General features: G+C 40.7%; 3 protein-coding genes and 1 long non-coding RNA gene across 4 annotated transcripts; all 4 read left to right on the top strand.

Annotated features, from left to right (window-relative positions):
* The first annotated feature begins 4,120 nt into the window (after window positions 1–4,120).
* Window positions 4,121–50,225, top strand: LOC146371032 (amine oxidase [flavin-containing]-like). Its single transcript, XM_084954938.1, has 15 exons — window positions 4,121–4,292; window positions 24,358–24,452; window positions 24,723–24,860; window positions 37,149–37,253; window positions 37,374–37,465; window positions 38,393–38,534; window positions 39,647–39,796; window positions 42,060–42,219; window positions 42,299–42,395; window positions 43,967–44,020; window positions 44,107–44,164; window positions 44,253–44,350; window positions 45,334–45,445; window positions 46,406–46,468; window positions 46,904–50,225. Exons 1-15 carry the CDS (start codon window positions 4,238–4,240, stop codon window positions 47,057–47,059), a joined length of 1,575 nt encoding a protein of 524 aa, XP_084811064.1. The 5' UTR covers window positions 4,121–4,237; the 3' UTR covers window positions 47,060–50,225.
* Window positions 50,226–62,503: 12,278 nt separating this feature from the next.
* LOC146371033 (uncharacterized) lies at window positions 62,504–64,997 on the top strand. Its single transcript, XM_084908699.1, has one exon. It carries the CDS (start codon window positions 62,587–62,589, stop codon window positions 63,280–63,282), a length of 696 nt encoding a protein of 231 aa, XP_084764825.1. The 5' UTR covers window positions 62,504–62,586; the 3' UTR covers window positions 63,283–64,997.
* A 6,922-nt stretch (window positions 64,998–71,919) lies between these two features.
* On the top strand, window positions 71,920–94,093 carry LOC146371034 (amine oxidase [flavin-containing]-like). The gene is made up of 15 exons (XM_084908112.1): window positions 71,920–72,089; window positions 73,678–73,772; window positions 74,047–74,184; window positions 82,071–82,175; window positions 82,296–82,387; window positions 83,298–83,439; window positions 84,497–84,646; window positions 86,917–87,076; window positions 87,156–87,252; window positions 87,726–87,779; window positions 87,866–87,923; window positions 88,012–88,109; window positions 90,220–90,331; window positions 91,297–91,359; window positions 91,795–94,093. The coding sequence occupies exons 1-15, from the start codon at window positions 71,951–71,953 to the stop codon at window positions 91,948–91,950; spliced, it is 1,659 nt and encodes a 552-aa protein (XP_084764238.1). The 5' UTR covers window positions 71,920–71,950; the 3' UTR covers window positions 91,951–94,093.
* Window positions 94,094–115,799: 21,706 nt separating this feature from the next.
* Window positions 115,800–118,610, top strand: LOC146371035 (uncharacterized). The gene is made up of 3 exons (XR_014797218.1): window positions 115,800–115,997; window positions 117,935–118,090; window positions 118,513–118,610. It is a non-coding gene; the product is annotated as an uncharacterized LOC146371035 (long non-coding RNA).
* The last annotated feature ends 25,569 nt before the right edge of the window (window positions 118,611–144,179 follow it).

Raw genomic sequence — 144,179 nt, forward strand, 5'->3', positions numbered from 1 at the left:
AAGATTCTTTTTCAGAGAAGTGTGACAGCCTGGAGCACAGAGCTCTGACACTTACAAAGTGTATGTGTTTTTTTCTGGTTGCAGTATCCACTCCCTGCACACATGTGTTCGCTGTTTTCAGACCTGTACCCTGTGAAACAGCACAACACGCTGCTCTCTGAACACTTCAGTGCCGACAACAACTGACAGCACGGCCGGCTGCTTCACACGTGAACCTCATAAAAATGGCTTTACCTTCCACTCCGGAGATTAATCTGCCTTTCTCTGCTGTCTCCTCTCACTGTGGCTCGCCTTTCTCGACACACACGCGCAAAAGTGCCGGTGGTGAGGAGGCACGAGTAGGTGTAATTAACAGGAGAACTGGTGTGACAGAATGAGAGAAGGTTCAAGGCTGATGCTAACAGCTCTCTTTTCAGGCTGTCCCAGCAGAACAAAATAGGATCGGGGAGACTGTTGTTGGCCGGGTCCAGGCCTTCTAATTAAAGCAGCAGAAACATCATTCATCAGGTCCACTTTCTTCATTTCCAGGTGTAAGGCAGCCTGGCAGGCAGATGTGGTCATTATATAACTCTTCACATCAGCATACATCACACATTTATTCAGTCTCGAGCCTAATCATAACCATTCAGGCGTTTGATAAAAAATCGTAGAAAAGAAGCTTTTCATTTGGACTCGTTTAAAAAAAATCACCTCTGTATGTTTAGCTTTCCATCATAATGCCAGACGTGAAGCGTGGACAACAGCCATGTGCTGGAGGGTTCACAATGTGACCATTCACTGCTTGAGGTTTGCGAGCGTGCTGTCAGCACTTACTTTACTAAGGAAATATGAATACAATGGCAGTGTAGGGTGTAGGCTCACAGTGTTTCAGGTCTCTCTCTGAAGGTTTCGCTTGTTGTTTCATTTCATTTTATTTTTGTGACCGGGGCTGTGCTCGTTAATCAACAACACAATAAACTGTAAAGACAGAGCCAGCCCTCTATAAGCTAATTCTATTGTCTCTGGCAAGCTCTTAAAAAGGCAACCTAAAATTGGCAGCACTCTTTGTGATCATATTTTCTTTAAAAAGTGTTTATGTCCTAAAGTATCCAGCAGAGTTTATCTTAACTTAATGTGAGGCTTTGGCAGCCTGCGCTTTGTGTCTAACCAGAAAGAACTTCGTCCTGAAACTTTGGAAATAGCCACGTGGTTTGATTAATTAGGGCTGCTCAGGCATCGTTAACTTCAGCTACTCTCTCCTCACTTTGATGTGCCAGTATGGTGTTTGCTTTTAATAATAAACAGATTAACCAAATCCACAGTGCAGGAAAAGTTGTTTACAAGGATTGTAATGTAGGAAAACTGGGATGAAAAGTTTATTTCCAGTAAAATGTTCCAAAACATGTGTTTTTGTTTGTTTGTTTGTTTGTTTGTAAAACAAAAAAACCCTTTATACTCATATCTAAACTCACTGTGTAACCAAACACTTCACATATGTTAGGCTTTTGTGGTGTTTCATTAAGTTTCAGGGCAAATGACAGTAAGGTATGTTGCTTTTGTGTTTCAGATATGAGAAATAATACGCCTTGCTTTTATATTTACAGGTCATTCTCGATAACGCCTAAAATCACACACATCACAGAGCTCAGATTGGTTTTAGTTCAGTTTTAGTTGACTTTCATTTTGTAATAGCCTGATGGATGGATAAAATGATGGATACTGATTTCCAAAGAATGTTACCAGAAAACCTCTGCTAATATAACCCTGCTTACAGTAGGTCAGCAGCAGTCTTTGACATTTTAAGGCTTTGTCACCAAACTCATCTTGGACCTCTGCTGCCCTCTGCTGACAAACCACCACACTGTGCGCACCTCTGTTTCCCACTGAAGCTGCACACAGTGAACATTAAAGATTGAGGATATAGCTGGAGCTTACCCTGCATACTAAATATTACAGACGTGTTTTGGAGATTAAAACACTTCATGTCATGGTAGCATTCCCACCGACTCCTTTGGTCTGTAGTTCTTTGTAGTCCCTCACCTGTCCACCACATTCATACAGCCACCACAGCATTCTCCACAAATACACATCATCATTTAATGTAACAGGAATTTTCAGTCACACTTAGGAAAATGATTTAGTGTTGTTTTTTTTCCCCAAAACATCAAAATGCCACGGAGCCGCTGACTCACCAAATTGCTTCCTTAGGAGCTGTTATAATATTAAAAAATAATTTAAAATTAAATAAATAACTCTATTCTTAGGCCAGGAGAAGTACTCAGAAGTATTACACAAATTTAACCTAACCCAGTCTTCAGATGTTTTGAGAATACAGGCACTGTTTTCATGGAATAGAGTGCCACATAATGAGGAATTATGATGATTTTAAAGAAAGAATACAGCATCACTGATACATTACAAGAACACATCAGAGAGTTACTGCTGATGCTGTATTGGACTGCATTATATTTAAAGATGCTTCTGATTACAGGAATACAGCACAACCAGACTGTGTGGGATAATGTACAGGAACATCTGTGCTGCGTATGGGAGAAGTCCCCAAGTTCTGATGGGACACACCTTGGAAGGTTGTTGAGAACAACAGGGCTAAGTTCCTGTGGGACTTCCCGTTCCAGACAGACAACCAGCTGGTGGCCAGCCAACCAGACGCTGTGGTGGCTGACATGCAACAGAACACCGCAGTTATGATAGATGTGGCAATCCCAGTGGACAGCAACATCAGGAAGAAGGAGCATGAGAAAACAGAGAAGTACCAGGGGCTGAAAGAACATCTGGAGCAGATGTGGAAGGTAAAGTCCAAAGTGGCCCCAGTGGTAATAGGAACATTAGGAGCTGTAACCAGCAGAGTACAGGCACAACATCAGAAGAGCGCAGTCCCAGGAATAGCTAACATACAGCACGGAACCCTCAAACTCCCAGGCCTCTGTCATCGCCGTGTCTGCATCGTTTCTCTCCATTCTCTCCCCATATCCGAAATGTACAATACATATATTTAATATATTTAATAATTTATATTTATTCATTTAATAATTCACAATACAAAACTGAGATATTAAAGGTTTTTCAAGAGATCCCTAGAGTGAGCAAAGTTGCTTGAATAACCTCAGAGTCCCTTGATGCTTGCTTAATGACAGCTTTCTCGGTTTCTCAATCATCAAGTTTTAAGTTTATGCACAAGAAAACCTTGAGCAAGTTTAGCTGAAACACAACCAAGCTATATGGCACATAGCCCAAACAGCACATGATGTGTCTGTGTGCACTCCACACAGCGTGTGCAGAGATGAGTTCTTGGCTAATTGTGACAAAACAACCACAAGAAGGCAACAGAAACTAAAGAATACAACATGACGGTTGCATGCATCACCTATGATAATGCTGCTGAATCTTTTAAAGACAGAAGAAAACAAAGTCATAAAAATATAAGGCAATAGCAGTGCCCTTGAGAAGGAGATAAAATGACTATGCTGAGAGACTCCTGAGTATCCTAGCTAATTAGTTTTTTTCATTCAGTAGTGATTTGGGGAATTTTTCAAAGATAGATGGGAGCTGCCATAGCAAGTATAAAGCTGTTCTGTCTCTTTGTGCAGCCAGATGCATTCTTTGGATGCACCTCACGCTCTACTTAGCTTTGTGTAAAGTAAGATGACGGTTAATCTTGAAAACTCAGTGTACACACCCTGGTATTATATAATACTCTGCTGATAAGAAATATGCTGATAAGCCTTTGGCCAGACAGTTACAGCACCACAGTCAGGGACATCTGTGCTTTTACAACTACTGCAAAGCATAAAGGACTAAAAAGAAGACACACAGAGCCACGGAACTGTAATTCCTTGTGAGTAACCCAAATTTGGGGATTCTGCAAAAAATAAAAAATGAATAAATGCGTGGAAATAAAACAAAAGTACAAAGGAGAAAAAGGCCATGAATGAATGATGAATGAATTGTATATTTTTACATTGTGTTTTTAAATTTCGTGGTGAAATGTGGGTCTATAGTAAGTAAACTATACTTTCTTCTACTTCTTCTTCTGTTTTTTGTTTTTTTTCTTCATTCTTTAAATTGTTTTCTCTAACCCTCCATGCCCACAGGGCAGCGCTTTACTATGGGTAGGCGGAGTCTGCAGGGAGTGGGCCTGCCCGGCGCTTTTTAATCCAGATGCTCTCCGCCGTGCACCCTGCGTTCGGCAACGACCTGACACAACCAAGAGGTGAAAGAAGACACACCACCCAGCAACATGACTGCACCCAGCAACACCTACGATGTTATAGTGGTCGGCGCGGGCATATCAGGTAGGCTGCACGTCAGAAAACTTTAGTTTTGTGTTCAGGCTCCGCGGACGAGCTGAGCAAATAAACTGATTAAAGCCAAAGCTCCGAGCAGAGCTGGTAGCGGTCAGATGCGCTTTGTGGAAGGTTAACTACACAACTGTGGCCGTGACCGAGTGTGTGAGAAGACGCGGCACATCCTGTATCCACAGCTGACTGTGTGCAGAGCTGACAATGATGGAGGTTTTTTTTTTATTCGTAGTGTTTTTCTTCTTCACGGTGTTCTTCCGTGAGGCTGCCTCCCCTCCCCTCCAGCAGCTAGTCAACCTCTGTATCACCGCAGCAACAGCAGAGCAAGTTGAGTAACAGCTAATCAACCAGCGCATACTTTGTGTTACATAAGAGGACGTGAGCTGGAGGGGTTCTCGTAAATGATTGTTGCTCGCATCCATAAGGCTGACATGTGTCTTGGCCCGAGTTGTTGGATTGTACAGATAAAAGCAGCTGGTTTGTGTTCGCTCTATGATCCAGGTGGAGACTGGCCGTGATGCTGAGGAGGAGTCCAGCAGCCATGTGAAAAATGACGCGATGTGTGGATTACAAACGTTGCATTTGACGCGATAGGTGTAATATTGCACGCTTGCATTTTAAGTACAAGTTGGTAATTCACCCCCTCAGTAGTAATAAATAATAATAACAATGATAATAATGCATAGGAGGGGAGGGAAATGCACTGGGCGCCTTCTGGTACTAAATACTCCTTAGAAAACAGGCTGTGTGCTGTTCTTACCTAACAAGGGAAACCTTTACTATGAGGATAGGGAATGTTCTCAATCCTAGAATGCAAATCTTTGTACATAGTGTCATTTGGTAGGGATGTGCTGATACATCAGCTGAATATCAGTGTTGAGTCAAAAAGTGATTTTATGTCCAGTATTTTTGCTTATGTATGTATGATAAATAGTCTGCAGTCAGCAGGATTTACAAAGAGGTTATATATAAAGTAAGGAAATCCGTATCTTTATGACTCTGCACGATTGTACCTACTCTGTGTTCTACATTATAACCGATCCAGACCTTACATAACTGTTACGTTATAGATTTTGCAATTTCTGCTGCCTTTTTGGCCAGACCTCTCTTGAAAACAAAATTTTTAATGTCAGTGAAACATTTACATTCATAAATAAATGATCCAAAAAAGTCGCTTTGCCCAAAACTGCTTGTAGCTGTCACCTTGTGACAGAAATGTTCGTTCTGGCTCAGACTGGCTTGATACCAAATCACTTCTTGCAAACAATCACTTTTTGGCATAGCACTGGTATTGGCAAAAATATCTGCAAATATGATGGTGTATTGTAGCCAGTATTTATCTGGTGTTGCACGTCAGTTTTGCACTGCCTAAATAGTTAAAAGTTGGGCTGGGTGTAGGGCTATTTCCATTGGACAAAAACAGAAAATAAAATCCACAAAAACATTCAAGATTGGGAAAGAAAGAAAGAAAAATAAAGGGAATGGACTGCCACTTTCTAGTACCGCAGGTTTTTTTGTTTTGTTTTTGTTTTTTGACTGTCTTGCCCGGTCACACTAGGAAAAATTGGTGATTGTTGATATTTTTAATTTTTTTTTGCTTTTGAGTGGTTGAGGTGGCCAGATGATCACCCAGAGTTTGAGCCTACTGTACAACACCCTCAACTTCAGCAGGACCACTTTCCATAGCAAGGCGATTGGAGACAGGTTGCCTTTCACCAAGTGAGCTGTTTCCAATCGTCCGACTTGGACTGACTGCAGTCCCTCTCAGGTAGACTGGCAAAGGTTCGCAAATAATTACCCTTTAATTTATAAATGCAGGCAGATTGCCAACACATTGTGATCCATGTGCAGTGATGAATGCTACAGCGTGTTTCTGTGCAGTGGTGGACTCGACTCAGTCGGTTATATTCTGGTCATTTTTGAGATGTTACCACAAACAGATTGCATGTAGTTGTCAGCTTGAACCATTCAGTGGGAAACTGGTCGCAGACTTTCTCCCAGTCTTTGATGTTTTCTCGCCATCGTGACATTTTGAAGATGGCAGTTGACTGCGAGTGGTTTTAAACCAGGTCCTGTCTTAAATTTAAAACATTTGAATTCATTAAGTCTGGTAAGAATAATGAGCTCTGAATCAAAGATGCTGATTGACATACTGTATGTGGTGTAACGTCAAAACTTTGAATCCCTGTTGTTCCTGGCTGTTTCGATGCAGCTACACAACTTTCAGACACACACTCCTGAAAATGAGCAGTCAGGTTTGCAGGTGCAAAACTTCAGGCCAGGATTTTAGCATCTGTGGCGTTGGTGCGGTGACTGAAGTTGTTTTTCCCGATGTGAGTGAACCTCTGTCCTTTCTGTTCCCCATGCCTGACCGCTGCCTCACTCTCTGTTAGTCTGACAGTTCCATCGACTGCCTGCCTGCCTGCCTGCCTGCATGTCTGCTGTCAGGCACTAAAGAATTTAGGTCAGTGTCAGTTCAAATACCAGTCACACAGACAAAAACAAATGCTACAGAGAAAATGCAACAACACCAGAAGACCCTGCTGGCTTCCCTCTGCTCTGACTTTCCTCACTTTCCCACATTAGGTTCTTGTAATTACACCATTTGTTTGTACTGCTGCCCTTTGCGGGGTTACAATGAGGGCCACATATAACAATCACTGTCCAATCAAAGCACATATGAAACAGGAGGAAGAGGGAGTGCTGTTTTTGCCCCTTCAGCACCTCTCCACTAAGATGTGTGTCTCTCTAATTTGCTTGCAAATGCAATTGTCTGTTTTCTGCCAGCCAGGACCACGGACCTGGTGGGTTCGTGGCCCTCAAGGTGCAGCCAACACTTTCTGAGAAAACATTAAATGCTTGTGACAGCCTGTTATCAAACCAGCAGCCGAGAGGATGCCAAGGAAAAGGAGTGGAGGAAAGGAGAAGGGGGAGGAGGAGGGTCAGATAAGCAGAAATAACAGGGAAGGGACGATTTCCTCATGTTTTGCCTGAGCAGCTGTGAAAGTGGACAAGAATATGTCAGGATTAGGGAAGCGAGAAAGGGAATAAAGTGTAAACTGGGAACTTGAGTTGGTTGTGAAACAGGAAAGAGGATGGAAGTGGTAAAACAGACAGTTCAAAAGTAAGTGGTTCACAGGGCCTGTATCTCCCAAGCTAACTTAAAGCTGTCATGCAGTGCAGCATAGTTTCCCCCATTAAACTGCACAGTAGAGGATTTAGAAACTTTGGCTGCACTTTGTGGTGATGAACTCTACTGGACTTTTACCCGGAGAACTGGCTGTAAAGTTAAATGACTGTAAAATCATTTAACAAGATAAAATTACACATGTGAGCACATTAGGGCAGGCAAGGGTCCAAGTAACATACATGTCATAATCAGACAAAGAACCAACATGCTTCCTGCACGTGTCTATAGCGTAGTTTCACAAATAGTCCTTTCTTGGTGTGTGACTGTTTATGTGTGCTTCCAGAAGGGAATATAATCATTCCCATTCAGTGCAGTTTTCCATGTTGTGTATACTTTAAGAACATTTTAAGCTAATAAACCACAAAACATAGAAAGCTTTTCGACCAAAGTGCTTGTCTGTGTTTAGAGGGTGTGTTGTGCTTTTATACTTGTTAGAAGTGAATGCACGTCAGACATTGGTTCACCCAGCCGACGTGAATCGTTTTGGTTCACTCAGTGCACCATTTGTCATCGAGTGACAATGTTGTATTTGTGCCAATAGAGGGGATGCATGCTCTATTACCTCTACTGAGGCACATCCTTGCTTTCTTAAATGATGTGTGAAATGCTACATAGAATTTGTGATGATAAATATAGAGTAAATAATCAGCTGCCTCGCCAGTGACGCCCTCGTCTTAGGAAGAAGCTAACGTCATCTGTGGTTGGGAAACACGAGATGGCAAGGACCACAGCTCAGGGTTAGCTTAGGGTTCTGTACAATCATCCCCCTGTGAGTCGCCATCAACTAATACTGGAGGAATGGGTTAAGGTGCATCTATTAAGTATTGCCATCCACCCATTGTGATAAGCACTGTGTGGCCCAAATACAAAAAAACAGCAGCAGTGAGAGAAGTTATATCCCTCTTGGTGAGTAGGTTAGCAGGAGAGCCAGGTTCACATCTAACAATGAATGATATAGCCTACTGTGATGAATAATGAATAAAGCAGATTCATCCGAGTGGACATCAGCTGAACAGTATTAAGTTATCATATTATTATCAATAAATTTATTAGTGATTTACTGTCACAAATTGAATAGATCGGATAAGGAGCCTCATATTTAATGATGCAGGCTTTATTTGAATGATAGTTTGACTGTAGCATTGTGGTTGTATAATAACAACAGTTCCCTCTCTAATACAAATAGAAATGGTTCAGCTGAAATTAGGGCTGCCATGATTAGTCGAGTAGTCACGATTACGTCGACTATCAAAATCGTCGACGACTAATTTAATAGTCGACGCGTCGTTTGAAGCTTTGTAAGATCACAAAAGACACAGGAATAAGTAGTTGGATTTAAGAGTGTAATAACGGACTGAAACAGAAGATGGCAGCACTGCATGTGCAAGGATGCCAGCTGCCGTTAAACCCCGAAGAAGAAGAAGAAGAAGCTGTGTCCCAGAATTCATAGCGCAGCCCAGCTCAGTTTCCAACAATGGCGGCAGCTAGTTAGTTTTAATATTACTCTTATTATTCTTTCTGGGTCACAAACTAAACGTTTAACATATTTTCAGGCGAGAATGTAGCTGTGTAAACCTCAAATATCTGCTCAGTTTATCAAGACACCACATATTTTCAAAAGCGCTCCGACGTTTTCGGAGACGTCTGTTACCCACTAGCTCGATAGTTAGCCGGGGGCAAGGCTCACTAGAGCCGGTGAGAACCCCGGACTCCCGGCAAATCGTTTTCAAACCCACCGCCGTCTTTTGCTACTCAGGTTAAACATGACATATAAGTCACTTAAATAACTTCAAAATGTTATTGTTTGGCTTTTTTTTAGTATTTTATTTGTTCCTGAGTAAATCGGTTTGGCTGAGATCAAAGTTATAGTTTTTACACAGCTGAATAAATGTCAAGCAGACAACTGATTATCAGAAGTGTGAGATGCTCGAGAATATACTCGGGTGTCCTGTTATATTTTAGATAGCAAGGAGTTTATTAAACTTCACCGAAACAATCTGCAAATTTCATTAAAATTTAATAAACTATCGTCTTTATTTTTAGTTAGCACATACCTTAAACACTTAAAGCTGTAAGCTAATGATAGTTATATAAGAGCAGATGCTGCTGGTGCAATAAGCTGTACGTTTTACGTCCAATGGATGATGATCTAATTAGTCGACTAATCGCAAAAATAATCGGTGACTAGTCGACTATCAAAATAATCGTTTGTGGCAGCCCTAGCTGAAATGTATGTCTGTGTTTATGGGTTTGTTGTTTTCATTTAGCCTTTGTGAGACACACTCTAGTTCTCACAGGTTTGTTGTTCTGTACAAGTTTATCATAGTTAACTAACACTAAACTGAAAACAAGTTTTAAGTTAAATTAAAAAATAACTGGGAAACACTTTTGTAATCTTTGAAAACTAGCTAAAATTAAAATATAGAGGAAATATCCTCAGTTTTGGTATCTGTTAGTTTGGTGAAGGTTTTATTGTAACTTACCTGATGAGGCATTGATGGATGGTTTACTGAGACTCTGAATGTCTACATGACTCTGGGTCAACCACTTTCATAAAGTTCTCTTTTTATTGTAATATCTGCTGATTTTTTCAAAATGTGGCCTCTGACATATGACCTCCATACAATAATGATTCAAAATATGATTGTTCTGCTTTACTCAGCACAGTACTTCCTATAGAATTATATTCCATTGGTGACAGTGGAGTTGATGCATGCTGATGTGCATGCATATCTGTGAGCTTAAATTGAGAAACACCCCCACTTTCTTAAATTATTTATTTTATGCTAAATTTTGTGATCATAGGTAAATATCAGTGGGCCATAGCAGCACATGAACCGGTTCTCCTTCTCCTCATAGGGCCTGGTTAGAATGGCCTTCTTGATTGCAGTGATCTTCCAGACATTTGGTATCTTGCATGATATTGTACTTGGAGTCTGTCTGAGCACAAGACAAGACACTTTCAAGTAAGAATGCTGAATGATGTGGTCATCCTGCCGGCAGGTAACACGAGATGGAAAGTTTCCATTGCACTGCGCTGCACTAAAGGCATTACCAGATACAATTTAGTTAAAGGATTTTAGTAAGTGCAATCCTGGTGATGGCAGAGGATGGCATCTTTCCGGAGGACGTAAGTGATAACTTATGTCCTCTGGAAAGATAACTGTGACATGAGTGAGAGCTGAGCTTTAAATTCACCAAAAGTCTCTAAATTCTACGTCCCACGTCCACCAATGAGATAGCAGTGATATAAAAAAGATAAAACTCTTGTATATAAATTCCTAATTGCAGATGGTGAACTTTTAGCAAGAAGACCTGAAATACCTAATGTAAAATCACTCGAAGATAACCAAAATTCACCTGTTTCATGATGTTACAGTGTTGCAGCAAGTTACATTAAAATTAAAACAGTTGGGTTAGAGACAGTAAATTGTGAAGTAGAAGAAAAACAAACAAAAAAAACCCAAATCAAGTATCTCAAAACTGTGATAGACTTTCACTTTTTACATTTTTACTGACCCTGATATCCTAAGTATTCAGTTAAATTAAATTAAATGTTATTTTATAGCACCAATCACAACATCAGTCGCCTCAAGGCGCTTAGTATTAAAGACCCTACAATAATTCAGAGAAACCCCATCAATCAAACAACCCCCTATGACCAAACACTAAGTTGAGAGTGGGAAGGAAAAACTCCCTTTCAACAGGAAGAAACCTCCAGCAGAACCAGGCTCAGGGAGGAGCACCCATCTGCTGCGACCAGTTAGAGGTCATCCAGATCTTTATGTCTTTAACACATTCCTGCAGTTTAACTAATTGGTGCGTATCATTTGGCTTCATGGAAAAATAAAGCTGGATATCATCTGCATAGCAGTGAAAATCATGCTGTGCCTTCTAATGATACCCCGGACCCTGTTTTCTTCCCACTGTTGCTAAGTGCTTGCTCATAGGGTGCTGTCTGATTGCTGGGGTTTTCCCTCTAATATTGCAGGGTATTTATTCTACAATTTAAAGCCCCTTGAGGCAACTGCTGTTGTCAATCGCTGCTCTAGAAATAAAACTAAATTGAATTTAAGTGGTGCGTTCAATCTCATAAATACATTTCTAGGACTCATTGCACCTGCTGTGTTCTAAATATATCCGTCAACGTATGTGAACGGTCCATATGTGAATAAATCCTCACCTTCTCTGGCAATTTAGCATCATTATGGCTTCAATCCTAGATAACCACTTTCTCTGTCCAGCTGTGCAAACAACAGAGCCTGTTGTGTGTGCGGTCTGATTCAATCATTCGATGGACAGCATGTAATAAGTGCATTTCTGCATGCCTGCGCCTCTGTGTTTGCCTTGTGTGTGGCAGCTAAAGTCATGAGAAATGTCAGGTGTGTTAATGTTACAAATGCTGACGTTGGCTGTGTGAAAAGTGCATTCAGCTGATTGATGTTTGCACACCTGGAAAGCCCTCTTCTCTGTTTGTGATATATTTTAATTGAAGGATTTAGGGTAGGCTTATGAGGTCCTCTGTTTTTTTGTTCACTGCTTGACTGACAAAATTATCTGTCTGCCTGATGGTATATTTAACGATTGCATGAAAGGAAATTTACAACTTTAAAATGATTTGCTATACTTTTGAGGGCACTGCCCCTTTAAGGAAGTTGCTATAGATAGAATCACATGGGAAACTGATACAACTCACATGTCTGTATTGCACATGCACAGCTACAACACTGCCTTCCAGCCAGTTCTAACTCAGCGTAGAATGAAGACAGCAGCTGTAAAGCTCAGTTGTTTACATATTATATCTTTGGTGTTTAGTTCATATAAAGCAGAAGAATTAAAACTTTCATTGCTGATTTATGGTGGGTTGTGTTCCAGACTGTTTCTTGGCAGGGAGCAGTCATTTCCTGGAATTGGTCAAGTAGAGGGCTGATTACTGATCCTAGAGTGGAAACTAAACATGAAGAAGGCTATTTTAATTATTGCACACCAAACTTTCAAAGCATATTAAACCTGCTCTGACCTTTGTAGCAATGAAACATCAAATTAAGACCACCTGCTTTATGAACCAGGTAATGGGTACCAGCAATGTTCCCTCTAATTTTTCATGTGTCTGAGCGAACACACAAACTCCCTGAGCGATCCCTTGGACCACTGTGAGCAACAGCAGACGTGTGCACTGTGGTCACACCAGCATCGAATCCATCCAAGTTACACGGTTTATTAAAATAATCAAATTACAGCATTTACATTTATGTTAGACTACTTTTAATTAACTGCTTTAGCCCACTTACAATGAAAATTTAAAAAAAATCTAGTCATTGACTTGTGTAGTATGTTCACACTATTGGAAGTAAAAATAACTTGAACTCCAAAACACAACTTAATTTTTCTTTTTCTTTTTTTATATATAAAGCTCTGACTTGTATTATGAGTCTGTGGTCTGGGAGAGAGTCCTGTAACTCTGTCTGTAAAATACAGTAAATAATGACCAATGTTGGGCAATTAATTATATAGTTACTTCTTCAAAAAAGTAACTGAGTTTTGTAAACAAAGTTTTTTGCAGCTGTTTACCTAAAAATGCAGCCAAGACGGTTTTTTAAATGAACATTTCAAACTATTTACAGAACAATCAGCTGTTCTGCATCAAATTTGATGCCACACAAATTATTTGTGCCACTCCAAAAAATAATTTCTGTCCACTATGAGATAAAGGAGAACAACAGCCTGATACCTGCAGGCCTGACAACAGGAGATGTGTCACTCCTGTAACACCTGTAACATTCAGCAGTCGTCTCATTGTTCTGACGCACACAAGAAAACTATTGACTACACTACACACTAACTACACAAGATTTGCACTAAACGTGGCAAACCTCTCACATCTCAAAACACCGTGTCACTCCTAAAACTTCCCCCTTCCTAAACAACTAAATACCATGTTGCCATATCATCTTTTGATTGGTCGACATGGTACATTTTTCGACGAATAGGAAAGGGTGGGTTTTTTTGGTTTCATCTTTGCTCACAGGCGGAGAGCGTTTTCCTTATAAAACGCCATTTTTACCGTTTCTTCCCGCAGTAAATATAAACAACGATAGTATTCAGGAAGAAAACCAAACATTGCATATTTTTTTTAAAATCACAACTCTGGTTTTACGTGGCCTATCAACACAATTTAAAAACTGGTATAAAGTCCGCACTTTTTCCGTCAATTGTTCCGTCTGTCCTGCTCACATCTCCAATGGTTGTACACGTTGTCATTAATGTGGCTTCACTCCACATCAGCCACGCTGCTTTGCTAGCTAAAACACCGGTGTCAGCACATAAGGACGCTGTCATAGCCTGTAAACGACGTTGATTAGCTGCGTATATACGAATGTGAATCGCATCATTGGCTGGACTATGGGATAAGGTGGCATCGTTCTAATCCCATACGAGAGCAGCCAGTCACTCACTGACTAACACTGCAAAAGAGAATTGTTAAAGTATTCATTTTAATTTCAATTCAAGTTAGATTTTTTTTTCTGTGCACAACGCAGATTTTCTGTGCGCAGAGACCGTGCCAGCAGTGCGCAATTGCGCACGGCGCAGCTTAGAGGGAACATTGGCTGTATCCCAATTCAGGGTCTGCAGCCTTAAAGTACGCAGCCTTAACGGTCCACAAGGGCCGCGTACTCAAAGACCATTAAGGCCGGAAGTGCGAGGCTTGTGAAATGGGATGGTCTAGCCTCCGTCGTGCTGCCCAGGTTGCCTAGCAACCATGATACTAACAGCTGGAAACGTTTCATACAGCATTATGTGACAGAAATGAAGGAGAAAATCTTTTGTTCATTTGTTTGTTTGTTTCTACATGAGCTTTGATCATTCTCTGTAAGATTAAGGTCAGCTATTGAACAGCGTATATTTTAAAGTAAAGGCTTTAAAACCAAGTTAGTACAAACGTCACTAATGTCACATAACTTTGCCGACATGTGGCCAACAGTAATGTTTTAATGTTCTTCGTTAGTAAACATTTGCACATAAATAAGTGACGTAATATTCAGTACTTACTTAAAGTTTACTCTTCGGCCGCCCCTCATCCGCTGTTTTTTTTCAGCAAAATTATCCACACCCACCGCCGCGCTGTGCATTCTGGGATATGTTGGGCCACGAAGTCTACACCGCCACATCCTTAAAATTCAGGGAAATGAAGGACGCATTTGAGGGCCGCATTTCGAGCAGCCTTTGCATTGGGACAGCATTCGTCGCGTCGCTGTGACGTAATCGGCCTTAAAATGCGGCCTTTAAGGCTGCAGACCCTGAATTGGGATACAACCATTGGCTGTGTCCCAATTCAGGGTCTGCACGCTTGAAGTACGCGCACTACGCGTACTACGTACGGTGCGTACTATAAGTACGAGAAGTGCGAAGTGAGAGGCTTGTGAAATAGGACGGTCTAGCCTTCGTCGCGCTGTTCAGGTTGCCTAGCAACCATGATACTAACCGCGAGAAACGTTTCATACAGCTTTGTTTGACATAAATGAAGGAGAAAAAAAAAAGTTTTTTTGGTCATTCATTTTTGTCATGACATCACTTTGATTAGTTGAGTATCTGAGGCTGAGACCACAGGACTGTAAAACATGATTATTGGGCTTCACTTCTGTACTGAACAGTCATTTCAAGATTAGTTAGTAAATAACAATTAGCTAATGTTGTTCATGAGACTAAAATCATCTCACTGTGGTAATGTAAATATAATATGGCCAATATTATAGTATTGTCAGATTATTATGAGATATATCTCTATCTATCTATCTATAGATATAGATATATATATATATATGCTTTAAAACCAAGTTAATGCTGAAAGTACAAACATCACTAATGTCACACAACTTTGCCGACATGTGGCCAACAGTAATGTTTTAATGTTCTTCGTTATTAAACATTCGCACATAAATAAGTGACATCATACTCACTACTTACTTTTGACAGTTCACTCTTCGGCCGCTCCCTTCTGCCGTGTTTTGCGCAAAATTATCCACACCCACCGCCGCGCTATGAATTGTGGGATATATGGGACCACGAAGCGTGCACCGGACCACGCTTGATATTTGGGGAAATCTACGGCGCATTTGGAGTACGCATTTGAAGTACACTTCGAATTGGGACAGCCGTCGTCGCGTGGCGGTGACGTAATCGCACTTAAAATGCGTACTTCAAGCGTGCAGACCCTGAATTGGGACACAGCCATTGGGTACCAGACCTCTAGGGTTCTCTTGGTATCTGACACTTGCAGTGGATCTTTTAGGGCCTGTGGGTGGGGCCTCCGTGAATCTGATCAGTGATATGAATTATGCTTAATTAGCTCAAGATATGGGTGGACTGCACACTTTAGACTCTTTGCGTTCAGGAAGCTGTTTCTGAGGCGCTTCATCAAAATTTAAATGAAAAAAAAGTCGTTCACTTAATGCATAATAAAAATATAATATATAGAATTTGGGAGTTTTGAGTGGAAAAGCAACTTTTTTACAACAGTTCTCATTTTTTGACATACACTAGTACACACATTTTTTGGGTGGTTGCAAATGTAAATTTCCAATAATGTTAGTAACAGTCAGTTAAATGGTAAATGGACTGACATGTATTAAGCACCTTTCTACTCAATCTGAGCACTCAAAGCTCTAATTTTCATCATTATAAAAATCAGGACCTACCCTAGGTCCAGTTATTCTCATCACCTTTTTCCTGACAACACACACAAAAGAAAATATTCTCGTGTGTAAATTTCAAGCTATTCTGTAATTGCTTGTCAGTATTGCTCCTCAGTTTGTTGCTCGTAAAAACCAAATTAGTGTCTGCATGTTGAGAACATGAGATTGGGAAAATGTAATTGCAGCACATCTTGTAATTGTCTCCCCCTGCGGATCAATATGTAGCCTCATTGGGCTCCTATTCAAATGTCTCACTTGTCACTCAGACACTATTGGATTTTTTGTTTGTGTTCCTGTGAAAAGAACATTGTCTGGGCGCAGACACACTGAGACACATGGAGAAAATCAAATGTCACACACTGACGGTGTGATTTGTCTCTCTGAAGAACATGTTCTTCAATATTCTTAGAAAGCAGGTTCTAATTTCCAATTTAGGGCATAACATTTTTTTTAAAGAAAAATATTTTACTCAACATTAAACAGCATCTCAGATTTATCCCTTTAAAAACAACTACACCCCTCATGTGTAAAAGATGACATAATTTTGTTAACACCAGTAGTGAGAAGATAAATACTTTTATCTGTTTATGGCATTGTAAGATACAAACTAACTGCTAGTCATCGTTATTTAGCAATTAGATTGGACAGCTGGATGTAGCCACCATAATGTCACCAACATGTTTATGAACTTCTGATTTATGATTCCAGTTTGGCCTTTTTTTCTCATTGCTATATTGTTTTTTTTCCAGCCTGTATGATCGTATTTTGCTAACTGTAATTACTGCTAGCATATAAAAAAGTAATAATAGAAATTCATTCATCACAAAAACTCACAAACTGGAGCACTGACTCTCTAAATAGTTGGTAGAAGAGTTGGTACAGTTAACGACACAGTAAGTTTGGATCGTTTCTACTTGTATCTCGTTTTGAATCACCCGAATGTGCATATTGATTTGTCATATTGTTTTAAACCTCATTTGTGTTTTACCCGTGCATTCTTTGCTAGTGTTTCTCAGGCTCTTCTTTTTTCTGACGGCATGCTGTATTTTTTGTTCACCCTCTGCAAGTGCATCAAAATAACTTTTGTTTTTCTCTATCTGGCATTTGGGTTCTCTTTTTGCTAAAAATATCAGAGCAGGTAATGTTATGTGCAAAATAATTGCATTACAAATGCTCCAAAAAGCACCAACAACACAAACATGGTTGACTGGTCTAGTTACGTGAATACAGTGAACTGTGGTGAAGCCTAGCAGGCAAACAGCGGCCTATTTGTCCGTACTCGTTTTTGGAGTGGGCATTTGAGCGACTGCAAATGAGACGTGCAGTTGCAGCTAGAATGAAACAGCTAGTGTGTCTGTTGATTTTTATAGCTAAAAGCTAATCTGCTTACAAAATTGCTATGATTAGGGATGTTACAATACCAGAAATTTAGCAGATGATACTAACGCACATAGAATCACATACTTACTTCTCTACACCCAATTTAATACCATGGTTTAAAAAAATACAAACAAACAACAAAAACAGAGTGATTATCCCATCTCTGACACGGTGATGGCAGACCAGTTATTTAAAATTTTACCATTATAGTTTGTTGACAGGACACAGACTAAAATGTTAGGATGGTTGCAGAGTAGCCTTGTAACGTTACTATGAGGTATGATGATCATTACATAATGTTAGCCTAAGCTTTTGTATAACAGTAGCCATTGTGAAACATAGTTGATTTTGCAGTATGATAAAGTGCACAGTATTTCCATACCTGACTCTTATACCTTTTTTTAATCAAGGAGTCAGGGTGGCGCCATCACAATAGCTGCACTTTTTTTAAAATTTCCACGTGTAGGTTTTGCTGTGCCATTTGTACTTTTTCCTGTCCTTCTGCAAGTCCTTCTTCTTCTCCAGCGAGTAAGAGTTGACACAAACTGCAGTTGTCTTGGCCAATTCCAATTTCTGACTTATTTATCTATGTATGTCTGAATTTTGCAGATTATAATTTTTATTCTAAGAACTATAACTGAGAGCATATACATACAAGTAAAAAGAAAATGTTCTTCAATGCCTATTAGTATTATCATGATAAAAAAGTTACTAAACTAAATTTCTCACAAATTACAACATGTTATAGGCTACACAGATAATTAACTGAAATGAGATTTTACCTTACTAAAAAAGCAGAGCTTGTGGTTACCTCTGAGCACTGAATAGCTTATCTTCAGCCACTTTGTCTTTGTTAGCGTCTTTAAAATGTCTACATTCAGCTGGGTCAAGGTGATTTAATGGGGTTCCCAGTCAAAATATCTTTGTGGAATGCCCCACCAAACTTGGATTTCACACTTGGAAAGTCAGAGCAGATTAACATACCACAAGTTAGCGATCCAAGGTGCTGGCACTGGATGTAAAAAGTAGTAAAACTGTAAACTTTTAACCTGTACTGCAACTGTTGTGGGTTTTTTTTTGACTTACTAAATAAGCCATCTCAGAGCACTGAGTACTTTCTATCAGTCTGTCCATGAATGTGTTTTTTTAGCCGCTTTGCTAAGAACCGAAACAAATCCTGTTTTCCCCAGCTTCTTCTGGATCGCACTAACTTAGGAGTGACATCACTCCAGAGTTCTGACATGTGAGTTCCAAGATATCTGGAACACAACATAAGTGTCTGAATAGGTTTGTTGTTCTGTACGAACTGTACGGTTTATTGTAGGATCTACTGTACAATATAAAGCGTCTGCTGTTGTGATTTGGCGCTATATAAATAAAATTGAATTGAATTGAATTGAACGTTTTCAAGGTGGCCCCCTTATGGTTTACTTTGGCAAACTTTGTGTCTTCACTCACTTTAAAGACCATCCACACTAATGATGCATCTCTAACACGAACACGAGGTATAGTTCTGAAAAAACAAAACAACTAGGTGCTGTCACATTTTTAGAATTTTGGTATCCTAAGTATCAGTTCTAGTGACATTTCTAGTGTGAATCTTCTTATCTAACTGTCAGCTAGACAAGAAGACAGGCGATAGACTGAAAAGACAAAAAAAAAACAGGAGTTGTTATTTAGGAGTTTAGGCCATTTAGGAGTTGTTAGTTGATTCTGAGCTGAATGTCTGTCAGCTCTCATCTGGTGTAGTTGAGGGCTGTTAATGTGATTGGGACTATTAAAACTACAAAACACTGGGGGGGAAACATGGCAAGAGCAATTAGAAGTGAAAAGACAAATGGCAGGTGGTAAGCCAGAGGTGGAATGAGGGAAAGTCAGATGATAGAAAACAGCAAGCAGCAGAAAAGAGATAAAGGCAGGAACAGGAAATGGCCAAAGGAGTGCAGTTTTGAAACATTCACTAGAGTCACAATCACACGCTAGATGGACAAATATCCATTACTGCCACTCATTACTGATAAAAAGGATGTTATGTGTTGAAGATAACAGGTTTAGTGTAGGTAGAGCAGCTATTATGGCACAGGAATATGGCTCAGCCAGATTATTTAATTCATTCCAAGAATTAAATAATCTGGCACAAGAAGCAGAAGCAGAAGCTGCCTGGTTTACATGGCCACACCTATTCCTGGTCATAACCCATATCCTGATTTTGTCATGTTTTGTCATGTCATGGAAAAATGATGTTAAATTAAACAGAGAGAAGCTCATGTCCACACTTAATAAACAGGGCATGACTGTGGCAAATCATAGGCAACCAGGCAGACCTTGTCTTTTGTAGGGTAGACCTGGGTTACAAATGGGCTTGCAGGTGAGCAATAGGTGGGCCCCATATGAGAAAGCAGATTGGATATGTAGAAGGGTGTCACCTGACATTGAGATGAGCTGCTCTGCAGGGATCGTGGCTGAGCTTAGTTGTGGCAGCTTTCTGCAGTACCTGGATTTTTGTTTTGAATGAGTGTGAATTGTACTGGGAACGTTTACTTTCAGAAACCGTGGGAGACAGGCTGATATCTTTATACACACACACACACACACACACACACACACACACACACACACACACACAGTATACAAACACGGTTTGCTCCTGCCAAGTGACCAAATCTTAACAATTACTGTTGTCAGGGAAACTGTGTCTGCCACTGTCTCTTTTTCCAGCACAGAGGGCAGAGAGATGAAAAGAAACGTGCGTGCTCCGCATAGCTGTGCAAAAAGCTTTGGAAACTTACTCCACTCTATCAAATAAGGTCCAACCCATAAACAAGTAGTCTCAAAACTTACGTTAGACTCTGTGTCCAATAAAAATATAATGTGAACAGTTAGTTTCTTTTTTCCCCCCTTTCAAATGTCTCATATATATATATATATATATATATATATATATGAGACATTTGAAAAGGGGGGAAAAAAGAAACTAACTGTTCACATTATATTTGTCTAGTGCAAAGACAAGTGGAAGCAGACAAAAACAACAAGCACGCATGCTACAAACTTTACCCGAGTCATTTAGACAGCCGTTAGCACATGATTCTCCTTATGGGGATCTGACCTGATATGTTTAATATGCTGCTGAGAGTATACCCCAGAAGAAGCGTATAGTATAGCTTTTATTTTGGAAAGAGCCATTTCTCTGTAATAAACTCTCTTTTCCAAAGATGAGTGATTTCTCGATCAGATAGATTTATTTTTTTATTACTTTGTTGTTTCAGCAGCATTAAATTTAAAAACTGTACTTTTGAGTTAAAATATATATTTATAATTTTAATAAATGACAAATTAAAACAGCATGAACATTTTTTTGTATCGAAAAAATATCGAACCGTGACACCAAAGTATCGAACCGAACCGTGAATTTTGTGTATCGTTGCACCTCTAATATTATATATATGTGTGTGTATATATATATATATATATATATATATATATATATATATATATATATATATATATATACTTGCCTCATTCACACAAGCACTTCTTTTCTATGTAAGCACTTTCTATCTAACACTCACAGTCAGAGCAACTTGGTGAAGGATATTTTGTATGCAGACTGGAGCAGACTTGGATCGAATTGGAAATTAAGACCCCCACCCCACCCCACCCCCCACCCCTTCCACCTTCTAATTGGAAGGTCACCTACCTTCCAATTAGTAGGTGACCTGCTCTACCTCCTGAGCTACAGTCACCCCAAAGCTGAAGTGTTCTTGCACCCTCTTTCCAGTGTCCTCAAAATCATTCACCCTTCTCAATCACAAAGGATGTTCCAGCTCCTAAAAACACCTCAAAGAGGCAAGGACAGGTGAGATAAGTGTGTCTGGAAGAGCTAAGAGCGAGGGAAGCATCCCTCAAAAGGACAGGATCTCTTAAGACTAATAGTATAGAAGCAAGGATTTCTCATTTTCTCTCCTGTGTTCTTCAGTCTTGTTCATGGATGTCTCCTGCACATTTTCACTAAGACAGAAAGAAGAGATGTGATGGCAGGAAGCGAGGAGGCAAGTTAACATAATTAAATGCACCCAGGTGTCCCAGGGAGCGATCCATAATATAATACTTCTACTTATACTCCTCCTCCTCTCTTGTCTGGTCCCTCGTTAAACACATCTGCACAAAGGATGAGAAGCACCGCTGAACTGACACCAGCTGTTCCTCAGATGTCAGGAAGATTGTACTTCAAGGCAGCTACATCTGTTTGATAAATATCAAGCTCGTCTTCTATTGCTCATTACCAGCTATATGTGGCCATAAGTGAAGGTGGTAATGTCCATTGACCTGTAAATCTGCAGTTTCAGCCGTCACTTTCAGCTTTACACCGGAACAGCTGCACCATTCATCCTCTGCATTTAGAAATTCAGAACCAGAGACCAAATTTTATTCAGAAACATTGTTAGCTTATCTCCATAAAAATGCCATCGTACATTGATTTAAGGTCAAAATTCGTCTTTCTTTAAAATGTAGAAAGCAGTTCAGATTTTAGCTTAATTTTTTGTGAGCTGCTAATATTTTTATTGTATTATTATTTGCCACCACCAACATAATTTCCAGACCTGACTTCTGACCTTTTGAATGTAAAACATAACTTTTTTTTTATCCCACTAGACATTTGTGTGGAATGCATTCATAATCAGCTCATAAATTCTTGAGTAACGGCCAGAGAACTTCAGTGACGTTGACCTTTTACCTTTGCACTCCAAACTACTGCAGTAAGTATTGCAAAAAGACAGAAATTCAGAAACATTTTCTATCTGTATAAACAGACAGAAAGAGCAAATGCATGAAGCAGTAGTGAAGAAAAAAATAAAGTAATTGTATGATTGGTTTTGATTTCTGACTGAGATTCTTGGATGGTTTCTATTTCATTTTCTTTTTCTTGCCTCCCTGGCTTTTTGGTCCATGAAGTAGCTCGGCCTGAGTGTGTTCATTTTCTTTATTGTTGTTGGGGGAATGGAAGTAAACATAAGGGGAAAGCTCAGCCGGCATCCTTTTGAAGTGATGATCACTTTTTGATCTATTAGTTGCTTTTGTACCATGTTTTTTAATTGAAGAAAAGGGGGGATAAAAAGTGAAGCCTTGATTTGGATAAATAAGCTTTCTGATCAAAGGACTAGTCCAACGGGAAGCTACTTTTGCAGCGATTGCTGTAGGCATAAACAAGAGATGCAGACAGATGCTCTTTGTTTTCCAAGACAGAGAGTGACCTTTTGAGCCGAGTGTAGGTTAATAGCATCAATTTAATGGAGATTTGTGAGCCTCCTCCTGGTCAAGTCTAATGCTTTCTGCAAAGCCTGACAGGCTGAGCGCTTTTGTACATGGAGAGGAGGCTGATGCTGGGTAATGCAAAATAAACTCTGTTTAAACTAATGTAAACCTTTCCAGATCAAATAGGGCTTAGTCGGATTTGGCAGGAAAGAATATAGGGGTGAAGATGGCGAGGCCAGAAGGGAATTTAGGGCGAAAGCCAGGAAAACATTTGCACAGATGTGGGTACCTGCTGACAGTAGAGACATTTTGCTCTGTGCTGTTTTCTATTACAAGTTATCCCCTGCTTCTCTGCTCCTCATTTATCAGTGTCTGCTGATGCACATGCAATGAATATAACATGCATTATGCAGGCTTTTGTGTGATTTTTGGCATGCTCATTTTTGTTTCATTAAAGAGTGCCTGTTTTTCTCTTTAACATTTTTTTCTGTTAGACTCCAGTAGCTTTGCACAGTTCAACAAAGTTCTCAGCTCATCCTCAAGAATAAAACACGCTATTACCTTTAAGCCTTACTTTGTTCCAAATTGGCTGCCCCTCACAATCAAAAGCCGGTCATCCGCCATTTGTTCACTGCCACTTCCTTTAGTCTCTTCCAGTTAAAAGGGAGTTCTTCTACTTGCTCATAGGCGATTCTTCATCTTTTTATTCACAGTGCCATGGTGGATTGACATCTGAAAGTACTTTTCCACACTGCCAGTAATGCATCCCCAAACCATGGCAGAGCCTCCACCACCTCGCTCCAGACTCTGATGTACACATTGACAATGATTTGAAGCAAAATTTCCAAATTTGGATTGACTCTCAGTCTAGCTGTTTAATTTGGTATACCTTTTCTCCCAGTTTCCCCTTCTAAAGAACAGCTTCTTAACAATATTGTGTGTGTTTAGCAGCCCTGTAGATCAGCGCTTCAGAGCCATATGCTGCCCTCTAAATCTCTGCATGTGTGTGTGTTCATGCCTAGATTCATTTAGTAGTCTTATTGAATTAAAGTATAACTAGGAGTGCCAGAGGTCAGTGTATGAAAAGCTGTTTTTCTTCAGTATACTCTGCGGTTGCTGAGCCAATGAGTACTCAGTGCTTTTTTTGTTAGCTCTTCCTCCCCACATGATCAGCAGGTTGGCTGGTTTGTGATTCCCCAACAGCCCCCACCCATCCTTCCCCCTCCATTTTTCCCAGAGCTCTCTCAGTTCATTTGAAAAGCAAATGTTATGTAATTGTATTTAAGAGTTGCATGCCTACCAAAAAGCTAATCAGTGTAAATGCACAACGGAAAACAATTAAAGTGGGAATACCTGTTGATGGTATAACAGTGTCCTAACTAGCATTAGGATTTTTGGAAGCCCTTTTTGTCATTTATTTTAAAAGACCTTTAAAATCCCTGTGTGCCTTTTGCTATTGCTTTTTTTACAAGTACAGAAAGCACATATATTGCTTGAATCCTTATGTTTAAGTCCTGTTGGTGTCTCTGTCCTTCTGCAGGTTTGAGTGCTGCAAAGCTGTTGAAAGCCAGTGGGCTCGATCCTGTAGTGTTGGAAGCCAGAGACCGGGTTGGTGGTCGTACCTTCACTGTGCAGGTAAGGCAAAGAGTGTCAATACTACTGTAGGAGCGGCTCATAAAAGAGACAATCAGTAACAGTAATATAAATACTTTCCAGCCTTTTTAATTTTACAACCAAGATAGTGTATCTATTGCTTTTAATGGGCATACAGAAAAAAAAAGACATTTACATTCAAGTTATTTATGAGCGTAGAAGTACAAGCATAGATCAGTTAGCCTTTTCAGAAATATCTGTGACATTTCTTTCTTTTTTGTCATGATCTGATTGTGAGTATGTGTCTTTTAGAATAAGGAGGCAAAGTGGGTTGATCTAGGCGGTGCCTACATTGGACCGACACAAAACCGCATCCTCCGTCTGGCCAAAGAGTACGGCATAAAGACCTACAAAGTCAACGAGCAGGAGAACTTGGTGCATTATGTTAATGTGAGTGTCTTTTTTTTATTGCAGATAATTTTCTACTCCGAGCTCTCTTGGTTTATGTTATCTCTGTGTACTCAATGACAGATGTGTACTCATGACATGTTCCAGATGTATTCTTCACTTTAAGTGATGGAGTAAATGATGACAGTTTTCAGAAGATGATGCACCATATCTTGAGTCTGACCCATTATCCAATAGAAAGGAAATCCAAGTCTCTGCTACTTTTCTGGCATCACGCAGTAGGCATGGCAACAAGGATCTTTATTAGGGCTGCACGATTAATCGTTAGAAAATCGCGATCTCAATTCATACTTATGTGCGATCTCATTTCCAAATGACAACGATTTAAAAAAAAAAAAAGACGACGACGATTGTACCGCATTTTGATCCGGGACGTAATCTGCATGAAAACAAGCGCTCACTCTTCCTGCTCAACAAATGACAAGGGCGGAGCCTTATACCATGTGATACAGAAGCTGGCTGCTAAAATTGGCAGGGAAAAAACAACGGAGAGCACGTCAGGGATGACGAGAAAGTGACGGGAGAAAATCCGTCACGGTCAACCACCCAAACATCAATAACGGGAACCTTATACAGCACTTCCCTATACCCGTCAAACTCCCGCAGGCACAAAGAAATTATGGAGGCTATCACGTATCACCTGACCAAAGATATGGCTCCCATCAACACTGTGCAAAATGAGGGATTTAGGAATATGATCAACACCCTAGACAAACGCTACACAGTGCCGTCCCGCAACTATTATTCTATTGTTGCACTACCTGCTCTATACACGCAGTGTCGAGCAACGGTGGAGACGGAATTTCAAGCAGTACAACATTTTGCGGCAACGACAAAATGTGAGACATTTGTTGTTTTGAATGTTTATTTATTGTTTTTATGTTCAGTCTCAACTGTTACGAAGTTGATGTGCAGTTAATAAGCGCAATAAATATTTATACTGGAAAAGAAAATCGTGAGAGAATCGTGATCTCAATTCTAAGCAAAAAAATCGTGATTCTCATTTTATGCAAAATCGTGCAGCCCTAATCTTTATCAACATTTTTCAATTGCCACTTGCTGCCACTGGCACTTTTCCTGTCAGTTTGACTTTTTTATATTTACTGATCAAGGTTGCAACGTTAATACATTGCATGAGCTAACAGAGCTACCCTCTTTGCCATCAGCAGTAGAGTTTGAAGCATTTTTTGGGAATCTTTTGTTTGCACTAACAACAAAGTAATAACTTTTTATGTTATCATCATTGTTAACTTTAGTTCACTTGACTGTAATCAGAAAAATTAGCCACTCCCCACACACACGGTCAGACAGAATATATAGCAGTGGAGGAGCTTGTTAATGATCTCAAGACTGGGACCAGTTACCAAGAACACCAATGGTAACACACTGGTTATAACACCAGACCTCAGTCCTGTAGAAAATGTGCTGTAGGCGGCTTTAAAACCTAAAGCATTTAGAGATTTTCTGTAAAGAGGGCCAAAACCCTCCTGAGATGTGTGCAAACCTAATGACCAACTACAAGGAATATCTTTTTTTTACTCTTAGTTTTAGTTTTTTTGGACAGTGGTTTGGGGGGAAAAATGAAATATGTGGAGCAGAGCCATCTGGCTAACAGGAAGAGCTACGTGAGGATGCCCTTCATGGACTATAACTCCACATTCAACTCTATAATCCCAGACATCCTTATCACCAAACCGGACCTCCTTCAGATGCCCCCTTCCCTCTTATTCCTAGGTTAAAGCTCGGTAAACACCCTGGTAAATAAGACTATTAACAAACACTACGCCACAAAAAACCCCACTCCTGCCCACCCAGCCACTAATCTGAGCCATGGTCTGAGTAACCCTCATCACTCAGGCCACTCACACACAGACTTTACAACTTTTGCTCTAATGTATGTCTTTTGTCTCTTGTTTGTATATATTAGTCTTGATTTTATATATTTCTCATGTTTGTTATTTATTCCTGCTGTCTTACTATTTAAATTTTATTCCTGCAAAATTGGCATGGGGCACCCACAATTTTGTTGTACATGTACAAATACAATACGGGACTTTTCTATTCTATTCTGGCTGCATTTTCAGCCCTAAAGTTTGCCGTTTAAATTACTATTGCCCATATATCTCCCCTATATTGCTTTCCAGATTACTTAAAGAAGACTGAGGTACTATGAAAAAGAAAACCAAATGTTCCTGTGGTTTCCTATATGTCTACAGAACAGCCACCACTCCTCCCTTCTTTAGCATTAGTGACTGGAGATGTTAATCTTTGCCAGAGGGATTTTAGTAATGCAGTTTCTCTTTTCTGAGTGGTTGAAAGGCAAACAAAGAGGAAAGGAAGAAAGAGACACTCAGGCTATATTTCTTTGTTCTTGTTATTCTGTGCTCAATATCTCATTAGTGAGGCCGCACCACTGTCCTTAACAGAGTTGTGTTCTTCTACCTGATTTAATTTTCCATTGCTACTATGTCCCCTGGTGAAACTACCCCTATTGTAAATCACTGGGCTGAGTAACGTGGCTGGGAGCTTTCTCTGTGTGTGTGGATGGAGAGTGCCTATGTTGGTTATCTTCAGTCACTGAATTATAACTTCAAAGCCAGTCCAATCCGGTCGTTAAGTCTGACGTCACTAGCCATGTCTGGGCCTAAACTCCGCTGCAGGTCCATATATCAAACGATCACTATGCCATTACTGAGAGTTGAAAAACTGTCTAAAGTCTTTCATCTTTAATAAAATGATCAGCGTTCTGCTCTACCAGGTGTAACAATTGAGTTTAACATCCAGGCATCCATGAAAACGGAATTTATGACATTTAACGGAGTTAGAAGTTAGCAGGAAGTTAGCTCGCTAGCTTCTATCTAAATACAATATAGCATGTCCTGACTGCGGGGTTTTGGAAACAAATTAAAACGTACAGCTCTGTTATCACTTCCAACGTAAATGAAGACAGAAAACTAAACAGCAGTGACGTTTGTAGGGTTACTGAAGTTTGGCTAGCTGGTATATAATAATGTGCTACGTGACCGCTAGCGACACAGCTATGTTAGTATAATATAAACAAGCTAACTTTTTTTCCACTCGATAAAAATTAACGTGATTGTTCTCGGTGATCAGGAACAAATATAATCGCATGGCAGGATGCTGTAAAAGGACCAAACTTCAGCCAGGAGAACAACTGAGATAATCCATCCACAATACGAGGTTAATCATTCATATACTGCTGCATGGGCTGGGCTGTAGTTACATCCTAAGGTTTTAAAAACTGAGCTTAAATAAATGATTAGCGGTAATAAAAGCCGAGGGAGGTCAACAGTGATCACTGACTGTTTTAGGAGCTTTTTTGAAATTAAATAGAAGAAAATGCAAAACATGTTAACATGTTAACAACACAAAAGCCATATTAAACGCAGACTACTTTAGGCCCGGAAGTAGGATTCCTCACGTCATCAGTTAACAACCGGATGGATTATTATTACTTCTGCCCTCTAGGTGTGTGCACAACAAAATGCACATATGAAACACTACAATATATCCCCCCCTCCACCAACACACACACACACACACACACACACACACACACACACACACACGCACATACACACACTAAAACATATGGTATTAACAGATTATCAGATTAACACATACCATGTTGACCATGTATAGTACATAACACTCCACATAGATTTCTTTACTTTTCTGCACTCATTCCTGGCCAAAGAATTGCAAAATATTATTATTTCTATTATATTAGTAAAAAATATTTAGTGATAGCTGACGGTGACGAGTGTTCGATGGTTCTTTCTGTTTTTTTAAAAGAACCATTACTTTAGCAAAAGAGACAATAAACCACTATGAAAACACCTCATTACACGTATAACTGCATTGATGATTGAAATTGTGGATAAATCATCAAAAGTAAATAAATAAGTAAAGTAAAAGTAATTATTCTACAGAAAAATGTTCCTTGTCAGTGTTTTATGGACCACAACTAATAGTGGAAATGTTTAAGGCTAAGGTAATTTCAAACTCATTTAAAGCTTTTACTCTGTTTAATCTACAGTAATGCATGACATTCTACAAAACCACAGAAACATAGGCCTACATTTGATCATTTAAAAAGAATATTAAAATATATCAATAATAAAAGATCGGTTGAATTTAAGACTTAAATAGTGTGTGACACAGTACATATCCATAGGTGGGATTAAAAATAATGAAAAATAGAGATGTGTGTAGAGAGGTGTTTTGGCAAAACACTTGGTTAAACTTTCTAGTGATTTGTCAGACATGCTAATCTGAAAGTGCTGCTTATTCCTATTTCCTTAAAATAGAATTGATCAACGCTTTTTTTGCTAATGTAAAAGAGTTATTGACAACTTTTGGTACTTACAACTTATTGACATCTTTTCACACTGTACACCTTCTTCTCTGTGTAACACCCTTTTACAACGACAAATCACAGAAGCTTGTCTTTTCGCTAATGGTAATTTGTTTTCACACAGAGCACAGCTTGACACTGATCTCAGAGCAGTGAAAGAGGAGCTAGCTATCTTTAGCAGCAGTTTGCCTGGCATGCTGGTCTCCCACTAGTCTCCCACCAAATACCAGACATTTATCTACATTACACACAGGAAACGTGCTACATTTTCCAATGCAAGCCGTTTCCAAGGCAAACAGAGCTTCCAGCGACAGGCTGGAATGACAGAACGCTGTTTGAGATGAAAGGAGAGAGATTGCTTTCAACTTGGCACGTTTTAATTGATGCCAGTTTTTAGATTTGACTTGGAAAGCACTGCTTCCCTTGCTTTTCCAATTCTAGCCTTAAAGTGAATTATATGGTATGCCACATATGCCATACTTCCTTCCTCTAACCAAGAGAGATTGTTGCTACACTATGCAGAGCTCACCGAAGGTACAGATTTAAACACCATGGAGTAAGTGTTCATTTGCAGGATTAGAGTACAGTGGAGTGGCAGCTGATGATATTGCTCTAGTATTTATTTGTCAGAAAGTACTGGTTATTTTTAAAGGAGCACGTTATTTAGCATTATTTAGCCTCTGTAACCTTTGTTCTTTCAAACTTGCACAGCTGCTGCTAAAAAATACAGTCTGTGCAGAACAATACTCTAGATCAGGGGTCGACCTAGGCACGCGTGCCACAGTTGGCACGCAAAGGGTTAACTGATGGCACGGCCATAGCTGGCCTGGCTATGGCCGGCATTTGCATTTGCTCGGTGGCCCGATGATTTTTTGTTTTTGTTTTTTTTGTAAGGGTATAAACAATGAAAGGTGGTGGATTGGCCAGATGCTGGCCGGTGTGTAAAAATAACTCAGTTGTTTGGTGGTGGCTATGGTGGAGCTTCAACAGATTCAGTAAAATTAACAAGTGGTGGAGGCCAGCACGTGGATGAGGGAGATCGGAGGCAGGACGAGGAGAGACCCGAGGCAGCCGCTGGTCCGAGCATCAGGTGAACTGAACTTCAGGTAAGAAGTTATGACCTGCAGTCTATCTGGGTCAGATATAAACCAAGTTTAGGTGGAGTTTATTTTCGTTATGCTGACTTTTTACAGTCAGTTACAATAACTCGTACTGCGTATTAGCTAGCATGACGGAGTTTCTATACAGCTGGGTGGGTGCTATGATGTTACTGATAGTGAACTTCATTTTATTCATAAGGTTAGTTAGTAGAGTTGCCAACCGTCCCGTAAAAACCGGAATCGTCCTGTATTCATAGAAAATATTATGCGTTTCGTATTGAGCTGAAAAGGAGCACAGTTTGTCTAGGATGGAAAAAGACACAAAGGTGGATTTATTCTGTCGTTACGCTGCACAGCTGCTGCTTCTTCTCTCATTCTCCCCCCTCCCTCCCCTGTTTCTACTTCAATCATGAAACTGATCAATGATCAGCTGATCGGCTTTTCTCTCTTGTTTGTTTATTGCCCACTTTGCGCCAGAAAGAGGAAACCAGCGGATGTTGCGCTAAACAACAGCAGCACGTTTAAGCGTGATCAGCTGTTGTTAGAATTTATTTAATATTAATTTCTAGTATCAGCTGATGTTTGCTGGAGCCACAGCTGTAAAGCTGCTGGTCATGATATCGGTTTGGATATGTGGTGAGAGGGAAACATGAAGATGAAACCAGGAGATGTCCTTACTGAATCATCAGAGCTGAACAGGTGATGGAGAAACAGGTTTACCTTTTAGGTGACATGAATGAGTTGAAGGGAAGTTATGAACTGTTTCTGAGAGACAAATAACACCAGGATCCTTTTTCTAACTAGCTGACAGCTGGTAACTGTGCAGGGGCGGGTCTAGCAAAGTTTTGCCAGGGGGGCAGGTAGGGCATTAACAGGGAAAGGGGGGCACAAAGAAATACTTTCTTATTTTCATTTAAAATGTCTAGCTGTTATTAAATAATTATCTGAAGCTTACAACCAAAGTTTTTATCTGACATAAAATGTATAGAAATCATACATATACCAACAAGACTGTACATCACTGTCACAACAGCGTTTGTTTTCATTCAAAGACTTTATAGCTTTAATACCTGGTGGGCCGGTCTTTAGTCAAAATGCCCGGGACGATTTTTTTGTCCCAGTCCAGCCCTGGGCACAACATGCAGTGAATTAATCTGAGAAGGTGCATCAAAAATTATTGGCCGTGCCAGCGGTGCACATTGCAAATTAGCTCGCATAGACACATTAGTTGTGCCTCTTCTTAATGACGGTATCTTAACTAACAACCCCAACTACCAGATTCAACTTGTAATTGGCTAAAAGTAACTTAGCCTACTGGTAAGAGGGACGTTGTTAGCTTTCCATATTCCGACACTTCAGAAGCTTCAGGAGCTCTCCGCTCAGCACAGCATCAGCACCACGGAGATACATGAATACATCCGTAGACTCGAGACACAATGCATTTTTGGGACTTTCAGGTGTATGGACCAATGTTTTATTTTCTGATCAAACCAGAAATCTTTAATGAGCAGCTAGATTTGTCTCGCATTAACTGGCTGAGTTAATGCCAGTTAATGCAACATCGAAGCAGCTGGAATCCACAGCTGTGCATTTTCACCTGCTGGACATCACTACCTGACAAGTTTAACTGTCTTCAGAACATTGCAGAGGCCTTATTGACAGTATTTGGCTCTACATATCTGTGTGAGCAGATTTTCTCTCACATGAGTGTCCTCAGGTAGCCATCTGAATGCTGGACACTCAGAGACCTGTGTCTCTGAGTGGGAGACCAGAGATCACATTAACATGTGTGTCTCTGTATTAACAGAAATGCCATATTGGCTTAGTTTATTTTTCTCATCATTCTTGTGAGGAGACCATAAATAGCAGTTGTATTTTCTGTTGTACAGTCCATTTGCTGTTATGGATAAAAAGTGTCTTCTTTTGTTTCAAAATAGCTGATAACTATTTGCTGATAGCTGCCAACATCTGCGAACAAATATAATTCTATAAACTTGTTCTATATAGTGTGTAACTGTTCATATAGAGCGTTATTAAATTTACTGCTAATGCAATCATATGGCACACTGACCTCTGAGGAAATTTTAAATGGCACTCGCCATCAGACAGGTTGCCTACCCCTGCTCTAGATCTCACTTGGCTGCTTTTAAAAAAACCACCCTGTGTTTTCCTTGTTGAATTTAAAACATCCAGGCACAGGAAAAGACGAGAAGTCTTCTGTGCTATGATTACTTGGGTAACATATTGATCAAGAACACTGTGTGCTCTCTGTGGTTTTTATTTAGTCCATTTATTTAGCGACTGATTGACAATGAAGCATGGTTTCGTGATCTTCAGCCTGCTGGTCATCTCACCACCCTGTCCCTAGCACTGATGTATTATTGACTTAACCTACTTACAACAGCGCTGCGAAATATCACCAGCATAACACAGACAGCAGTTAGAAAACACATTTCTCTATTTCTGCTGTTGTGGCATGTTATGTGAACCCTAAATTCATTCATTCTGGTGTATGGGAGCTCCCATGTGACTGTGTCTCCCTAGCTACTATCTCTGTAAGATCCACTCGAAGACTCAGACTCACACACGCCACTTGTAGCTTCCTGGCTGGTTTCCATGGCAGCATGCCTCATCAAAAGCAGCTCCCACCTATCACTGTCAGGCAGTGTGTATGTGCTCTGTGTGTGCACATGTTTGTGCTTTTGTGTATGCATATTCTAGTGTTACTGCTCTCACAGCTTACACTGATATACACGTTCACACACCAACAAGTGTTACAGTGGTCCAAGATGGAAGTTAAGAGTCTTGCTCCTTCTCTTCTCTTCATTTTTGCATCTACTCGTAGCTGTAACTAATGCCTTTTTAAAGCGCTAAAAATGGGATGGGATGCTCACATTATTTCCCTTTTACCAGCTGGTGGACTGAGCTTACCATTAAGCTGTGATGGAAGTGGCTACTATGGCTTTGGCTACCCTGTTATGGGTGTGGCGAAAAGACCCAAATGAAAGGCTCTCAAGGCAGAACTTATTAAACAGAAAGAAACAACCTATATTAAGGTGAAGTAAAGGAAGTCTTAGAATGCTATAATAATCACAGTGACAAGCAAAGTCAAAACTCTAGTAGCTATTCAAATGGGGCCTTTCAGAGAAAATGTCAGGGTTTTGGAAACCATTAGATAATGTAAAACTGTTTGCATTTTATGTTGGCCAATAATGAATGCCCTGCAAGATAGAAATACAAGAAATCTTTAGACTGACTTCAGAGGTGGTGTTTTGATATCATTTGATATCTGGGAACAATTCCCTGTATCGGCAGTTCACAGCAATCAGTCTTTATTACCTATATTTTTATCGTGTGTGTGTGTGTTAGTGTTTTACTACACCTTTTTGTTTGTCAGTAGCTTTGAATTACAAAAGAAGAAATTCAAAAGAATAAACTCATAGTTTCATATGGTGACACAAGTCTTTAAGACTTTATATGAACAGTAAGCAGTGATCTAACCCATTTGACACCCTCTACATTTCTTCACAGAACAAAAGCTAGAGTAATTGTAAATCAGCATGTGTCCCAAGCCATTGTGTAATTACAGCTAGCTTTCAAGCAAGCCATGTAGTTAATCAGCTTTTCTATGGCAGATTGTAATCCAAAAGGCCAGTACTGCTTTCCCTTATCAGCAAACCACTGCCTAACAGGCAAATGCAGCTCTCAGCACTGGATTCATTAATGAGGGATCACTATCAGAGACGGGGAAACAGACTTTGATTAAATACTGTGCTTGCTTATCAGAGATTGAGAAAGAGTGCGGGATTGTCCCTTGGATCCCGCAGCACTTTGGATGCTGTGCATGTTTGCACGTTCACAGGACCAGTGAGGGAAACGGCCGTACCAGCTGTATCTGTTTAGCTTGCTTTTAGAGAATGCCAAGTGCTGCACATTCACTAAGAGGCCACCAGCTTGTGAGAGCTGGCAAAAAGCAGAGGGAACAGCCATCTGATACACCAGTTTGTCGTTTTTAGACACACTTTGACATAGTCAGATATATTATTTGGAGTTGCATTATTTTGCAACCAAATCAAATCTGTTTTTCTGATGTTTTTTTGGCAAATATGAGACGAGCCTTTATATTCTTTTTGGTCAACAGTGGGTTTTGCCATGAAACTCTCCCATCGAGACCATTTTTGCCTTATGTAGTTCTTATTGGATAAATCATGAACACCTTAACTGAGGCAGGTGAGGCCTGCAGTTCTTGAGATGTTGTTCTGGGTGCTTTTGTGACCTCCTGGACGAGTCATTGATGCACTCTTGGAGTCACTTTGGTAGGCTGGCCACTCCTAGGAAGTTTTCTCAATTTTTGAATAACAGCTCTCCACTTGGTTTAGTCTTAGAAAAGGTTTTCCAGACTGATAGATGTCAGTGGCTTTGTCTTTCAGCTGTTTTTTTGCGTTTCTATAGATCAAGGCATGACGTGTTGCTTAGCTTACTTCACTTTGTCAGACAGGTTATATTTAAGTGATTTCTGGATTAGTGTGGCTAGTTGAAAGTGAACTTTTCAAAGGTCAGCTTTCCAAAAAATGTGGCTGATCAAAGTAAATTCACAATTTAACAAGGGAGGGCAACTACTTTTTCAAATAGGACATGGTAGGTTTGTGTAGCTTTTTTCCCTTATTAAATGAAATGATTAGTTAATCTAATAATTTAATAATTTACTAAATTTTAAAACTAAATGTAGTTTAAAAAAAATAAGAAATCAAGAAGAGCAAACATTTTTCCCAGTACTGTATATTACGTTGGGCAATAAAATACTTATTGATCATAGATGTTTGTTTAGAAGTCAGATAAGAGCGTACAATGTAATTTGGATAAAAGTCTAAGGGCAGTGATTAGCGATTTCTGAGATTAATTAAAATCTTTATCTTTAGATGGTTGTCATAAAATCCTCCTACTCTGAAGTATAGTCACCTTTGTCTTCAAGCAGTCTTCGTTTGGTCCTCTGATTGAGGGCACTTCCCTGCTCGCTGATGTGGAAACAGATGTTGCCATGCTTCGTCTCCCCCTCCTCTTCTCTCCTCCCTCTGTATTCTCTTGGCTGTGGTCACCATGGAGACAGACCTGTTGTTCTGTGCACAGGAGCAGATACAGTATGCTGCAGTGAGACACATCATCATCATCATCCCTCTCTGTCTATCACTGAATTCTGTGTAGCAGTGAAGAACAGACTGTGAATACTAAAAAACAAAGGTGCTGTCACCTTGCAGTGACACACACACACACACATCACATTTTAAAAACAAACAAACAAACAAACAGGTGATCATTTTATTTCAGTAAATGGCTAAGTCTAGTAATATCACAAATGATTGTGGAGCTGCTTTTACATGTTTTAAGCAGTGAAAGTCACACAACACTTTGCTGTGCTATTTTTATTCAACAGAAGTCTTCTCTTTCATTGTTTTTGAGGAGCCTGATCTGAGAAATGTGTGAGCTTATTATTGATCTAGGGTTCTCAAAGACTGTTCAATTGTTTTCTGTGGCTCTCCAGTGAAAATGACAGAATTTGTTGATACCGAATTTGCCATGCCGTGGGACAGTATGAGAACAATTTGCCTTTCTTTTTTTTTCTTAATTTTGTGCATTTTTCCTTTGCAACCATCCATCAAAATTTCAGAACCCTTGCTATAGATAATATAATTAAAAGTCTTATTTCTTATAATTACCCCTTAGGAAACACTTTATTGTGCTGACCCATGTACTTTTTTATGCTAATCTAACAGATTTGTTTTTTCTTAGCATAATCATACTTTTTGGTGATGCCACTACAGTTGAGTCTTGTAGTTTAAGAGGTTACACATTTCTGTTTCTGTAATATTTATGCATTAATAATGATTTTCAATGATACTGAGAGAGTTTTGCAAGGAGAAAAAAAAGAAATATTGCTACAAATTTGACATTAGACTAGCTCAGTAACGGATTTACCTTTAACCATGACAAGAAGATTTTAGGGCTACATAACAGCTGGACAGTTACAGCTGCATTGTTGGACAATGAAATGAACAACTAAACACTTTTGATATTTGTTTTGTTTTTTTCCTTTATTACAGTGGTATCACATTACACAACACAATAAGTTAAGAGAATGTAAATAATAGGAGCCATTATTAGTTCAATACAGCTGCAGACAGCTGCAGTGTCTCTGAGCTAGCAGCTCTGTGAGGCTGAGGGCATTTCAACAAACAGTTTGTGTTTAATGGGACTTGAAATAAATGTCCTTGTCAAGCTAAATGCCATATTACGGGAGAGATTATTTGAGGTTACATCAACACGTAGCTAAGAGACCATTGCTAGAAAGCAACAAAAATTCATCTCTAGTTACAATTGTGTTTTAGAAACCAAAACACAAATAAGTGACCTTGATAGTTTTGAAACCACTGCATCTACCCCTGACTGTCACCTCTGTATTTGTATGTCTTTGTATGTGATTGAGAAATGCAGGAATAAACCAGAACAGGCATTAAAAACTATGGCTTTGGATTATGGCTACTCGTATCACATTTAATGATTCAGTATCTTTGATTCAGTTGTAAACATTGCACAAGCTATTACTCCACTTTCCCCACCACTCTTCAAACTGCTTTCACGGTCAGTTAGAGGTCAACTGAAACAAATCTTTAATGGCAAATGCTGAAATGTTCTTTAAATGCTGCCATCATTAACCATTGCTTATAAAAGCTGTGCTTATTTGATGATTGAAGAATATTGTTTTGGTGATGATGGCCGCAATCATGTGTCCAACAGGGAAAGTCTTACCCGTTCAAAGGCTCCTTGCCTCCCATGTGGAACCCCATCGCTTTGATGGACTTCAACAACCTCTTTAGAACAATGGATAAGATGGGCGAGGAGGTAAAGCAGTTCTCACTATTAATGAGTATTCTTATTAATAAGCATTCTAGATTGGTTTACTGGACAGGTTGCACACCTGCTACATGCCTGACTCATATTGAACATCCTCCTGCATTTCAGATTCCCAGAGACGCTCCCTGGAGAGCTCCCCATGCTGAGGAGTGGGACAAGATGACCATGCAGGAACTCTTTGAAAAACTCTGCTGGACCAGGTAACATGTTCAAAATGTTTCCCGTTTTTGCAGAGAATATGTCTAGCTATTCATCCTGTTATCTCTGAACGTTTATATCCAGGGTAAAGTTGTAGTGCTAAATCATATGACATTTCAATTCAATTCAGTTTTATTTATATAGCGCCAAATCACAGCAACAGTCTCCTCAAGGCGCTTTATATTATAAGGTAGACCCTACGATAATACATTCAGACTCAAATGTTGAAGGTGGTCTCTTACAAAAGCTTTATTTCTCTTACAAAAGTTATATTTGTTGTTTTATTTTCTAATACCTGAAATCAGTCAGCGAGGCTAGGTTATAAGCTAATGGTAGCGAGCTCAGTTAGCAAGGTATCTCATAGGGTGCATGGATGCAGCATTCTGCACAATTCCACTCACCAGAGCTGGAAGTAAAATTAACCAAAGAGCACATCATGCTATTTCCAATAAAATGATCTAAAAGGCTCCAACACCACAGTCACAGTTAAGAGGTCCAGTTCAGTGACTCAAACTTGCAGAGGTGGAAATGGTTACAGCTTCCTGTGTCAGCACTAATAAGAATAATAATTCTCATCCCTGCATCCCTTGGTGGAGAAGCTTCAGTATATGATGCACTGTGAGTGAGAATGTTTTTGATAATCTAATTACTGTGTAAATTTAAAATATGCAGCTTGTAAAAAGTAAATTACATTTTTGTAACAACATAGAAACAACAGTCCTTCACTAATTAAAAGATTGTACCGCTCCTGTGTTTGAATTACTACTCATTACATGCAAGTCTCTGCTGGAAAAGTAGGACAAGCAAACAGAAATCCCTGACATGGTGATTTATTTGTGCTTTGTTCACACTCTTACAGGATATAAAATTTGTGACTGGGGTACCTGCAGTATTTAAAGACTTCTTACCTTCCATGTAATCTCTCCCAGAACTGCTCGTCGCTTCGCCACACTGTTCGTCAACGTAAACGTGACCTCTGAACCCCACGAGGTGTCGGCTCTCTGGTTCCTCTGGTACGTCAAACAGTGCGGAGGGACAATGAGGATCTTCTCCACCACCAATGGAGGACAGGTATGTCCTCCTACTGATTACTGAATACCTACTGATTCAGAACAACAGACTGAAAGAAGACGAAGGATTTTTTTATATCTATGTGAGCAAACAGAATACTCTCTCAGCTTTCCATTAATGCACTACAAAAAAGTACAGACAGCGTAATGGGAGCGTGCCAAGAAGTGGACTTGCGTTCTTTGCCTCTCACACAGATTCATTCAGTGATTCAGAGGAGCGGTTGAACGTCAGAGGGAGATCCCTCACAGCCCAGTCTCCTTAGTCTGGCCTGAATAAGATGCTGTCCACACAAAAGATGTTTTCTTGGAATACTCAGGGCGTCTTTTCTGCTGCCGTTCCTCAAGCTGAGGGCCTTGTTCCCATAGCCACAAAGGCTTTGGTAAACAAATGACAAATAGTAGTGCAGTCGGCTCCTTCCTGTTTGCTTCACATTTAAAGCTTACACGCCTTGTGGCTGGTGCATACATAGGGGTGTTTGAAGTATTTACACATAGTCATCTTAAACATATGGATATGCAATTGGTATGCATTGCTTCGAGTGCAGCTTTCCTGCAAAACTGCAAACGTGTCTTTAATCAAACAAGACAAGAAGAGGCTCACCTCGTTTCACCACCCAGGACTGATTTAGGTTTAGCTCGGGCTTTCACAGCGACTGCTCGACAAATTCATCCAAATGCCACAGAGGAATGCACACAATGTGTTTCTGGTCAGGGATGAGAGAGATGTTGACACTAACCACATGGAAATGGTCAGCACTGATTTAGTTTTGTGTATCGGAGCTTTGACAGCCCAAACCTCTCTCTACCTCCTCACTATCATCTTCATCATTTAACATTTGCTGGCCTGGCTTTATGAACGTGTTTCTTTTGAATTAAGATGCAGAAATTTGTAGTGAAGGAAGTGAAGGTGGACTGAGGATAACCGGTGTGTATCACCAGGATAAATCAGGGGATTTTATCGGTTTCATTCCAAAATGGGAGTTTATTAGCCTTGCTGAAGGGTACCCAGAGGGGGATCAGAGTCACTTCCACCCAATATAAATAGAAACCAGTGTTGCTGCATCTGCTCTCCCTGTTGGTGCTCACTGAACTCTGCTCTCTTTGTGTCTCAAGGAGAGGAAGTTTGTAGGGGGTTCGAATCAGGTGAGTCAGTGCATGGCGAGGGAGCTGGGAGACCGAGTGAAGCTGCAGTCTCCAGTCTACAGGATCGACCAGACCGGAGACATGGTTGTGGTGGAGACCGTGGACAAGCAGACCTACAAGGTGAGTTGAGTATATCACCAGTATTTCCTTTGAAGTACTATTCTTTAAGGACACTTTTTATGTCTTTCCTTACATATTCTGCTATAGTCAGAAATATAATATCGAGCTGGAAATTAGCATTTGAAGTCCAGTCTAGTAAATATTCGAGGAGCTCGATTAATGTTTATTAACGGTCTCTAGCACCAAATCATCTCATGGCACACCGCACTAAATGGTCAAAGGGATTACAACAAGATGGAGAGAAACCCCTTTAAGCAGAACTTGGAAAAAGTGAGGATAAAATAATGAGAGGAAAATAGAGGAAAGGCACTCAGAGCATCATGGAAGGTCCCTCAGCAGCATGGGCCTGTATCACAGAGAGGTGGTTCTTATACTTTACCCTAACGTTTTCCAATTTGTGATACTTTGTACTTTTATGTCCCTGCATTTCAGAGGGAAATATCTAACTTAACTCACATTCATCTGTGTGACAGCTGCAAAGGGAGACATTTTAAAACAGTAAATAAATAAATATATGTGCAGATGTACGTACAATCCTGATTCTGAAAAAGTTGATGCTGTGTAAAAATGTCAAATAAAAATAATGCAATTATTTTCAATCTCATAAACGGAGCATAGAAAGTGCAAATGGATATTAGCTCATTTTGAACTTGATGGCAGCAACTGTTCTTCAAAAAATTGCGATGGGGCCATGTTTAAGACAGTTTAGCATCGCCTCTTCTTTTAACACCTCCTCAGCAACTGAGGAGAGCAGGTACTAAACCTTTGGGAGCAGGAAGTTGTCTCATTCATGTTTGATTATATATGTCAACAGTTCTGGCTCTCCGTCATATGTCTGTTTTTTGTTTTTTTTTTTCATTTCATAATGCTCCAAATTAGTGAAAGGTCTGGACTGCAGGCAGGCCGGTTCAACACCCCAACTCTTTTACTTCTGCTGAAGCCTTTCTGTTGATTTCTCTGACCACAGAACAGTTTCCACTTTGCCTCAGTCTGTTTAAAATGAGCTTTGGCCCAGAAATGATGGCGGTGTTTCACCATCATGATAGAGCTTTAACCTGTATTTGTGAACAGTACAGTGTTCATAGACAGTGATTTCCAGAAGTGTTCCCGAGCCCTCCCAGTGATTTCATAACAATCATGCCTGCTTTAGTGCAGTGATGCAGCAGGGCCCAAAGGTCATGGACATCCATTATTGATTTTCAGCCTTATCCTTTGCACACAGAAATTCCTCCAGATTCTTGGAATGTTTTGATGATATTATTCTTTTCAGTTTGATGTTGAGGAACATTTTTCTGAAATTGCTCCACAGTTTGTAGACACAGTTTTGGGGTTTTTTGCAGAGCATCTCTGAGATGCTCTTTTTATCGCTGATCATGTCACTTTGAGACATGTCACTGCCATCAAATTCAAAGTGAGCTTTTTGTTTCTGTAAATGATAATAGTAGATTTCTGATATTTTTCTGTATATGTGAATAAAAGATGGCTTTCTGAGATCGGCAAGTCACTGCATTCTGTTTTCATTTATGTTACAACTTTTCTGAAACTGGGTTTGTAGACACAATTGATTAGTTCAGTCCAGTGGTTCCCAACCTTCAAATGGCCCACAAAACAAATAGTCAGAATGACTTTGCTTATATGGATACATCACCATTAACGAGCTGATAAGATAATGAATAATGACGCTGCTCTTATGTTTCAGTAGATTGTGAATGCAGGACTTTCCTTTTGCTGTTTTCCTGTTACTGCAGCCATGTTTCAAATAACTGTTATAGTGTTTGTTTGATTTTTTTATGTATTAGGAAATGAAACAGATACTATATTTATACACTAGGTAATGTGAGACAATGCAGTCTGAATATGAAACATCCATGTATCTGTAAAACAGTAACTGCTTCACAGTGTTACTCACAAACTCACTGGCACTGCTGCTCTCTGGCTGCCATCTACTGGCTGCTTGGAAAAAAAGCAGTTAAAATGTACATGATCTGTGTTACTTTGTTGATTAGGTTGAATGTTTTCATTTATGGTCAGATGTTCCATTGTAATGAATTATGGGACAGCGTTTTCTCCTCTCTTTTCATAAAGGATAGTCCAGTGTATCCTATATTAAAGGAAGCATTGAAGCCTCTTTCCTTAGTATTTGGAGAATTGCAACATCTCTTACTATGTCTGATGAATACCATGCAGATACTTCTGGGTCACATCTTTCAGTTATAAACAGACTATTGGAACACACTGTGTACTGTCTCTGTCTCTGTGTTAGGCCAAGTATGTGATCGTGGCCACACCACCTGCTTTGAATCTGAAGATGCACTTCAACCCTGAGCTGCCCCCGCTGAGGAACCAGCTGATCAACCGTGTTCCCATGGGCTCTGTCATAAAGTGCATGGTCTACTACAGAGAGAACTTCTGGAGGAAAAAGGGTACGCAGGAAGTGAAAACACAGAGAGAGCGAATGCTGTTCAAGATGATGCCATTTCTAACGTTTTATTGTGTTACCAGGTTACTGCGGCAGCATGGTGATAGAGGAGGAGGGCGCTCCCATCGGCCTCACCCTGGATGACACAAAGCCTGATGGGACTGTACCTTGTATTATGGGGTTGGTACAGAGCTTCAAACAGTTCTCTGTAATTGTGTATATTTTGTATTATGACTAGGGATGGGTATCATTTAGGTTTTATCTGATACCAGTACCAAACCGGTACTTTTTTAAACGGTGCCGGTGCTTAAAGAATGAAGAACACACACTTTGTCCAAAAACCTCTCATGTTTAGCTGTTTTTTTTGTAAAAAAGATAACAATGTTAGCCTTTTCTGCAGCTATAGGCGATTTTTGGTATCACTCTTGGCTGGAAGCAGTGCTTAAACAATGGAAAAAAAAATCAAAGTTTGTCCAAAAACCTTTCATGTTTAGCTGTTTCCCTCTTTTTCTTTGGTCATTTTAGTCTTTTTGGCCAGGGTGAAGGGAGTATCTGCCATCAAACAAGAAGACAGCTGCATGAAACTATGACGGTGTTTGCTAGTTCATCTTACATGCTTTAATGTAATAACGTGGTTAGCCTACTCAACGTAAATACACACGAACAACATTAAGCTACTCACGCAGAGAAGAACAGCTGCTGCTGCCATCATCATCCGTCATCATTTCTGCTACACTGGCAGGGCTAGGGGCCAGGACTCTATTCTTCGGGTTCTTGGGGGATGTTGTTAACTCCGGGTCGATAACAGGCACCACACCCGCAGTAGATGTGCCCGGTGTGAGGTCTCGCAGCAAGCTATCAAATACGGCGCATTTCTCGGCTTTAAAAAAAACCTGCTATGCGTCGCCAGGTGTTTCATCAGATTCGAGGTGTTACCTCCTTTGCACAGTATCACCTTAAAGCACTTGTTGCAGGCTGCTGAGTTTGCATATTTTGCTGTGAAGTACAGCCAGACTTCGCCTTGAGCATTTTTAATCTGTTGCTCTGCTCTAAAAGAACGTACGTACCTGGGCCCGCCTACTACGCTTGGAAAGGTAAAATGATTGGCTAGAATCCAAAGTGTATGACATCTCAGGAAAAAAAAGCACCGAAATGTGCGCTGCTTTACGGTCTGGTTACTACCGTTTATGTCAGAACCGGTGCCATAATTGCACCGGATACCCATATCCATCCCTAATTATGATTCCATATTGTACACTACATCGCCAAAAATATTTACCTGCCGCAGGACAGCTTTCAGACCTGAGTTATAACTATGAACATGTGGTCTTTTCTATCCTCTTTAGACCAGTCAGTGACCCCCTGGTAACCACCTGTCAGGGAAAAATGTGTATTCGTCCATGATTGGTTGGCAAGTGGTTACTGGAGGTTGCCAGATAACGCTAAGTGATATCAGCAGCCCCAAAGAAGTATACAATGCTGCACCATGATGAGTGCTTTAGTCATCATTAGGGTGGAATACACATTTTTTTCACTAGCGACCTGTGATTATCAGAGGGTTACTGACTGGCCTGTAGGCTTGTGTCTCAGCTTTACCATCTGACTCTGACCTAGTATTCTCGCATGAGCTCCTACAAGAATTTCCATACAGTGTAGGACTTGTGCTTGAATGGAGCTAAACACAAGTGATAAAGTCATCCAACCAGCCACACATGCTCATGTAGTGTTTTCTCTTTTCATTCTCCCCCCAGATTCATCCTTGCCCACAAGTGCAGAAAGCTCTCAAGCCTGTCCAAGGAAGAAAGGTAGACACCAGTGGACAGAGATGGAAAAAAAACTCTCACGAGCTGTGAGACCAGTTTAATCCCAACTCCTGTGTTGTTGTGTTTAGGTTGAGGAGGATCTGTGAGATCTACTCCAAAGTGCTGGGCACAGATGAAGCTTTGCATGTGAGTTTGGGTGCAGAGTGGTACACAGTCATGTGGATACTGTGGAATCACTTGACTGACTGCTCATGTGTCTGCTTGTTTCCTGCAGCCGGTGCACTATGAGGAGAAGAACTGGTGTGAAGAGGAGTACTCTGGAGGCTGCTACACAGCCTATTTCCCCCCAGGAATCCTTACTCAGTTTGGCAGGTGAGTCTCTCTCTCTCTCACACATGTACACACACAAAAAAAATAAACATAAATACAAAAGTGTGATCTTTTCATTTCAATTGACTTAATTTATTTCAATGTGTCAGCTGCTGGATATTAATGGCTAATGTATGTTTCAGCAGGATTTGTGATTATTTCACTTCTCCTCCATGAAATGAACCTGCCTTCCTGTGCACGGCTTCAGAGGGGACTCACTGAGATCACAACACTTTGTGTTGGATTATTATGTTTACCACACAAGCAATACTGTGATCTCATATTTCATCTGAATGGTGTTATTGCAATGTTTTTTGCGGCATTTCATGGGTTTTATTGGAGTGTGAACAAATGAATGCATTTGCAGTACAGCAGGACGTGTCCCCAGGATTTGCCCATTAAATCTATAGCTGTACACACACATAAAACACAATCCAGTGCCGTGGCTCTTTACAGGTGTCTGATGCATTGCGGCTGGTTTCATTTATTAGTCGAAGCTGCTTGTTGTACAGATCCTGCTGCATATGTTCACTATTAGAGTTTTGTTAACCTCCATATGAAAAACTGAAACTCCTTGTTAACCATCATGGGAACCATATTTCATGTCTAAATGTCCTCACCAGATGTGCAAATGTGTTCTCACTCACAATGAAAAGTAAGCTGGAGTTGGAAACCTAACATTGTGCTTTTTTATACAGAGTAACTGTTTCACATACCGGGTGGCCCTGCAAGAAATTGAGTTAAAGCAAAAGTCCTTTCTTTGGTTCTTTAACGTTGAGCACAGTGGGGGTGGGAAGATTGATCCAAAGGAAATGCACTTTATGTTATATAATCCCATATTGCACTTATTCAGGTGAGATGATATTCTTAAATGAAGTGAATCAGTACAATGCTGGTGCATACATTAAAAATAAAACGGTGTTTAAAACCTGTAAACCAGTTTAACCTCTGAAGCCTCTCCTGTTTCTCTCTTTTTTGCTCTTCAGAGTGCTGAGAGAGCCGGTGGGCAAGTTGTACTTTGCGGGCACAGAGACGGCCACCGAATGGAGTGGCTACATGGAGGGGGCTGTACAAGCTGGAGAGAGAGCAGCTAGAGAGGTCAGAGAGCATTAAAGTACCTGCTTTTCACTGCTACGTATTAGCAAATACCAGTTCTTACCAGTTTAAACACCCTTAGAGGCAGGTTACTTATATATACCAGGTGGAAACCACGTAAATCATGCAGCTGGCACACCTATTAGTCACACCTCAGCCTGCTCCTGGTGTTGTGGATGCTCAGCCAGCAGTGCTGGGGGTCAGCTGATATCAAATCATGACATCCTCGCCTTTTCTCCCCTCTCATTTATGTCTGAGCACAGCTGACTGAAACAAACCATAGAATCAAAATGGTCTTCCCCACTCAGTCTTCTTACTTAGAAGCTAAATCTCTCTTTAAGACACTCGCCTGCTGCTTGCAGTTTATGTCCTTCTTCCAAGGCATTAACATTAGGTTTGGTTTCCTAAGATACTCCCCCATGTGTTCATGTTCCTCCATGTTTCTTAGCTCTGGCTCTGCTGCAGAGTAGGTCAGTTACAGTAAAGGCCAGTCAAGTGTGAGTAGATTATCTGCATTAAACATAAACATACACTTATTCTTCTTTTTATTACTTAAGTTAAGTTGCTGTGTCGTGTTGTATGTAGTGCCAACGTGGGACAGTTCCCCAATTTCATTGTGCTATTGTACTATGTATGACTGTGCAATAATAATAACGAGTTATCTTATTAACATCACCCAAACTCAAAAATGTGTATCATGTTTAAATTTTAGACTGTTAGACTGTAAATTTTGAGGCCAGAGGGGCCAATGGCGCGATATGGCAGCCTCGCTTCTGTCAGTCTGCCCCAGGGCAGCTGTGGCTACAACTGTAGCTGCCTCCACCAGTGTGTGAATGTGAGAGTGAATGAATAGTGGAATTGTAAAGCGCTTTGGGTGCCTAGAAAAGTGCTATATAAATGCAATCCATTATTTATTATTATTATTATAAGTCTTTGACTGACACCACCAATGTCTTTTCGCAGGTCATGTGTGCGATGGGTAAACTCCAACCTAATCAGATCTGGCAACCTGAGCCTGAGAACGATGTAAGAGAAGTCCTTATGCACCAAATTACAAGTTGGCTTTTGATTAAAAAAAAATGTACAATCAGTGGAGAAACACTCTGAAATCTCTCGTCATGAATCCAAAACACTTTTTACCATAAATGATACTGTGAAAAAGATCATCCTGTAATAAATGAGAAAAAAACTACCAGGCAAGACCCTAATGTTTCTTGGGGTTGTAAACCAAGAGAGGTCATTTTCTCCCTAGCTTTCTATACAATCATTTGCAAGCAGAAGAGTTGCCCCCTGCTGGTCATGTAAAAAAATGCAGGTTTAAGACACCTATGCATTGTTTACACATTTTGGACCCAAGATTACATAAGTTGTATATTGCCAAATCATCTATCAAGTATCTAGTTAATATCATGCACATGAAAAAGGCAGATATCTGATATCATCATTCCCTCCGTCCTGCAGGAAATCCGGGCACTCCCGTTTGTTACCACCTTCTGGGAGAGAAACCTGCCTTCGGTTGATGGTTTCCTCAAATTCTTAGGAGTCTCCACATTCCTGTCTGCTGCCGCCGCAGCTGGCTTGGTGGCCTACAAGAAGGGCATCATCCCCCGGAGTTAAACCACCCTGTCGTCTCACTCCTCCACATCTCAAGGGAACACGTCTCAATAGACACTTGTGTACTTCTAGTGCTTTATGGGCCCAAACTACAGAGTAGTGACCTACATAGGGTATACATTGTTTTTTGAGAAACACCGTGCTGTAAGGACTGCTCAGCTCATGCAAAAACACTAACACACTGTTACTCTGTCCACAAACGAAAGAGAGAATGAAGCAGGTGAGAAGGGCTGACTGAAAGGTGTTTGAGAGGAGTGGCGAAAGCCTAACTTCAGTTTAAAACATGCAGACTCAGATTGTGAAACCAATGAAGGAAAAAAGATCAGAATCAGTTCGTAAGGGGAAACCTTCTCTGTCACTATTACTATCCCATACAATGCCAATGAAATCCACTGTGTCGATTATATGTGAGTTTATAAAAGTCGCCATGCTTACTGTGTGTATGAGCCTCGTCTGTGTCGCATGCTTCGGTGAGCATGCATTCGTGAGCGTGTGGTCATCAAAGTTTCCGTACGAAGTGTGCGAGCGCGTGTGCATGAGTTTCCACTGTGTGTCTAATTACCTCTGCTGATTTTAGGTGCCGATTTATTCTGGCCAAGCAGCCGTAGCTGTTTGATGAAATCCAGTGACTTCAGAAGAGAAAAGAGTCAGTATAGTGACACTGTCCACATAGAAAATCAGAGAGGAGGTTCAAGGACAAGTGGGGGGAGGGGCTTTTTCTGTCAGCAAATCCCATGAAAACACAAATGAATAGTGAATTTTAGCATTGTCTTTGTAGCTAAAGCCAGATGTGAGTCACAACCCTAAAGTGAGTTGGTACCGCGTGAAATGGGTTTTGTTGTTTCTCTTAAATTTAAATTTTATTTAGATCCCAAAGCCCAAATTATGTGCCCTAATATGAAACTAATATGTAGCCTAATAATGTCATATTAGGGCACCAAATGTGTATTATTCCCAATGAGCGATCTGTGCAGTTGAAGGCTGGTTCCAAAAGCGGGTTATTCCTCACAGACTCCTATGTTAAGATGTCTAGGTTTCCACCTGAAAAGGCATCTTTAAAGCCAGGTGCAGTCTTTGTAGCTAATTGTCTCCTTCATGGTAACTCCTTTCATATAAATCCTCTGTTTAAACTATAGTAAGTCTTAGGTATCAGCAAACACAGGCTACCAAATATGGCCACCAAAAATTAAGACGGTGCCAGTCTAACTACTGAACCCATAAATTTAATAAGTAATCCATAAACTAATGGTGATAGTAATGATTATTATAAATAATAATTAAACACTTCTCAGTTATAGTTACTTGTTGTTTTAACTCTTTACCCCCTTGTATAAATCGACCAGGAGTGACCTTGAATGCTTCAGGCTTATAGAACAAAACGACTGGTGTGCATCAGAAGTTAGTGCGGATGGTCTCTCCCTGTGCAACTAAACTTAGAAAAACCCAGAAACTGTTCTGATTGTCTTCAAACCACAACTTTATTGATATATGCTGAGGTGTCAAAACTCATCATTAAGGCTACAAAGGGGATGTTGTCAGTGTCTCTTTATGGAGTAAAGAGTTAAAGTTTATCCAGACTGAACACAGAGCAGGTACAGATGTTCAACAAATAGTTATGTTTTCTATATTTTTAGTCTTCAAGTATACCAAATTTTTCATATCCATAGATAAAAGTGTGCACGTTTTATTAATAAGAGCTCAGAAGTGGGGCTAGAAGGTGAATGCAGCTTAGCTTTTTGTGACTTCTCAAACAATCTAGTTTTTTCCTGTAGTTTCACTTCAACAGGAACTCTAGGCTCACGTACATAAGCCAGGAAGTGGTGAGACAGACCAGTTCACTGTTAGAATTTGTGGGATTTGTTGACAGACAAAAAGAAAAACTCATCCTAAGAATGAGAAGAGTCAGCCTTATTCTTTTAATGGAAATGTAGTGGTGTCCAGCTGCTAGTGTGGTAATCTATCGGTCAGTATGACGGAAGCATTTGAATGTATTTTCCTCACACTAGATAACACATGCATGGTGGTTTTGCTAAGGTAATCACATTTTTCACTTGTGTATTTTTACCTTTTCACATTCTCACTTCAGATAAACACGATCCCACCGGCCCTAAGGCGTCCTCGTAACAACTGTTTTGATTTGTTTAGGAAAAATGAAACTGTCTTTTAGAGAAACTTTAAAGAAATGACATTCTCGCTGAAAAACTGACTCGCTGCAACAAAGGTTTAACTACTGGCCGCTCAGCAAGCAGTGTCGTCAGCAATCATTCGTCCGGGTAAAATCATTTGTCGGGGGTGTAGATGTGAAAGCCAACCTGCTGCACAGTCCTCTGTGTGCAGCTCTTTATGCCCACTACAAGAATCATGCTGTTCTTGTCCCAAAGATGTTTGTGAGTGTAGTTTATCTGTTGTGCCTTAATGGAAATTGTAACGTTTTTGTCATTTTATCGCAAGTGCCTGTGACTCTGACACTCTCAGCCCTCATCCCTCTTTCCCTCCCCCGCCTGCTCCGGAGGTGAGAGGTCAGATGGACCAGGTCATCGGTTCAAGGCATCATCTGCGCTCATTAACAGGGGTCAGCATTGTGTTCAAGTGTATCCGAAACCTTTCGTTTTTAAAGTTCCCCTTACCTGAGTTATGTCCTCACTGCAAACTTGACTCAGGTAAAGCCGGGTGTAAAAACACAGCATCAGAGCTCAGACTGTTGAGGTGATCCCTCTGCTTATCTCTGTGTCCGTGTGTGCTTTGTGTTGTGCCTGCAGCGTTTCTTCCCTCGTTGTGGTGTCCCTCTCCCGTCTGACCCTCAGTCCCAGTGCAGGTTTTATGCGCAGTTCTAGAAGTAATGATTGAATAATAATGTCACTTTTTGAACCATCACTGAAAGTGTTTGAGTTTATGGTTGGCTGAACAAACAAAGCCAGCAAATTCCATCCACCCTGTAGAAAAACAACAACAAAAAACTACAGCACTCACAACAAACCATCAGCAGACGTGATGCAGCGTTATTCATTATGGGGGTTTTCTGGAGATACCCCCCCTTCCTTTGTCCCTCTGTGCATATGAGCCTTCTTAACTATTCCTGTGACCTGCTCTTTGATGTCTTTGATTCCTCATACAAAGCTGGTGATATTTAACAAAATGTGAAATAAATCTTTTACTCGCCTTAACCTGATTTATTCTGGTGTCGTGTGTGTATTATAAGTGTCATTATGTCGACTCAGAGCAGAGCTACAGCCCAACGGAGTGAAAACAGTGGTGTAATAGTTAAGAAAAATGTGGGGAAAAAAATCATTAAAAGCTAGCCCAGTGCCCAATGTGCCCAGGAAGAATAAAACCGCAGTTCCAAAAAGGACATTGTGTCATTTGTAAATAAAACCAGAATCCAATGATTTGCAAGCAAGAGAACATATATGACATATCAAATGTTTAAGCTGAGTCAGTGTGCCATTTTAAGAAAAATAAAAGCTCATTTTGACTTTGATGGCAGCACCTGGTTTAAAAATAGTTGAGACGGGGCAACAAAAGCCAGGAAAAGTAAGTAGTGCTAAAAAGAAGGTTAGGTTAAACAGCATCAGATCAGTAACATGACCGGAGTGTAAAACGAGCGTTTCAGAGCGGCAGAGCTTCTCAGAAGCAAAGGTGGATGGAGGTTTACCAATCTGCAAAAACCTGCCTGTACAAATTATGGAACAATTCAGAATAATATTCCTCAACATAAAATTGAATGTGGAGAAATCTGTGTGTGCAGGGGACAAGTCTGACAATCAGTATTGGATGTCTGTGAACTGAAGTGAAAACAGATGTGATTCTGTCATGAAATTCACTGGATGGGCTTAGGAACACATCCAGAAATCACCGGCTGTGAACACATTTCACTGTACCATCCACAAATACAGGCTGAAGCTCTACCGTGCAGAGAAGAAGCCATACGTGAACATGATCCAGAAACACCACCATCTCTTCTGTGCCAAAGCTCATTTAAAATGAAGTGGCGTAAAGTAGTCAATCAAACTGAAATTTCAAATTCTTTCATGGAAAACACCGATGACGATGAGTCATTAGATCATATATCTCTCCAGTGTGTCCTGGGTCTGCCCCAGGGCCTCCTCCCAGTGGGACATGCCCAGGACACCTCGCTCAGGAGGCATCCTTATCAGATGCCCAATCCATCTCACCTGTCTCCTTTCGATGTGAAGGAGCAGCGGCTCTACTCTGAGCCCCTCCCGGATGGCTGAACTTCTCACCCTATCTCTGAAGGAGAGGCGAGCCACCCTTCGGAGGAAGCCCATTTCTGCGGCTTGTGTCTGCAATCTCGTTCTTTAGCTCACCACCCACAGCTCGTGACCATAAGTGAGGGTGGGGACGTAGATCAACCGGAAAATTGAGAGCTTCGCTTTTACACTCAGCTCTCTTTTTTACCACAACAGCCTGGTTAAGCGTCTGCATCACTGCATCACTGCAGCACCAATTCGTCTGTCAATCTCCCGCTCCCTTCTCCCGTCATTCATGAACAAGACCCCGAGATACTTAAACTCCTCCACTGGGGCAGGAACTCATCCCTGACCTGGAGAGGGCACTCCACCCTTTTTCAGCAGAGGACCAAAGCCTCGAGTCTGGAGGTGCTGATTCTCATTCCCACGGCCTCACACTCGGCAGCAAACTATTCCAGTGCAGACTGGAGGCCATCACCTGATGAAGCCAACAGAACCACATTATCCGCGAAAAGCAGAGATGAGATTCTGAGACCATCCAAGTGAAAGCCTTCCCCCACTTGGCTACGCCTAGAAATTCTGTCCATAAAAATTATGAACAGAATCGGTGACAAAGGGCAGCCCTGGTGGAGCCCATCACCCACCAGGAACGAATCCACTTATTACTGGCTATGTGGACCAAGCTCTTGCAACGGTTGTATGAGGATCTAATGGCCCATTGCAATGGGCCAAACACCCCATTCTCCCAGAGCAAACTCCACAGGACACTCCAAGGGACACAGTTGAATGCCTTCTCCAAGTCCAAAACACACATCTATGTACGCTGGTGTACGCTGAAGACCTCAAGGACTGGGATCTCTGCTAGGCTTTCCCAGCACACCCTCACTATATGTTTAGGCTTGAGTGTTCAGAACATTTCGCCGCAGGTCTAGTGATATGATTACAAAATTGATCATTGACCTGCGGCCCAGAGCGTCCTGGTGCCATGTGCACTTATGGACATTCTTATGTTCAAACATTGTGTTGGTTATGGCCAAACTGTGGTTTGCACAGAAGTCCAACAACAAAAAACACCACTCGGGTTCAGATCCAGGAAGTCGTTCCTCGCTATCAAACCCCTGCAGGTCTCACTGTTGTTGCCCAAATTAGCATTAAAGTCTCCCAGTAGGACAACAGAGTCCCCAGGTAGAGCAACCTCCAGCAGAGTCCAGCCCCTTTCCAGGAGACTGGCTCCAGAGGCGTGAACTGAGGTAAGCCCAACTATATCTAGCCGGTACCTCTCAACCTCACGCACTAACTCAGGCTCCTTCCACACCAGAGAGGTGACATTCCATGTTCCAGTTGCCAGTCTTGGTAGCTGAGGCTCATATCAGCCAGGGCCTCCACTCCTGGCCGCGCTCTGCTCACAACCCACCCTCCTGTGGGTGGCAGGCCTGCAGGAAGATGGGCCCATGTCCCTTTTTCGGGCTGTACCTGGCCAGGCCCCATGGACTAAGGCCTGGTCACCAGACGCTCACCCTCAGGCACCTTCCCTGGGCCTGCCTCCAGGGCGGAGCCCCGGTAACCCTATCCCAGGCAGGGTGAACTGTTCCCTTGGTGGTCTTCTCATAGGGGTCTTCTGAATCGTTCTTTGTCTGGTCCCTTTGTCAGCGTTCTTTGACTTTTGAAGGCTTTGTTACCAAACTCATGTTGGGCCTCTGCTGCTCTGCTGACAAAACACCACACTGTGCGCACCTCTGTTTCCCACTGAAGCAGTGCATAGTGAACATTAAAGATTGAGGATATAGCTGGAGCTTATCCTGCATATCAAATATTACAGACACGTTTTGGAGATTAAAACACTTCCTGCTATGTCATGGTCACATTCCCACCGACTCCTTTGGTCTGTAGTGCTTTGTAGTCCCTCGCCTGTCCACCACATTCATACAGCCACCAGCACAGCATTCTCCACAAATACACATCATCATTTAATGTAACAGGTATTTTCAGGACAATAATTTAGTGTTGGATTTTTTCTAAAACATCAAAATGCCAAGGAGCCGCTGACTGATAAAATAAATGACTCTTAGGCCAAAAGAAGTACTCAGAAGTACTAACAAATCTAACCTAACCCAGTCTTCAGATGCTTTAAGAATACAGGCACTGTTTTCATCGGGTATACTGCCACACAATGAGGAATTTTAATCATTTTAAAAGAAAGAATACAGGATCACTGATACATTACAAGATGTATCAGTGATCTGCTGATTGGACTGCATTTGTTACAGTCCTGGGCCTGTGGCCCAGTGTTTTGATTTTGTATTATTGTTTATTTGTCTGTTTTCTTCTTGGTTCATGGCTACTAGTGTTTTGGTTTCTGTTCTGTATTTCTTAGCTTGTGGATTTGGACACCCCTGACAATAATAACGGTGACAGGACAGTAATAACTTATTTTATCCGATAAATAAACACTTTAAAATTGAAGTTTTTTGTATATATTGTTGGGATTAAATTATTTGAAGTGCCTCAATTCTATGCTTTATGTAATGGCTATCTTTGTTTCTTCTTGGAGTTCTCTATTTCTCTTATATCTAAAATAAGAGTCTGGATGGACAAGAGGCTGTTTTACGCGTCGGTTTGTGCAACAACGACGGTAAAACCATCGTGTCGCTCCGCCATTCGCTTGTTTTTATTTCTCACAAACCTTTCACAACAAAAGCACCATATCCTTTTCAGGCTTTTCAAAATAAAACATGTAATAACTATAAATGGCGCTAACATTCCGGCCCCTAATTGTTACTGCTAAAGCATAACAATTACATATTAACACAATAAAGCGTCATTTAATATCAACACTCAGAATCTAACTGGCTTAACCAAACATTATATGAAACATAAGTCATATGTGTTGAACATATATCTGTTACACATGAGGCTGAGATTCAACTGTTGCCTCCATTTCAAGCAACAAACATAACTTGTCGATAGGCCTCTCCAAAACGCTAGTTTTGGTTTTGACAAACACACGTCTGACAAGTCCATGTGAGTCTGGAACTGTTCTCTCAACCTTTCCCATTAACCAGGAACTTCTTGGTGCACTGTCATCAACTATGAGAACAACATCTCCTGGTCTCAGATTTCTCCTAGTCACTAACCACTTCTGTCTTTCTTGTAGAAGCGGCAAATACTCTTTAGTCCAACGCTTCCAAAAAATGTCTGACAGGTACTGCACCTGTCTCCACCTTTTTTTTGCATACAAGTCCTCTCTTTGAAACAATCCAGGTGGCAGTACTGGCTGCCCTTTAAGAAGAAGTAGATGATTAGGTGTAAGTGCGTCTAAATCATTGGGGTCATTAGACGCTCTTGTTATTGGCCTGCCGTTGACAATTGCTTCAGCTTCACATAGCAATGTCCGCAAGCATTCATCATCCAGAGGTTGCTGCTTTAGGATCTGGTTAAGAATTCTTCTAACTGAGCAAATTTGTCTCTCCCAGATTCCTCCAAAATGTGACCCTGCTGGGGGGTTAAATATCCAGGTGATACCCTTTTGCATGAGCATTTCTGAGATTTTTGAATGATTCCATCCCTAGATTGCTTCACGCATTTCCTTTTCTGCACCCACAAGGTTAGTGCCATTGTCTGATCTCATGACAGACACTTGACCTCGTCTTGCAATAAACCTCCTGAATGCATTTATGCAAGAATCAGTCTCTAGTGAGTGGGCAACTTCTATGTGTATTGCTCTAACAGCAAGACATGTAAACAATACACCATATCGCTTAACTCTGCTGCGCCCATGCTTGACCTCAAAAGGTCCAAAATAGTCTACGCCCACATTTGTGAATGGAGGTTTGTCAGGAATCAGGCGATCTTGTGGCAAGTTTGCCATTCTTTGTTCACCAGGTTTCGCAGATGTCCTTCTACATGTTACACACTTTGACAGGATCTTTCTTATTGCTGAATCTGCCTGTGGAATCCAGAATCTTTCTCTCAGCCTGGATAATATGTAATTCCTTCCTCCATGGCCTGTTTCTTGGTGAATGTGTCTCAGAATCAAAGTAGAAACATGATGACCTTTAGGGAGAATCACTTGATGCTTAACATCGGCTGGTAGTGCAGACTCATGCAACCTACTGCCAACCCTTAAAACTCCATCCTGGACAAAAGGATCCAGCTTCGCAATGTGACTGCTCCTTTTAAGCTTGTCACCTTTTTGAAGACTTGCAATTTCTTCTGCGAAGCTTTGATTTTGACAAAACTTAACAATCTCAGTTTCTCCCTTTGCAACATCTGCAGTGGTAAGTGAAGATCCCTTAATACATGTTTTGAACTGCTGCATTTGACCTGCAACCTTTTCAGATTTCTTTTTGCTGCTTTCACAGCCACTTGCTTGTGACATGAGAAGCTTCCGATGTGCACTTAACCTGCCAAGCAGCTGCTTGAACGCAAGTATCGAGGAAACTGCCTTTTTTAGACGGTACCAGTCTGAATAGTGAGAGATCAGTTTGTTCACTGGATTTTCATGTAATTTTGTAACATCCACACTCATCACCTCTTTGACTTCGACATCATTTTTTGGTATTTCTTTAATGTCCGGTGGAATTGGCCAGTTTTTCTTATCTTTTGTCAAAAACTCTGGCCCAGCAATCCAGTTTGAACACTTCATGAATGTGTCTGTGTTCATTCCTCTTGAAGCGTGGTCAGCAGGGTTTAATTCAGAGTTTACATACATCCACTGACTTGGTTTTGTGTTGTCTCTAATAAGTGACACTCTATTTGCTACAAATGTCTTAAATCTGATGTTCTCGCTGGAAATGTACTTTAAAACAGTGGTACTGTCAGACCAAAACACAGATTCTTCTTGTGGCATTTGCAGCTCCTTTCTCATGAGCTTGTCCATTTTTACAGCAACTGCAGCTGCTGTCAACTCGAGACGTGGAATTGTTATCTGCTTCAGAGGAGACACTCTGGACTTGCCAATAATGAATGAGCAGTGAGTTTCTCTTTTCTGGTTTGTGATACGGAGGTAAGTAACGACTCCGTAACCTCTCTCACTGGCATCAGCGAAGTGGTGCAATTGTGTAGATATGACCACTCCAAATTCAGCAGGTTTCAAACACCTGTTGACGGTAAAGCCATGAAGTTTTGAAAGCTCTGAATGCCAAACTTGTGACCTTTGAGCCAGTTCAGCTGGGATTTCCTCATCCCATGAAATCTTCCTGCCACATAGCTCTCGCAGGATGATTTTTGCTGGCAGAATGACAGGAGACAAAAAGCCCAATGGGTCATATATTGCACTTACAAATGAGAGGATGCCTCGCCTAGTCTTTGGCACAGGTTTTTCAGTTATCCTGATCTTGAATACATCCGTCTCTGTGCACCAGTTCACTCCTAGGACTCTTTCATCTGGTAGTGCATCATGTCTCAAATCCAAATCTTTAATCTCTTTTGCTCTTTCCTTTTCAGGAATGGAAGCAAGGACAACTCTGCTGTTGCTCATCCACTTTGTTAAGTGAAATCCTCCACTCTCACACAATGCAGTCAGGTCCCTGACCATAGTACATGCCTCTGCTTCATCTGAAACTGACAGAAGACAATCATCTACATAAAAATTGTTCAGAACAGCATTAACTGCTGCTAGTGGCATTTTTTCTTTAGCATCTTCTGCTGCCTTTTTTAGTGCATAGTTTGCACAGCTTGGGGAGGATGTTGCCCCAAACAAGTGCACCATCATTTTGTATCCTTGCAGAGGTTCATTCAAGTTCCCATTTGGCCACCAGAGAAAACGCAAAAGATCACTGTCCTCTGGAGGTACTCGCACCTGGTGATACATAGCTTCTATGTCTGACATCAAGGCAATGTGATCCCACCTAAACCTTGTTAGTACTCCAATCAGTGTGTTCGTTAGGTCTGGCCCTTGCAAGAGTTCTTCGTTCAGTGATTTCCCTTGAAAGGATGCTGCACAGTCAAAAACTACACGGAGTTTTCTTTTCTGGGGGTGGTACACCCCATGGTGTGGTATGTACCAAACTCTCTCATTTTCAGGGGTAGTCTTTGTGTTTGGTACCTGAACTGCATAGCCTTTATTCAGCAAGTCAAACATGAAGCTCTGATACTCCTTGTGAAACTCTGTGTTTCTGATTAATTTTCTTTTCAGATTCTCTGCCCTCTGCATTACTGCACTGCGGTTGTTTGGCATTTTGACAGCTTTGTTTCTCAAAGGAAGACCTATACTATAATGACCATTAATCCTTTCAACTGTGCCATTGACAGAATCCATAAACATGATGTCTTCTCGTGACATTTCCTGTTTTTCCTCAGAAGCTTTCTCTGGAAAATCATAGTTGAGCTGTTGCATCAAAAGATTCTCAACATTAGTGACAGAGATGCGATTTACTGAAACACTCAGCTCTCTGTCAGAAGGAGTAGAGCAAGAATCTCTCTTGAGAGGGCCATTGATAACCCAACCCAGGACTGTTCGAACAGCATATGGACCGTTATCTTTACTATGAATAATCTCCCATGGTTCCATAGCCTTGTGCACATCACATCCTATCAAAAGTCCAATGTCTGCATCTGAATGTGGGAACTTGATTTGCCGAAGATGTGGCCACCTTTTTAAGTCATCCTGTGTAGGGATGTTCTCTCTAGACACTGGAATGTCTGCATGAGTGTAAATGTCAGGAAGATCTATATAGGTGTTCTCATTTAAACCACACACTTCTAATCCTGACAGGTGGTAACTTGTCACCATCTTTTCTTGTCCCATTGTGCGAAGCATGAATTTTGTTTTCTTACCTTCTACACCCAGTTGTCTCATCAGCTTTTCTGAACAAAACGTGGCTTGGCTCCCATTGTCCATGAATGCATAAGTCTCAATCAACTTATTGCCTTTCTTTAACTTAACCCACACAGGAACGATCGATAACACATGAACGCCTTTTCCGGCCCCTGTGGCTCCACAAATTCTGCCTGAAGTGTGTGTTTCATCACTTGTTGTGGGAATGTCTGAGACATTTCTCTGGATGCAATCATCTGCCTTACTGTCCTCCTCCTTTGTCCAATGAAGCATACTTGGATGTCTCTTAGCGCAGTACTCACACAATGATCTTTCTTACAGTCCTTACTCAGATGACCTTGTGTCAGACATGCAAAGCACAGACCCTTTGCTTTAAGGAACTCTAGTCTTTCTTTGTAAGGCTGGTTTCTGACCTTTTGACATTCTGCCAGTGTATGGAGTTTTTCACAGTATATGCATGGTTTCTGGAAGGCATTGCTAGTGTGACAAGAAGCACTTTTATTAATTTCAGGTGACCTTTCATTTGCAGCTTGTGTTACACTTGTAGCAAATGTGCTTCCCCTTTGCCTGGATGATCTAGTCATTCTCACATTTGCAGATGACTTTGCTTTGTCTTCAGCATCCTTAATGTCACCAAACAAAGGATCTGCAGCTATTTTTGCTTGTCTGTTTATGAATCTGACCAGATCTGAGAACTTTGCTCTCCTTCCACTTGTTTCTTGAATGTCAAAGGCAGACTCGCCACATTTCTCTCATTTTGTATGGCAGTTTAGAGACAATAACTCTGAGGTTCGTGGGGATCTCCATCTCTTGCAGACTGATGTCTTGCATTGCATTGTTACAACCAGTGAGAAACAGTGAATAGCTATGAAGAGCCTTTGCATCATCTGTTTTGATTTGTGGCCAATTGAATGCTCTGTTCATGTAGGCAGTTGCAATTCTCAGTTCATTACCATAATGACAAAACAGCAACTTCCTTGCCTCACTGTAGCCTTGTTGAGGATTCATGTGCTGACAACTTCTTACCAAATCTCTGGGCTCACCTCTGGTGAACTGTTCAAGGTAATATAACCTGTCACTGTCACTGTCAGTTTTATCATGAATTGTATGGTCAAAGGCTCTTATAAATGGTATGAACTCAAGTGGATCACCACTAAAGATGGGAATATCTCTTTGAGGCAAATGTGACAGTCTATGTTGTTTGACTAACATCTCAGTGATATCATTTTGTTTCAACATGACTTCACATAGATTCATTGGAATAACACTGGCATCAGTTTGGTGCAAGTCATCTTCTTGTTTTACACTGTGACTGGTTACCTTTGACTGCCCATCATGTTCACCTTGTACCTTTGGCTCTTGGAAGCTGAAGTGCTTAACAGCTGATTCACACTGTTCCACATCATTTTTACAGCTGTCATATTCACAGTCCTCTAACACTTTTATTTTGGCTGTAGAAGCAGCAATAGCTGTCTCGATCTCAAGCTGTTCTCTTCTTGCTTTTAACTTACATTCTTCAATGTCCAAGGCTTGTCTCTGTTTCAAGGATGCGGCTCGTGCGAGCAGAGCAGCGCGCTCTGCTTCTTCTTTCTGCCGTACAGATGATACCGAAGAAGCTCTGGACGATCTTGATGAGCGGCTACTGACTGAGCTTCTTCCAACGCTGGTACCTGATTTCTTTGCAGTTAGTCTAGCAGTCACTGACACGCTGTCATCTGGGCTCACGTCATCTTGATGCTGATGTCTTGTTACGATGATCCATTTCTCAACTTCAGTCATAAACGCACTGAACTGCTCCTTTTTTGGATTGAACCAGAGCATCTGGTCCACATTCCTTTCATCTTCTGGCAACAGCGACAGTACATCATCATTTGCCCGTAAGAATTCTTCATGCAGCTTTGAAAAGTTACTTAAATGTTCATCAACAATGTCAAGGCTTTCATTCTCTTTCATCAGTCCGCTAATTTTATTCATTTTTAAAGTTAATTGTGACAGCTTGGACCTTCTTGCATGTGCCTGCCGAGCTGTTCTTCCAAACCTCTTTCGGTGTACTTTTGCGCCCTCTTGTGGCCAGTCCCGCTACTGCAGCTCTGTGCCCTGGGCCTGGAACCTTGCAGGTCTTTATCTGCCATCTCTGCTCCTTTTACACAACTTCTTATTCAACAAGTGTTCATGAAACAAAATGGTCTATGACACAAAGCTGAGGCTTTCGTAGTTAGTGTCATCTTCTTAAGACCAAAAACACTGTCACTGACTTATTTGTAAGAAGTTGAGAATCGCAATTGTTCAGTTTTAGCACGACTTGTAGCTTAGCAGCATATCATAGTCCAAAACTTTATCCATGAAAGCTTATTTCTTCTTTTCTTAGATTCTTCATGCATACAGCTCTGTGCACTTAACTGACTTGCTGTATCGAACTTTGCACGATCTCATAGCGATGCAGTCGTCTTGCTCGGGAGCATGATGGTTTTACTTAATGCAATGGCTATCTTTGTTTCTTCTTGGAGTTCTCTATTTCTCTTATATCTAAAATAAGAGTCTGGATGGACAAGAGGCTGTTTTACGCGTCGGTTTGTGCAACAACGACGGTAAAACCATCGTGTCGCTCCGCCATTCGCTTGTTTTTATTTCTCACAAACCTTTCACAACAAAAGCACCATATCCTTTTCAGGCTTTTCAAAATAAAACATGTAATAACTATAAATGGCGCTAACACTTTATATTAACTAAAATGTCATATAACCATGTAGTGTAGTATTAAGTGGACACGGCCCTGAAAATAAAGGCATTAGACTATGTGTCCTTGGGGGGTAGAATGCTGTAGACTCTCGCTCACGCTTGCCTGGGAGAAAGTAGATAACAGGGGACCATCTTCTAGTGGAAAGCTACTGAAACACTGTTGTTTAGACTAGAGAGGGACCAGCAGGCTCCTAGATTGTTGATTTCTGTGTGTCAATGTGTGCTGAAGGAACTGCCCCAGTGGATTTTGATGTTGGATGCTGAGCTATGAAAATCCCCAAGTACATGTAATAAAATTAATTCATTGTTTATTCTGAGAAAAAACAGGAATGGGATATTACACTGTTTTATGATGCATTATACTGCTGATTTATAAGAAATACTGTTTGCAGAGAATCATGGCCTTATTTGTCTGATTAGAAAGAACAAAACATACTGCACAGGAAGCCAAGGTCCTAACTCCTGTGCAAAACTACCGTCCGGATGTAATGCTCAAAGTGTTTGTATGGAATAATGACAATTGTGTTGGTTAAAGTGATTGGGATTGAGCATAAACACCGAGTGTTGTTCTTCCTTCAGCCCAAAGATCAAAGAATTGGGATATTTAACAATATACGTATATGTATGTATGCTTTTAGAAATAATGCAAATTCATTTTTTTAAAAAAAAGAAGTTACGAGTAAACTCCCTACAGGCCATGGGACTTCCTAAAATTTGCTAACAATAATTATAAGCAACTGTAAAGAACAAAAAAGAAGACACACAGAGCCAAAAATAAATAAATAAATGGATGGAAATAAAACAAAAGTACAAAGGAGAAAAAGACAATGAATGAATTATGTGTTTTTATGTATTTCAATTTCCTAGTAAAATTTGAGTCAATAGTAAGTTTAAAAATATTATTATTATTATTATTATTATTATTAATAATAATAATAATAATAATAATAATAATAATGCATTTTATTTGAGGGCGCCTTTCAGAAACCCAAGGTCACCTTACAAAGAACAAAATTAATAAAAGGAACAATAGTCATAAAATACATAAAATAAGTTAAAATTGCAAAGCAGAGCTTGACAACAGATAAAATCAGCACTAAAGCGAATGAACCAGTTTAAACAGATGTGTTTTGAGCTGTGACTTAAATACGGAGAGGGAGTCAATATTTCTTATGGCTGGAGGAAGAGAGTTCCAGAGCTGAGGAGCAGAGCGACTGAAAGCTCTGTTCCCCATAGTAATAAGGCGTGAGGACGGAACAGTAAGATGAATAGCAGATGATGATCTGAGAGGGCGGGAAACAGTGGTGATATGGAGCAGGTCACACAAATATGAAGGAGCAGATTTATGGATACACTTGTATGTAAGAAGTAAGATCTTAAAATTTATCCTGGCTTCTATGGGCAACCAGTGAAGCTGCTGAAGAACTGGGGTAATATGAGCTCTTAACAGAGTACGAGTTATGACCCAAGCTGCAGAATTTTGAAGAAGTTGGAGTTTATGAAGGGACCTTTTAGGGAGACCAAATAGGAGGGAATTGCAGTAATCAATACGGGACGTAATAAGACTATGGACAAGGATGGCAGCAGCATGGGGAGTAAGGAAGGGACGGAGTCAGTAAATATTACGTAAGTGGAAGTAAGCAGACCGGGTTATGTAATTAATGTGAGACTGGAATGAAAGAGTATTATCAAGTAAAACACACCGAGATTTATTTTTTTGAACCGTAGCGGTGAGAGAGAGGAAGGACGCTAGCATCAACTAGCTAGCCGGTTGTCACGGCAACGCTACAAGAGCGTCTCTCAGCATGGGCCCGAAAAAAGTTCTGTCAGCCGAGGAAGGTGACGATATTAAGAAGTCGCTGGAGTTTATGACAGAGGAGATTTCTACTGTCAAACTGCAGCAGAAAGCCATCCTGGACCTGGTCGAGGAAGTTAAGGCTCTCCGCATCCAGAACGCCGAGAAGGATCGGCGGCTGGCGTACCTGGAGAATAGAGTGGCGGATTTGGAGCAGTACACCCGGATGAACGATGTTATCATCACGGGGCTTCGCATCAAACCCCGGTCATACGCCCGGGCGGTCGCCGCTGACAATGTAGGAGAGCCAGGAGAGGAAGATGTCAACTCCACGGAGCATCAAGTGGTTACCTTTCTACGGTCCAAAGGTGTGGAAGTGGATTATAACAACATTGAGGCTTGCCACCCTCTACCCCGAAAAAATGACAGTGACAAACCAGCCATCATTGTGAGATTTGCTAACAGAAAACACAAAACAGCACTGTTAAAACAAGGAAAGAAACTGAAAGGATCCGATGTCTTCATGAACGAACATCTGATAAAAAGAAATGCGGACATTGCCAGGAAAGCACGTTACTTGAAGAAACAGGGAAAAATTCAAAATACATGGACCACCAACTGCAAAGTATTCATTAAACTCAATGGAACACCGGAACAAGCCAAAGTGTTGGTCATCAGAAATATGGAGGAGCTGGACAAATACTGAGGTCAACTTACTCTGGAGGTATGAATACACATGTGACGTGACACACAACACAACACATGGCACAGTCCAAAAGAACTTCATCTGCATCCGGCAACAATATCAATATAACTCATTGGAATTCTCTTTATGATAATCTGGAACTGAGAACATTTCGATACACAGACCATAATGTTCTAGACTTAGAAAAGGATATAGACCCGGAAAATAATTTCTTCTACAACATTAGCAGTAACTGCTGCTACTTCACTGATGAACAGTTTAAGCACACCATCAACACGGAAAATAAATTATCAATAATCCATTTTAATAGCAGAAGTCTGTATGCCAACTTCAACAATATAAAGGAATATCTAAATGAGTTGACAAATCCATTTGGAATTATTGCCATTTCTGAAACATGGATCAATGCGGAGAAAGGAATGGACTTTGGACTGGAGGGATATGAAGTGAATTTTGTAAATAGAAGGAACAAGAGTGGAGGGGGAGTAGCTGTTTATGTGGATAAAAACCTAAACTACAAGGTGGTAGAAAGTATGACAACTGTAATTGATAATTTACTAGAATGTATAACAATTGAAATTTATAAGGAAAAAGAGAAAAATGTAATAATTAGCTGTATATATAGAACACCTGGCTCTAGTATTCAAGTATTTAATGACTTCATAGAGGAAATATTCTCTAAAACAAATCAAAAAGTTATGTTTATCTGTGGTGATTTTAATATTGACCTGTTGAATCCGAAAAAGCATAAAATGACCGACGAATTCCTAAACACTATGTACAGTTTGAGTTTACATCCTAAAATAACCAGGCCTAGCAGAATTACACTACATTGTGCCACCTTACTTGACAATATTTTCACTAACAATATGGAAAACAACATTGTGAGCGGAATATTAATTAATGACATCAGTGATCACCTACCAGTTTTTGCAGTTTATGACACTAATTATAAGAAAAATCAGCATGAAGAACAACTGAGATACAGACGTGTAAGGACAGAAGAAACTATGAATGCACTTAAGAACGATCTATTAAATCAGGACTGGGACAATGTGTACAAAGAAGCTGATATTGATATTGCATATGGCATATTTTTAAGAATATTCATGGAGTTGTACGATAAAAACTGTCCAACAATAAAATACAACAGAAAGCACAAATATTCAGATAGACCATGGATCACTAAGGGTTTACAAAATGCATGTAAAAAGAAAAATACACTCTATAGGGAATTCCTAAAACAAAGAACAAAAGATGCTGAAAATAAATATAAAAAATACAAAAATAAGTTGACCAATATTATACGTGTATGTAGAAAGGAGTATTATAGTAAAATATTGAACAACAATAAACATAATATGAAGGGAATATGGGATGTTTTAAACGGTATCATTAAAAATAATTCTGGACAACAAAGTTATCCTCAATACTTTATCGACAATGGTAATATTATGGAAAACACTGCTGATAAGGTCAACAGCTTTAATCATTATTTTGTAAATATTGGACCAAAACTGGCAGAACAAATTCCTGAGTCACTGCCATCAGTAGACTGTAGTGAAAACCTGATTGATAGGAACCCTAACTCAATGTTCCTCACATCAGTGGAGGAAAAAGAAATAATTGACATTGTACACATGTGTAAATATAAAACATCTACTGATTGTAATGATATTGACATGAAAATCGTCAAGAAGGTCATTGAAGGAATTGTAGGACCACTAACATATATTTGCAACTTATCATTTCAGACGGGAAAAGTGCCAAACAAAATGAAAATAGCTAAAGTTGTGCCGCTGTATAAAACCGGGGATAGACGCCACTTCACAAATTACAGGCCTGTTTCTTTACTACCACAATTCTCCAAAATCCTAGAAAACCTGTTTAATAAACGATTAGACAAATTCTTAGATAAATATAAATTACTCTCTGACAGTCAATATGGATTCAGATCAAAAAGATCAACATCTCTGGCATTGATCGAATCAATTGAGGAGATTACAAATGCTATAGATCAGAAACAGTATGCAGCTGGAGTATTTCTGGATCTCAAGAAAGCATTCGACACAATCAATCATGACATATTAATTAATAAACTGGAACGGTACGGGATCAGGGGGGTTGTACTGCAATGGGTGAAAAATTATTTAAGTGACAGGAAACAATTTGTGAAGCTGGGTGTCCATTCCTCATCATGCTTGGACATTGCTTGTGGTGTTCCACAAGGCTCTGTACTGGGTCCAAAATTATTTATTATTTATATAAATGATATTTGTAAGGCATCTGATATATTAAAATTAGTATTATTTGCAGATGACACAAATATTTTTTGTTCTGGGGGGAATCTAAAGGAGCTGCTGGATACAATTACTTCAGAAATGTGCAAAATTAAAAAATGGTTTAACAGGAACAAACTATCGCTAAATCTAAGTAAAACTAAAATTATCTTATTTGGGAATTCCCTTAGAAATGCACAAGTGCAGATTCATTTAGATGGTGTGGAAATTGAAAGAGTACTTGAACATAAGTTTCTTGGTGTGATTATAGATGATAAATTAAACTGGAAGTCTCATATAAATCATATACATAACAAAATTTCAAGAAGTGTCTCAATCTTGAGTAAAGTAAAACACATTCTGGACCACAAATCACTTTACATTCTCTATTGTTCCCTGATTGCACCGTATTTGAATTACTGTGCAGAGGTTTGGGGCAATACTTACAAATGTTCGCTATCATCAATCTTTATATTACAAAAAAGGGCCATAAGGATAATCCATAAAACTGGTTACAGAGATCATACAAATCCACTATTCTTAAAATCAAAAATTCTAAAATTCACAGATCTGGTTCATTTTCTCACTGCACAAATTATATATAAAGCAATAAATAACCTGCTTCCTGACAATATTCTAAAAATGTTTTCTAAAAGGGAACGGGGATACAATTTGAGGGGGGAATTAAATTTAAAACATCCTCGTATCCGTACAACATTAAAAAGTTTTTGCATCTCTGTGTGTGGAGTGAAGCTGTGGAACAGACTAAGTAAAGATATGAAGCAATGTCCAAGCATGGCGCAGTTTAAAAAGCGGTTTAAGGATATGGTTTTTACAGGGTACAGGGAAAAGGTAGAGATTTGATAGGGTGTTCTTGTCTAACATTTTCATGTGTGTGCGGGTGCACGGGTATGCTGGTATGGGTATATATATATATTTGTAGGTTGTGTATCCTTGAGGTGTTAATGGGGTTATTGAAAATGTGTATATGTGCGTATGTGTATATACGTATGTATGGATAGATAGAAACATATATGTATATATATATTAAAAAAAAAAAATTACACATAACATATAATGTAATTGCAAGGAGGTATTCTATTGATACTAGATAGTGGAAAAGGGGTGGGATTAAATAAGCTTATGCTTCTTCCTGCTCCTTTTTGAACATGAACGTTATTTGGAGTTGTGGTTGCTCGTTTTCCTTTTGTTTTGCTTTGTTCATTTGTCTCTTTTAATTCTATTTTGTTGTACTTTTTCAACATGTTCAAAATAAAGATTCAATCAATCAATCAAAAAGTATGACACCCAAACTCTTAACCTGAGGGGAGGGAAGGGTAGGAGAATTTTCAATGTTAATAGAAAAACTGTGGGATTTGGTTAAGATAGATGGTGTACCAACAAGTAAAACTTCAGTTTATTACTGTTAAGTTTGAGGAAATTGGAGGAGAACCAGGATCTAATCTCAATAAGACAGTCTGAGAGGGAGGGAGGTGGGAGGGATGAATTGGGTTTAGAAGAAATGTAGAGCTGGGTGTCATCGGCATAACAGTGAAAATTGATATTATATTTTCGGAATATATGACCAAGAGGGAGCATATAAATAATGAATAAAAGGGGCCCTAATACTGAACCCTGGGGCACACCAGCAGACACAGGATAGAGACTTGAAGAATGGGATTTAAATTGTGGCACATCCGCAGTGAACTTTGCTGTGAAAATGATCAAAACAAAAGGAGCGCTGATTTCGGAATCTTAAAGTGTATGATAAGATCAAAATAAGCAAAATTGCATTTCATGTAGTTGAACGTTTTTTTGGAAAAAACGGAAAACAATGACAGTTACAAATGTATTGTGCATTAAACAAATTCAAACGTGGTGATAGAGCCAGCTCTGTTGCAGGTCATTTTGACCTGTACTGTGTAAATCCTCTCAGAGTTGTCAAAAAACTGCAATAAAACAATAGCAACTTTACTTTCCATTAGATAAACATTTAGACATACACAGTTTGACTTTCCATAACTATTTGTAAGAACAATTTAGTCAAGGTTTGTGACAACACTAATGAAATATTGATGTGTCATATTTGTCCAAGGCGTATTTCATTGTTATGGAAAAAGAAAATATTAAAATCATGATGACCAATTGGAGTGGTGATTTCTATGATTTTGTGTATATAATTTGGCATTTCTTACTGATGTAGGCCAAAAATAAATACATGATAACATTTCATTCAGTACAAAGGTTTATTTGCATGTCGCACAAACAGACACAATTGAAAGGTACAAATGTGTTGTGCATGAAACGAATTCAAACGTGGTGCAGATGTGTGTCACAAGTTGATCTGACTGTAGGCTGTGGCACTTGGCCAGAGGTGGCGCTGGTTGACTCGAGTTCATGTTAGTGCACAAAGTAAACTGCTCGCTTTAGTTGTGAAGCAAAAACGCTGAAATCGGAGTAATAACACGTACGAGGGGGACGATAACGACGACAAGAGTTTCCCGATCGTTTACTCTTGCTGTCCTGTGAACAACATCGGCGTGGTGTTAATTGTTTGCTGTTTTCGCGATCGCGTCGCGCATGAGAATATCACCAGGTAAACTCACGACATTTTAAACATTTTGTTGTTCAACAGCATCAAGACTGACGGAGTGTGTTTGAGATAACCTCACAAGTGTCACAGATGACACATTTGGCGTTTTTTTAATGGTTTGTCGGTAGCAGCTCCTGAAACGCAAGTCTGCCACACATCTGTTCGACCAAATCCAGTTAATCTGCGACGCTGTCCTTGGGTCATTTTTGTCCTCTAAAGAAATCTTTTGCTATCAAAAATGTGTTTTTTATTCATCAAATGGTCTGAAAATAACAGAAGTTATTCATTACTATACTATGCATGATTGGAATAAGTTTTAAGTAATTTGATTTATTTATGGGGTTTTTATTGGATTTTATAACACCTGTGGTCCTCGTGGACAAAAATGACCCCAAAGTACAAAGTGTTGCAAAGGGTCATATTTTCACAACATACTGCTTTCAAACATCTTTGATCTTGGATCACTGATGTGTGGGGTCAAGCACTGGTCATAACAACCACAACAACAACAACAACAGGCAGCACAATGAGGAGGCAGGTGCTCTATATTCAATGGAATTTTATTTATACAGCGCCGAATCACAACAACAGTCGCATCAAGGTGCTTCATATTGTAAGGTAGACTCTACAATAATACATACACAGAAAGTATGCTCACAAGCCTCCATTGCGCTGGAGATTTGCATACTTTGATGAGCATACTTTTTTTTAACCTTGTTGTGCAAAGCAATGACCAGTAGAACAAAGCACATAACGTCCCCTAGTATAATGAGGAGGGAGAATCAATGTTCAGGAAGATCCAGGGTTAGAAGATAAAGAAAATATTGTCAATATTTAGAGCACATGCTACCCTTTCTCTGAAAAAGCACATCACCCACCCACAGAAGTGGAAGAAGGCTATGAAGTGAAGAAAAGTGATGAAGAATCTGAACTATGTTCAAGTAGGTTCTCGGGCATCCAGGACATGGTAGTCTGAGGAGCTTGGAAAGAAAGTGACTGGGCTTCTTGAAGTTTCTTGAATTTTCAGGATGTGAAACTGAAATAGAAGATGTGTCAGAGGACTGCACATCTTTCATTTCAATTATGATGAAGACAAAGAATCAAGCAAGAAAGAGGAGTCAGCTGAGACAGAGGAATATTTGCAGTAATGTGAGGAAACATTGATCTGGTCTTCTATCCTTCCCAATGACAGACGATGCCTGACTCTCTCATGTGCTTCAGAGAAAGACAATCTACCACAGTCCAAGCACATATGCCAGGTCCCATACTCCTTCAGTTGCTTTTCTACTCGAGTACTGAAAGCATTATACACAGTGTATTCTGCTTGTTTTATGCTTTTTAACGTTCACATGCCAATGGATGCATCAGAGACCAAGTTGGGGTTCAGTAACTTGCCCAAGGACACCTTGGTAAGAACTCCAGACTAGAGCACACAGAGATTGAACCAACAACCATACAATTAGCAGATGACCTGCTCTACAGCCAACTCAATGACAAAAAAGGAGGGACAACGAGAGAGGAAGAAAAATGGACCGAATGCAGCTGTAGGCATATGTGGGTATGTTGATTCTTACTGCCGTGCATCCAGTAGAGTCGCTACGGCCAGTTTATGACATCCTGAGTCTGGTAGAGAAGTTTTAAAGGTGACAGAAGATTAATCATAGAAGCACAAAAAGGTTATAATTTCTTGATAAAGACACAATAGATGATCGTCGTTCACGACACAAACGTGCTCCCATGAGGTGTATGGAACAAGTGGGTGTTTCTCCTGCTGTTGATGTAAGATCCTGGTACTGATGTGACTGTATGAGCACCAAGTCCCCTTCAGAGGACTCTGTCCCCTCCAACAGAACATCCAAGTAAACCAGGGAACTATGAGATAAAAACATGGGCAGTATGTGATGCCAGGTCCGGCTGTACATGGAACATGCTAGTGTACGATGGCAAACCGTCTGTCCTGCAGTCAGGACACGCGAGTTGTCCCTAACATTGCAGGTTTCCAAAAGAAAACAATCACCTGTAACAGCTTGTTTACTGTATATGACCCTTGGCCTGCAACTGCAGAAAAGAAAGCTGTCCATGATGGGACCAGTACAGAGGAATAAACCTGAGCTTCCTCCTGCACTTGGGTCAAATATGGACACGCCTTTGTCCTCATGAAAGTTTGCCTTCACTCAGACTCATGCCCTGGTGTTCCTACCATGCCAAAATATAGAAAACTGTCAGGTAATGAGTTGGAATAAAGTTGAATAAAACCTTGAAACACAGAGATGGATGATATTTTATACTTGTTGCTTTATAAACAGTCAAAGCAAACTGGGGTCATTTATGAGCCCAGAGGACAACAGATGTGATTATTTGCTGCCAGTAAAAAACTTGAAGTAGTTTAAAAACAGCTTTCTAAATTAACTTGGACATAAACCCGTTTGTGATAATCTGTTAAAGCAACCGACTCTGGTTGTGAAACGATCCTCACGATAACTGATGATTTAATTTATTTTTTACCCGAAAACAAAGAAAAAATTCATTTTTATGAGGTTTTTATCAGATTTAAATTTGAAATGGAATAAAAAAAATGTTTAAAAATGTTTGAATTAAGTTTTAATTAAAAGTGGGGGAAAAATCCACTTCATATTAATTAAGTATCAATCAAACCAGATGGGGACATTTTTGACCCCTGAGGACCACAGGTGTGATTATGTGCTGCCATTTAAAATTTATAAATGGTTCAAAAAAACCTTTCTCACTAAAGTTCAACATACGGCACTCTCTAGTTATTCAGATAGTCAAAATTATCTAAACAATTAAATATTTTATTTTCTCAATTTGTTTTCGCTAAAAAACAGGGTGTATTTTTTGTAAACAAGGTCTGGTGGCCCTAAAATGTATAATGTTGGGTAAATTTTGTGTTAATGTGTTGGTCTTAAGTAAAACTAAGGTGTAACACTGAATTGATTGACAATTTATACTTTATATTTTAAAAAACAGTCAAATGAAGTGGGGACATTTTTGACCCCTGAGGACCACAGGTGTGATTATGTGCTGCCATTTAAAATTTATAAACGCTTGGAAAAAAACTTTCTCACTAAAGTTCAACATACAGCACTCTTTAGTTAGACAAATAGTCAAAATTATCTAAACAATTAAATATTTTATTTTCTTGTTTTATTTCCACTCGAAAACACAGTGTACTTTATGTAAACAAGGTCTGGTGGCCCTAAAATGTAAAATGTTGGGTAAATTATGTGTTAATGTGTTGGTCTTAAGTTAAACTAAGATGTAACACTGAATTGATTGACAATTTATACTTTATACTTTAAAAAACACTCAAATGAAGTGGGGACATTTTTGACCCCTGAGGACCACAGGTGTATGGAAATCGGGAGGACATTATGAGGGTTAATCTGGAACACCGGTCAGTCTTGCGGGGAGGACGACGAGTTTTTGACCAGATGGACAATAATGAGTTAGTGTCACTGATATTGAAATTCCGCCGAAGATATACCTGCGGCGGTGCTTGAAGGCGATGTCCGGGTAGAAGTATAGAGCCACAGGTAGAGAGACAGCCAGGCAAAAACGGAGCCGCAAAAGATCCGTAGCAGAGTACTGGAGAAGAGCTGTCGTCGGGTGATGAAAAAAAGAAACCCCCAGGTATTATTATTATTATTATTATTATTATTATTATTATTCCATAAAATGTTTTTCCCTAATGGTCCTCCATGCCCACAGGGCAGGGCTTTACTATGGGTGGGCGGTCTCTGCAGGGAGTGGGCTTGCCCGGCGCTTTTTAATCCAGATGCGCACCCTACGTTCGGTAGGGTGCGCATCCGGATCCGGAGCTGACACGGCCAAGACGGGAAAGAAGACACCACCCAGCAACATGACTGCACCCAGCAACGCCTACGACGTTATAGTGGTCGGCGCGGGCATATCAGGTAGGCTGCACGTCAGAAAACTTTAGTTTGGTGTGCAGGCTGTGCGGACGAGCTGAGCAAATAAACTGATTTAAGCCAAAGAGCTGGTAGCGGTCAGATGCGCTTTGTGGAAGGTAACTACACAACTGTGGCCGTGAGCGAGTGGAAGAAGCTGTAGCCACAGGTGTGTGTGTGTGTGTGTGTGCAGAGCTAAGAGTGACGGAGAGTTTTTCATTATTCGTAGTGTTTTTCTTCTTCTTCCGTGAGGCTGCCTCCCCTCACCTCCTCTCTCCAGCTCTTTCACCTCTGTATCACCGCAGCAACAGCAGAGCAAGTTGAGTAACAGCTAATCAACCAGCTCATACTTTGTGTTACATAAGAGGACGTGAGCTGCATGGAGGGCCAGGAGTGACGAAATAAATTAATGAAATACGCTATTAAATAAATAATTAAATTTGTCATTAATTAATTAAAATTGAAATTAATTAATTAAAATTGAAATTAAATAAATGTTTAAATAATTAAATAACCATCAATTTCATTCAAAACATTGAATAGATTATGTATTTATTAATTTCAAATTGTATTTAATTATTGACACATTTAATGTGTTATTTAATGATGTATTTATTTAATTCATTTTGGCAGTCCTGACCCTGCGGCTGTCTTCATGAATTTCTTTTATCTGCCAACCTCACCCATCTACTCAGGAGGTGGGGTTAATGCTGTTCGAGTAAAAACCATTGCTTTGGCCTGGTGGCCAGTCTTTTTATTGGGCATTTCTCTAACTAACTGAACTTGCCTTTAAATACCCTGTTTGTATGTCACCAAATACACTTTAAATATTTTTTTAGCGGAGAATGTAGAGGTTTAATCTTCAGCTATCTGGTCGGTTTGTCAAGATAGAGCCTATTTGCAAAAGTGCTTCGATGATTTCGGAGATGTCTGCCCCGCCCAGTCTCACAGCAAAACCTGTGACATACCCATACTCCATATGCCAGAGGTCAGTGTATGACAAGCTGTTTATCTACTGTATACTCTGTGGTTGGTGAGCCAGTGCTCAGTGCTTTGCATGTTAGCTCTTCCTCCCCACATGATCAGCTGGTTGGCTGGTTTGTGATTTGTTGAGAACCTCAATCCCCCCTGCCCCCCTCTATTTTTTCCTCAGAGCTCTCTCAGTTCATTTGAAAAGCAAATGTTATGTAATTTTATTTAAGAGTTGCATGCCTACCAAAAAACTAATCACTGTAAATGCACAACGGAAAACAATTAAAGTGGGAATACCTGTTGATGGTATAACAGTGTCCTAACTAGCATACGAGAAACCAGATTTACTTTAAAAATAAACAAAGAAGTTCAAATCTTTGTCTTTCTTATCAGATTTTCCAAACGATCCTCTTGATCTGGTTTTGAGTCATCTAATAGAGCGCAAAAACAATGTTTTTCTTTGAGAAGGGGATTTTTGGAAGCCCTTTTTTGTCATTTATTTTAAAAGACCTTTAAAATCCCTGTGTGCCTTTTGCTATTGCTTTTTTTACAAGTACAGAAAGCACATATATTGCTTGAATCCTTATGTTTAAGTCCTGTTGGTGTCTCTGTCCTTCTGCAGGTTTGAGTGCTGCAAAGCTGTTGAAAGCCAGTGGGCTCGATCCTGTAGTGTTGGAAGCCAGAGACCGGGTTGGTGGTCGTACCTTCACTGTGCAGGTAAGGCAAAGAGTGTCAATACTACTGTAGGAGCGGCTCATAAAAGAGACAATCAGTAACAGTAATATAAATACTTTCCAGCCTTTTTAATTTTACAACCAAGATAGTGTATCTATTGCTTTTAATGGGCATACAGAAAAAAAATGACATTTACATTCAAGTTATTTATGAGCGTAGAAGTACAAGCATAGATCAGTTAGCCTTTTCAGAAATATGTGTGACATTTCTTTCTTTCTTTTTTGTCATGATCTAATTGTGAGTATGTGTCTTTTAGAATAAGGAGGCAAAGTGGGTTGATCTAGGCGGTGCCTACATTGGACCGACACAGAACCGCATCCTCCGTCTGGCCAAAGAGTACGGCATAAAGACCTACAAAGTCAACGAGCAGGAGAACTTGGTGCATTATGTTAATGTGAGTGTCTTTTTTTTATTGTAGATAATTTTCTACTCCAAGCTTTCTTGGTTTATGTTATGTCTGTGTAGTCCGTGACAGATCATGACATGTTCCAGATGTATTCTTCACTTTAAGTGATGGAGTAAATGATGACAGTGTTCAGAAGATGATGCACCATATCTTGAGTCTGACCCATTATCCAATAAAAAGGAAATCCAAGTCTCTGCTACCCCTCTGGCATCATGCAGTAGGCATGGCAACAAGGATCTTTATCAGCATTTTTCAATTGCCACTTTCTGCCGCTGGCACTTTTCCTGTCAGCTTGACTTTTGCATGAGCTAACAGAGCTAGCCTCTTTGCCATCAGCAGTAGAGTTTGAAGCATTTTTTGGGAATCTTTTTGTTTGCACTAAAAACAAATTTTTTACTTTGCACACAAAGTAAAACATTGTTATCATCATTGTTAACTTTAGTTCACTTGACTGTAATCTGCTAAATTAGCCACTCCCCCCACACACGGTCGTACAGAACATATATACTCAGTGGAGGAGCTTGTTAATGATCTCAGGACTAGGAACAGTCACCAAAAACACCAATGGTAACACACTGGTTGTAATGGTCTAAAATTAGAGAATAATGTGGCTCAGGAGGTAGAGCAGGTCATCTATTAATCAAAAGGTACGGGTACGTTAGACATGCTAAAGTGCTTTGAGCGTTCAAGTAGAATAGTAATGTGCTGTATAAGAACCACTCCATTTACCATATACCAAATCTTGCAGCGCTCACAAGGTCCCCCTGCTCAAGAAGGCACATACAAACCCCTCTTAAGTTTGCCAGTGAACACCTAAAAAATTTTGAGAAGCCTTGGAAGAAAGTAATGTAATCAGATGAAAACAAAATCGAGCTCTTTGACAACAACTTAACCCACAGTGTTTGGAGGAGGAGAAGTGATGAGTATGACCTAAAGAACACAATCCCCACAGTCAGAGGTGGAAATATTGTGCTTTGGGCTGTTTTTCTGCTGTGGGTACAGGATGACTTCACCGTATAGTATGGGGGAAAAATGAAATATCTGGAAATACTGGAAATGCCATCACTGTCACCCTTCACAGAGCGCTGAGCCATCTGGCTAACAGGAAGAGCTATGTGAGGATGCCCTTCGTGGACTACAGCTCAACATTCAACTCTATAATCCCAGACATCCTTATCACCCAACTGAGAATAAAAAGGCTGCGCAGAGAGTAATTAATACTGCCAAAAAAATAATTGGCTGTCCTCTGCCACCCCTTCAGATCCCCCCTGCCACCTGTTCCTAGGTTCAAGCTCGGTAAACACCCTGGTAAAGAACCCCCAACAGTGTCTGCACTTCCTCCTTGTCCCAAGGAAGAAAAACCTGGACTAGAAGCTACTGCTGGGCTTCTACCGCTCCTCAGGGGAGAACGTGCTCTCTTACTGCCTTTTTGTCTGGTACACAAGGCCCACAACTGAGAATAGAAACGCTGCGTTGAGGGTAATTAATACTGTCAAAACGGTCATTGGCTGTCCTCTGCCACCCCGGAGTCCATCGCTAGATTCTCCTGTCTCAGACAAACACAGGTGACCCCGCCCACCACCTGTTTGACCCTCCACCAATCAGGTCCCACACCCCAGACTCACTAACAGCTTCTACAGCTTCTTCCCCTGGGCCATTTGGACTATTAACAAACACTACCCACCCCTACCCAACAAGTGTTACAATGGTCCAAGATGGACGTTAAGAGTCCTGCTCCCTCTCTGGGCCTGTTTTTCCATCTACTCGTGGCTGTAACTAATAGAAGTGCTATCCTAAAAATATATTTTAAAAATGACTGCACTATAATGATCTCCATTTCCCTATGGGATGGGATCCTCAAATGATTTCCCTTTTACCAGCTGGTGGACTGAGCTTACTATTAAGCTGTGATGGAAGTGGCTCCTATTGCTTTGGCTACCCTGTTATGGGTGTGGCAAAAATTAGGCCAAATGAAAGATTTTCAAGCCAGAACTTGTTAAACAGGAAAAACAACAACAACAAGAGAATAATCAGAATCTGAAAATTTCACAAAACACTTGATGCATCAAACACTGGAGGATAGCAAACAGGAACAGAGACATGAGACACAGACAGTCTGACAAAGGACAAAGAAAACACTATGACAATATATACACAAAACAGATCTTGAACAGATCTTAGAATGCTATAATAATCACAGTGAAACCATCAGATAATGTAAAACTGTTTGCATTCTATGTTGGCCTCTCACATAATGAATGCTCTGCAAGATAGAAATCCAAGAAATCTTTAGACTGACTTCAGAGGTGGTGTTTAGATATGATTTATTATCTTACACCTGGGAACCAATCCCTGCATCGGCAGTTCACAGCAATCAGTCTTTATTACCTATATTTTTATACCGTGTGTGTGTGTGTGTGTGTGTGTGTGTGTGTTTTACTACATTAGTAAAATTGTTGGTAAATCACAAACACCTTGACTGAGGCAGGTGAGGCCTGCAGTTCTTGAGATGTTGTTCTGGATTCTTTTGTGACCTCCTGGATGAATCATTGATGCACTCTTGGAGTAATTTTAGTAGCCCATTTTTGAATAACAGCTCTCCACTTGGTTCAGTCTTAGAAATGGTTTTCCAGACCGATAGTTGTCAGCGGCTTTGTCTTTCAGCTGTTTTTGAGTTTCTTCAGATCATGGCATGACGTGTCGCTTAGCCTACTATACTTTGTCAGACAGGTTCTACTTAAGTGATTTCTGGATTCAGCAGTTATCAGACCTGAGTGTGGCTAGTTGAAACTGAACTTTCCAAAGTTCAGCTTTCCAAAAAATGTGGTTGATCACAGTAAATTCACGATTTAGGACATGGTAGGTTTGTTTAGCTTTTTCCTTACTAAATTAATGTATTAATTAATCGAATCTAATAATAATTTACTAAATTTTAAAACTAAATGTAGTTTAAGAAATGAGAAATTAAGAAGAGCAAACATTTTCCCAGTACTGTATATTACAATAGGCAATAAAATAACTATTGATAATAGATGTTTGTTTCAAAGTCAGATAAGAGCGTACAATATAATTTGGGTAAAAGGCTAAGGGCAGTGATTAGCATTTTCTGTGGTTCTGTGAAATCTTTATCTTTAGATGGTTGTCATAAAGTCCTCCTCTGCAGTACAGTCACCTTTGTCTTCAAGTAGCGTTCTTTGGTCCTCTGATTGAGGACACTTCCCTGCTTGCTGGTGTGGAAGCAGATGTTGCCATTTTTCGTTAATTTATTTTTTATTTCTGCAGCGCAAAATCACAACAGCAGTCGCCTCAAGGTGCCTTATATTGTAAGGTAGACCCTACAATAATACATACAGACAAAAACCCAACAATCATATGACCCCCTATAAGAAAGCACTTTAGCGACAGTGGGAAGGAAAAACTCCCTTTTTTCCTTTCCCAGGAAGAAACCTCCAGCAGAACCAGGCTCAGGGAGGGGCGGGGCCATCTGCTGAGACTGGTTGGGGTGAGAGAAGTAAGACAGGATAAAAGACATGCTGTGGAAGAGAGCCAGAGATTAAATAACAAGTATAACTGAATGCAGAGAGGTCTGTTAATACATAGTGAATGAGAAAGGTGACTGAAAAAGAAATACTCACCTATTGCAGCATAACTAAGGGAGGATTCGGGATCACCTGATCCAGCCCTAACTATATGCTTTAGCAAAAAGGAAAGTTTTAAGCCTAGTCTTAAAAGTAGAGATAGTGTCTGTGTCTTGAATCCAAACTGGATGCTGGCTCCATAGAAGAGAGGCCTGAAAATGTAAGGCCCTGCCTCCCATTCTACTTTTAAATACTCTAGGAACAACAAGTAAGCCTGCAGTTTCACAGGAGTTACAGTATCCAGTGTCACACATAGTGAGGAGGCAAAGTTATTAACACTCTGTTGGAGTAGCGTTCAGGTAGCTGCTCTGCTCTATGTTGGTACAGGGCATTGAAGATGATAACAGTGGGTGGATTATATTCTTAAACTTAGTTACAGCACTTTCAGAAAGACATCTACTGTGATGAAGTCAACTCCCCACTGCTGTGTAATCAATTATTGTAAAAAGGAAATGATCAGACAGGAGAGGGTTTTCAGGAAACACTGTTAAATGTTCAGTTTTTATGCCATATGTTAAAACAAGATCTAGAGTGTGATTAAAGTGGTGGGTGGGTTCTTTTACATTTTGAGAGAAGCCAATTGAGTCTAATAACAGATTAAATGCCATGTTGAGGCTATCGTTTTTAGCATCTACATAGATGTTCAAATCACCCACAATAATTATTTTATCTGAGCTCAGAACTAAATCAGATAAAAAAAAGTCTGAGAAATCAGAGAGAAACTCTGTGTAAGGCCTAGGTGGACAATAGATAATTACAAATAAGACTGTTTTTTGAGTTTTGCAGCTGGGGTGGACAAAGCTAAGCATCAGGCTTTCAAATGAATTCAATTCAATTCAATTCAATTTTATTTATATAGCGCCAAATCACAACAAAAGTCACCTCAAGGCGCTTCATAGATACAGAGAAAAACCCAACAATCATATGACCCCCTATGAGCAAGCACTTTGGCGACAGTGGGAAGGAAAAACTCCCTTTTAACAGGAAGAAACCTCCGGCAGAACCAGGCTCAGGGAGGGGCGGCCATCTGCTGCGACCGGTTGGGGTGAGAGATGAATTAAAAGTCTGTCTTGGTCTTTGGTTGACTAATAGGCTGGAGGGGAAACATGCTGCCACACCGCCCCTCGACCTGTGCTTTGAGGTTTCTGATAGTTAGAATGACTCGGGGGTGTTGATTCATCTAACATAATCATCCTGCTTTTAACCAAGTTTCTGCAGAGTAAATCATAAATTTGTTGGTCAGTTATTAAGTCGTGTACTAACAGAGACTTGGAAGAGAGAGACCTAATGTTTAATAATCCACATTTCACTGTTTTACTCTTTGGTTCAAATGTAGATACTGTATTGTTCTTTCTTTGTGATTTTTTTATGTTTAAGTTGTTTATTGCTGGTTTTTAGTTTATTTTTTGTCTGTTTGGGAGCTGACACAGTCTCTATGGAAATGGGTTTTTGGGGGATAACAGGAGGAGAGGAGCTGCAAAGAGGCGTGTAAGACTGCAACTCTGCTTCCTGGTCCCAACTCTGGATAGTCATATTTTGGGGGGGTTCAATAAATTTGGCCAGATTTCTAGAAATGAGAGCTGCTCCATTCCAAGTGGGATGGATGCCGTCTGTCTTAACAAGAACAGGTTTCCTCGAGAAAGTTTCCCAATTATCTTTAGAGCCCACATCATTTTTTGGACACCACTCAGACAGGCAGCAATTTAAGGATAACATGCAGCTAAACATGCACTCCTGGTCATTGACAACATTGATTTGGCAAAGTTACACACCGATTCAATATTGATTTTAGTGACCTCCAATTGATGTAACTGGGTGTCATTACTGCCAGCGTGAATTATAATTTTACTTGTCTTCCCCTCTTCTTCTCTCCTCCTGTATTCTGTTGGCTGTGGTCACCATGGAGACAGACCTGTTGTTCTGTGCACAGGAGAAGCTACACATCATCAACGTCCCTCTCTGTCTGTCACTGACTTCTGTGTAACAGTAGAAAATAGACTGTGAATACTAAAAAACAAAGGTGCTATCTCCTTAACTAGCTTGGAGTCACCACACCTAGTACTCCGATTACCACCGTTACCTTCACCCTCCACATGTTCTCAAGCTCTTCCCTGAGCTCTTGGTATTTCTCAAGCTTCTTGTGTTCCTTCTTCCTGATGTTGCTGTCATTTTAAATCGCTACATCTATCACTACGGCCATCTCTGTCCGGTTGTCTGGTTGGTTAGCCACCACCATTTTGTCCGTCTGTATCTGGAAGTCCCACAGGATCTTAATCTCGAGACTTCCAGGCCATATTCGGCACAGATGTTTCTGTATACTATGCCGGCCACTTGGTTATGGCATTCCATGTATGCCCTGCCTGCTAGCATCTTGCACCCTGCTGTTATGTGCTGGATTGTCTTAGGGGCATCTTTACACAGCCTGCACCTGGGGTCTTGCCTGGGGTGATAGAGCCCAGCCTCTATGCTTGTTCCTGTGCTGCCATGATTAGCGCCTCTGTGCTGTCTTTCAGTCCAGCTTTGTCCAGCCACTGTGGTACTGACACTAACTAGCCTCTGACCTCCTTCCTTAAGCTTAGCATACAACCTCAGGGCTTGAAGTTGGCCTCTAGTGTTGTCCACCACATCCCCATTGAGTTCCTGATAAAGACTCTTAGAGTCCTGTTGATCTTGTACAGGTCTAGGCATTCCAGGATCCAGTTGTGGGGCATCAAGTTGTAGGCCTTCTTGTAATCAATCCAGGGAGTGCACAGGTTTGTCAGCCTAGTCTTGCAGTCTCGGCTGACTGCTCGGTCTACCAGTAGCTGGTGTTTTGCGCCTCTGGTATTCTTGCCCGTCCCTTTCTGTGCATTGCTCATGTACTGACCCATGTGCCTGTTCATCCTATCCGCCATGATGCCCAACAGGAGCTTCCATGTGGTACTGAGGCAGGTTATTGGCCGGTAGGTGGATGGGAACAATCCCTTCTGGGGGTCCTTGAGGATCAGGACCATCCGGCTTTCAGTTTCCGGGTGTCTCTCGTCAACAAGCAGCAGGTTCATTTGTGCTTGTTGGTGTTGTTCTCAAATTGTTCCCCTGCCACTGAGAGTACACCTTGACCGGTTCTGTGTAGAACAGCTGGTGTTATTCTCCTGCATTCTATCTCTCTGGTGTACCTCTTTAAGCAGCTGGCTAAGGCTGTGAGTCTTTGCTTGGCAGTTTCCAAGGCCTCAGGTATTGGACAACTTGCTGTACTTCTTAGGCACCTTCTTTGTCGCACCTTTCTGCAGCTACAATAGTTGGCTAACCTCCCTCCGTGCTACCTTGATGCCTCCAGTCTCCTTTAATGCAGTAACAATGCAGTTACAGCTGCATTGTTTTACAATGAAATGAAGAACTAAACAATTTTGATATTCTTTTTGTTTTGTTTTTTCCTTTGGCTCTATTACAGTGGTATTACATTACACAACACAATAAGTTAAGAGACTGTAAATAATAGGAGACATTATTAGTTTAAGCTGCAGCTGCAGACCAAGACAGTACAGTGTAAGTGTTATTCCAGAATTGTCTCTGAGCTGACAGCTCTGTGAGGCTTGGGCATTTCCACAAAGATGTATAGACAGTTTTTTCTCTTTCAAGGAAGTTTGTGTTTAATAAGGTTTGAAATAAATGTTCCTGTTAAGCAAAGCTCTCAATACTCAAGCTCTCAAAAATCTCTCTAGCGTCATACGCTAGAGAGATTATTTGAGGTTCCATCAACACACATAAATGAATGTACTCATACCATTGTTATCCTCCACATAGCTAAGGGAACTTTGCTAGAAAGCAACAAAAATTCATCTCTAGTTACAATTGTGGTGTGGCAACACTTTAGTGGTTTTAAACCCACTGCATCTACCCCTGACTGTCACCTCTGTGTTTGTATGTCTTTGTATGTGATTGAGAAATGCAGAAATAAACTAGACCAGTCATAAAAACTATGGCTTTGGATTATGGCTTCTCTTATCACATTTAATGATTCAGTATCTTTGATTCAGTTGTAAACATTGCACAAGCTATTACTCCACTTTCCCCACCACTCTTCAAACTGCTTTCACGGTCAGTTAGAGGTCAACTGAAACAAATCTTTAATGGCAAATGCTGAAATGTTGTTCTTTAAATGCTGCCATCATTAAGCACAGCTTTTATAAGCAATGGTTATTTGATGATTGAAGAATATTGTTTTGGTGATGATGGCCGCAATCATGTGTCCAACAGGGAAAGTCTTACCCGTTCAAAGGCTCCTTGCCTCCCATGTGGAACCCCATCGCTTTGATGGACTTCAACAACCTCTTTAGAACAATGGATAAGATGGGCGAGGAGGTAAAGCAGTTCTCACTATTAATGAGTATTCTTATTAATAAGCATTCTAGATTGGTTTACTGGACAGGTTGCACACCTGCTACATGCCTGACTCATGCTGAACATCCTCCTGCATTTCAGATTCCCAGAGACGCTCCCTGGAGAGCTCCCCATGCTGAGGAGTGGGACAAGATGACCATGCAGGAACTCTTTGAAAAACTCTGCTGGACCAGGTAACATGTTCAAAATGTTTCCCGTTTGTGCAGAGAATATGTCTAGCTATTCATCCTTTTATCTTGTTTATATCCAGTTTAAAGTTTTATTGCTAAATCATGTGACACAAATGTTGAAGGTGGTCTCTAACAAAAGAAATGCCGTTTTATTTTCTAATATCTCATATGAGTCAGCGAGGCTGGCTGGTGGAGTGCTAGGTTATAAGCTAATGTTAGCAACCTCAGTTACTAAGGTTTCATGGGTGCAGCATTCTGCACAACAGACTTGGCATGAAATGCTAGAATTCCACTCACTGAAGCTGGAAGTAAAATTAATGCTCTTTGGTTAATTTTGGTTAATTGGCTAATTATAATAAAATGATCTCCAACACCACAGTCACAGTTAAGAGGTCCAGTTCAGTGACTCAAACTTGCAGAGGTGGAAATGGTTACAGCTTCCTGTGTCATCACTAATAAGAATAATAATTCTCATCCCTGCAAAAACTTTGAAAAGTGATGCTGAAGGTTGTAGCTATTTCATAGAGGTTTTTGGTGGAGAAGCTTCAGTATATGATGCACTGTGAGTGAGAATGTTTTTGATAATCTAATTACGGTGTAAATTTAAAATATGCAGTTTATAAGAGTAAATGACAACAGTCCTGCACTAATTAAATGATTGTACTGCTCCAGCGTTTGAATTAATCCTGTAATGTATCCTATATTAAACTAAAATAAAACTTTAGTTCAACTTTGAAACTGCTCAAATGTAGATTATGTGCAAGTCTCTGCTGGAAAAGTAGGACAAGCAAACAGAAATCCCTGACATGGTGATTTATTTGTGCTTTGTTCACACTCTTACACAATATAAAGAATGTGACTGGGGTACCTGCAGTATTTAAAGACTTCTTACCTTCCATGTAATCTCTCCCAGAACTGCTCGTCGCTTCGCCACACTGTTTGTCAACTTGATCGTGACCGCTGAACCCCACGAGGTGTCGGCTCTCTGGTTACTCTGGTACGTCAAACAGTGCGGAGGAATAATGAGGATCCTCTCCACCACCAACGGAGGACAGGTATATCTGCCCAAAATTATACCTACTGATTCAGAACAACAGACTGAAAGAATTCGTTTTTTAATATATCTGTCTGAACAAACAGAATAGTCTCTCGGCGTGCCAAGAAGTGGACTTGCGTTCTTTGCCTCTCACACAGATTCATTCAGTGATTCAGAGGAGCGGTTGAACGTCAGAGGGAGATCCCTCACAGCCCAGTCTCCTTAGTCTGGCCTGAATAAGATGCTGTCCACACAAAAGATGTTTTCTTGGAATACTCAGGGCGTCTTTTCTGCTGCCGTTCCTCAAGCTGAGGGCCTTGTTCCCATAGCCACAAAGGCTTTGGTAAACAAATGACAAATAGTAGTGCAGTCGGCTCCTTCCTGTTTGCTTCACATTTAAAGCTTACACGCCTTGTGGCTGGTGCATACATAGGGGTGTTTGAAGTATTTACACATAGTCATCTTAAACATATGGATATGCAATTGGTATGCATTGCTTCGAGTGCAGCTTTCCTGCAAAACTGCAAACGTGTCTTTAATCAAACAAGACAAGAAGAGGCTCACCTCGTTTCACCGCCCAGGACTGATTTAGGTTTAGCTCGGGCTTTCACAGCGACTGCTCGACAAATTCATCCAAATGCCACAGAGGAATGCACACAATGTGTTTCTGGTCAGGGATGAGAGAGATGTTGACACTAACCACATGGAAATGGTCAGCACTGATTTCGTTTTGTGTATCGGAGCTTTGACAGCCCAAACCTCTCTCTACCTCCTCACTATCATCTTCATCATTTAACATTTGCTGGCCTGGCTTTATGAACGTGTTTCTTTTGAATTAAGATGCAGAAATTTGTAGTGAAGGAAGTGAAGGTGGACTGAGGATAACCGGTGTGTATCACCAGGATAAATCAGGGGATTTTATCGGTTTCATTCCAAAATGGGAGTTTATTAGCCTTGCTGAGGGGTACCCAGAGGGGGATCAGAGTCACTTCCACCCAATATAAATAGAAACCAGTGTTGCTGCATCTGCTCTCCCTGTTGGTGCTCACTGAACTCTGCTCTCTTTGTCTCTCAAGGAGAGGAAGTTTGTAGGGGGTTCGAATCAGGTGAGTCAGTGCATGGCGAGGGAGCTGGGAGACCGAGTGAAGCTGCAGTCTCCAGTCTACAGGATCGACCAGACCGGAGACATGGTTGTGGTGGAGACCGTGGACAAGCAGACCTACAAGGTGAGTTGAGTATATCACCAGTATTTCCTTTGAAGTACTATTCTTTAAGGACACTTTTTATGTCTTTCCTTACATATTCTGCTATAGTCAGAAATATAATATCGAGCTGGAAATTAGCATTTGAAGTCCAGTCTAGTAAATATTCGAGGAGCTCGATTAATGTTTATTAACGGTCTCTAGCACCAAATCATCTCATGGCACACCGCACTAAATGGTCAAAGGGATTACAACAAGATGGAGAGAAACCCCTTTAAGCAGAACTTGGAAAAAGTGAGGATAAAATAATGAGAGGAAAATAGAGGAAAGGCACTCAGAGCATCATGGAAGGTCCCTCAGCAGCATGGGCCTGTATCACAGAGAGGTGGTTCTTATACTTTACCCTAACGTTTTCCAATTTGTGATACTTTGTACTTTTATGTCCCTGCATTTCAGAGGGAAATATCTAACTTAACTCACATTCATCTGTGTGACAGCTGCAAAGGGAGACATTTTAAAACAGTAAATAAATATATGTGCAGATGTACGTACAATCCTGATTCTGAAAAAGTTGATGCTGTGTAAAAATGTCAAATAAAAATAATGCAATTATTTTCAATCTCATAAACGGAGCATAGAAAGTGCAAATGGATATTAGCTCATTTTGAACTTGATGGCAGCAACTGTTCTTCAAAAAATTGCGATGGGGCCATGTTTAAGACAGTTTAGCATCGCCTCTTCTTTTAACACCTCCTCAGCAACTGAGGAGAGCAGGTACTAAACCTTTGGGAGCAGGAAGTTGTCTCATTCATGTTTGATTATATATGTCAACAGTTCTGGCTCTCCGTCATATGTCTGTTTTTTTTTTTTTTTCTCATTTCATAATGCTCCAAATTAGTGAAAGGCCTGGACTGCGGGCAGGCCGGTTCAACACCCCAACTCTTTTACTTCTGCTGAAGCCTTTCTGTTGATTTCTCTGACCACAGAACAGTTTCCACTTTGCCTCAGTCTGTTTAAAATGAGCTTTGGCCCAGAAATGATGGCGGTGTTTCACCATCATGATAGAGCTTTAACCTGTATTTGTGAACAGTACAGTGTTCATAGACAGTGATTTCCAGAAGTGTTCCCGAGCCCTCCCAGTGATTTCATAACAATCATGCCTGCTTTAGTGCAGTGATGCAGCAGGGCCCAAAGGTCATGGACATCCATTATTGATTTTCAGCCTTATCCTTTGCACACAGAAATTCCTCCAGATTCTTGGAATGTTTTGATGATATTATTCTTTTCAGTTTGATGTTGAGGAACATTTTTCTGAAATTGCTCCACAATTTGTAGACACAGTTTTGGGGTTTTTTGCAGAGCATCTCTGAGATGCTCTTTTTATCGCTGATCATGTCACTTTGAGACATGTCACTGCCATCAAATTCAAAGTGAGCTTTTTGTTTCTGTAAATGATAATAGTAGATTTCTGATATTTTTCTGTATATGTGAATAAAAGATGGCTTTCTGAGATCGGCAAGTCACTGCATTCTGTTTTCATTTACAGTTTACACAATGTTACAACTTTTCTGAAACTGGGTTTGTAGACACAATTGATTAGTTCAGTCCAGTGGTTCCCAACCTTCAAATGGCCCACAAAACAAATAGTCAGAATGACTTTGCTTATATGGATACATCACCATTAACGAGCTGATAAGATAATGAATAATGACGCTGCTCTTATGTTTCAGTAGATTGTGAATGCAGGACTTTCCTTTTGCTGTTTTCCTGTTACTGCAGCCATGTTTCAAATAACTGTTATAGTGTTTGTTTGATTTTTTTATGTATTAGGAAATGAAACAGATACTATATTTATACACTAGGTAATGTGAGACAATGCAGTCTGAATATGAAACATCCATGTATCTGTAAAACAGTAACTGCTTCACAGTGTTACTCACAAACTCACTGGCACTGCTGCTCTCTGGCTGCCATCTACTGGCTGCTTGGAAAAAAAGCAGTTAAAATGTACATGATCTGTGTTACTTTGTTGATTAGGTTGAATGTTTTCATTTATGGTCAGATGTTCCATTGTAATGAATTATGGGACAGCGTTTTCTCCTCTCTTTTCATAAAGGATAGTCCAGTGTATCCTATATGAAAGGAAGCATTGAAGCCTCTTTCCTTAGTATTTGGAGAATTGCAGCATCTCTTACTATGTCTGATGAATACCATGCAGATACTTCTGGGTCACATCTTTCAGTTATAAACAGACTATTGGAACACACTGTGTACTGTCTCTGTCTCTGTGTTAGGCCAAGTATGTGATCGTGGCCACACCACCTGCTTTGAATCTGAAGATGCACTTCAACCCTGAGCTGCCCCCGCTGAGGAACCAGCTGATCAACCGTGTTCCAATGGGCTCTATCATAAAGTGCATGGTCTACTACAGAGAGAACTTCTGGAGGAAAAAGGGTACGCAGGAAGTGAAAACACAGAGAGAGCGAATGCTGTTCAAGATGATGCCATTTCTAACGTTTTATTGTGTTACCAGGTTACTGCGGCAGCATGGTGATAGAGGAGGAGGGGGCTCCCATCGGCTTCACCCTGGATGACACAAAGCCTGATGGGACTGTACCTTGTATTATGGGGTTGGTACAGAGCTTCAAACAGTTCTCTGTAATTGTGTATATTTTGTATAATGATTCCATATTGTACACTACATCGCCAAAAATATTTACCTGCCGCAGGACAGCTTTCAGACCTGAGTTATAAGATTGGTTGGCAAGTGGTTACTGGAGGTTGCCAGATAACGCTAAGTGATATCAGCAGCCCCAAAGAAGTATACAATGCTGCACCATGATGAGTGCTTTAGTCATCATTAGGTTGGAATACACATTTTTTTCACTAGCGACCTGTGATTATCAGAGGGTTACTGACTGGCCTGTAGGCTTGTGTCTCAGCTTTACCATCTGACTCTGACCTAGTATTCTCGCATGAGTTCCTACAATTATTTCCATACAGTGTAGGACTTGTGCTTGAATGGAGCTAAACACAAGTGATAAAGTCATCCAACCAGCCACACATGCTCATGTAGTGTTTTCTCTTTTCATTCTCCCCCCAGATTCATCCTTGCCCGCAAGAGCAGAAAGCTCTCAAGCCTGTCCAAGGAAGAAAGGTAGACACCAGTGGACAGAGATGGAAAAAAAACTCTCACGAGCTGTGAGATCAGTTTAATCCCAACTCCTGTGTTGTTGTGTTTAGGTTGAGGAGGATCTGTGAGATCTACTCCAAAGTGCTGGGCACAGATGAAGCTTTGCATGTGAGTTTGGGTGCAGAGTGGTACACAGTCATGTGGATACTGTGGAATCACTTGACTGACTGCTCATGTGTCTGCTTGTTTCCTGCAGCCGGTGCACTATGAGGAGAAGAACTGGTGTGAAGAGGAGTACTCTGGAGGCTGCTACACAGCCTATTTCCCCCCAGGAATCCTTACTCAGTTTGGCAGGTGAGTCTCTCTCTCACACATGTACACACACAAAAAAATCAACATAAATATGAAAGTGTGATCTTTTCATTTCAGTTGACTTCCTAATTTATTTGAATGTGTCAGCTGCTGGATATTAATGGCTAATGTATTGTAGCAGGCTCAACCGGACGACTCGCCTAAAGAAGGCCCCTGGACATTTGAAAGACTTTGTGTGGGGTGATGGGGTTGTTGGGGACGACTGACCCCTTCAGGTGCGGGCTATGTAGAGGGCTAGGGGGAGGGGCCGCTGTCCCAAGGGCTTATGGGTCTATACCTGATGTTAATGTTGTAGCGTTATAACGGCTGCTACAGTTAACATTAGAGGTGGGAATCACCATACATCCCACGATACGATATTATCACAATACTTAACGCACGATACGATATTATTGCAATTTTTTAAAATATTTTGCGATATTCAGATTCTGTACATAAAGGTAAACTTTATCAATATTCATTTTATCTAATGTCAAAGTCTCACACTCACTCTCTCATTTCAGTCAGTTTTATTGTTGACAGACTTGAATGGTTTGTATTACAGTCTAGTCCAACTTAACTGAATGCAACCATCTGGTACAATTATAGCTATTCTGAACTATGCAATTTATGAAAACTATGCAGCCCATTCAGCAACTGAAGAATTTGAAAGTAAATTAAAGCAAAATATAATTTTACATTAAATAAAAAAGTTTTAAACTTAATTAAAATAAAACATGTCTTAAATTAAAATAAGTAAACTGTCATGTTTATTGCCGCCAAAAAAAAAGTTAAACATATTTGGACAGTGAAGGAATGTCAGGATTCTTGCTCAGAAAAAGGATCAACATGCTCTGAAGTTTTTTTGTAACAAAATATCGATTTCTGCTGTCCCTGTATCGATACATTATTAGCAAACAAAATATCACGATACTACACAGTATCGATTTTTTCCCCCACCCCTAGTTAACATGTGTTGATTTGTCATTGCTGTTGTTAGTATGTAACATTACTGTAGCTGTGTGTTCTGTGCTTAGTGTGGCTGGCAGAGCACTGTGATTTTGAGCACCTCTCACTATTGCTGTGTGTGAAAGGGCATTCCTAATAAAAGGCTGTGCTTCCTGTAGCTTAGCGTTGAGGGTAGTGCAGGAACAGCAGGTTGAAACAGAAGTCTCTATCTCCTACTTCGCCTGAGCTCACCACAATATGTTTCAGCAGGATTTGCACTTATTTCTGCAAATCAGCGCCACTCGTACTCCATAAAATGACCCTGCCTGCCTGTGCACGGTTCCAGAGGGGACTCACTGAGATCACAACACTTTGTGTGGCACGGATAATTATGTTTACCACACAAGCAATACTGTGATCTCATAATTCATCTTTTTTTAAAGAAAAAAAACTGACCGGTCCTGTTGGAGGCATTCCTAACTGAATGGTGTTGTTGCTGCATTTCATGGGTTTTATTGGAGTGTGAACAAATGAATGCATTTTCAGTACAGCAGGACGTGTCTCCAGGATTTGCCCATTAAATCTATAGCTGTACACACACATAAAACACAATCCAGTGCCGTGGCTCTTTACAGGTGTCTGATGCATTGCGGCTGGTTTCATTTATTAGTCGAAGCTGCTTGTTGTACAGATCCTGCTGCATATGTTCACTATTAGAGTTTTGTTAACCTCCATATGAAAAACTGAAACTCCTTGTTAATCGTCATGGGAACCATATTTCATGTCTAAATGTCCTCACCAGATGTGCAAATGTGTTCTCACTCACAATGAAAAGTAAGCTGGAGTTGGAAACCTAACATTGTGCTTTTTTATACAGAGTAACTGTTTCACATACCGGGTGGCCCTGCAAGAAATTGAGTTAAAGCAAAAGTCCTTTCTTTGGTTCTTTAACGTTGAGCACAGTGGGGGTGGGAAGATTAATCCAAAGGAAATGCACTTTATGTTATATAATCCCATATTGCACTTATTCAGGTGAGATGATATTCTTAAATGAAGTGAATCAGTACAATGCTGGTGCATACATTAAAAATAAAACGGTGTTTAAAACCTGTAAACCAGTTTAACCTCTGAAGCCTCTCCTGTTTCTCTCTTTTTTGCTCTTCAGAGTGCTGAGAGAGCCGGTGGGCAAGTTGTACTTTGCGGGCACAGAGACGGCCACCGAATGGAGTGGCTACATGGAGGGGGCTGTACAAGCTGGAGAGAGAGCAGCTAGAGAGGTCAGAGAGCATTAAAGTACCTGCTTTTCACTGCTACGTATTAGCAAATACCAGTTCTTACCAGTTTAAACACCCTTAGAGGCAGGTTACTTATATATACCAGGTGGAAACCACGTAAATCATGCAGCTGGCACACCTATTAGTCACACCTCAGCCTGCTCCTGGTGTTGTGGATGCTCAGCCAGCAGTGCTGGGGGTCAGCTGATATCAAATCATGACATCCTCGCCTTTTCTCCCCTCTCATTTATGTCTGAGCACAGCTGACTGAAACAAACCATAGAATCAAAATGGTCTTCCCCACTCAGTCTTCTTACTTAGAAGCTAAATCTCTCTTTAAGACACTCGCCTGCTGCTTGCAGTTTATGTCCTTCTTCCAAGGCATTAACATTAGGTTTGGTTTCCTAAGATACTCCCCCATGTGTTCATGTTCCTCCATGTTTCTTAGCTCTGGCTCTGCTGCAGAGTAGGTCAGTTACAGTAAAGGCCAGTCAAGTGTGAGTAGATTATCTGCATTAAACATAAACATACACTTATTCTTCTTTTTATTACTTAAGTTAAGTTGCTGTGTCGTGTCGTGTTGTATGTAGTGCCAACGTGGGACAGTTCCCCAATTTCATTGTGCTATTGTACTATGTATGACTGTGCAATAATAATAACGAGTTATCTTATTAACATCACCCAAACTCAAAAATGTGTATCATGTTTAAATTTTAGACTGTTAGACTGTAAATTTTGAGGCCAGAGGGGCCGATGGTGCGATATGGCAGCCTCGCTTCTGTCAGTCTGCCCCAGGGCAGCTGTGGCTACAACTGTAGCTGCCTCCACCAGTGTGTGAATGTGAGAGTGAATGAATAGTGGAATTGTAAAGCGCTTTGGGTGCCTAGAAAAGTGCTATATAAATGCAATCCATTATTTATTATTATTATTATAAGTCTTTGACTGACACCACCAATGTCTTTTCGCAGGTCATGTGTGCGATGGGTAAACTCCAACCTAATCAGATCTGGCAACCTGAGCCTGAGAACGATGTAAGAGAAGTCCTTATGCACCAAATTACAAGTTGGCTTTTGATTAAAAAAAAATGTACAATCAGTGGAGAAACACTCTGAAATCTCTCGTCATGAATCCAAAACACTTTTTACCATAAATGATACTGTGAAAAAGATCATCCTGTAATAAATGAGAAAAAAACTACCAGGCAAGACCCTAATGTTTCTTGGGGTTGTAAACCAAGAGAGGTCATTTTCTCCCTAGCTTTCTATACAATCATTTGCAAGCAGAAGAGTTGCCCCCTGCTGGTCATGTAAAAAAATGCAGGTTTAAGACACCTATGCATTGTTTACACATTTTGGACCCAAGATTACATAAGTTGTATATTGCCAAATCATCTATCAAGTATCTAGTTAATATCATGCACATGAAAAAGGCAGATATCTGATATCATCATTCCCTCCGTCCTGCAGGAAATCCGGGCACTCCCGTTTGTTACCACCTTCTGGGAGAGAAACCTGCCTTCGGTTGATGGTTTCCTCAAATTCTTAGGAGTCTCCACATTCCTGTCTGCTGCCACCGCAGCTGGCTTGGTGGCCTACAAGAAGGGCATCATCCCCCGGAGTTAAACCACCCTGTCGTCTCACTCCTCCACATCTCAAGGGAACACGTCTCAATAGACACTTGTGTACTTCTAGTGCTTTATGGGCCCAAACTACAGAGTAGTGACCTACATAGGGTATACATTGTTTTTTGAGAAACACCGTGATGTAAGGACTGCTCAGCTCATGCAAAAACACTAACACACTGTTACTCTGTCCACAAACGAAAGAGAGAATGAAGCAGGTGAGAAGGGCTGACTGAAAGGTGTTTGAGAGGAGTGACGAAAGCCTAACTTCAGTTTAAAACATGCAGACTCAGATTGTGAAACCAATGAAGGAAAAAAGATCAGAATCAGTTCGTAAGGGGAAACCTTCTCTGTCACTATTACTATCCCATACAATGCCAATGAAATCCACTGTGTCGATTATATGTGAGTTTATAAAAGTCGCCATGCTTACTGTGTGTATGAGCCTCGTCTGTGTCGCATGCTTCGGTGAGCATGCATTCGTGAGCGTGTGGTCATCAAAGTTTCCGTACGAAGTGTGCGAGCGCGTGTGCATGAGTTTCCACTGTGTGTCTAATTACCTCTGCTGATTTTAGGTGCCGATTTATTCTGGCCAAGCAGCCGTAGCTGTTTGATGAAATCCAGTGACTTCAGAAGAGAAAAGAGCACCTAAAGTGAGTTGGTACTGCGTGAAATGGGCAATGTTGTTTCTCTTAAATTTAAATTTTATTTAGATCCCAAAGTGCAAATTGTGTGCCCTAATATGAAATTACTGAATTCATATAGCTAATTGTCTACTTCATGGTAACTCCTTTAATATAAATCCTCTGTTTAAACTATAGTAAGTCTTAGGTATCAGCAAACACAGGCTACCAAATATGGCCACCAAAAATTAAGACTGTGCCAGTCTAACTACTGAACCCATAAATTTAATAAGTAATCCATAAACTAATGGTGATAGTAATGATTATTATAAATAATAATTAAACACTTCTCAGTTATAGTTACTTGTTGTTTTAACTCTTTACCCCCTTGTATAAATCGACCAGGAGTGACCTTGAATGCTTCAGGCTTATAGAACAAAACGACTGGTGTGCATCAGAAGTTAGTGCGGATGGTCTCTCCCTGTGCAACTAGACTTAGAAAAACCCAGAAACTGTTCTGATTGTCTTCAAACCACAACTTTATTGATATATGCTGGGGTGTCAAAACTCATCATCAAGGCTACAAAGGGGATGTTGTCAGTGTCGTCAGCGATCATTCGTCCCGCTAAAATCATTTGTCGGGGGTGTAGATGTGAAAGCCAACCTGCTGCACAGTCCTCTGTGTGCAGCTCTTTATGCCCACTACAAGAATCATGCTGTTCTTGTCCCAAAGATGTTTGTGAGTGTAGTTTATCTGTTGTGCCTTAATGGAAATTGTAACGTTTTTGTCATTTTATCGCAAGTGCCTGTGACTCTGACACTCTCAGCCCTCATCCCTCTTTCCCTCCCCCGCCTGCTCCGGAGGTGAGAGGTCAGATGGACCAGGTCATCGGTTCAAGGCATCATCTGCGCTCATTAACAGGGGTCAGCATTGTGTTCAAGTGTATCCGAAACCTTTCGTTTTTAAAGTTCCCCTTACCTGAGTTATGTCCTCACTGCAAACTTGACTCAGGTAAAGCCGGGTGTAAAAACACAGCATCAGAGCTCAGACTGTTGAGGTGATCTCTCTGCTTATCTCTGTGTCCGTGTATGCTTTGTGTTGTGCCTGCAGCGTTTCTTCCCTCGTTGTGGTGTCCCTCTCCCGTCTGACCCTCAGTCCCAGTGCAGGTTTTATGCGCAGTTCTAGAAGTAATGATTGAATAATAATGTCACTTTTTGAACCATCACTGAAAGTGTTTGAGTTTATGGTTGGCTGAACAAACAAAGCCAGCAAATTCCATCCACCCTGTAGAAAAACAACAACAAAAAACTACAGCACTCACAACAAACCATCAGCAGACGTGATGCAGCGTTATTCATTATGGGGGTTTTCTGGAGATACCCCCCCTTCCTTTGTCCCTCTGTGCATATGAGCCTTCTTAACTATTCCTGTGACCTGCTCTTTGATGTCTTTGATTCCTCATACAAAGCTGGTGATATTTAACAAAATGTGAAATAAATCTTTTACTCGTCTTAACCTGATTTATTCTGGTGTCGTGTGTGTATTATAAGTGTCATTATGTCGACTCAGAGCAGAGCTACAGCCCAACGGAGTGAAAACAGTGGTGTAATAGTTAAGAAAAATGTAAAAAATAATATTAATTAAAGGTAGTCGAATTCCAAAAAAAGGACACTGAGTCAGTTGTAAATAAAACCAGAATCCAATGATTTGCAAGCAAGAGAACATATATGACATATCAAATGTTTAAGCTGAGTCAGTGTGCCATTTTAAGAAAAATAAAAGCTCATTTTGACTTTGATGGCAGCACCTGGTTTAAAAATAGTTGAGACGGGGCAACAAAAGGCAGGAAAAGTAAGTAGTGCTAAAAAGAAGGTTAGGTTAAACAGCATCAGATCAGTAACATGACCGGAGTGTAAAACGAGCGTTTCAGAGCGGCAGAGCTTCTCAGAAGCAAAGGTGGATGGAGGTTTACCAATCTGCAAAAACCTGCCTGTACAAATTATGGAACAATTCAGAATAATATTCCTCAACATAAAATTGAATGTGGAGAAATCTGTGTGTGCAGGGGACAAGTCTGACAATCAGTATTGGATGTCTGTGATCTTTGGGCCCTCAGATGGAGCTGAAGTGAAAACAGATGTGGTTCTGTCATGAAATTCACTGCATTAGCCCCAAAACACACCCAGAAATCACCCGCTGTGAACACTAGTCATGTGTCGGTCGCAAACGAAACGGCTCTTAGAGCCGGATCTTTGAAGTGAACGACTCAAGCTGACTCCTTATTGGGACCCGTGGGTTTTTTTTTTTTTCTTTCTCTCACCCTCTCTCTCTCACTTTTTTTACGCTTCACTCCGCACACGAGCCTTGTGCTTTGCGCTGGGAAGAGGGGGGAGTGGCGGTAGTTACACTCTCACCGGAACAGAGCAGGAGGGAAAGAGACAGAGAAAGAGAGCCAGGGACAACAACGTCACATTAGAAAGGTATAGTAATCATCCACAACTATTTTCAGTTGCAGATGATAAAGGATTCAGAAAGTTTATTCATGCAGGCCCATATGACAGAGAATGTGCATCTTCTTTTTGTTTTCATATTGTAATTTATATTTAATTGTGTTGTGGTTTGCAGTGTTTTGTATTGCTTCACTTTAAATTTGTTTTATGTGGAGTGAATAAAAAAAGTATATTTACGGTGGCCGCTAGAGACAAAGCATGTACAAACTCCAAAACACGTGCAAAACACAACAGAAGTGCTCCAGGATGCTAGGCGCAGTTTTGAGCTTTTGTTACCTAGTGGCTACACAAGCCAGGAAGTACCAACGACCGGATTTGGTGTGTGGCAGTAACAGGTAAATTAACTTTTTTTTTTTTAATTATTTGAATATATATGAGTATTCTGCCCCTCGGTTGTTGCTTTGTTGGGTTTCTTTGGCTGGCGCATTTCTCAGGTTTCCCAATAGTGGGCAGTATTACCCTTTCAGTTTGTGGCTTCTTCTTTTGTTATTTGGTGTGCACTACACTGCCCCCTTTGGTGATGTGTTGTAAGCAGTAGTGATGGGATTTCCGGCTCTTTTTAGAGAACCGGCTCTTTCGGTTCGGCTCACTAAAAAGAGCCGGCTCTTTCGGCTCCGAACCGGCTCTCCAGGTTGTTTTGTTGCTTTAATTAATTTATTATTAACAATAATATAAAATTATCCACAAAAGGAATTACTAATGTAAAAAAAAAAGTGGTTTTATTTATATATATGTTTATATATAAATATATGCGGTGGCCCCTAGAGACAAAACACGTACAAACTCCAAAAAGCACATACAAACTCCAAAACACATTTCTAGCGTTAACTGAACTTCCAAAACAGAGCTACCTAGATCACTTAAATTACACAATTGAAAGCATGAAAGCATATGTGTATTGTTTGTGTATTTATACACAAGCATTCATATATAGTCAAATAAAAAAAAAATAAAAAAAATGTTCATTTACCTGTTATTACCACACACCAAATCCGGTCGTTGGTACTTGCTGGCTTGTGTAGCCACTAGGGAACAAAAGCTCAACACTGCCCCTAGCATCCTGGAGCACTTCTGTTGTCTTTTGTTTTGAGTTTTTATGTGCTTCTGAGTTTGTACGTGCTTCAGGGTTTGTACGTGATTTGAAGTTTGTATGTGCTTTGTCTGTAGGGGCCACCGTAAATATACTTTTATTTATTCACTCCACATAAAATGTAATAAATAAATCATATAATACAAAAATCAACTATTCACATTTCAACTTTTAACTATTTACATTTTCAGCTTTTTCCTTTTACAAATTTAAAGTGAAACAACACAAAACACTGCAAACCACAACACAATTAAATATAAATAATAATATGAAAACAAAAAGAAGATGCACATTCTCTGTCATATGGACCTGCATGAATAAACTTTCTGAATCCTTTATCATCTGCAACTGAAAATAGTTGTGGATGATTACTATACCTTTCTAATGTGACGTTGTTGTCCCTTGCTCTCTTTCTCTCTCTCTCCCTCCCGCTCTGTTCCTGTGCTACTGCTACCGACCCTCCCCCCTCTTCCCAGCGTAAAGCACAAGGCTCGCATGCTGAGTGAAGCAGAAAAAAAGTGAGAGAGAGAGAGAGGGTGAGAGAAAGAAAAAAAAAACACGGCTTGCGATAAGGAGTCAGCTCGCGTCGTTCACGTCAAAGACCCGGCTCTAAGAGCCATTTCGTTCGCGACCGACCCATCACTAGTAAGCAGCAGGCAAAGTTCACGCAGGCAGTGGGAGAAAATGCATGGAGCAGAAAACAAGCTGCAAAACTTTAAGCCCGGTGTACATCGTTGGGGAGTTTGTTGAGCCATAATCTGTAAGTAAGCAATGTCTAGCTTCATTTTCTGTAAGATTTGTTACTTTCATGTTACTTAAAAGGTTATTTGAACGTATAAGGAAAGATGTTTATGGTGAATGTAAAGCATAAGGAAAGCTATGTTGCTAACTTCTGTTTTGTTTACAAAATATGTTGATACTGATGCTTACGCATTATTTTACTGTATGTTCACAGTCTTACAAATTAAAAGAGAAAAAAACGGTCTTCAGTTAAAGACACAAAGACAAAGCGATGTGTCCTGTCGTTCCTGGAACCATCTCCTCTTATGTTAAGCTCGCTGCATAGGGTGAATAGCCATACATTCACCTGAGGGCAGCAGAATGAGTGCTTGTGTATAAATACACAAACAATACACGTAAGCTTTCAATTGTGTAATTTAAGTGATCTAGGTAGCTCTGTTTTGGAAGTTCAGTTAATGCTAGAAATGTGTTTTGGAATTTGAATGTGCTTTGTCTCTAGGGGCCACCATATATATTTATATATAAACATATATAAATAAAACCACTGTTTTTTTTTACATTAGTAATTCCTTTTGTGCATAATTTTATATTGTTGTTAATAATAAATTAATTAAAGCAACAAAACAACCTGAAGAGCCAGTTGGGAGCCGAAAGAGCCGGTTCTCTAAAAAGAGCCGGAAATCCCATCACTGTACCATCCACAAATACAGGCTGAAGCTCTACCGCGCAGAGAAGAAGCCATACGTGAACACGATCCAGAAACACCACCATCTCCTTTGTGCCAAAGCTCATTTAAAATGAAGTGACGTAAAGTAATTAGTCAAACTGAAATTTCAAATTCTTTTATGGGAAACACTGATGACTCCATAAAGAGGGACCATAAGGTTTATTATCAGCACACAGTTCAAAAGCCAGCATCTGGTATGGTGTGTCAGTGCCTGGCAGATTGTACATGTAGAAAGGCATGATATGTGCTGAAAAAATAACGGCTCCCTCTTTTTAAATCATGAATTTGCTGTGATTAACCAAATTTGTTGGAAAGCTGAGTTTAATTCTGCCAGCTACACTGAGGCCTGATTACTGCCAGAGCTGCTGAATCAAGAACTCATCTGACAAAGTGAAGCAGGTTAAAAGTTCTCAAAAAGCAACACATGATGTCACGGTCTAAAACTCAAGAACAGCTGAGAAAGAAAGTCAGTGACACCAGTCTGGAAAGAGTTACAGAGCCAGTTCCAAGGCTTGTGGGAGAAAACTTGGAACATTGGTCAACCTTCCGGGGATTCGCCAGCCTACCAAAGCACATCGACAACTCATCCTGGAGGGTTGCAAAAGACCCCAGAACACCATCTAAAGAACTGCCGACCTCACATGCCTCAGTTAAGGTCAGAGTTCGTGATTCAGCAATAAGAAAGACAGAGGGCAAAAATGGTAACGTTCTAAGGAGAAAACCACCGCTCACCAAAAAAGAACACAAAGGCTCATCTCACACTTGTGTGTTGCCTCCTTCAATGGCCAGTGAGAGTTTGGGGAAGATATTTTGTGGACTTATGAGACAAAAGTTGAACTTTTTGTAAGGTTTTAGTCCCGTTATATATGACTTTTTGTAACTGATGGAACCATGAATTCTGCTCTCTACCAGAATATCCTGAATTTTATGCCCTGAAGCTCAAACACACATGAGTTATGTATGAGTTATGGTGGTGGTGTAATGGTGTGGGGGATGTTTTCTTGCTATACCAACTGAGCGTTAAGTCCCACAGCATTCCTAAAAATTGTTGCTGATCATGTCACTCCCTTTATGGCCACACCTGTCTTCTAAGCAAGATAATGTCAAATTATCTCAAACTGGTTTCTTTAACATGGCAATAAATTGGAAACATCTGGGTCCACACCTCAAAGCCCGTACGGCCCTGATGAGGGCCAGGCAACGTTGCTGAGAAAGCGAAAGAACTGACACACACACGTTTCACTGACAAGTGGGTAATTAACTTACTGGTGTTGGAAACTATAACCAAGGGCACTGTTGAGAGAGCATGTTTAAACCCAAATGCATTCAAGCAAATAATATAATCCTAAAGGTTGGAACACAACTGGGGAAACCAGGAGGCAGACAACTGGAAGAGAGACTGACAAACCAACAAAGTTTGAGGGTATACACTAGATATACACTGGATGGAAACAGAGACAAAGGTGGCACCATGAAAGCAGCAGAGGAATTAGACATATTGTCTAATGAATAAATGCTTGAACAAATCCTACAACCTTGCATGAATGTGAACAAAAGTTCCTGGTAATCATCTGAGTGCTGTGAAGGCAACAGGCTGCAGTGTAATGACAAGTGTAAAGAAAGAAAGAAAGAAAAAGGAAAAATAAACTTGCTCTGGGAACAATGTGTGCAAAAATGTTCATTGGCAGTGAACACTCTGACCAGGTGGTGGAGCTATAGGACAAGTCAGTGGATCACGAGACATTAATTTTCATCATCTGGAAACAGTGGGTGTTTGTGCACAAATTTGTTGCAGTTGCACTGCAAATTTGTTGCAGTGTTTTATTATTGCTGTTTTGATATTTCATTTCCAGGTGGTTGACAGAGCAGCTGACACTTGAGCCAGCACGGCAGCGTGGCTGGAAATATTCTGGCCGCTTTCTTCGTGACAATGTCACAATAAACAGAAAGCAGTCAGCAGCCAAATTACTCATAAAAGGACTCAATAACAGATGGATAAGTGTTTAGGACTTTCATTTAGTGAAATTTTAGGCCTCTAGCTTCTCGACTGGAATTCTCTGTAGAGTGTCTATTTGCATAAACCAAATACCATCAAGATCTCAGCAGGACCCTGGGAGAGCTGAGGCTCAGAGAGTAGTGCTGGGGTGGAGCAACAGAGTTCATCACGCAAGAGACTAGACCAAATCTGGGCCAGAAGGAGGGCACGAGAAAGGGTAAGAGTTTGAGGCCTAACAATACCACTTCCACTTGTCATAAATGTCATACACCACATAGACAACCTTTACTTCTAGGTTTCGCAATACAGCCTGCTATTTGAGACAAAACACACTGTAGCTTATCTTTTTCAGGCCAGTCTTGTCCCCTCAGTGTGTGTGTGTGTGTGTGCCTGCACGTCTTCATGCCAGGACTCTCTGCAGTGATAAGATGCCTTCCTCTTTTATCTCTTCAGCATTTAATTGAATCTCCCGCTTTGAGCTCCTCACTGCGGGCTCCTTCAGATAAATTCAAGAATTGTAAAATCGGGATAAATCACCACAGTGCATGGATGTCAGTGCTGAGATTATTTAAAACATTCCCTTATGAAGTGAGACACACGGAGTAGCAACTACCAATGCGTTTATTTTACTTGGAAGGAAGCATGTAAAAATAGTAAACAAGAAGAAGTGCTTGTGTGAATTGATGAATGAGAAGTTGTCTGAAGTGCTCTGAGTAGAAAAGTGCTATGTAAGAACCAGTCCATTTACCAGCTTGCATACACAGTGAAAGCAAGTGCTCACCAGGGCAATACCACAAGATTAATTCTTCCAACACTGTCATGGGAACAACCCTAATGCTCTTATAATTATATAGAAACAGCTACATGATGTACTCGTACATGATTGTTACTGTGCGGTGGATCACAGATAGCAGAGGCGCTACGACAAGGCCTGAGAAAAGGACAGATTAGTGGGACAGAGAGGGAAAGATTCATTCAGAGTGTACCAAAAAGACTGTTGCATAGCTTTAATTTTAGATTGTTGCATAACTTCAATAATTTTCTATTAGTGCTTCTGCTGCCTTTTTCTGTTCAGTCTCATTATGAAGTCCAGCGTTGAAGCAGTGTTTTATTATTGCAGTTGTGCGTTCTGCCACTAGAGGGCAGAGAGAAACCACTAATGCAGATTCAATAGAAACCAGTAAATGTCATTCAAGCACATGTCATTTTTGGATTCATTTATTTTTTTCCACACGTGATGCCCTCGTTTGGTGTTTTAAGAATTATTTTCATGCACACAAGACACATGGGGGGCGGTCTTGCTGTCACATTAATCCTGAACTGGGGTTAGTCATGTTGTCCCTGGGCTTCTTTTGCTGGTTGACATATGGCACTTATGTTGCTTTCATCACTCCATTCTGAGCTGTGATAGCCAGAGGCTCATTCAGTCTCGGATTGACACACCAGGCTTAGTCACTGTAACCACTTTCCAGTCCCACGCTGCAAGGCTCTGACAGCGTTTGCTTTCCAGTCTACACAAAGGTTGTGTAACTGCAGCATGCACCAGATCAGCTGCATGGGAAGTAGCAGCACCACATCTGCTGTGGGGCTGCTGTTTTTGCTTTATTTTACATAGGTGTCAATGCAGGTGCACACACGAGCACACACCCATGCTCCAGCTCCGCCACCTTTAGCCACACCGTCTCTCTCCTAATTAGACTATAGCTCTGCTCCTGGCTCCACTGCAGCTCACTGTGATATGAAATCTGACACTGTCAATTTACCTCCCAATCCGTCAGACTGTGAATTGGATTCAGATGGCAATGTGGTGGGGACAGGGGACTTGGAGCTGTGGCCTTGGCAACCACTAGCCATCCATCCACCCACATCCATATCCCAACAAGTTCCTTCAACGGTGAAATCGTTTGCAATCTTCCGTTAAATGTTCCCACTGCATGCTCGGTGTTAGATTGTTTGTGCTGGGGTATCAGGGGCCGTCGGTTTCGACTCCACCATCGACTGAATGTGAGTATGAATGGTAGACTGTCTGTCTATGTTAACCCTGTGACAGTCCAGGGTGTGTCCTGCATCTGGGATAAGCCTCAGTCCCCCTGTGACCCTGATAAGAATAAACGGAAGAGAATCGAGGGGTGTTATTGAATCTCTTTTAAAAGAAACCCAATCTAGATCCATTACTTTTTAGCAGCTACAGTGGGGAAAATAACTATTTGATCCACTGCTAATAAGTTTGCTCACTTACAAAGAAATGTTTCTCATTTTTATGGTAGTTTCATTTTATGGGAGAGAGACAGACTAACAACCAGATATCCAGAAAAACACACATCAAATAAACGTATAAATTAATTTGTGTAAAATAAGAATTTGTTTTAGCCAGAATTCGGACTCCCACAGATTGGCTGTATGCCGCTATGACACACAGATTACTATCTATCAATAAATTACAAATTGAAAGTTTGATTTGAAGTTGTAGACCTGCACAAGGCTAGGATGGACTACAAGACCATCAACAAGAAGCTTGGTGAGAATGTGACAACTGTTGGTGTGATTATTTGGAAGTGAACAAATGTGGATGTCTTCCAGTGTGACAATGATCCAAAGGCAACAAAAGAGTGGCTAAAGATTGAGCATATTAAGGTGATGGAGTTGCCTAGCCAGTCTGCAGACCTCAGTCCTATAGAAAATCTCTGGAAGGAATCTCCCAGTTACCAAGCAGCAGCCAGAAAACCTAAAGGATTTAGAGAGTTTCTGTAAAGAGAAGTGGTTCAAAATCACTGTCTCCAGTTGTAAAACCTCACTGGATCGTCTGCAGCTTGTACAAAACACTACTGCAAAGCTCCTTACCAGATCCACATCACACCCCTCACACTGCACTGGCTCCCCATTAAATTCAAAATTCAAAATGGTCACTGCACCCATTTCCCATTTTTCTAACAAAATATAAAGAAATTAAGGGAGACTCAAGGAGAGTGAAAGGTACCTGGAATGCTGACTTAATTTGAACACTTCAGCTTTGCGGAAGTAATGAAGGTAAATAGGGAGATGCATTTTGTTCTGGTTTCACTGACTATCTATAACCTTAACACAAATAAATACAGCTTCCAAGAATAGGCAGAATTAGAAAGAACAACATTGTCAACGTACCCAATGTACTCGATTAGACACAAGTCAGTCAGTCCAATTATCAATACAAAATTAATAAAGTATTTCAGTGATACAATGTTACTACAGCCTGGGATTAAGAATCCTCAGCATTCCTCTTCATAAATGGAGCAATCGTTTTAAAGTATTAGCAGTGTTGGGAAGGTTACTTTTAAAATGTATTCCATTACAGATTACAGAATACATGCCCTAAAATGTATTCTGTAACGTATTCCGTTACGTTACTCAATGAGAGTAACGTATTCTGAATACTTTGGATTACTTAACATATTATCATGCATTTTACAACTACATGAATGTACTATTGCTGTGTGATTTATTACTATTACTGAAGGTCCGTGGCTCCGAACCGTAGTAAAGGGACCTCTGACTAATACGGTTCCGTGTCGGGCTCGTAGCCGGAAACTAGCTTTACTTTGTTGTCTGGGTCAACTCTGCTTGCAAGAGACAGAGAGAGGCGTTGAAAGGCTGCTCCAACAGAACTTATTGTTTCGGAGGAAAACACGAACAAAGCGTACAGTCGAGTTTTAATAGCTTACTTACAACTGGGCTCGTCAGGCACTCTTCTTGGCTGCAGTGGTTATTATTATATTTACATGCTTCCAGCTCCCGTTTTTGCTCGATGACAGCTCGTACTTTTCCACTCGCCTTTTTCTCCCTCCTCCCGCTCACAGACACATAACGAGTATGGCAGTCCATTCTCCCTGCAGCACGGACTACACTGCCCATGATGCTACATTCTGCATTCTGCCTATTAGCTTAGCACAACAACAACAACAAAAAGGCGCTCTCTCACCCAGGAAACACGCAGAGCGTCACCCTGTAACCATGGCAACCGCAACGCTGCCGCCTGGAACTACAGGACGTAGCTGTCAAACAAAACCGAAACAGTCCTGACCCGCCACAATATGAAACAGGAAAGTACAGCCGTGTAATCCATTTATTTCAACAAAGTAACTGTATTCTAAATACCACCTTTTTAAACGGTACCTGTAACGGAATACAGTTACTCATATTTTGTATTTTAAATACGTAACGGCGGTACATGTATTCCGTTACTCCCCAACACTGAGTATTAGCATAGCCAAAACTCCGGCTCCTCTGTGAACACAACTAACAAACACATTAGGGTTTTTCTTGCAAACAGATTCCACCACTGTTTTGTGTTTTCCTCTTCAGGGAAGCCACATAAGTATCACTTTAGATTTATGATTGAAAAAGCATCTTCGAGAGCAAAAGAGCAAAGCTTTCATAGCCAGACATGCAAGTGTGTGTGTGTGTGTAGTACAACAGCTTGCAGTGTGATACTGACCATCCCAAACCCTTGTGCTTTTCTCTAGGTGAATGAAATTCTTGTTTTATTAGTCTATTACTTAGACCTAATTAGCAAATATGTGTTCTCTGTGTTTCACCTTTTACAATTTATGAATGTATTCATAAACAGGTGGGTGGGCATCCTGCTCAGGGCCAGACCTGTAGCTTTTCCGACAATGACAATATCACTGAACATTGAAATAACAGAAATGAAGGGAAAGAAATTCTTTTTGTTATAGTTTATTCTTTGCATTTGAAAATACAGCACACACACACACACACACGCACACACACACAGGCAGAAAAAATGTGAATGCATGAGACGTGTTGTATGAAGCACTTTAAATGCTCATGTAGAATAGAAAAGCACTGTATAAGAACTGGTCCATTTACCAGTTTGCGCTGTAGTGTTTTAGTGTTTCAGGATGTCCTAAAACTCGCTGAAAAGCCTTCAGCTAATCCAAAATGCTGCAGCAAGAGTCCTGACAGGGACTAGAAAGAGAGAGCATATTTCTCCTGTATTGGCTTCCCTTCACTGGCTTCCTGTTAAATCCAAAATTGAATTCAAAATCCTGCTCCTCACGTACAAGGTCTTAAATAATCAGGCCCCATCTTATCTTAATGACCTTGTAGTACCATATCACCCTATTAGAGCACTTCGCTCTCACACTGCAGGCTTACTTGTTGTTCCTAGAGTATTTAAAAGTAGAATGGGAGGAAGAGCCTTCAGTTTTCAGGCCCCTCTTCTGTGGAACCAGCTTCCAGTTTGGATTCGGGAGACAGACACTATCTCTACTGTTAATATTAGGCTTAAAACTTTCCTTTTTGCTAAAGCATATAGTTAGGACTGGACCAGGTGACCCTGAATCCTCCCTTAGTTATGCTGCAATAGACATAGGCTCCCGGGGGATTCCCATGATGCATTGAGTTTTTCCTTTCCAGTCACCTTTCTCGCTCACGCCGGGGTGGCTGTAGCTCAGGCGGTAGAGCGGATCGGAGGGTTGGTGGTTCGATTCCTGGTTTCCCCTAGACTGCATGCCAAATATCCTTGGGCAAGATACTAACCCCAAATTGCTCTAAGATGCATCCATCACAGTATGAATGTGTGTGTGAATGTTAGTTAGAAAGCACTTAGAAAATGTGCTTGTGTGAATGGGTAAATGCGCAAATTGTGTAAAGTGCTTTGAGTTCTCAGAAGAGTAGAAAAGCGCTATGTAAGAACCCATCCATTTACCATTCACTTGTCCCTTATGAAATAAATTTGGTCTAGTTACTCTGTAACTTGTAGTAGTTAAAAAAGGGTCAGAAATAACAGCAGTTTGAAAAATATAACTTGTCTCCAAGAATACCTTCTAACTGCGCTTTAGTATATTTATTAAATATTAATTAAGGAATACATTTCAACTTCAAAATCCTGAACTGCTAACCCAAAGTCATAGGGTTTCAATTTCTTTAAATACCAAACAACTACCCTTCATTCACTGGCACCATCAAAGAACCTTGATTCCTCAGTTAAGCAGGGAACAGAGCCAACGTTGCCTCTCCTGACTTACAGAGCTGGTCTTCTATGAAATACTGGGGCCAGGATGGAGCTATCCCAGCCGGCACTGAGCCTGCGGTCTTCACCGTTCTCCTCATCTCACTCTGCTATAGGCTTTCTAACTTATTGTCCAGGGCTGGTGGGACCGACGCCAGATTTATTGCAAGATCCTCAATTGATTACAGCATCGTCTCTTGTCAGACATTTCAATTTGGTTGGAAGAGGAAAAAAATGAGCTTTCCAGTTGTCTGCCATCATGATTTATGGAATGTGTTTGCAGGTATGTTGTCATGCACGGAGAAAGAAAAAACTGACAAATCTGCCTCCAGGTTAGAGTAGCATTGCTGGGTTTATAGCTACTTAAAGGAGTATTACTTTTAATTAAGAATATCCCACTCTGTTTGGTATGATGGATATGACTTTACTCATAAGGGAGCCGTGACAATGGATTTTATTACCAAAGGTCAGGGTTCACCATACATATAATAATCATAGTCCAAAAGTATCTCAGTATTCTTTTAATATTACCCAAAAAAAAGTGTTTGTAATATCCAGGAGCCGAGTCTGTTGGTTATTTTTACTCTAGAGTTCCACAAAGATCCCAGTACCTAGCAGGACCATTAGCCTCACAATGGCTTCTTGGTGACATTGACAGAGCACTGATGAGAATTTCCTCTGATATGGAGCCATCAGAGCCTAGTAATGATCAACATCAGTCACTCTGTCAAAGCACATAGACAAAAGAAAGTGAGTGCGACAGGAAAAGTTAGTGAGAGGTAAGATCTTTAGAAAGGTGAGAGGACAAAGGAGGTGGCAGTGCAGAAACATTTAGAGGAAGTGAAGAAGAGAAAAGGGACAGAACTGGACTTGTTTTCTTTCTGACAGGAGGAACTTCTTCATAGTTTGGAAGGGGTTGTTTTTTAGCTCTTACCTTAGGGTAGATAACTTCCCAGCACAAGAGAAACATCCAAACTGTAAAGAAATACTGTTTGAGGTTCAACATTTTATTTTTTTATATATATTTTTTGTATTTTGAAAGAGAGAATTGGTTCATTATATTTAGAAAGTGTTCTGCTGGAGGAGAGTGAAAGTAAATGACACAGCTACAGGATCTCTTAAAAGGACATTTTCTGACAGGTGACACAAGAACATCAACCCAAAGCAGCAACACAGAGGGCTCTGCATCCTCTCAGCTTCCTCTGATGGTGGGTGAGAGAGTAGTCAAATCAAATTATACGAGCTCGAGAGTTTTAATTCCAGCCGTGGCTGGTACGTCACTCTCTCTAGCCCTGCAGGCCTTTCCATCAGCACTCTAAAGTGATAAATAAATGGGGTAAATAGTAAATCCACCAAAGGCTGCAGTGGGAAGGAGGAGAGGGAAGGAGAGTTGGGGGAGGCTCTCTGAGTCTTAATCCCTCGAGTGAAATAGCTGCAGCACAAGTCGGGCCCTGGAACCCAATATAGTTTATTTCACTCGCACTCACTCTTGTTTTCTCTCTATATACAATACCAGCTCTACTCTCCTGTCTCCTGCACATGTAGGTAAATGGTCCATTACAGTGAAAGCAGCGAAATAAACACACAAGTGCAAGACTTAAGGAAATCAGCTGACATTGTCATTTTCCCAGCTGGTTAAAATGTGTTCCATTTTAAATGCGTAATGCCCTTGAGGGTGGAAATAGCTAATCACAACTCATTCTAAATTAGTCTTGACAAATGGCAACCTGGCTTAATCATATCGGAACGCTAACTATGTGGAGTGTTATCAGATTATTCTACCTCAACGAAGACCCAGCGTGAGAGCTCACTTCTGCAGGGGGAAGTTGGGATTTGTGTGCGCATGCATGGAAATGCATCATTGTGCAATGACGCAAGAGCATGATCACATTCCATCTGCTCACCTGTAGAGCCAACATCACAGGGTGGGAAAGTTTCACAACAAGACCAGGAAATAATAGGAAGAACGTGTCAGAGTAACAGTATACCGTATTCATATATCACTATGTTGTGGGTGAACTGAGCAATAGAAGTGCTGGTGCATCTGGTATGCTACCAAACACTAGGCTTTCCCAATGAGAAATACATCAAAAGGAATCAATACTGGCAACACTTAGTTTGGCAGGACGATACTCAGTAAGTCAGTAAGTCAAACTCTCATAATCATGAGGGAACTCATCTTCATCATTAAAGGCTGTGTACTGTTTTTAGCTCACAGTCCTACATTCAATCCTTTGAGAGCTGTGTCCTAGTGTGGTTGCTTTGTGATTATGAGTGAAGGTCAGCTTTTAATGCTGAGAAAATAAATAGTAAGCAACAGTTACTAGAGAGAAAACTTAAGAATACACTGGATCTGTACATGGATTGTCAGAGAAAATAAGAAAAACTACACGTTGCAAGTTTATGTTGGCACAATTCTATACTTGTGAGGATGATATACATATATATAATCATGGACAGGAACAAGCTCTGAGCACAAGATCCATAGAGGCTGGGGTCTATCACACCGGGCAAGACCCCAGCTCCAGGCTGTGTAAAGGTGCCCCTGAGACAATCCAGCACATAACAGCAGGGTGTAAGATGCTAGTAGGCAGGGCATACATGGAACACCATAACCAAGTGGCATAGTATACAGAAACATCTGTGCCGAATACGGCCTGGAAGTCCCGAGATCAACATGGGAGACGCCCCCAAGGGTGGTGGAGAGTGACCAAGCTAAGATCTTGTGGGACTTCCATACAGAGGGACAAAATGGTGGTGGCTAACCAACCTGACATAGTGATGGCAGACAAGAAAATGGCCGTAGTGATAGATGTAGCATTTCTGAATGACAGCAACATCAGGAAGAAGGAACATGAGAAGCTTGAGAAATACCAAGGGCTCAGAGAAGAGCTCGAGAAGATGTGGAGGGTGAAGGTAACAGTGGTCCCATGGTCACAAGGTGCGGTGACTCCCAAGCTAGGGGAGTGGCATCAGCAGATCCCAGGAACAACATCGGAGATCTCTATACAGAAGAGTGCAGTCCTAGGAACATCCAAGATACTGTGCAGGGCAAGAGGGGAATTTATATACATTAGTCCAGACATTGTTCAAGAGGCTTCGTAGTAGGCCATGCTGTTGTGTTCCTTTTAAAAAACAGAAGAAGAGGCTTCCTTCTGGCAGTACCTCCAAACAAGCCATACTTGTTTGATCTTTTTCTAGCTCTACTGTCATGAACTTTAACATTTAAAAAGCTAATCGAGGCCTGAAGCCTCTGACATGTAGCTCTTGGGCTTTTTGGAGTTTGACTGAGCACTGCATGGAATGACCTCTGGTTGAATTTCCTGGGACGCCCACTCCTTGGAAGATTGGCAACTGTCTAAAACATTTCCCACGATTGAATACTCTTTCTTACCATAAAATGAGCAAACCTTGAAAGTGTTTGGAAACAGCCTTATGATGTTTCTTACTGAAGTGTTTGTGTAAGGTCATTACGCTGGCTGGGGCACCAGAATGCTCCAGACCTGAAAACATCTGAAACCTGAGCTTCTGTGGAGGTTAATCACCAGTTAATCAAGTACAGCAGCACAAGGCTGTTACTTTTCTTCTTAATTTCTATGGAAGTAGTAAGGGTGTACTTTGTTACTCTTCATTTTGCTTTAGTTGGTGCATTACTTGCGTAAGTGCTCAGAATGGGACTCGCAGGGACTGACCTGAAGTCAGCAGCAGCACTGGAAGGGGCCCGGAGGTGCACAAGGAGAAAACCATGGAGGAAGATTAGGAAATTTAATCCAAAAAAATAAAAAAAAACATGAGTTTTGATTTTTGCAGACAGACCGAATGATTGAACGTTAATATACAAACTGGCAGAACCCATAAAGTAACTGAACATTTATCTTTGAAACATTATTTTCCGTTGTTTTGGAGTTTTCAACACAGGATGTCATGCTGCATTCTTTGTGTTAATGTTGTTGTTGTTTTTGTTTTGTTTTTTACGAGCTTCCCGCTATTCACTGAAGCCCATTAATCTCAATCTGAGTGCAGCTGAATGCGAGTAAACCATTTCTACACAAACTTTGCCAACCTCCAAGTCTCTCTTTTGTTCTATCCTCACACCTTTGTGTTGTGTGCACCACTCTGCCCGTTTTAGTCACCAAACAACACCTCAGCAGGGCCGCGCATTTAAGGTGTAAATGCAGCTCTGTGTGTGTGCGAGTGTGGGGTAGTTTTTCTGTGATTAGCATCCATTAGCATTCAGCTTGACTGCAATTATATGCTTTCATTTTCTCTGTCACACGAAGAGTCATTGTTTATTATTATGGCTCCCTTGCGTGCCTTTGTGGTGCTGCCATCTCTCGTCATCAATAACGGTGATATGCCAAATGGGGCAATGAACTACTGTCACCTCACACTTTTGGAAATACAGAAAGATTGGAAAATACTCATCAGCAGATTTAATTTTTTTTTTTTTAAATGTTGCTATGGGCAGCACTGGCAGCCTTCAGCTCTCTGTGTTTCATACTTGATGACAAGTCTGTGAATGTTACAAGCTTGTATGTCTTGATTTTTCTTATCATCAACATGGATTAATATAAATGTAAACCCTGGCAAGGACGAGTGAGTAGAGAATCTAAAATGACGAAAGTGCTTGTAGAAAACCAAAGCCTCGTTGCTGGCCTAACTTAAAATATCTGGATTCTTATTTAAGGAGTTCCTGCAAGTTCAAAAGAGTGTGATGCATTTTTCACAGAGGTTTCATCAGGATAGGTAAAGAAAAAAACAGGCTGTCGTGACTGAAACCAGCTCCCAATATTTTTTGCATGATTTTACCCCCTTTCAACCTGCTGATCAGTAATGCTTCCTCTTATGTTCAGGGCCCATTGTTCCCCTCTCACCCTGCAGTGCTCCCTGTTGTTTCTGACCTTCAGCCATCACTTGACTCAGCCACATACACACCTGTTCACAATTCCCTTTTCAGTTGCCTGCAACTCTCCCTTAGCCACTTACATTTTCCTTCCTCTTTCCTGCCTCTCTTGCTGTACACACACATGTATGTAGTGTGTATGTGTTACCAGTATGCATTGAATTAATTCTAATCTATAAAAATGCCAAAGATAACACAGGTTAGTAGATATGAAACCGTATTTATGTGTAGTATGCATCCCAAAAACCTGGCTTATGGCTGCATGGTGTGCAGTGTGTCCTAGAAAACAAGTGGAGGACAAAAGATGTTGTGGTAGGTATGAAAATAACTGTTCAGCAGATGAACAGGATCTGAAAGAGTAATTAATATAAATGCTTTTTACTTTCCTTCCATTTTCCACTTTCAAGTTTCTTGCTTGATCAATATGTACTGAGGAGATAAGGAAAGTGGAAGGAAAGTAAAAAGCGCTACATCAGACAGAACAGAACAGAATCAGCTTTCTGGGATTTCCTTACCTGGATTATTGACCATGGATCAATACATCACTTGCAAATATTTCCTAAGTAGCACTAGCTGGCAATAGGTATGCCATTGGTTTTTCAGGCACTAAAGTTTCACATCTGTTCATCCTGATTTTTTACAGTTTATCTTAAGAAGTATCAGTGAACGTCTGTACCAGATGTCATTCAAATTGATTCAAGGACTGATTCAAGATATTTGTATCAGTAGAACAACATTGCCATCTGTTGACTCATGTTACTGCAACACATTCTCACTCCTAGAAACATGTAGATTACAATACTGAAAAAACTAGTCATATTTTAAAGCAGCATTTACCTTTACCATCATTGTCCAAGGCAAAGGGATGGTCCTTTGGGATCTGCCTTCAAGGAGAGAAATGGCAAGAAATCTTAAAAAGACTCGGAGAGGAGTTGCAGATATCCAGTGGTGGGAAAAGCACAGATACATGTTTTAAAATCATAAAACGTTGAAGTGCAGATTCAAATGATTTACTCAAGTAAAAGCAGAAAAGTACAGGCTCTGAAAGATACTCAGACTAAGAAAGCAGCTCTTTGAATGACGTATTTTGTGCAAACCTCACTGATATATACTAACATTAGTATGTGGCAATGCAAACTTTCTTTCAGTTTGCCAAATCCAGGAACAGAAAAGTGAACACGATCAGAGATTAAAGAAAGATTTGGCAGTTTGGGGGAACAATAAGATCATGTAAGAGTCAATATCTGTGAATTTCCCAACTCTGATACAAATCTTTTCTTAAAAAATCAGGAAATTACACATAAGCTTTAAATTTACAGTTTCTCAGATACCACTGAGCAGTCCTTACCTTTAAATCTAGCATCTTTTCTTTCTCTCCTGTCCTTTTTCTTACCTCTTTCTCCATCTTTAAGTGAAGTTAGCGCCCATTCTGTTTCTCTCCTTGGGAAATATAACATCTGGACCTTTAGCTAGCAACACAATGGGTGACAAAATGCACACAAACACAAACGCTAGATTTGGAATGACCTGCAACTTAAAAAAACGTTACTCCCTTTATGTTCACACCTCTTCAGTAACACCAGCTAGATACTGAAGCACCTCAACCACAACCCATGGATAAAAATGCTGTTCTGTATCATACCAGTCCAATTTAACCCTGAGTATAGCACTATAAATTATGCATAAATTATATGATTTTTGCCTTTGTCACCCCTTTGTTTGCAATAAGTACGGTGATTAATGCACCAATATGACTTCTCTGACCTTTCATTACCATCATTAGACTTCCTGTTATAGTGACACCAATACAGCAATTTTGCCTGTGGTCTCATTGCTTGTATTTCAGAAGAAGACGGGCTCCTGTTGAAATCTGTTGCACATCCAAGTAAGCTGAAAAATTATGCTAAAGGGGGTTTTGGTGTATCACTTTGTGTGTTTGGAGTAAGACCGGGATAGACACTAGCAATCTGTGTATTCAAGGCAAACCTCTAAAAAGTTAAACAGGAGGCATTTAGGTAAAGAATGCAGATAATACTCAATAAACAGCACAATTAGAAAGGAAGAGCTTCATTTGAGGTGATGAAAATATAATTACTACACTTGTGTATATTCATCTTCATGTCATTTTTATACACACAAAGGATACTCTGGAGATATGTTCCCCCACCCACGCTGTGAACCCAATTGAATTTTTTTTTAATTCAGAACCTGTGAGGAGAGGGTGAATGAATCCATTATCCTGCTAATTAAATTCAAATAGTGGAAAGCTGTTGAGTGAAATCTTTTTTTTTTTTCATTCATATCACGTTTATGGTGCCTCTCATCATGAAACAGTGATAAGAGACATCCATTTATATACAAATGGTCTGAGGTACGCTGTGGAAAACAGAATAATCATTGCACCAATCAAAAATGGATTGGAGGGGCCACCTCATCTTCCGCTAGCATTTAAGGAAACGAATGTCAAATTTTATACGGCAGCAGAAGAATGCACACTTCCACTTGCTCTTGTAGACACGCACGAGCACTGCTTCCTCCTTTAAGCATGTGGAGGAGGGACAAACAATCAAGAGGCACACTATAGGCCAGGGGTCCCCAATCCCAGTCCACGAGGGCCGGTGTCCCTCCCTTTTAGATCTCACCCTGGGTCAACACACCTGAATCACATGATTAATTCTTTACCAGGCCTCTGGAGAATTTCAAGACATGTTGAGAAGGTAATTTATCCATTTAAATCAGCTGTGATGGATCAAGGACACATCTAAAACCTGCAGGGACACCGGCCCTCGTGGACTGGGATTGGGGACCCCGGCTACAGGCTCTCAGATTTATTGCTGTTGCAGTGGAGACAGCCTCAGGAATTGTTATCCCTCTCTTCCCTATTCACGGATGGCGGCTTCACTCTCCATCTCCCATCTCCCAGGCATGACCCCATTCACACGCTCCACTGGCTACTTACATTGTGGGCAAACGCTGCTGATAGCTGTGCTGCAGAGCCTGGTGAGAGGCTGACCTCACCTCTATCGCTGACACACAGATGGGGCTCCAAGAGTGGGAGGGTGGGCTGTCTACGTAAGAGAGAAGGAGGCAGCCACTGGGATGGAAGTGAGAAGAGACAGTTGAGAGAAGTTTAGTGATAGGTGTAAATCTAACTGTATGAGTAGCTTTTCTCTTGACCTCTGTGGTGCAGCATGTAGTCTGAATGACTGCAGCTAGCCTTAGCTGGCTGTCATTACTGTAATCATGACTGTTATTGTCACGGACCTGGGTTTGAGGGACACAGGGTTATTGAATATGTTATGGGCATGTGTATTTTTGGTGCTGCTGTCCCTCGTCTTCCTGGTTTGTGTGTGTGTGTGTGTGTGTGTGAGGGTGTGTGTACAGAGTGCCGGTCTACAGGCCTGGTGGGTGTGTTCAGCCTGGAGGCAGAGGATCACACACCTGCAGCTGATCAGGATCGTCGGGGGAGCTACAAAGCAGTGTGGCTGAGAGCGCCTCAATGCTGGATTGTTCCGTAAGACTCCACGTCAGTGTCTTAGCTTAAGTTAAAATCAGTTAGTACATACCTGCAAGAGTGTGTGTCTTGCCAGCTGCCTCTGGTATTTTTCCCCCAGGAAGAGCGTGGAAACAGGAGGGCGGCGAGCACGGGGAGTGCGAAGACACGGATTTTTGGGAGAAGACACGACATGGGAGTCAAGGGAGCACACGAGGATTTATTGTCATTTTCTGCACTGTAAATAAACGCACCGTTCACTGCGTTTGGGTCCTCCTTCCCCACGGTCTGCCACTCAGACCGTGACAGTTATGGCTGTTGTGACTCATCAGCATTAACCAGGCTACAAGCAACAATTGTATGCGTGCAGTCAGTTTCTATGGTTGTGTTGCCTGTATGGAGCAACTAAACTCCTTACGTTTAATAGTAGCAAATGTGTCATTACTGGCAAAAGCACCATTTAATGCAATATTGTGCAAAAGTCTTGAGCCTTGCATGTTCTTCTATGCTAGGATGCTTTTATTACATTGACAGTGTTATTTGGGATTATTGTCATGCTTAAAATAATACCAATGAGAGGCTTTCCATCCAGTACTGCAAAATCTGATTGTACTTTTCTGCATTCATAATTTCCCAGCAAACCCTGGGAGAGCCTCCACCATGTTTTAAAGATGGCTGTAGATGCTCACTGATGACCTGCTCTGTATCTGCTGGCGATGGCTTGAACCAAAAAATGTCTGGGTTGGATTCATCACTCCAACACCCATTGACTCTGATATTCAGTCCAGCTCTTATAACTTGTTGTGCCTCAGCCCTTTCTCCGTGTTATCCTTCCTTAAGAATGGCTTATTGGAAACCACCCTGAGGCTTTTCTGATGAGGGCAACAGTAGATGGATGCCTGGGGCCAGTACAGCTTTTTAAATGTAAAAAAAAAAAAAAAAGCATAATTTAAAAACTGCATCTCGCATTTACTCAGTATATCTTTTATGATATTTAAATTAGCTTGAGCTGAGACATCAAAGTGTGACAAATTCTTCATATAAGAAGAAATGAGGAACGGGACAAATACTTTTTCACAGCAGTGTAGGTGGGTTAACAACCCCTGAGAGAGCATTGGAGTTTATTTACATGCCTCTGAAAATGGTCCCGTATAAGGACCAGTGTTGGTCAAGTTACTTGAAAAAAGTAATCAGTAACTAATTACTGATTACTTCCCCAAAAAAGTAATCCCGTTACTTTACTGATTACTTATTTTCAAAAGTAATTAATTACTTAGTTACTTAGTTACCTTTTAAAAACACGATTTACAACCTGAATAGGTAATAAAGCGATAGATCTTTCAGCCCAATTCTACTTTTTCTGCATAATCCATCATACAAAATGTAATCAAATGGAAAAGTCTCTTTTTAAAACTTGTTTTATTAGTTTTAATCTTTTAACTTTATGCATCAAGCAAAAATTTAATTATATGCAACATTCTCTGACTGGAAGAAATTTGTTTAATATTTAAACCTATTTTCTGCACATTCCAGCACATAATTTTTTTGTGTGTGTGTTTACACTCAGTCTTTCAAATAGATGCAAGTAAAACACAGCAGAAAATAAATAAAGTCAAAGACTTGTGGTCCTTTTGCTCTATTTTCACCTGTAAAGCAGGAGCAGGGTACACTGAAAAAAATGCAATAGGGTGGTTGTTGAATTTGCATAGAATTACTTCATATATCCAGCATGGCTAATTTACATTTCACATCTAAACATATTTTTGTCTTTTAATTTTCACATATTCTTTAAGAATATTCATTCTTTTAGAACAAATCATGTTGAAAAGAAACAAGTTAGTCGTGTTTTATCCTCAAGCTCCGCCCCCTGGAAAGGAAAAATCGGCTGCACTGTCCGCCATTTTTGTCTCTCGCTTTGGAAAATCTACTACCATCTGGAGTTTTACACTTGAAGGTAAATAAGATTTTAAAGCTAACACACCAGTGAGAAAGAGTGTAGACCCTTTATATATGTGGACTTTTACTGGGGTGTTGTTATTTTACAGGTATGTGGGCTGTTTATCGAAAACCATGAAAGGCTAATGTTAGGCTCCAGTTAGCTAATGGTAACCGAAATTATGCGATAAGCAAATTAGTAATTAACATATTAAATGTGAGTTAATATTGTTTGTATATTCTTTCAGTCTAAATTATCAGACTATTACAAACTTGCATCGGTGTCTGTAGTAAGTGGTGGTACCTGCAGTGTCTTAACCATTAAACAAGCTAATGTAGGGCCGGGATATGACTAGTTTGTTGAAACATGTCTGCTGCCAATGTGACTGCTCACACACGGTAACATTACCAGCACATAGCCACAGCCGCTATAAACATGCTGAAAGGTCAATCTAGCTTCTGTAGTCAGCAGCTGGAAGACTCAACACAGACCCAAGATTCAGTGTAACGGTTATCTAAATGTTGTGTGTCCTGTTTGTAAGCCCAGAAAAAGAAATTAAATAAAATGACGACCTTGAGCTTCAAGCTAATGTAAGCGTAATGCTATAGCATAAAGCGACTAATGCAATGATGAGGTTGTTAAATTAGTAAAAATACAGTAAATATATCCAACATGAATCATTTATATTTTTGGTCTAAACATAATTAAGTCTCATGCCTTTCACTTGTTTTAGAAGGATGTTCAGTCTTTTAAAACCAGTCATATCAAAATAGCAGAAAATAGTTATGTTTTCTGTTGAAACTCCACCCCCCAGGCTGTGTTCTGCGAGGGAAAATTCACTGTGGCGGTCCGCCATTTTTTGTCTTCGCTTAGTTTACGTTTGGTGCTGAGCTTTACTTTGTCGAGGTAAACTGAAAACTACATGTTTGAGAGGAAACGAAGAGAACATCCATTAGATGGGGAAGTTTTTCTCATGAATTGCTGTTGAGCAACATAATGGAAAAACAAGTCATTCCTTAAGTTAACTAACGATAATGCTAGCTTAAGCTGCGGGACAATATTATGTGCATTAGCTTTTTTTCAGTGTGTGCCCAGTCACATTCGCTTGTTTTTTCTCAGTGAATACAGACTAACAAACTTGTGTCCATTTAGTTAACTGGTTGTACCTAAAATGTTTTAGTTAAATAAGCTAGTTTGCCATGGGGTGGGCTCTGTGTGTGTGTGTTCGGGGGGGAGGGGGGGTGTCTTCACTAAAGTCGGTTTATTTAGGGCATGACACCTATGCAGTACTCATTAGGAGAGGAAGTGCATGACGTGGGGTTTTATTTCATGTTCTGGGGCAGTGAATGTAATGTACTGATAACATGTTAAAGACACACAAAAACCCAACAAATTATTTTAACTGATTTATAGAGAGACTGAGAGGAGGGCTTAAAGAGATAAAAATAATGACGATAGAAATATGTTAAATTTATTTTTTCTGTATCGATATATGGTGCTTATCCCTGCTGAAGGGCAGATTGGTGTTGCTTCAGAACAATTCTCTAGCGCTGTTACGTAGAGGTGTTACAGTTAAGGTTTTAATAACATTATTTTATTTACTAGTGAAGATTTGCATATGTTATCTCACATTCTGTAAGGTAAATTTTCTGGAAAGGTCAAATTAACTAATTTAACTAAGTATTAATGAAAGACCTTGATGTGTATATGACAATAATAGATGTAGTTTCTGGGTCATTTGGCAGAACTGCAAAATGGCCAGAAGGAGGCAACTGCTGTGGTTGCAAACAGGCTTTGGGTGGTATGGAAGTAAGGGCAACTATGGAACTGCTCAGCAACATGGGACCCATAGCTAATAAATAGTAATATGACAAAAAATAACAACTTTGTGTGGATGTAACCTTGTGAGATTTGAGATTTTGACAGCATTTTTATGTGACAACTTCTCTTTTTAGATAAATGCAGAGTTTAAGCGCATTACCACCATGCCACTGCAGTCCAGATTACTCTCGCAGATAGATGTGCTATCTGACAAACTAATAAAGGTCTTCAAAAGGCGAGGAGGACAAATAGGAAGAAGACTTCAGAACATTCTGGAGCCCACGGCCCAGGTAAGAAAAAAATTAATTTGTGTATACACTTTAGGGAAAATAATAATTTTAACAAAATGCTGCTTGTCACTCTATGCCAGGAGTATGTTGAAAATCACCTGGGATTTTCACAATTTACCATGGGTGCGTTTTTTTTCTTCTTTTACCTGCATTAGAACTATGTGTGGAGTTCATAGTTGAACACCTCTCTATGCTCTGACAGTATTCTGCTTCTTTGCATGGAGATTTCACTTCAGAAATGCATTACCTTTTTGAGCATTCTGAGGACTCAAATCACATGCTGTAATGAATCCATTTTTGTTCACCTAATGTGTTAATGTTAACATTTTTTGGAATAGTGACACAGATTAAAATAAGATTTGGTATAATGTTCTTTGACCAGTGTTCTGTTTAATTAAATTTTGGAATTCTGCATTTTCTAGGCCACAGATGAAGCCATTATCCAACGATCTAATAAGGAAACAACCATGGGAATTTACATCATAAAGTCAAGAGATGCCAATGGCAGCCCTGAGGACATTGGGATAGTCCTTGAAGGCCAGAGAGTCTGGCAGGATTTGGATAACTATACCCTAGCAGCTGCAATGCTGTTTGGACTAATGTACACTTTGAACCTCACCTACCCACTGGAAAAGTATACCTTCGAGGTATTATAGAAACTGGTTATGGAGCTCAAAAGGAACAGCCTTTCAAAGAAGGCCCAGGTTTTCAGGACCAGACTGTACGATTGAACAGTTTTCCAGTTATGATGTGGGAACAACATGTTTACCTCTTCGAATATGTACCATCCTTTCTTTTAAGCCAGCACTGGTAAAGTTGCAGTACATAGTGAAACTTATTTTTCTGGCACTTTTCAACTTGGGGCCTTTATTACTGCAGTTTTCACTTTTCAAGCCATGGCTCTTTTAAAAAAAAAATCAAACTTTGAATGTCCATTTTTCTCAATGGAAATGGTGCCTTGCACCAATTTCACCAGTTTGCAATTTTTTTCCCAAGGTGCACCACTACAAACAGATTGCATCGTCTAGTATTAGTGATTGTGATGTTTAGTGATAGAAGCAAGCCAATACTAATCAGTTTAGGTCTCTTGGTTTTGTGCCTGTGGGTTATAATGTTATTTTAAGTCTCTTCTTTGTGTCATTTTAATAATTACACCCCTGTTGCCATATTACCTTATGGCTCTTACATTTAAAAAACTATTTTTTACATAAGCGCGATGTCATAAGGCCCCACAATGTTGAATTCAGCTTACAGAAGATAACTTTGAGGAATGTTGTGGAATGTTTTTCAAGAGATGCATTGTACAAATATGACTCATGTATATTTTGGAAGCCTGAATTGAAAGTCCATTGTTACAACTGTGTAGTATTTTCAAAAATACAGGTCATTGTTCAAAAATGTTTTGCTTATTTCTTTGATTGAAGATAAAGTGTACAGTACATACAGTAAGATCAGCCTTAATTTAGTTTTATTTATTGAACACTCAATTATATATTAGATTATATATTATATATTAGAAATTTGTTATAAAATAAGCTTACCATAAAATAATCTTGTCAATATAACACATAGTAGTCCAATACAATTAACACAAAAAGTTCATGTCTGATAAACAAGTGGTTTCTATAAATATTTGACCGGAATGAAAAACATAACAACAACATAACAAAGTCATGTTCATGTTACCAGAAAAATGTGTGCAGGTATAACATAAAAAACTAAGGTTAACCAAACATAACTTAATTTCGTGCAACCGATTACAATAATTTTTTTACGTTTATCCCACTGATTATTTTTTTTCAGTGTAGGCGGAGGTTTACACTGGTGCAGGTGTGCCGCAGCGATCAGTGGAAGAATCCGCGAGTTTCTCCGTGAATTTCCCATTACGTTGTAGCGCACTCGGTGCTTGCTTGGAAGTTTAGGGGTTTTTTTTTCGCTGTAAAAAGAAGTTTTCTTCCCACGCACAACGGACGCTAATGTTTTTGTCACTTTTTATGGAATCAAACTCAAAGTAAGGTCAGTACTTCCACGCTTTAAACGCTGCATGCTCATACTCTCTCTCGATATATGATCCATTGTTGATCTGCACACAGCTGTTGTCACGCACGTCGCACTCGCTTACGTCACTGTCATGAGACACTCTCGCAAGAAAATCACGGTTTTAGTAACGCAGTAACGCAGCGTTCCTACGGGAAAGTAACGGTAATCTAATTACCGTTTTTGCAATAGTAATCCCTTACTTTTGTTGAAACTTGTTCGATTTGGGTAAGAGAAGTAAGCAGACTGAATCCAGGTAGGTGGCCAAAAATAGTGATCTTTATTTACACACTTGCGCAGAGTGTGGGAAGAAACTTGCAACAACAATCTTCCTCGAGCAGACCGCTCCCCATCCTTATATTACCCTGATGACATCACAGTTAGATCTTACTGGAAATGATAACAGTTCAAAAAGTTCTCCTTATATAGACATCAGATGCTACTTTAGAGACAAACAAGTGTGTGATATGTTGTGCAATTTTGTGAGACTGTGTGTCCAACCGAGAGACTGTCCTGAGACGACCTCCCTGTTCTTAATACGTGTGGGTGTGAACATGCGTGTTTTACATGACTCTCTATGTGCATGTTGGTGTAGGCCTGAATATGTGTGTAAGTGAATGTAGAAGGCCCTACTGGACCCACAGCTTCGAGAGGTGTGAATACAATGATATGGATACCATTTGCAACAGCTTAAGCAGATAGAAAGAATGATAGAGAACAACAATAGACTAATTAAAGTGATGATAATATGCATACATTAATATTTTGCTCAGATTACCATAGATATAATTCAGAGATTATTCTGTCAACAGATTCGACAATGATGAATGATTGATCAATGATAGTTCTGATTATAAATTGTCACCATAAGAATACAAAATAAAATATCTCTTGTCCACACTCCTCCTCTTTGGCCATCGGCCAACCTTTACCAGAATTTGTTTCACTCCTCCGTCCAGGCGGCCTCTCGCAACGGCATCATATACCCCGGACCAGCTGAACCAGAGTCTAGGGCCCTGCTTACCAGTTTTACCAACACTCGCCTTACCAGAGGAATGAGACCACACCCGATCATCAATATACCTAGAAAAACTATAAGAGAAAACATGGCAGACATAAACACACCCTTCCATTGCCCAAAGACAGACGTGATCCAGTCTCCCAGCCCCGTGTTCACGCCTGATTGCTCATGCATGGTTCTAGATAACGTTTTCAGATTCTCAAGCGCCCGAGTGACCGTTCCGTCCGGAGCAGTATTGTTGGGAATAAAGGTGCAGCACATGTCACCAAACATTGCACATACTCCACCGTTCTCAGCCAACAACATGTCCAGAGCCATTCGATTTTGGACTCCCATTAAAGACGTCGGACCTAATTGTTCCCACCTGAGCCAACCTCGCGCTTGAATTTTCTCTTCGACTTGATCGGTTTGGACTCTGGAGCGGATAGACCTCTGCGTCTGGGCAATTCACCTGTCTGCCAATAAACAAACAAACACATTATAACACTTATTAACCCCAACATCCCCGTTATTTTCCAATTTTCCCACAATTTCATGATCACTGTTCCCAGGCTCTTTTTACTTTTACTTTAAACTTCGTGATAAGAGTATAACGTTATGAGTATAAAAGTATGCAATTATCGTACAAAACTATTACGATTCCTTTAAACTATGAAATACTTTAGACTAGAGCCCTAGCCTATTAGGAGCCTGGAATGAATTAATGCTTGGCATGTGACGCTCCTCTTCTTTCTTCGTCTCCCCAGGTAGACTGCTGGGGAGAACCGCGGCACAGGGGGAGAGGATTATTCTGCCTCTATGTTTCCCCCTGTGTTACTTGGGGTGGAGCTTATCTCGAGTAAGCTCTCATCGGCCACGGCACATTGAGACCAATGGAACCAGGTCTCACCCTTTCCCTTCAGCCGAACCGCACTGGTAGTGCGAGCCGTCACCTCGAATGGCCCCGTCCACCTTGGATCTCTCCACTTTCGCTTAATGACCTTCAGCCACACCGCCTTGGCGTCGGGTACGGACCTGTCCTCCGCATTCACCCCCTCTCCAACCTGTTGTGTGAAACTAGACACAAGAGCTTTTAATTCTTTCCAACATTCAGTATGGTTTCTGTTACTTTTTATACTTTCTTCCGCCGGGACTGTTGTCCAAGGACCTGGAAACTGTCGTCCTGTCAACAGCTCATATGGTGTGAAACCTGTGGATTGATTAACACAACATCTTATTATCATCAATGCAATTGGCAGGGCTGCCACCCAATTTATCCCCGTCTGAGCAGAAATTTTAGCGATTTTATTTTTCAGGTTTAGATTCATTCTTTCTACTTTCCCCTGCGACTGGGGATGATATACAGTGCCAAATCTGTGTTGCAACCCCAGCTTCTGTTCTACCTCTGCCAAATCTTTGTTTTTGAAATGAGTCCCATTGTCTGACCTAATTCTCTTAGGAAAACCATGCCGGGGGATGTAATGATTGATTAAACACTTAATCACACTTTTTGCATCCTCCCTCTTTGTTGGCCACGCTTCGGGCCATCCCGTCAGAGCATCTACACTTACCAGTAGATATCGAACTCCTCCTGGCCCTGGATCAATCATGTCAGTGAAGTCGATCACAATCTCTTCACCCGGTCTCTCTGGGATGGGAAATTTTCCTGCCTCTGGCTTAATTACTGGTTTTGGATTGTGCCTCCCACAGATCAGACACGTCCTGGCTTTCTCCTTGATCATATCCTTCAAAAAGGGATGCCACCAATGGCACAGATGTCTTCCCATCTGGGCCACACCTACATGGCCAAGCCCATGCGCTTCGGCAATCTTCTGTTTTGCCAGGTTGGCCGTCAACACTGGTCGTCCGTCAGGTCCTCGCCAGAGACCTCCTTCTTCCCAGGCTCCTCGACTCTTCCAGACCCCCTTCTCTTCCGGGGCCGCCTCCTCTTGGGCCTTCCTGGCCTCCTCTAGCATGTTGACTCCTACTTCTTCCTCCGCGGTTATTTGCACCATCTGCCTAGGTGCTCCATATCCTGCGGCCTCCTTGGCCGCTCGATCAGCTTCCTGATTTCCCCTGGCCACCATGCCAGTCCCTGAGGAGTGACCTTTGCATTTTATGATGCTCACCTCCTCTGGATCTCCCAAGGCCTGCTCAAGTTCCTCCATTTCCTTCTTGTGGCAGATTGGTGCATTATCTGCTGTCCTGAATCCTGCTCTTCTCCATTGGGCCAGCTCCACGTGAGCTGCTCCAAAGGCATAAGCTGAGTCTGTGTAAATGTTGACTCTTTTTCCTTTTGCAAGTCTCAGAGCTTGACTTAGAGCAATTACTTCTGCTCTTTGGGCTGACTGCTGCCCTTCAAGTCTTTCAGCCTCCTTCACTTCAAATTCAGCCCCTTTTCTGCAAACTACCGCGTAGCCTGCTTTCAATCCTTCCTCATCTCTGTAGCAGCATCCATCCGTGAACCAATCTTCAGCTCCCAGTACAGGTTCCGCTTTCAAGTCTTCTCTTATCTTCTCGTCGACTTCAGCTCTCTTTGCACAGTCGTGCGGCTCTCCTGACCCCATTAAATCTGCCATGTTGATTCCTTCATGTGTGAAGGTCAAGTTGGGAGCGTCTAAAACTTTACACACTCTCTGTTGTGTGAGTGGTGTCATGGTGAAGGCTTGTGAGTTAACATATGCCACCACACTGTGGGTGGTCAGCACCTTCAACGGATGGTCCCTCACTATATGTGCTGTCTTTTGTATAATCTTTGACACCCCAATGGCATGCTGTGTGCATCCCGGGTGCCTTCTCTCTAATGGATCCAGTCTGACGCTGACGTACATAAGTACATCTCTCCCTCCCCCTTTTTTCTGAAACAACACCCCATTAACTATCCCGTGTGTTTCTGAAACATCAAGATAGAAGGGTTCATCATAATTAGGGATGGCAAGATCAGCCGATCTTGACAAGTCCTGTTTCAATGCGATAAACGCCGACTCAGTGGCCGATGTCCATGGCAGTTCAGCCTTCAGGTTACGGACACCCACCGTTTTCACCAAATCCCTCAAAAGGGCTGTTTTCCCTGCATAATTTGGAATGAAGTGACGGCTGTATCCTGTTAAACCTAAGAATGAGAGCAACTCCTTAACCGTACGCGGTTTTGGATGTGTCAAAATCTGATCGCGATGGGTGTTTAGCAAACCCACTGATTTGTGAGCAATGACACGGCCCAGAAATGTTACTTCTGGTCGGACCAACTGCAACTTTTCTTTACTCACTTTGAAACCGCACTCAGCGAGTCTCTTCAGTATGGTAAGTGAGGCTGCCGTACAGGCCGAAGCAGACGGAGCCGCAATGAGCAAATCATCAACATATTGCACCAGTGAACACCCCTCTGGTAGGTGGCATGGCGATAGAGCTTCTTTCAACACTTGGTTGAAAATGCCCGGGGAGAGTGCAAACCCTTGTGGCAACCGTGTGTATCTGTACTGTTGCCCCCTGTATGTGAATGAAAAAATGTCCCTCAGAGACTCATGTAATGGGAGACAGAAAAATGCATTCGCTAGATCAATACATGTAAACCACTTCTGTTCTGGTGTTAATGCCGTCAATGCTGTGTATGGATTTGGGACAGGCACCGTGTCAGTACGTAAAATGGCATTAATGGCTCTTAAGTCATGTGCCATTCTGTACTTTCCTGTCCCGTGCTTTTCTACTGGCAAAATAGGAGTGTTCCAGTAAGATTGAGAGGGCTCAAGCACCCCTACTTTCAATAGCCCTTCAATGGTTTCTGCAATTCCCTGCTCAGCTTCTCTCTTTTGCCTATACTGCGGTTTCCAAATTGGCGTTTCAGACTTCAGCTGGAACAAAACAGGCGAACAAGTTGCCTGGCCCACATCCGTAGACCCTGCTGACCATAAGGTGTCAGGAAGAGTCGCAAGTGCGGCAACTGCATCCGCATGGTCTATTCTTTCTCTCCCATGGATTCTTGAGATTTGTTCATGCTCCAATATCACTGTGTCCTCTGATAGACACGTGATACAGTAAATTTTGCATTTTGGCGAGTACCAAACGTCTGGAATCTGAGTAGCTTGCCAGCCCGGTTCATCGAGGGCTCTCTTGACCATTGTTCCCAGCTCCTTCGCCTGATGACCCTCATGGACCGCCAATGTAATATGGGGCACTGAATCAGGTCCCATTTTGAACCAAGGCCGTTACTTGGTTCTCGTTACTTGAAAAAAGTAATCGGATTACAGTAACGCGTTACTGCCCATCTCTGATAAGGACTGAACTGAAAATGAGTCAAAAAGCAGCAAATGAAAAATTTTAAACTCTACTTTAAAAATTAAAAGTCTGACTTTTTAAAAGAACAATTAAGACCTACTAAGTACCAGATGATTTGTTATTAAATTCTGAAGCAAAACTTTAGAATTGGAAACAGTACACTTCCTTTTTCATCCGACTACATAAACAACTGACAAAAATACACGTAATTAAAAATACAAATGCCCAACCAGAAATGGAGCTGCAGTAATAGCATTAAGCACAACCGTGGCTTCACTCACCACAGCCAGACAGAGAGGCAGCATCTGTGCTAGCAAGCAGAGGCATTTGAAATTAGTAATGAGCGATAAACACACTGCTCCAACATACATCAGGAAAGCAGAAATATTTTAAATAAATAGTCTCATCATGATCTGAATTTTAAGTTAGTTAAGTTTAGAAACAAGTATAAACAAAAAAAAGAGAGAGAGCGAGAGAGAGAGCTGCACACAGGCCAGCATGCATTATAAGTAAAACCAAAAACAGACTGTTCATTTCTGCTTAACTAAAGCTCACTACTTACCTGTTCTCGGTTTATAAAACTACACTTAGTGTCTGTGAATAGTCGGACATATAAAAAATTGGAATCACTTCATTGTTAGTTTTGATTCTTGTGTGGGCCTTGACGCTTTAAGTAACTAATTAAATTCCTCCAGTCATATTTCAGAGGTGAAAAGCACTGTTAGTGCTATTGAAGAAAGAGGCACCACCAGCGCAACAACAAACACATTCTGTCTTCTCTTTATCTGTTTCATACAGTCACAGTTATGCACACACACACACATTTTTTTTTTCATAGCTTTAAAAAAATTGGGTCACTTGCATAACATCAGCACTTAAGAATTATTACCTATATTTCTAACTTGGAAGTGTAAGCAAATCCAGGCTGTGCATAAAAAAATGTTGCTTACCTTTGTGATGAAAGTGTGATTTTAAAAAATGGGTGACTGTTCCCATTTGTGACACAGAAAAGAAACTTTGATCTTAGAGCCAGCCTAATACGGCAGTGGCATATTTACTGTATTACACCCATGCAGTGAAAAATCCTCCACTTAAAAGTCTTTTTTACTCTGTGTTCTCTTTTTTACATTTACTTTGAAGTCCTCTTCAAGAAGGAAGAGATGAAAACCAGGTGTGACGTTAGGGTTAATTAAAACATTTTTTTGGGGGAAACTGCAAAGCTTGAATCAGTTGCAGGGAACCACACTGAGCTATTTTACCATGCTTGGTTGTGGTTCACATTAACGGAGTAACACAGCAGATTGCTGCAACAACATTTGACCATCTTCATGTCATGATTGCTTGTCCAATGTACAACCCTAATTTGCAAAAAATGGGACGCAGTGTAAAATTTAATAAACACTAAATGAAATAATTTGGAAATTCATAAATGCACATTATATTTATTGTACACACCAGGGGAAATGTTTGAACTTGGAGATTTTACTCTTTTGTAAAATATGAGCTCTTTTTGAATTTGGGGGCAAAAACACATCTCAAAAATTTTGGGACGCTGGGAGAAAAAAAGGCCAGAAAAGCAAGTGTTGGTTAAACAAAACAGCTGAATGTAGCAATCAGGTTTATTTGCAAGAGGTCAGGAACATGATTGGGTATATAAAGAGCATCTTAGAGAGACAGAGTTTCTCAGACGTTAAGATGGGCACAGGTTCACCAATCTGAAACGAACTGTGTCTACAAATTGCAAAATAATTTCAGAATAATGTCGCTCCGTGTAAAACTGTGAATACTTGTCATGATGTCAGTCCGTAATCCTCCAGTAATGGATTCCTGTGATCTTTGAACCCTGAAGCAGCACTGCAGTAAAAACAGGCATGAATCTGTCATGGAAATGGCATCATGGGCTCAGGAACACTTTGAGAAATCAGTGTCTGTGAACAGTTTACTATGCCATCCACAAATGCAGGCAAAGCTTTATCATGCAAAGAAGCCATATGTGAACATGATCCAGAAATGATGATCTGAGTCAAAGCTCATTTAAAACGGACTGAAGCAAAGTAGGAAACCCGTTGTGTGGTCAGATGAAATTTGATTTGGAAAACATGGACACTGGGTCCACCACATCTATAAAAGCACCATCAATGCTGAAAGGTATATACAGGTTTTAGAGTGACATGAGCTCCGACACAGATGACTTCTCTTCCTGAAAAGGGATTGCATATTTCAGAATGACATTCCTAATACTCCAAATGGCTTTGTAGTAAAAGAGTTCGGGTGCTGAAATGGCCTTCCTGTAAGTCCAGACCTTTCATCAAGTGACAACATTTGGCACCTCATACAATGAGGTGACAACATTTGGCACCTCATACAATGAAAAATACAAGAAAGAAGACTCAAATATCAAACAAGAACATTCCTCTCCCGAAAGTTTAGCAGCTGCTCTCCTCAGCTCCCAGATGTTTACAGACTGTTGTTAAAAGAAGAGGAGATGCTACTCATCAAACGTTTTAAAATGTACAGTTTAAAACAAAAACACTGTGTTTTCTATGTTCTATTGTCAATAATTGTTGTTTTTATTCAAATTTTACACAAAGACAAATTTTTTGGGACTTCTCTTTAAACTCTGGAGAGCGACTAATGGACCTGCTAGTCTTGAACTCATAGGTTTAGGTGATGTACTGAAAAAAATACAAGATTTATTATAATTTTTTAATGTTTTTAGGTTTTCTCAGATCATTAAACTGTCTGTGAGAATTACTCACTGTATCTGTGGAGTTTGGTCAGAGAATAGGTGCCGTTAAATGAGATACGAGGTACTATTGTGTCACACCTTTGAAGTGTTAAGCAGGAAGACTTAAAAAATGAACAAAAGTCAATGATGGGATTGGGGCTGACATGCCTGGCCTGAGCAGCAATCTTTCTCAGTAACACATGTGGGCTCTTGGTATTCCGGTCCTCAACGGCAAAGACTCAGCATTCAGCCTGATTCATCGTGCTCACCAACAAACACCACTGGCCATGTTTGCAGATTCTCAGCCTTCCCACCCTTGTTGCCGCTCTCACTGGTGCGTCCACAGGGACTGAGGCCAAGGAGTCTGAAACAGTCCACTGTCAGCAGTAGCAACAACACAGAGCCACTGCCATGCACGTTCATCCTGGGTACACAGCCCTCAGCGGCCATCCTCAATCTCCACCTGCAACGTCTGACACCCAGATGTTGTCTCATTCAGCTTCCACTGCCTAAAGGCTCAACAGCAAACAACCAGCTGCTGATGCCTTCATTTCAGCACGCACCATTTACCAGCCAGTCTCAGTTTTGGCTTTGCTGTCAGGAGGAAAAATGTGATTTTTTTTTTTCTCTTTTAAATCTGAGTGTGATTGTTTTTAATGTGCAATTAGTCGTATTTAAGTTTCATTTACAATTTTGTTCTTTGATTCCCAGCAACTATTAAAATAAGATAATTGGGGTTGAAATGATTATTGTGTCACAATCTGTTTTGCAGTGATGTTCTCTTTTTGCATTTCAGATAACAAACTTTCTTCCTAAATCCACTCCTCACCAGGCTGTGGCATGTTTCATTTGGGCCATGAGTCATTCTTTCTTATTTTGTTAATTTCTGTTCAATTACAATGAAAGGAATATATAAGAAAAACATTTTTGTCTTTTAGTTCAATAAATCCGCTGTTTTTACACAGACTGACCAATTATGTTAAAAGATTGTGATCTTAGCCTTGAATAAACTTGTTGTGATTATAGCCTTTGCCGTGATCAACCAGTCCTGCTTTGCTGTGACTAACTTTGCTCACCAGAATATTTTCATTACAAGGACTTTGTCTGCTTCAAACACAAAGTCCTGGACTTTGTGTACCAGGACTTCGTCTGCTTCAAACACTGCAATTTTATTACAGGGGTTTTGTAAAGTTTCTTCCACCATATTGTCTATATACATTTACTGAAGGCTAGAAATCATGAATGAATAACGACAGCTGGATAATTCACACTTTTTGCCCCACGAGCTGCTCTTTAACACCTCAAAAGAGAACAAGTTCTTGTGTTTGTTAAGAACATTTGGAAAGCCAACATCTACCTTCACCTTCCAAACAGATAAATCTTAAAAACTGAAATAAAAACATCATAATTTGGCCCTAAATGGGAAAAAAAAGTGCTTTTCTGGTTGAAAAGTGTCTTCAAGTTCAGTGGTCAGATGATTCATGGTTGTACCCAAGCATAAAGTTCTGAAGGAGCTGTGTCTCGTGCACAGTCACTGAGGCAGGACACAGACGGCCACCTTTGATCTCGAGCTCTGTGAACTCTGTTTTCTTGGAAACAGATTGACAGATAAAAGAACTCAAATAAAGGAGCAACAACAACAAGGCCTGAAACATTTACTACAAGCCACTATTAAATACCTACCTAAGGCAAGATATTATTAGATATAAGATATTATTCTTTTAAGTGTGTCATGCCACTGTTGATGTCAACTTATGATCATATAATCCTTGTGAGCGACCAGTATGCGCTCTCTCAGTTGTAAGACTCCTATCTGAATCTAAAAGCAAAGACGCCAGAGCCAAAGAAATCTTCCACTGAGTCTCCCCCACTGAAGCCCCAGGCTCATTCATTCATCAGTTACCAGTTCAAATACTCTGATTCATCAGTGCATCATTACTTCATCAATTTTTTTTTCTAATTGGACTCAGCTTTCCAACATAAAAAGACTTCCCAGTGTGCTCATACCCAAATTAAAGTTCCTTATTGTACATTTAGAAGTACAGCAGCTTGGAATTGGACCAGTCCCCACTAAGGTATTGGTGCTGTAGCATTGACATGTGCTTTGCAGCTTAGAGAGGTCAGCATTGAACCTCTGATGACAGTTTCTGCACAGTCAGAGCAAACTGAGCACAGGGAGAACTGTTCCTGGCAAATTCAAACCCAGAAGCAAATACAATACAGCTAAAGAGCTGTAAGAACGTATTAAGTGCTTTACACTTAATATAAGGGGAAAACATCTAAGAGAAAAAATTTATAGTTCAACTTTATTGGACAGTTCCAGCAAAGGGGGGAGTATACACAGCAAAGGGTAACAGGTTAGACTCGAACCCATGCTGTTGCTCTCTGGCCATGCTGCATGTGGTCGCCTGCTTACCTGCTGAGCTCAGCCAGTACCCTGTTGGTCACTAGCTGACAGAAAACAGAGTGTATCCTGCTTTTGCATTTAAAAATGAGGGGAGGGAAACTCCTTTTTCTACCTTTTCTGTACTCAAAAAGGTAAAATTACCTTCAGGTCCAGTAATTAGTCCTAGGGAGTATGTTTAACTTCACACAAATGGACTTTTAATGTACCCCTATTCCTGAGAGTGCAACAGTATGCCCACAAACCCTAGATAATGTGCTGCAATGGGCTGATTTACTATTTCTCGAGGTACCACTCATTTTATTTGTCCAAAATACACTCAGCTGTTTGTTTATTCACGCACTGCAGCTTTGTATTTCTGTTCCCCATTGTCCTTTAGTGTGTTTAGTTTTAGTTGTAGCAGTTACTAATTGCTGTGTTTTTCACTGGAGCATTAATAATAGCAGTCACATGTAATCAGAGTGAACTTTTTTGTTTTTTCCTTTCTCTATTTTCTTGGCCTGAAAGAAGTTATTATTGTTACTATTTCAGCATCCTAGATTGCTCGCGTTAAAATAAGTGCTAAAGAGTTCCATCCATTCATTTCCTTCCATTAACCCAGTTCAGGGGGGTTGGAGCCAATCACAGCTGTCATAAAGCAAGAAGCATAGTGCACCCTGGACATCCTTTTCCTAGACAGGTCATCAGTCTGTTACAGGGCTCTGCTAAGAGTTGAAAACCTGAAAATTACTAATAGAAACTCTACAATAGCATATATTTTCTCTCTGCCAGCTCTTTGGCTCTGTTTGAATAACTGTTTCCTCTGTATGTTGACCAATATTATCAGCAGAAACCTGTGGTCAGCGGTGGTCTGTCTGACCCCTCTCCCTATACCATCCCCATGTTTCTCTTTCTCTCTCGACTCATTGCCACTGTCTCTTCGCCCCCCTCCATGTCTCTCCCCTTTCAGTTTTCGTTTCTCCATCTGCCTCCCTTACAATTTCTCTCAGTGCCAGCTCAGACCTGACATTTGGTTTCGTGCCGCAAGCAGCAGGATAGATAGAGAGTGTGATAGGAGACTCAACGTGAGGAGGAAGAACACGGGGGGAAAAGTGGTACTACTAAAAAGCCTTAGTAGAAAAAAGAGGTGATAATCAAGGCGGAGGCGTTAATGAAGAGATAACAATGAACGTGATGAATGTATGGTATGAATGAAGGTAGAAAGATGCAGGATGCAGGAGCCAGACCAAAAGCAACTGAGGAGGGGTGAGATGGAAAGAGGGAGGGAGGGAAGTAGTTTCCATAGTAACATGTAGTTGTGCGAGTCTGGGATGAGGTAGGAGGAGAGAGAAAGGTGGAGGGAGAGACAGAGATAGAGAGTTGTGTCGTGCTTTAATTGCTCCTCTCCAGTCTAATCTCCTGTAGGCCCAATGAATTTCTAAAAGCCTCCTCTGTCCACAAAGAGGACGAGACTCCCCCTAAAAAGCTGTTCGAGCTACAGTCTGAGGACAGAGTTTCTAAAGCTTATAAGCCTATAAGCTAGACCTGCTGCTCTCTGATGTATATAGTGTGTATTTACTGATGATAGATAATGTACAGAGGAGAAAAATGAGACAAATGCTTTATATGTGTTAAAGGGCAACACCAGTTTCTTCACATAAACATACCGAAGCCTTACTAAACTTAATCTTGTATTTACAGAAGGCTTCAGTGTCTTGATTATTGGGTCACTTCACCTCAAAAAGAGCGAAATCTGCTCGACCATCTAATTGACTTTCATGCCCTTTTTCTTTTTCTTGCACAATTTTAAATCTGAGGCAACGTTTGAACACGAACAGAGTTTTTCTTATTACTAACGTGAATCAGCATCTGTTGAGATAGATGCATCATAAATTGTCTGAGTGTTGGCTAGCTTCAATATTTGAGCACACGTTATTAAAGAAAATTCACATGGCAAAAGACAAGTAGTGACAACTTCTGAATGGTATATAGTTGAATTTCACAATAACGCAAACTAAAGCTTGTAGAATACTTTTCAACAAGAAATTCAAGAAATTTGTTTTACATGAGTAGTTTTTGAATGTGCCATGTGCATATAACATAATTGGGGAAGCTAGTTAGCAACATTCAAAAATATCGTTTAGTTATAAAAAAAAATCTCTACACTCCAGAAATTGTTTCTATTTGAATTCAACTATCTGCTGATGTTTTTGTTTTTGGAGTACAACTTATCATATTTGCTCAATCTAGCATTTTCTTTGTTTTAGGAGTTAAAAAGTATTCTACATGCTTTATTTTGCACTATTGAGAAATTCAGCCATTCAGAAGTTGTCACTACAGGGTGGGCCATTTATATGGATGCACCGTAATAACATGGGAATGGTTGGTGATATTAAAGTCCTGTTTGTGGCACATTAGTATATGTGAGGGGGCAAACTCCTCAAGATGGCTGGTGACCATAGTGGCCATTTAGAAGTCGGCCATCTTGGATGCAACTTTTGTTTTTTCAATAGGAAGAGGGCCATGTGACACATCAAACTTATTGGTAATGTCACAAGAAAAACAAAGGTGTGCTTGGTTTCAACGTAACTTTATTCTTTCATGAGTTATTTACAAGTTTCTCTTTGTTCACAGCCATTGACATGTTGAAGAGATTAACATGTGAGGAGCGGATCGAAATTGTGTTGATATCTGGTGAACGCAGTAACCGGGTCATTGCAGCAGATTTCAATGCAAGACACCCTACGAGACCACCCATCTCCCATGCTACAGTTAGCAAACTGCTTGCTAAGTTTCGTGAAACTGGTTCAGTGTTGGATTTGCCAAAATGTGGACGCAAGAAAACTGTCACTAATGAAGAAACATCAGTGGCTGTCCTAGCTTCATTCAGCAAGAGCCCACAGCGCAGCACTCGCCGCATGTCACTGGAGAGTGGCATTAGTCAAACATCCCTTCAGCCGATATTAGCTACTCACAAATGGCACCCTTTTTTTTTTTTTTTTTTTTTTTTTGTGTTTGGATCTTTAGCCATCAGAATTGTTGTCTTAAGGCCAAGAAAGATGCCAAGCGGATTTATTTTACCAAGTGGATCATCATGGCCTTGCCATATTGGTCCATTTGATTGACCTTTATTATAATTATGAATTTATTTTATTTTCGGTTGCTACAAACGGGACAGACATGACTGGGGGATAGGACAGGGAGAAAGAATGAAAGAAAGAGAGGGAGAGAAAGAAAACCAGAGGGGAGAAGAGACGGTGAGAAGGGGGGAAAGAAAGGAAAAAACAAACAAACAAAACACCTGGATCACCTGTATGGAGAAAAAAAACAGAAGAGTGGTTCTGCAACCCATTTTGCAATAGGTTGCAGAATAAAATTGAGGCACAGGCGGCCAGAAGGGGACAGAGGGGGAGTGCCTCCCCTGCACCCTGGTGACATACCTGCACCCCAAGCCCTGCGTGTGTGGGTGGGTGTGGTAGAGCGGGAATAGGGAGGCAGCTGAGGATGGGGAGGGAAGAAAGGGAGGGGCAAGCGGCCCCTCCCTGGGGCCAGCTCCCCCGCTGACCCCAGTAGGCACCCCCACGCTCTGGAACCCACCAGGGCAAGGGGGCCCAGGCCCATCCGGACCGGGGCCCCCTTGCCCCGGTCCGGACCCGACTCCACCCCAGAGACAACTGCACCCACCCCATCATCCAATCATCTCCCAAACTACACAAGACAATAGACACCCAGGTTGAGTTCATTCTCCCCCTCTCCTATATCTCTCCCCCCACCTGCAGAGTGAGCTCCTGTAGTGAGGAGACCACCTGCAAAGATATAACAACCTCCCCACCAGTTAGAGAGCCCCCTAGTTGGGCCGATGCACCAGAGGTCCCCTGCACTGGGGCTGAGCCCCCCTGCACCCACCCGCCCACTGCTCCGGCGACACAACAGCCAGGACCCAAGCCCCCAAGGCCCGGCCAGCACCCCAGACCGGGGGGCGGAGCACCCCCAGACCCCTAAGCCTCCACGCCCGTCCCGGACCCTCCCAGGGGCAGCCAGGCTACCAGGCCAGTAACCAACGTCCGCCAGCACAGACCCTCCCCCATCTCCGCTGTACGCAGCCACAAGGAAAACACCATCCAAGAGCCCCAGAGCTTCTAACCAGGTCATGGCCACATCCCCCGGGTTAGGCCCTCCAGGGAAACGTCCCTAGGGAATCCCCAGACGCCCCAAGGCCGTCCCTACCCCCATATCAACCACAATAGCGAAGGCAGAACCAAACCATGACCCCCCACCCCCACTAGGTGATGAAGCCGATCAAAGGAGCCCAAAGGGATTGATCAAATGTGATGGCAGAGGTTGTATCAAGACTAATGTGATCTATTAGATGGTTTTTATATTGGTTAGAATTAAGATTATTTTTATTTTTCCAGTTAATGAGGACCATTTTCTTGGCAATGCATAGGGCCGTAAAAACAACGTGGGCTGTGTTTATTTCTGCAGTGACCTCATCCAAGTTGCCCAGCAAGCATACTAAAGGGGAGGCTGGAATGTTACATTTCAGACACTTTGATAAGTCTTCACATATCTCACGCCAAAATTTCTGAACTGGTGGACAGAACCAAAGAGCGTGGATGTAATTGTCCGGTGTATTTGCTGTGCAGTGTGAGCAGTTGTTGGAAGGCGTATAGCCCATCTTGAACATCCTATGACCAGTATAGTGCACTCTGTGTAATATTTTGTATTGTATTAATTGCAAACTGGGATTTCTGATCCATTGAAAGGTTTTTAAGCATATCTGAGACCAAAGGTTTGGGTCTAAGTTGATTGATAAATCTGCTTCCCATTTTGCAATAGGAAGGGATATTGATTCATCTATTTTAGAAAGTGTTCTGTATATTTTAGACAATAATTTGGGGGGGTTTAGACTAAAAAATTGTACCACACTTGGTGATGTTTGTAATTCAGCTTCACTGGGATTAAATTTCTTTTTTACTATGGATTTAATTTGTTGATATTCCAAAAATCGTTTCTTGTTGATCCCATATTGTGTAACTAGTCTGTCAAACGAAATAAAGTCTGTTCCTTCCAACATATGTTCCAAGTATTTAATTCCTTTGCAACTCCAATCTGAAAAGTTTATCATATTATTGTTTTGTAATATGTCCGGGTTGTTCCAGATAGGTGTACGTTTGCATGGGATTAATGAAGACTCTGTCATTTTTAGAAACTCCCACCATGCTGTCAGAGAAGAGCTGATGTTGATGCTTTTAAAGCATTCATGTCGTTTGATGTTTGAGCTGATAAATGGTAGGTCTGAAATTTCTAGGTTATTACATAGTGCCTGTTCTACATCTATCCAAGGTTCATCTAAGAGGGTGTGTTTAAACCATCTAGAGATGAACTGAAGCCTGTTGGCTAAAAAAATAGTGATTAAAGTTAGGCAGATCTAATCCTCCTTTATCCTTGGTCCTTTGTAGTGTTTTTAAGCTGATACGTGGGGGTTTATCTTTCCAAAGGAATTTAGAAATGTACGAGTCTAGAGATCTGAACCAATCTTGTGATGGCTTATTTGGGATCATTGAAAATAAATAGTTTATTTTTGGCAAGATCATCATTTTTATAGCGGCGACCCTTCCCATGAGTGATATGGGTAAAGATTTCCATCTAGCCAGGTCGCCTTCTACTGTCTTTAAAAGTGGGATGTGGTTTAATTTAGTTAATTCTGAAAGTTTAGGAGAGACATTAATACCTAAATATTTTATATTTCCACATTGCAGTGGGGAAGGAGAAGAATTATGGAAGGAGCGATTAATCGGAAGAACTGTTGATTTCAACCAGTTAATTGAATAATCTGAGACACTTGAGAAGGAATTTATCAATGCAATTACCCCAGAGATATTGGTTTGTGAGTTTTGGAGAAAAAGTAACACATCATCTGCATAAAGGCTGATTTTATGTTCTATATTCTTACATTTTATGCCCTTAATTGTTGTAGCCTGTCTAATTGCTGCTGCTAGTGGCTCAATAAAAATTGCAAACAGTGAAGGGGAGAGTGGGCATCCCTGTCTGGTGCCCCTCAGAAGAGAGAAGCTGGAGGATGTTTGGTCATTTGTTCTGACACAAGCTGTTGGGGAGTTATATAATATTTTTAACCAGTTTATGAAAGAGGGTCCAAAACCAAATTTATGTAAAGTTGCAAATAGAAATTTCCAGTTAACTCTGTCAAATGCTTTTTCTGCATCAAAAGAAAATATTATGGTTTCAGTGTTTTTACTGCATGAGTAGTCTATTAAATTAAGTAATCTACGTGTATTTGTTGATGAGTGCCTACCTTTTATGAAACCAGCTTGGTCAGGATGAATTAAAAGGGGGGTTATTTTCTCTAATCTCTTTGAGAGAGCTTTGCAGATTATTTTAAGGTCTACATTAATAAGGGATATTGGACGATAGCTTGAGGGGTATACAGGGTCTTTGCCTGGTTTTTGTAAGAGACTGATATTTGCAGAGTTCATATTTGGTGGTAGTCTACCATTTTCTTTGATTTCCTGCAACATCCTGTGAAAAACTGGTGCCAGAATTGTCCAGAATTCTTTGTAAAAATCTGTTGGAAAACCGTCTGGACCTGGAGCCTTATTATTGGGCATACTTATCAGAGCTTCCTGGAGTTCACCTGGCGTCAGTGGTGAATCCAGTGCCATTGCTTGGGTGTCTAATAATTTTGGAAGAGTTATGTTGTCGAGAAATTGATCAATTTCGTTTTTAGATGGGTTTATTTGTGGTGTATATAAAGTTTCATAGAAATCCCTAAAAAATTTATTTATTTTTTTAGGATCATATATTGTATTCCCAGATAAATCTTTAACAGCACATATAGTTGTTTTTTCTTTATTGATTTTTAACTGGTTAGCAAGAAATTGTCCGGATTTGTTACCGTGTTCATAATTTTGCAGGCGAAGTCTTTGTACTAAGAATTTAGTCTTTTTATTAATAATTTCATTTAATTCTAGTTTTGTCTTGCGTATTTTGTTTAATATTTCTTGATCTTGGTGTGACACATAGGCTTTTTCTAAGGATTTGATGTTTTTCTCTAGTTCCTGAATTTTTTTGTTTTCTTCTTTCTTCTTATGTGATGAGAAAGAGATTATTTTACCTCTCATCACAGCTTTCCCTGCTTCCCAGAGGACAGATGCTGATGTTCCAGGAATGTCATTAAAGCCTAAATATAGAGTCCATTCTTTTTTAAAGTATTTGATAAACTCTTCGTCTTTGAGCAGTGATGTATTAAATCTCCAGTTTTTTCTTGGTGTAGTATTATTCATCTGTATTAGTGTTAAAGATACAGGAGCATGATCGCTGACAGCTATAGGATGAATCTCAGTGTCTGTAATGTTACTCAGCAGTGAGCTGCTGACCAGAAAATAATCCAGACGAGAGTAGGAGTGATGGACATGTGAGAAGAAAGAATATTCCTTACTGTTGAGGTGAAGGGAGCGCCATGCATCGCAAAGACCAAAGTCGCTCATATACTGTTTGATTATATTTGTGGACTGCCAGTTACGCTGAGTTCCTGCTGTATTGAGCCTATCCATTTCTTCATTTAGTCCCAGGTTGAGGTCTCCCCCAAGAACAATTGTGCAGTCTAGGTGTTCGGAGAGTGTACTAAAAAAACCGTGGAAGAATGAGGGGTCATCAACATTTGGACCATATATACTTACAATACCTAGCTTTTGGTTAAGTATAGATAGTTTGACGATTAGGAATCTGCCCTCTGGATCTATAACTGTATCAAATGGCACCCTTACAAACTCCAGCTACAGCAGCATCTCAACGAGGATGACCCAGATCGGCGCACAGAATTTGCAGAATGGGCAAAACAAAAATTGGAACAGGACCCTCAGTTCACGCAGAAGATTTTGTTCAGTGATGAGGCAAACGTTTATGTGAATGGTGAAGTTAACAAACAAAACCACCGCTATTGGTCTGACACTAACCCGCATTGGATGGATCCCTCCAAGACTGTTGGAACAACAAAAGTGATGGTTTGGTGTGGTATATGGGGTACAACGATAGTGGGTCCATTCTTCATCAATGGAAACCTCAAGGCCACTGGATATTTGAAATTGCTACATGATGATGTGTTTCCCTCTTTATGCACTGAAGCTGGCACGTTCCCTGAGTTTTTCCAGCAAGATGGTGCACCACCACATTATGGGTGTCAGGTCCGAGCATTCCTAGATGAACAGTTTCCTGGAAAGTGGATTGGTCGTCGTGGGCCAGTTGAATGGCCCCCAAGGTCTCCCGATCTGACCCCCTTAGACTTTTATCTTTGGGGTCATCTGAAGGCAATTGTCTATGGTGTGAAGATACGAGATGTGCAGCACCTGAAACTACGGATACTGGATGCCTGTGCTGGCATTTCTCCTGCGGTGTTGCTATCAGTGTGTGAAGAGTGGGAGAAGAGGGTTGCATTGACAATCCAACACAATGGGCAGCACATTGAACACATTTTATAAGTGGTCAGAAACTTGTAAATAACTCATGAAAGAATAAAGTTACGTTGAAACCAAGCACACCATTGTTTTTCTTGTGACATTGCCAATAAGTTTGATGTGTCACATGGCCCTCTTCCTATTGAAAAAACAAAAGTTGTATCCAAGATGGCCAACTTCTAAATGGCCACCATGGTCACCACCCATCTTGAGGAGTTTGCCCCCTCACATATACTAATGTGCCACAAACAGGACTTTAATATCACCAACCATTCCCATGTTATTACGGTGTATCCATATAAATGGCCCACCCTGTAGTCATCTTTTGCAATGTAAAGTCTTTTATTAATGTCTGCTCAAATGTGGGACTTTTTGGGGATGCTGGAATTTTTTTTTCATATTTTAATAAATCAGTAGCCAATGCTGTAACTTTTTTTAAATGCATCTGTCCCAAATTACAGATCCTTATTCCTTTTGATGGTAAGAAGCACCAGTGAAATATTCAGGCTTTTATCTTCAATAATTTTTGTGATATTAATGTTCAAACATTGCCTCAGATTTCAGTGTGTGGCCTGAAAGTGGGTCAATGGACCATCTTTAGAAAAAAAATTTTGTAAAGTTACTGGTATACGAAACTAAAATTTCACATCACTCATTTAAGATCATTTTTATGCAACTCTCAGCTATCTGAGCAGAGGGTCCATGTTGATTTGAGATGGAATTACTCAGTAATGCTGTTGAGACCTCCAAAGAGCAAAATGTTAACTTTTCCCTTTGTACAAGCTTGGGTGGTTTGTTAGCAGAAATGTAGTTTGTTCAGTTTGTTGTTTGTCATCCCTAAGCTATACTCTTCATTTCCCTCTTTCCCTGAGCATGGTGGAGATCATATAACTATGATGTTGAAGGATCTTAACCTTACAATATAAAGGTAAGTATAAAGTTTATTTTAAGAATGTTGCCCTACACACTTGGACAGGGTGAAGTTAGACAGGGCTGCTAAGTTTCTTTGGTTGTGGTCTGTAGCCTCAGTGAAATCTGGATCTTTCTAGGTGGATTCTGTTTACTTTAGCTCATGTCCAATACTTCCAGCTTGTGTACAAAAGCCCAGCTGGCATAGATGAGGAGGATATTATTTAGCAGTTGCTGACTTTGGTATTTCCCAAAATGTCAATCTATTCTTCAGAGTTTAGGGAACAACTGGCCACACACCCTCTTTTCTCAGGGGTGATTCTGCCACTTCCTTCAAAAGTATCACACAGTCTCGTACCAGTAAAACCATAAAAGCTCTTATTTTCCATTTTCAGGAAGAAGAAGGTGTTTTTAGCACTCCTTTCTTCTCCTCTGCACACAGTTACATTTACAGTTATCAAGTGTGTGGCATTGGGCCCTTGCATTTTTGCCAGAAGGCAGATGAGCTAGGTCCAAATGTGTTGCTCTCTTCAGAATCTGGCAGTGGTTTGAGGTGAGTGTATGAGTGTGTTTGTATTGATACACTGAGTGTGTATGTGACCTGTATGCACAACTGTGTGCATGCATGTGTTTGGTTTTTAATAACCTAATTCCCTTCAGAGGAGAGTAGACAGGCAGTGGCCCAAGCAGCTGAGGAAGATAAAGCTCTCCGAGAAGGTTCTACTGCAGCACACACACCCTCAGCACCCAAATCCACTCCTCATTTATCGCCCTGCTCGGCAGAATCTGTAAGAATATTCCAAATATTCCAGTGTGGGGAATCTCCTTAGCTGCTGTTTTTGCTGGCAATCATTACTTGCTTATGTTTTCAGCTCCGTGATTGACCGGTATGCAAAATGACAGCCGTGTGTGTGTGTGTGTGTGTGTGTGTGTGTGTGTGTGTGTGTGTGTGTGTGTGTGTGTGTGTGTGTATGTTCAGTTTACACACAGATTTGTGTGTATGCGTTGTTTGTGAATTTGCTATTTGCTAATGAATTTCACCCATTTTTACTGCTTTCACTGTCATCTTCTGTGTTCTCCTTTATGTCAAACAGTGTGAATGTGGCTTTATACTTACTAGACATGGAGTGCAACTATAGTGGGCATGAGAGTGGAAGCAGATAGAAAACCCTGGTCTTCCCCTTGTCCAAAGGTAGCTAAAGCTACCCGATGCTAACTAAATTATGTTATTTAGCTTGCTTATTCAGCACATAGAAGTCCAAATATGATATACAGAAGATATAAACAGATCATATGTTACACTATGTATTGGCCCAGTGTAGCGAGATACCATTGTTTTGTTGTTGTTTTTTACTGTACCTCTGGTAAGCATTAATCTTACCACATATGTGGAAACAGGACAGAAGGACGGAACGGTATGAGTGATAAAAAGATCAGCAAACGTCAGCACTGAATTGTTTGAGTCTTCAAATCGGTTTTTCCTTTCTTCCTTGAATTTCTCTCCAGCAGTTCCCACAAAGACGGAGGTTTCTGGTTTCTGAGATGACCAATATTTCAAAACTAGGAGACGGTTGCTGGCTGGAACTTTGACCTGCTGCACGTCCTTTCCAGCTCGTTCTCTCTGCAAAGTCAGTTTTTCATTGCCTTTGCCAACTCTCTCTTTCCTGTGCACCTTGCCTCCCAGTACTCCTCTCTACTTTCTTCATTTCCCTGACTAATCCACCTTTTCTTTGATAACCTCTTCCTTTAAGTATCTAACTTCATTTTGTCATTCCACCACCTAGTCTACTTGTCCTCTTTCTTCCATACAGACCATACACCAAACACCTTCTTGCCAGTTTCTCTGAGCACTACAGCTGTACTCCTCCAGTCATCTCATCAACTCTTCTCCACCAATCAGAGTTGCTCTTATCTTCTGCCTAAACTCTGAACAATGTTCATCCTTCTTTAACTTCCCGTACTTAATCCTTGCCTCTGCTTTTACTCGCTTCCTCATTTTGATGCTAAACTACACACTATCATCCAATGCTGCCTAGCTACAACGTTGCAGTCTCCTATCTCCTATCACCTTCTGTGTGAGTTGTTCACCCGTCTCCACCTTCCTCCACTCTTATATGTTACCCTATGTTCCTCCCTCTTCTTATTTTATATGTTCACCACGGCCATTTCCATCCTTTTCCCAAAGTCCACTACCATCTGTCCTCCTGCATTTCTCTCCTTAACACCATACCTACGTAACACCTCCTTAATTTTAGCTGCCACAAGTGTGACTCCACACAGAGTTGCAATGTACATATGCTTACTGGAATGGAAGAGTGGATACATGCCTTATTGTCTTTGGCTATATCCTCTTATGCACTGGTATCTCTTTTGTTTTGTTTTTAATTTAGTTTTTGTTTGTTTGGTTGTTGCTTTTTTAATTCTTTCCATATGAGCACTGTTTTGTCTCAATCCATATGAAAGTGCAAAAACACAACGTCACGTGCTCCTCACAGCATGTGTTTGTCTAGGTGAGAGGCCAGCAGCATTTTTCTGTTCCAGTCTTGGATGGGAGTGTACCAGGCAAGCTGCTGGTGGTACTGAGATCAGTTACCATCTGTGCTTTGAGTGGTAACAGAGCTAGCATTAGCAAGTAGGGAAGGGAATCGATAAGAATTTAGTAATTCTGATTTCATTATCGACATCACTTATCGATTTGATTCCTTATTGGTTCTCACTGGCTGCACTTTGGGAGACACCACAATGTGCAAGTTATTTGCATGCTGTGTGGTTACATTTCCATGCATGTTGGAGGTGTTTCCCCTCTTTGTTATTACAAGTGTTCAGGTCCTTACTCAAAAAAAAGCTTCTTACACATATTACAAAGGACACTTTGTAATATGCTAAGAACCAAATAGTAAAAGTAATGTATTAGTTTACTTAATTACTCACCAGAGAAAGTAATTAGTTAAACCAACACAAGCCAACAAACTGCTTTCATTTTTCATCAACATTTTTATTATCCTAGAAAGTATTGATGATATTAACCATGTCACACACTGCTTAAGCTGATTTTTTGTTATTAATATATTGTAATATACTTTTATTTTGATCTGAGCTCATTAACAGCTACTTTTTAGAAACATATGTTCCTCACTGGAAAGCCACTACAAAGATGATTTTATGTATGAAGAGTATGAAGGGTTTAAATGAACGCCTTGAACATTTGCAGCAGTAATATTAATCCATATAACACTGGCTGTCCTGTCCTGCAGAGTAATGTCCCTCCATGCGTCACAGTCCATAAGTTTAGGTTCAAAGCTTGTATGAGCACGAAAATGGTGGAACAACTAAACAGCTGTCCATCCACCCATGTTCTGCTTGTTATCTGGATCTGTGGGTCGCAAGGCAGCAGCCTAAACAGAGAAGTTCTGGGTTGCTCTACTGAAAGCACATGCCTGAAACAGCTCATCTAGGAGGTATCTGCCTGACGAAACCAAAAGAACCTCATCATCTGAAAAAAGCAAAACCTCTGCTGTTTGGATGGTCCTGGGAATTCTTTCCAAAATAGCTATGAACAGAATCAGTGACAATGGGCATCCCTGGCAGACTCCAACTATCACAGTGAACAGGTCTAACTTACTGCCAGCAACCCAAGGAACCCAACTCAGACTACTGGGTGTACAGGGACCTAATGCCCCATGACAATAAAGCAGAAATCCTCTATTCCCAAAGCACTCCTCACAAGACTTTCCGAGGTATACATTCAAATGTCTTGTCTAAGACCACAAAACAGCAGGCTGTAAAATTAGAAGAAACACAACAAAGCACCAACCAGAGAAAAGAACAACAACCATTAGCTGGTCAGTGTGGTTGCAAACTTTGCAAAGTGTGAACTTTCAGGAAACATTATCTTTGCAAACAAAAGGAAACTAAACACATTATTTATACCTGAAGGATACACAGAATGCATTTAGGCTAGAAATACAGAGTCTGATCTCTTTAGAAAGAACCTCCACAGGGTATCTCTCCACCTCTGAGTTGTCAACTGAGCATTTCGAAAGCTTACAAAAGAGCCTGAACTCTTACGAAAAAACAGTTCTTTGTAGAATCATTTACCAGAACTCCGCTATTAAGCTGTCAGCATATTTGTCAAGCTGTTGTCTTTTTTAAACCCACCCACCCGATGAAGCCAGAAGAGGAGAAAATGAAGTCATATGGTGAGTGTGATGGCAAGCAGTGGGAAGAAAGGAAAAGAGAGGGTGAAGAGCTGCAGGAGGTGCATCCTTGTGGCCCGAGGGTGAGAT

Source organism: Perissodus microlepis, chromosome 16 (genome assembly GCF_051167445.1).
Source record: "Perissodus microlepis isolate ML-2025 ecotype Zambia chromosome 16, ASM5116744v1, whole genome shotgun sequence".
In the NCBI taxonomy this organism is placed as follows: Eukaryota; Metazoa; Chordata; class Actinopteri; order Cichliformes; family Cichlidae; genus Perissodus; species Perissodus microlepis.

Excerpts from the sequence above, each read along its gene's own strand:
- LOC146371034 (XM_084908112.1), top strand. The coding sequence starts at position 71,951 with ATGCGCACCCTACGTTCGGTAGGGTGCGCATCCGGATCCGGAGCTGAC. Across the intron at positions 82,388-83,297 it reads GAAAAACTCTGCTGGACCAG|AACTGCTCGTCGCTTCGCCA; the intron begins GTAACATGTTCA and ends AATCTCTCCCAG. Across the intron at positions 91,360-91,794 it reads AACCTGAGCCTGAGAACGAT|GAAATCCGGGCACTCCCGTT; the intron begins GTAAGAGAAGTC and ends TCCGTCCTGCAG.
- LOC146371033 (XM_084908699.1), top strand. The coding sequence starts at position 62,587 with ATGGGCCCGAAAAAAGTTCTGTCAGCCGAGGAAGGTGACGATATTAAG.
- LOC146371032 (XM_084954938.1), top strand. The coding sequence starts at position 4,238 with ATGACTGCACCCAGCAACACCTACGATGTTATAGTGGTCGGCGCGGGC. Across the intron at positions 42,220-42,298 it reads GAACTTCTGGAGGAAAAAGG|GTTACTGCGGCAGCATGGTG; the intron begins GTACGCAGGAAG and ends TTGTGTTACCAG. Across the intron at positions 46,469-46,903 it reads AACCTGAGCCTGAGAACGAT|GAAATCCGGGCACTCCCGTT; the intron begins GTAAGAGAAGTC and ends TCCGTCCTGCAG.